This window comes from Adiantum capillus-veneris, chromosome 19, assembly GCF_014529385.1.
Source record: "Adiantum capillus-veneris isolate H3 chromosome 19, ASM1452938v2, whole genome shotgun sequence".
Taxonomy (NCBI): Eukaryota; Viridiplantae; Streptophyta; class Polypodiopsida; order Polypodiales; family Pteridaceae; genus Adiantum; species Adiantum capillus-veneris.
Genome location: NC_140949.1, coordinates 8,691,364 through 8,835,542, shown reverse-complemented (window position 1 = coordinate 8,835,542; position 144,179 = coordinate 8,691,364). Strand labels below are relative to the sequence as shown.

Genomic DNA, 144,179 nt, shown 5'->3' with positions numbered 1-144,179 from the left:
CCCTCTACATTAGAAGCTTGCACTTTGACACCATTGCTTACATCATCAGATGCTCTCCCCCCACTCTATAAAAGAAGCCCAAGCTACACACTTTGTATCCACTCATTACCCATCATTCTAGCCTACTTTGTACCCACCATTTGCATGTAGCTTATCATTATTCTAGTCATGTTTTGCTACTTATATTAGTGGTAATATCTCTCTCTAATCTCTTGTAACTGTCACACTAACACAACCATGAATGGCACACTCTTGTTTCTATCATAATCACAATCCCTTTCCATATGGCACCGAGGAGTGTGATTTGAGCTCAGCTGTTGAGAGTGTGTACCCCCACAGGTACTATTTGCATCGCATGGCTCCATATTGATCATACTCTCATGGGAAAGATATTTATGATATGCTCATACTGGCTAGATTTAGATTTATAATATGCACTATTTTTTACCAAGGAACATTCCGATTGTGAGTTACTACATATAGCTTGTGTGTATGATTATGCATTTTATGCTCAGTTGAGAGTTTTTTTATCATCATCTTGAGTTAATACTCTTTATGCATGTGTTAACACTTGCTACTTGTTTATGCATGGATTTTCCTTGGTTTAGAGAAAATGTTGGACACTACTCTTATGCATCCTGTAATAGAGCTTAGTCAAGCTACAAATTGCATATGCAACCACTTCATTGATGTGGTTTTATGCTTGATTATTTTAGTGGTCAAGTGATCTCCCACTTTGATGCATATGCATGACATATGATTATGTGTGACAAATCAAAATCAACAGTGACTATCCGTGAGAGATGATTGTTTCACTCTTGCTGATACATGCGTTACTGGCATTATGGTCACACAACACACATTAGATGTCGTTGTTTCAGACATATGAGGTAGCAAAAAAGATGTATGCATGATGCAGAGACGATTGAACCCTAGTGTTCCTCTTTCTTTTATGTCTGATAGAGATGAAACTTGATCTTGATGATTGCTAGATGAGTATGCAACGCTCCACATCACATCATGTCATGTGTGGTTTAGCACTTCTACTAGTGGGAGCCTTGGTCGTGTGCATTAAGCTAACACATTGGCATATAGCATAGAGGGTGCACAAGATGTATGCTTATCATTACCCAGCAGTGCATCTTATATTCTACGACATGTGCATTATGTTCACGAGATTACATTGAGCTTGATCTCAGTGAGATGATTGAGAGACAATAGTTGTCTGTTGGTACTGCTTCAAGAGTAGTCTTTCTAGATGTAGTTGGGTCGAGGAGCTAGGTCCTACATTGTCTATCCACTATAGGTTTCTCAAGTGCAAGAAAACACAAACTCAATGATGCAATCTCGATGACGATGCTGATGTGTGAGGAGAAAGAGAAAATATGTGTCTCATTCATAGGTGAGCTCCATTATGCTCAAGAGACAGAGCAGAGGATTGGTATTTTGGGTTTCCTGTTGATGCCCTTGCCTTGCCTATTCATCTTGCTGGTAGATATGATCCATCATATCTATGACGTTGTCATGATCTAAAACTTCTTCCTCTATTATGGTCTCGGTAGGTGGTTGGCGGTCTAAATTCCTTTTTGTTCTTAGCTTTCTTGTGGAGGTATCTTCCTCAGCCTGATCCCTGAGTCTTCATTCTTTTTGGTTCCTCCCCTTCTACTTTGTCTTTTGTTAGTCTTTTCACTCAATGTTTGGATGGTTTTTTATTATTTAATTTTGGCCCTTATCATATAGAATGGGTTTTGAGCCTGCTCTTCCTTTCTGGTTTTTTTCCATATCTCTTCTTCTTTGAGAAGTCTCTCTTTGTTTCTATTTTTTCTCTTCCTTTGCTTTCAACTTCCTTTCCTGCTCATCCCTTGCCTTTTGTTCTCTTTGCTCTACCCTCCTGTTGAATGCCAAAATTGGCTTCCTTTATTGATTAGTGGGATCCAATTTTTGGAGCTCAATCTTCTCTTGGTCTGTCTCTGATCCGATTGACTCAGAGTTGTTGGCCCCTTCATCTCTCACATATTCTGGTTGAGTCATCCTTATAGCTCTATGGGCCGTGAAGATTTGGATGGTGCTGCCACCTTCTCGGTTTTTGGTTGCCATGATCTTGTTTCCATTCATTTGAGTTTGGGGCATCTTCTAGTGAATCTCTTTCTCCCATTAAGCAAGCCACCATTTTGGATAATAATTTGGTTCCCCCGAGGTGTGGGATGCTAGCTAGTTTAGCCCATTGCTTTTTCTCAACTGCTACTATGAGCCGCTCGAAGCCCCATTTGGCTAAATCTACAGGTGCATGCTTGTGTTGTGGAATGTTGAGGCTAAATTTTTTCCAGGCCTCATATATCTAGTTCTCCTATCAAAGTGGAGTGTTGATGTAGAACCCTCATCAAATGTTTTGTCCTTGTTTCCTTGATGCTACTAAATGTTGGTAGCTTCATAGTAGCAAAATCCTTGTCGCATAGCCTTGAGGCTTAATTGGTTCTCACCTTGGAAATTTTGTGATTTTTGCTATGGAATCCGAGGTGATTTCTAGTGTGACCTTTTCTCCATCATCCTTTGTAAGGGTTGTCGTCATCCTATCTTCATCCACCTTTTGTAGAGTGGTGATCAATTCATGAGCTCTTCTATAATCAGCTCATGCAATTGGTTCGGAGAGGAAATCCTCAATTCCTAGCCTTGATATAGCTATGTCATCATTTTGAGGTGTGTATGCAATTCTATTAAAGTCCTTGGGCATCTGTGGTGCCTCCCACCTCTTCCCTTGCTTGTCCTTCAATACGCAATTGAAAAACCTAAGGCCATGCTAAGTTTGAATGGCCTCATCAACATAACAAGCTCTGGACCTAGTGATGTGGTCCATGTCGACTTGATAGCTTTGCTTTTCTTCGAGCTTGTAGATTCTTTGGTTTTGCATTTTCTTGGGAGTATCTAAACCTATGTAAACAAATGACAAAAATCCAATTTTTAGTTGGATACTCATCAAATGTCAATCATTTGTGCAGTTAGTGCTCTGAAAGTTATGTGGTCCATATCTTGAGCTCAGAGTGTCCAATTTTGACATGTGATGCGTCATTGGAATTCCCTTGAGATGTATTTCATCATGGTCAACTCTCACCCCCATAATTTGATAAGTGTCAACAACCGCAATAGGTGTCATCTATGCCAAATCTAACATTTTTTCTCATATTTTGTATGTTCACCTTTCCCTGATCCCATCCATGCTATGCATGATCAATTTAAAAACTTAAAACTTCAAATTAAGCCCAAAAAGTTTATGGACTCCTTCTAGCTTGATCCTTCTGGGGCAAAGTTGGAATTTTTGATTTTTTGAACTGCTTTATGGATTCATTTTTTCATTTTACTCTTCACCTAGGTTCTCTTGACTAGCAACATGCTATAGTTTGTCAACTTGCTTGGCTCAAGTGCAATTTCCTAGTCATCCCCGACAGCAACCATGGTACCTGTCATCTGTGACCAATTTTAGCAATAATGCTACCCTCTAATTCCCCTTGATGTGTGGAGTTTATTACTACCCTACTTGATCAATTTGGATCCTTGGTTTGATCACCACTTATTTTTTCCTCTTGTCGAGAGTCTATTTTGTTAAGCAAGCCCTAATTATGGTTTGGTAATTGGGTTCAATCCTTCACTGTAGCTTCCTTTGGTCATTTATGTGCTTCTCAAGGTTTGGGTTGTAGACTCTGTCCTATGGGCTAGCTACTTCGCTTATTTTCAAGAAAAACGCACTGAAGTTGCATTTTTTGTGATACCTTGAACTTCGGCCAATTTTTTACCCCATTCCCTATGGCAATTTGTTCTTTATGGTTAGGTTGAGCTTATGGTCCAAAACAACTATCTGTACTTGAAGCAAGTGGGATCTATAACAAGGGTTGATTTAAAAGATCACACTTATAGAGATGTCATGAAAATGCCCATACAAGAGTTCGATTCAATCTCTTCGGTTGAAACTAAGCTTGCATCTTGGTTAAACAAAGACACTCCTATTTGGATGTGTGGAGCTTCAAAAAACGGGAGCTTAAAAAGAGAAGAATGTACCTTAGAAAGGGATTGCACATACGAAGCCTATGTACCTGAACCCTTTCTAGAACATTTGTTTGAGCCATTTGAGTGGACTCAAATTTTAGCAACAATAAATGTATGTGTGAATACGTCTATGCCTACTCAATTTTGCAATGAGGATAGCTACAACATAATTCCTATACAAATGATTTCAAACCTCCACATGGAAAATGAAAACAAGGAAGCCAAGGACTTGATGAAAGCTCAACGAGTCTTTTCAGACATCTACTATGATGCAACAGATGAGTTAGAAGAACACTCAGCTACCTCAGAAGATTCGGGGTCAGAAAAAGAACATGTGAGAGCTAAGCTACTCATGAAGGGAGGGAAGGAAAAGTTTTTTGACTTTCCTAACCAGAAATCGAGAAGACAAAAATGGTATAGACGAAAAAGAGACACCAGAAACGTGAAAACTAGACATATGCCATCAGTTTCCAGTAGAACACAGTTCTTGATGAAGATAGATGCACATGATTGTGTCAAGGACAAAATCACTGGCAGATATCCTTCAAAAGAAAATCCAGAAATGTTAAAAACATTGAGAAAAACAAGAAAGGATACTCAAGCAAAGCCAAACAAACAGGACAAGGAGCCAACCATGACACGAGTTTGGCGGAAAAAGAAATATCAAGAGTTGAAAAAAGCTCTAAAGGAGATATATACGACCAAAATGGAAACCACAGAAGAGGATGGTAAAGATGTAATGAGTGTTCCATCCCATTACAAGAAATATACTCTCCAAGATCGGAAAATCATAGTCGAACAACCTGTTAGGGAACTATGAAATCCGGGCGAGTCCTACGAAGGGCCTGAGAACGCAAGAAAGATAGATTTGGATGAACCAGGAGAAGCGACTAGGCCTGCCTACATTGCAAATGACCTAACAGAAAAAGAGCTTTTACTAAGCTTACTAAAAGAAAACCAAGATATTTTTGCTTGGTCTTATAAGGATCTCAAGTGTGTGGATCGAGAAATTTGTCAACATACCATACCCATGAGAGATGATGCAAAACCAAGTAGACAAAGGCCATACATGTATAATGAAACATTTGCCAGGAAGATCAAAGAAGAGATTGAAAAACTAAAGGAAGCCGAATTCATTTATGAAATTGAACACACAAGTTGGGTGTCTCCAATTCTGGTAGTACCCAAGAAGAATGGAAAATTACGAGCGTGTGTCAACCTCAAAAAAGTGAATGCAGCTACCATTAGAGACAACTCTCCTCTTCCAATCACTGAAAATGTTTTGGAATGAGTTGCAGGAAAAGAAGCTTACAGCTTCTTGGATGGCTTTTCGGGATACAATCAACTTTTGGTTGACCCAAAAGATCAGCATAAAACTGCTTTTGCAACAAAATGGGGTATTTTTGCATATCGGGTCATGTTGTTTGGGTTAACTAATGCTCCTTCCACATTCCAAAGATTGATGAGCCATGCTTTTAAAGAATATCTTAGGAAATTCTTGGAAGTTTATATGAATGATCTATGCATACATTCGTCAATCCGGGCTGATCATTTTGAACATGTCAAAAAGGTATTCAAAAAATGTAGACTTTATAGGATTTGCTTAAATCCTGAAAAGTGCACATTCATGGGTAGACAAGGAAAAATTCTTGGACATAGGGTGTATACTAGCTCAACCAAGAGATGGAAAATTTGTTTTTCCTATTTCTTATGCTAGCCGACAATTGAACATGGCAGATAAGAATTGTACCACCACTAAAAGAGAAGGATTAGGAATGACCTATGCCATAAAAAAGTATAGACATTACCTACTAGCCAAAAAATTTGTGTTCTTTGTGGACCACCAAGCCTTATTGTACTTGGTCAACAAGCCATGCAGTGTAGGAAGAATAGTGAGATGGTTCATCATTCTTCTAGAATTTGATTTCACTGTGGTTGTAAAAAAGGGCACTACACATCAAAGAGCAGATCATTTGTCAAGGATTGTTTCAGGAGAATCATCTAAAGGGGTAGATGATTATCTACCAGATGCCTATTTGTTCTCCATGGAAATGATACCTCGATGGTCAAAAAATAAGGTATCGTTGATGACCATAGCTCAAGTGGATTCACAAATACCACTTCCTATTACAATCGGATTAATTGAGCAATCAGCTATGTATCAATTACTAGCTGGTAGGCTATACAAAAGAAATCGAGATAGAATATTGCTCTTATACATTAATCCTGAAGAGAAAAACCAATACCTACGTCAAGCACATATTACCATAGTGGGACTTCACTTTGCGGAAGACCAAACTATGCAAAGGATCTTGAGACTTGGATTATTTTGGACAATTATGAGGAGTGATGTTCGCTCTTTCGTAAAATATTGTCCTCAATGTTAAAAACAAACACCCATACCTCATGTAACATTGTTTCAAATGTCACATGTTCCTAATTGAAGTAAGTATTTAGTCACTTACTTATCGCACCAAACATTTCTTGAGGAGATGAGGATATCGCGTCATGTTCCTCGACTACGGACTATCGGCTAAAGAAACTTAAAAGAATGATGCAAGAACCACTGCCGCATTCTTATATGAGTATGCGTTCACAAGATATGGACTGCCAATAGAAATTGTCAGTGATAGAGGAACTCATTTCCTCAATGAGGTAATACTCGACTTAATGAATTTATGGTCATCCATAACAAGTCAGCTCCCTATCATCCACAAGCAAACGGACAAGTTGAGCATACGAATAAAATTCTTAGCTCGGTATTGACTAAGGTGGTTAGTTTAGGAAGGACACACTGGGAACTGAATCTCCATGCAGCTCTATGGGCTTATCGAGTTTCATTCAAAACAGCTTTAAATGCCACACTCTTTAACCTTGTTTATGGTCTTGATGCCATACTGCCAATAGAATTTGTATTGCCGACACTAAGGGTAGCTAAGGATTTTGAGTGGACTGGACATGAATTTTCAAAAAGACTTGAAGATTTAGAGAAGCTACATGAGCAAAGGCTAACTGTCGTAGCTCACATCTATGCGCAAAAGTGGAAACAAAAACATTTTTTTGATTCCCATCTAATTAAAAAAACCTTCAAAAAAGGGGACTTAGTTTTAGTCTATTCCCTTAAGCAACACATTCCCAAGTTTATGAAAAAGGAAAATGGATCGTTTATCATTGAAGATATATCTCCAAGTGGAGCAGTTAAGCTATCCACCCTAGATAGTGAACCAATGGCTAATTGGATTAGTGGATGTTGTTTAAGGAAGTACAATTTTCCATTAACCAATGAATTCTAGAAAGAATGCATACAGCCAAGCAAAGGAGGATAAAACGACAGCAGGTTATTGATGAAGCCCAAGAGGAAGCTCAACTTTGGGTACTCAAAAGAAAAGCTACTTTCAAGAATCATCAACCTATTCCCATCAACACCCTGGAAATAGATGACCGACAATGGGAATTGCCAAAAGATGCAGTGTCAATAGACGAGGAATGGTTAGATGGAATGGACCTTCGCATCAAAGTACAACTCAACAATCATAGCACAAATGTATTGGTCGACATAGGAGCTCGAATAAATGAAGTCAGTTATTCCACGTACAAGAAAGCAACAAGTCAAGCATTGACAGCAGGAAGAGCGACTATCAAAGGATGCAATAAGAACCCAACACCAACATTGGGAGTAGTCAACTTAAACGTGATAGTACATGGATGTTCATGTCCTCATCAGTTTGTATGCTTACCAGATGAACACATGAATGAGACAATGATTCTAGGAATTCCCTGGATGCGGACATACAAGGCAGTACCAAATTGGGATACGAATCAGCTCAAGCTATCACCTAAAGGAGGACAACTCATTGTTCCAATTGCACCAAGTAATGAGGAATGGAAAGGCAATTATTAGCAAAGAAAACCACGAAGTAATCAATCTTTCCATCCTATCGACAAGAAAATGCTACATGTAGCATGCAAGGAGTCAAGCAAATTTGGGTAGCGAAAGCACAGCTTAAGGACAAGCCGATTCAAATCTGGGTGCCCAAAACATCATCGACAAAACCAAAGATGGTTCCAAAGCTCAAAACACAGAGACGAGCATCTTCAAGCAGGGAACCTAACACAAAATGGATTTGGCAAAAAGAAGACCACTTATCTTCTCCGCAAACGGAAAAACCAATCAAGCAATGGAGAGTTAAGTCTCAGAAGACTCCACCACACATTCTGCACCAAGCAAACCAAGCTACCAATGGCAAGAAAAAGCTCGACAACAACCATTGATGATACCAAAACCTCAGACAATCAACATGCTGAAGCATCTTGATGGCACAATCAAGCAAAGAGCACACAAGCTACAAGAATTTCTCTTTGGAAGATAGCAACAGCAAGCTTCGACATCAGAAACCCTTGAGTTAATCACTCAAGACCCACCTGTTGCACATCATAATGGTTTGATCTGCATTGATCTTCAAAGCATAGTATATCCAACCACGGCTATGCATAGACACGATTGTTCAACCCATGCACACAGTCGTTCCGGAGTACGCCATCTAGGAGGGGTGGAAGAGTACTAAGTAATTAAGGGCAATGTTTGAAGAGGGAGGAAAAAGTTGACGTTAACGTGTGATTTTTTCTAAAATTACCTAATAATGCCCTTATAAATCATCAACAAGGGGAATTTAACTGATGATATCTTCCCGATGAGTGTAAATGATGTATATAATATCCAGAAATCATTAAAAAATAGTCCTTTTTTATTATTTTTCTTGATATTGAGACTTAAAAATGGAGAAATCCAACAAAAAACAATAAAGCTGTGTTTTTCAATGGATTTTCTTAATTATTGGATTTCACTTTGCTTTTTTAGAGCATTTTATTATTTTCTTTGATTTTTTTTAATAAACAGGTCAAAAATTAATAATAAATAGCAAAGGAGCTCAGATGAAAAAACTCAAGACACGATGCTGATTAGAAAGACAAGACGGACAAGCACAAAAAATTTCAATGAAATCGGAACATGGAAGCGAGAAGCCTAAATTAGGCGGCCAGACCTACTTTTGCAGAATTTTTGCAAAATAAGCTACACGAACCTGATTGGGAAAATTTTTGAGTCTAACTTAGATTTCAGGGCCTAGTAGGACTAACAGGGAAATCTGGGAAAAAACGGTTTCAAGAAGTCCGGGTATAGATATCCCAGGTAGGCTAAAACCACCTCATTTCCACTTGTTGGAGAGAGAGCTTTTCGACCTCTTTCGCACGTCTTTTTCGAAGTCTACAGTCATCTGTTTTCAGCGTCGTCTCACACGAGACATGAGGGGTAAGTTCTTTACTCATCAATGATCCATTTTGTACGGCCGGAAGCTAGTCTAAACCCCTAGAAAAAACCGTGGAATCCGAGCAGTGCTTCACGAAGACCTACGACCAAAAATCGACCATAGCGGCCCGTCAGCTCAACCAAATTGGATGAGGTTTGAATTGTAGCATGCTCCAACATATTAGAACACTTCTATATCAACAGTTGACCATTTGGCAAGGGTCGAGGGGGTCCCAAGTAGAAAAGCTAGGTTTTTGGCAGATGCCAAAATTGGGTTCTGACTCCACAGGCAGGTTACCTACGAGGTCTATATACAATATATATGATTGGCTTCGTTCAATCAATAAAGCAAATCCCTCGAAAAGCAGAAAATGGCTCAAAGGCTACAAAGCGTCAAAATTGACATACGAGGTCAAATTGACTCCAAATGGGCCAAAATTGGATGAGTTGCTTTATAACTATGTTGCGGACAAGTCCATAGCCTTAAAAATGACTGACCAACTCAACAGGCAGTGTAGTCACAAAAATCAGAGATTTCAGAGTCGACAAAGCACAAAGTGATGCCAGCAAGACCAAACTTTACCAAATTCAATTTAGGACTTGTTTTAGGTGTATAGAATGTATTTAGGTCAAAAATTTTAAGTTTCGCAAGAAAAATGTGACTGCTGTAAGCAACTGCGATTATTCACTTTTGCACTAATTTGGCTTGAAAGTTGCATCATCACCTCACATATCATTTGTACACACCTAATACATGTCAAAATTCAAGTATGAGCCAAGATTATCACATATAACTTGAAAAACTGCCAAAAAACACAAAGAAGTCTTTGCAAGCCAAATTCTGAGTTATGAGCCACATTTTTTGATCCAAATCACCTCATATCACGTACACAAGGTCTAGACAATGCCTAGAACTAAGTTGTACCAAAAAATGTTTATTCTGGTAGAAAAGTTAATAATCACGGTTACTATCTTTTTGGCCAAAATAGGAGAAAATTGCAATTTTTCCATCATGGGACCAAAGTACATGATGTCCTAAGCCCACTAGCCAAGTTTGAACCAATTCGCAGCTCAAAATCTCAAAATCTCTTTACATCTACTATGTCAAAGACCTAAAGCCTAAATCTGACACCATTTTCATCCTATGCCACCAAATGAGCCCATATTTCACTTAGAGTATCTATTTGGTATATACTTCAAGCCTGTAATGCCAAATTTGCAAAAAGTTGAAAAAATTACTCTGTTGTAAATAATCGTGATTATTTACTTTTGTTGCAATTTTTTTTTTGGACTTTATAATTTTGTTCCTTGCATGTTTCTATGCATCTATGCTTGTTCAAAAATTGATTTAAAGCAAATTGGACCAAAATTGTTAGCATTTCAAACTGAAGGACATTTCAGAGAAAAATCTGTCAAATTTGCTAATTTTGACACATCATACCAACTGGACCTCGATTCAGTCAAAACCGCCAAAGTGACCTATCTTTCAAGAGAACAGCTTGAAGAGCACAACACCACAGTGTTCACCAGCAGATTCAAGAGTGAAGAGGGACATCATGTAGAGTTACAACTTCTGCCAAAAGAAGTGTATGATGTCGTCGCAAAGCTTGAGACCAAAGAAGCCAACAGGAGGCTTGGTCTCATAGAATTTTATGAAAAAGATCCGTGTGGAGTGGACTTCCAAAAAGCTTATGAGCTTTTGTCCACGATCGGAGAAGATGAAACCGCTTAGATCTCTAACCCACAAGGAAATAAAGTTGAAGTGGTAATTACCAAGGAGATAGTGGCAGAGGCACTCAAACTGCCAACAGAGGGAATGACAATGAGGGCAAGAGATAGAAAGACGGCAGGTACTTTCACCAAGGCTGACCTCATTCACAAACAGGTGGAAGAGCCTGCAAGGTTGTACCACCTTCCACTTCCTTGCTAAGAGGCCGCCGAGGTATACGACACCAAATCATGCGGTTGCCACAACCTTTACACAAGTCCTCAAATCAACAACCAGGCAACCAATTGACCATGCACAATATGTTTTGTCCACATTGAAAGAAACAAAGAAGGAAGGAAAAATCAAATATCTGGGTGCACCAGAGGTTTTAACCATGATTGCTTACCATGCCATAGGCATGGCTGACAACTTTCCACCTACCCCAGACCAGAACACTTGGATAGTGTCAGCACAACCTTCTCCTTGAGCTACAAGATCTTCCAAGAGATCTTACAAGTCTGATGAAGAGTCTGCTAACAGCTCACCAAAACGACACATCAGTGAAATCTCGGATAACAAGGAAAGGAGAGCTCGAATTGAAGAAATGAAGAGAAAAGTCGTGGTAGCACACCAGGAGGAACCTGTACAAAAGCAAGCTAGATTTGAAAGAGAAAACCAATCGTACAAACGTAGCCGCCAAGCACAAGGCAAAGACCCAACAAAGTGGGTACCCAATGAGCTTAAAGTCCCAAGAACTAAGCATCATACCAAGAAACAGGCAGAAGATCCCACAGAATTACTAGAGAAGATGTATCAAGGAGCAGAAGCTTTAAAGCTGAAAGAAGCCCAAGATGCAGAACAAAAAGCAAAAGAGGCAGCGATGGAGCAACAAAAGCACGAAAAGAAAAAGAAGCGGCGATGGAGCTTTAAAGCTGAAAGAAGCCCAAGATGCAGAACGAAAAGCAAAAGAGGCATCGATGGAGCAACAAAAGCACACAGAGGAAGCAAAGGAACAAGGAGAATCACAACATGATCAGGGTGATGTGTCTCCCCGCCCTTTGTCACCTGTTTCTGAATAGCATGATCACCCCATGCCAAGCCCACCACCATCACCAGCAGTTAGAACCACAGCAACTGAGCCAACAAAAGAGACAAAGCCTGAACAACAAGAAGCAGTGGAATCTGCACAACAGGCAACTACTACACAAGAGCCACGCAAATAGCAAGAGCAAGAGCAAGAGCCAGAGCAGGTAAGGGCAACAATTCATGCACCATCAGAGGACAACAAGAAGTTTGAGCAGCCAAAAGAGCAGGAGGCCGAGGAACATCAACATAGCAAGAGAAGACCAAGGCATCCATGAAGCCTCAGGATGACAAAGCAAAAGAGGATCAACCTCAGCCACAAGGGCAATAACAACCAACCGCCATGACGTTGCCAAAAGATACACAAGAATCTGCAACAACATTAAGTCAGCTGGCACAAAACGAAGATTGGCAATCAAATGATGAGGTCATCCTGCAAGTTAATGAGTATGCTAAGCAAATGAAGGACATGATTGAACGACTTCGCTCAGCAGCACTTAGTCGTATCACAAGGGCCAAAGAATTAGAGATGGTGATTGACGCACTCCAAGGGGAGTTAGATGATCGACTCAATGTCATCACTGATCTACAAAGGCAAGTGCAAGAGTTGAAAGCGGAAGCTGAAGAACATCAGCTCGCAAGGGATAAGCAATAGAAAGAGATGGAGGAGCTTGGTGAATTGCTTACAAAATTATCAGATGCATGGAAAGCAAAAGATGACCAGTTGAAAGAGGTTACCAATGAACTTCTAGCTACAACTCTGTCAGCTCAAAAGATTCAGGTATAGTTAGATCTAACCAATGCCTCCCTACAGTACTCAGAGCAAAGAATAAATGATCATGTAATTTTCCTATGGCAAATCAGAGAAAATCCCAGAGTGGCTTCGATCAAAGACGAGGTCTACAAGGCATTAGAGAAGAAGAATAAAGACCTCAAGTTGGAGCTGAAGTTGGAGCAGTCTCAGCGCAGAGACTTGGCTTTGATGCGGGTCCAAAGAGAAGACGAGTTGCTAAAATAAATAGCAAAACTTAAAAGAATCAACCAGCTATTGAGAGAGGGACGACAGGAAACACAAGAAGAGACAGGCACTTCACAGCATCCACAAATAGAGATCCCCTCAGTTTCATTCGCTGAGATAGAGACACAGCCAACTGAAGAGCTAAGTGGCGAGGAAGAGTTTTAAGTACACATTACCGAAGCAGACACAGTGCCAATGTTCCAGCTCTCAAAGGCTGAGGAAGATGCACTGAAGGAAAAAACTACACAAGAGGTAGATGAGTAGTGGAAGGCAGCAATGGATTGGGAGCTGAGAGTACTTCACTCCGTCAACGTCACACAACTCACTCCCAATCAAATCAATGCGCAATGGCACCAATAATTCATGCCCTATCCTTTGATTAAAGTGGAGTTTCTACAAGTGAAAGAAAGACTTTACACCGACATGCAAGTCGAGGGCACAGATCAAGACCACCCGAAGTGGAGGCTGAGCTGGTTGAACAAGAATCCAAGGTATTTGATTCTGTTCACAAGAGCACCTGCGACCCTACAAAAGGATCCTACTTTCTGTCATGTACCAAGAGTAAGGGCCTGGATAGCACATGAGACACTAACAAAGAAGCGGCCAACTTGGCTGAATTACCCCAGATTGCCTGCTCAAGAAACGGGAAGAGTACATGGTGAAAACCCCATGTCCTTCTTCAAAAGTCTACCACATTTATCTTGTGCTATGCTATATAAAATTTGTTGAATGTTGCTCACCTGTATCGAAGTATTGCATGAGCCAGAGCAAGCAAGCACCCCATGGATATCATTCCTCGAGGGTAACAAAGGTTTGTGCTTTGATCTCAGTGGCCAACCTTTCGAAGAAGTCCTCTATGGCTTCTACACCATGTGTATGTTTTTACCTTCTCACAATATGGTGGCGTTTGAGGAAGCATTCTACACAGGTTTCTTCACTTGGAGAACGAAAATATTTGGGCCAATGGTCAGCAACCTGACATCACGGTTTGTAGGCTACTCAGCAATGGAGCTGAAAAACAGAGTCACTATGCAGTTCTCGCAAGTGCCAGATAAAGAGAGGAAACTCAAATACCAAAAGGCACTAAATGCACTTAAAGACCACCTTGCCAACAGTCAACCTGAAAACTACTTCAACCCATAAAGTTGTGTCAAGGGACGACACAGGCAAGGAGGGGGGGGATGTTAGCAGCAAGCTAACAAGGATACCACGGATACTATTTTTCGGAGCTCTCATTGTAAAAACACTTATTATTTTTTATAAATCATGAATATTGTAACTCCTATTTTTTGGATAAACCTTGTAATTGATGAGCCGGGGCTGCAAGCTTCCAGATTGTATCAACCTGTCATTAGCTCCCAAATTATTAGTTTTGACCATCAAAAACCTTGGCTAAGATATAAAAGCCAATTTATGTAAGTTATTATTAAGTTTTGGGTAATGAAATACACTGCGTGATCTAACGGTGCTCACTTCTCTCCTTCTCGCGCTTCCTACTCCATCCTCGATTGTCACATTGCAGTCACATTTACTGCATTGCAACCACAGGTAATAGCACTACGCATTGACATAAACATATCACAGTATTTCATAGCTTTTGGCATCGCTGTCCCGTGGCCTAATTTCATCATAAGTAGGAATTTACACTTCAAAATCAAAAACTAAGCATAGGCAAGGTATTGGGGCATCATTGCTAACCATTTAGGTGCATTCTGGGTTGAAAATGATTAGGTCAAAAATCCACTGCTGTTAATAATCACAATTTTGGACACTTGCCCTAAAGTGGGGTTTGAGACCATAAGCATGTATGCTTAGGTCTTATAAACTTGTCCTACAAGTTTCGTTACGTTTGGATGTCATTTGATGATGTAACGGATGTGATTTGTTTGCCAATGAGCGATTGGCTTTTGGTGATTTCAGTCACTTGAGTGTAATTTGAGTTAGATGCGAGTTGTTAGTTGTTTTTCGAGAGATTGACAACCTCTTATAGCCTCTATGCACAAGTCGAGTCAGCTTCATCCCATGGATTGACAATTTAATTGTGGTTCTCGCTAAAACTGCAATAAGATAGGATAGTGAGGTTAGACACACGTCCCACAGTAAGTTTTGATCACTAGATACAAGAGGGCTTCGTGATTTGTGAAGAAGACAAATTTGTTGACCAAAAGATAATGCGGAAATTTCTTTATAGCATGTATCATCCCTAGCCCTTCTCGTTTTGTGGTAGTGTAATTCCTTTCCGCACTATTCAGCTATTAGCTAGCATAACAGACTGGGAAATCCATTGTTCATTCTCCTGGTTGAGCTAAGATACATCCTATAGCAAATGTTGAGGCATCAATGTGTGAACATGGAATATTTTATCCCAATCCGGTGCCTTGAGTACTAGTCACTGATATAAGAGCTTCCTTAAGTTTAGTGAATGACTCCTCGCACTCCTTTGTCTAGTCAAAGACAACTATCAATCTATATAAGGGCTTTGCAACAATCACATACATATATATGAACCGTCAGTAGTATCCATAGTGTCCCATGAAAGATTGTACCTGTTTGGCATTGGTTGGTCTTGGTAGTTCCACAATCACCTTGATCTTATCAAAATCCGTAGAGATATCATTTTTTGAGACAATGTGTCCCAAGATTCTGCCTTGTCTTACCATGAAGAAACTTTTTTTTTTTTGGATTTGGCAGATTCTATAAGTTTTGCATATCTCAAATACTTTTCTAAGATGCCCAATATTTTCATCCCTAAGGAGAGAGTGAACACAAAGGTCGTCCATATATATATCCAAGAATATTTGCAAGTATTCTTTAAAAGTGTGCATCATTAGCCTTTGGAATGTAGCTGGTGCATTGGTCAAACCAAAAGGCATTACCGTATAAGCATAAATTTCCCATTCCATGGCAAATCCATCACTGTCTTGTATTGGTCTCCTACCGCGATATAGCCAATTCGTTGTATCCAGAGAGCCCATCCAAGAAAGAGTAGCCTTGTGTGATTGCCACTAGTTCCAACACATGTTTCGTGATTGCTAAGGGATGATTATCCCTTTTGGTTGCAGCATTCACCTTTTTGAGATACACACATACGCGTAATTTTCCATTTTTCTAGGAGACAACCACAATTGGTGACACCCAATTAGTGTGTTCAATCTCTTACATGAATTCCGCCTCTTTAAACTTAGCGAGTTTCCATTTAATTTGTTTGGCAAATGTGTCATTATAGGTATAGGGACGTTGTCTGTTGGGTTTAGCATCAGGATTTAAGGGAATCATATGTTGATATATCAACTAATCCACCCACTTGAGGTCCTTGTATGACCATGCAAAAACATCTCTATACTCTCTCAGGAGTTGTATGAGTAGCTCCTCTTCTTTTGCACTCAAATTCGTTGTTATGTAGAATGGTCTTGCAGCCTCTTCATGTTTTGCTAGGTTTATTCATTTTGCATTTTCTGGGCCATCATAGGATTCTTTCTTATTTTCTCCCTGATTGGCTTAGTAATCACTATTTTTCTGTTTTGGATGGTGAATTTCCAATAGTGGGAAGGGACATTCATATTTTCCATCTCGGTTCTTTCTCTTTCCTCACTTTCTATTTTTGTTGTCCACACTTCTTTCAGGTTTCTTTTGAGTTCTAGGTTTTTTTTTTTATGCTCGACCTTGGTCCATTTTGGCTCTCCAAACTCATCCATCCCTAGTTATTTTTCTTTTTTCCTTTCTAGTCCTTTAGGCTTGCTTCTTCAAGCTCTTAGCACTTTCTTTTGTTCTTCTGTCGCATGTTTTTGTGAGATGACTTGAGACTTTGTCTTTTACACAATCTTCTGCCTTTATAAGCATTAAAAATTGTGTTTTCCCTCTTACTCTCGGCATAGGATTTCCTCTGGCTATGTTTAAGGCTTGCTTATTTGTGTAGCATTGTTGTCGTCTAGGTTTTTTATTTGTAAAATTGTAAAACCTCACGTCTGTTATGGTTTCTTGGTCGCTTAGGTTGTCTAAGAATTTGTTATCCACATTGTTCTCATACTTGAATTGCTCTGAAGAGTCGTAAAACAATTCTTTCTCTCCGTCCTTGTTCTTTTTTTCTATCTTGGGTTTTTTTGAGGCTTCATTCTCTTCTTCTTTCTCAACTACATTGACCATGTAATATGGGATCACATCATAGCCATCCTTGTCACAAAACTTGATTGTGGGGCCATTAGCGATGCACACATCCAAAGTTGCCAAAAAGTGTTTACATCCAAGAGGTTCTAATTCTTCTTCTGGAAAGGTCTCTAGGATGTAATCTTTGTCTTCTAAAACCCTTTGTAAAATGCACTCCTCTCTCTTTAAACTTCTACATTCTAAAGCTTTGTACATCCATTGTTGTTTGGAATTACCAAGCTGGAAGTTTTGATCCTGCTAATGTAGCTAGGTCAAACTCCTCAATCGGTGTTCTGGTTACATCCTTGTAATTATGGTCCTTTAGGTTAATATTGGTTGTTGTTTCCATATTTCTTAGGTATATATGGTCATATCCCCAATCTTGGACCATTTTTTGTTGTCTCATGAATGGTCTTCCCAATATGATGTCATAGTTGTTCTTCTTGCCAAAACTCCATATACCCATCTGCAAAACTCCATATACCCATCTGCAAGCTGCAGTTTCATGCTCTTAAAGCCAATTTTCCCCATTTTTTCTATGTTTCTTTCGTAGCAATGGCTACCTTAGATCCACTGTCAAGAATTTCCATGGTGGTGACACCTTGAAATTCCACAAGAAGAGTTGTGTTGCCATCTTCTCCTTTGCAATATTCTCCGACTTTGTTCAATAGTACCGGCCTGGTAGTGATGTGCGGATTTTCAAGTTCCTTGATCCCTTCTTGAATTTTTAATGAAGGATCCTTTACATCAAACTTTTCCAGACAACTTCCTACCATCATCCACATGTTTGGTTATATTTGTAGCAGCTTAGCTAGAGTTTTTGTGCATGTCACTGGTGTTGATAATATGTCTATCAGCCCCTTAGAGTCAATGACTTTCTTGGAAGAAAGCCTCTGAGATGGGACTACAACAACATCTAACTTGGTCTCGTGCTCTTCCATATAGGATGGTAGTGTTCTTAGTGAATGGGGTTGGCTGTCCAGAGATTTTAAAGATCCTTGGTCTCCCTAGTATGATTGCATTTCTAGATTCATTTGAGATCCGGCCTCCAATTCCTCTATTGGTGAAAGAAACACTCCTCTTTCGTCATCGGTCTGATTTACACGTTTTCTTAGCTCACTGGCTTCATTGGCCTCTCTGACTTGTTTCCATAGTTGATCAAGAACCTTAAATCACTCGAAAGAGTTATCCGTGGTATTCAATACGATTCTTGGTTTTAGTGCTGGGTCTTTGAGCTCTACTTCATGCTTGTGACTAGGATCTGACTTTATTTGTTCTTGGTATGGTGGGATTATTGGTGTTGGTGGAAAGATGACCACATCCTCACGTTTTCCAATTGGTTGTTCCAACAAAGCTTAGGCTATTTGAATCATTTTTTGACACATTTCAAGCCTTTTCTTTTCAAGTTCCACATAGGGATATGTCATCCACCTTTGCTCTTGGGTTTGATTATTTTTGAGTCGTGCTTTGTAAGCTCTAAGGAGGGCATCTAATGGCTCGTTGACTTTTTCTACTTGTATGGATTCTCCCAAACTAGCACTCTTGGGATTTTAAATTATACCTCGCATTGGTGCTACCTCAGGGGCTCTCTTTTCCTCGTTTGTTTCTCCTTCTAGTTTTCTCAATCTTTCCTTGTTTTGTTTCACCTCGTCTACTAAGGAAGTTTGTTCTTGTTCCTTTTTAGCTTTCGTTCTAGCTTTCCTAACTTTCCATGTATTTTGTTGACTTTTTTGCTCGATGTTAGGTGCATCAGTTTTTTATTCTTCAATGATGGGTTTGTCTACCGCTTTTTGAGCTTGGGCTCTCGTGATCACCTGGATTGGTATCGCTGCTTCGTTTTTTGACCCAATGCTAGATGGAATTGCCTCTAGTATATTCAATGTTACTTTTCTCCTTTGTTCAGGTTCTTAGGGAAATCGGGGTGATTCCACACTCTAGGAAATATGTATTTACCCTAATGGATTCTTCTTGTGGACAGTATCTTATCAAGTTGTCTCCACCACACTTATATCACGTCCCTTGGGTTCTTGAGGTGCTCCTTGAATAACCCTCTATTGATAAGTAGGACTTGATCCCGCTAATCCTCCATTTTCTATGAACAACAATGTGCATTCATCCAGGTTGTATCTATCTTCTCCTCCAACATGTGTAGCAGCTGGTGGTCCAATTGAACCAATCATGCTCCATGGTTCCAGCAATTTTGGTTCTTCAGGTGGATAGTATCCTGATTTTGGCATATATCCACTAGGCTCTTCATAATATGCTTGGATTGCCACTAAGGATTTCTCCTCAGGTTCTTCTACTGTTGGTGCATATCTAACTCCTACCGGTCTTTGTCCCTAAAAATGGGGGTTGTTGTCCCAATTCTTTCAACTCCTACTGGCCCTGGAAGAATCCCTTGTAAGGTCTTTACTTGCCCTAGAAGAGGGTTACCTGTGTAAAATTTTAAGCCTAAACATTGGTTTGGCAAAAGATGCTATTTTTTAGCAGGTTTCAGTGATCAAATATCATTTTTGTATTGTGATCCTTGTAGAACTTTTAATTCTGGTCAAATTCAATTCTTGTGAAAATTTTCCAAAAATAGAAAGTTTTTGACCCTTGAATGGTCTAGGATCGTTCGGCTCGTCAAACAGAGTTCGGATGCCAAAAACTGCTAAATATAAAACCGCTCATCTGACACCTTAGACTGTAGTCCTCAATCTCTTCTTTTAATACCAAGTTTCAGAACCAAATTCTGATAAGCCAAGGTCACTTTAGACAATTAAATCTCATCCTAATGTTAATAAATTAATTCCTAAGTCTAAGGTATGCATGTGCATGGACATGTATGTGCATGTGTATGTATGTCCATGTATGCCCATAAATGACCCATATCCATGGACCCATCTCTTATAGAATAATTGACTATGAGCATGGGGGCACTACATGAGATGTATCACCCAAAAGGGTAAAGAGGGACACCTTGAATGGCTAACTAGGATCTTGTGACACCTCTACTCTTTATTTTAGCAAGAGGGAGCGAGCTAGGGAGGTATGGGGTTGAATTGGGCAACAAGGAACCTCCAAACTCTATATAAAGGGCATTCACACAATTTTAGACACACACACTATCCCAAGATCTCTACAACGAACTGCTGCTGCCGAAGCTAGTCCTTGGAGGAGCGTATCTATGTCACCTAGCACACACGAGGAGGCTTAATCAAAGGGTAATTAATTTCAAGTTATGCTAATCCTATTGCTCCATAGCCTCTTTTCTCTATAGGTCTTATGTCGAGCCTATCCTACTACTACTCTATGCTAGCTGGTTACAGCAATTTATATTCCATAGTGTCTCTCAATGTGTGTGTGAATGTCAATAGCCTCTCATCTATTGATCATACCCTCCCTTGTTGGATTAAGGAGCATTATGAAACCTTAATTTCTCAAAGAGATTCATTTCTCTTGATTTATGCATAATAATGCATAGTAAAGTTTAATCGCTCTCTTGATTGATGCATAGAAATACATCTCGGTGATGAACTATTTCTTTTTCACTCATTCATATTAGTGCATGAGTGATGAAGGAATTGTTCTTTTCTCCTTCATGCACTTAATTATAGCATAATCAAGGTGAAATAACCCCTTGGTTTGCATAGAATTTAGTGCATATCTTTGAGGAATTGATCTACTTTTGTGCATTAATTTGATGCATAATAAGGGCGAAATCGACCTCTTTTGCACTAAAATTGATGCACGATTGTAATCTTTTGTACATAAAAGTGATGCATGATTAGGGTCTCCTATTGCACTTATCAATTTTCAAATAATCTATACATAGTAAAGTTGAATTGGATTCTCTTTTTGCCCTAGTCTATGCATGGTCTTTCTTTGTACATTAAATTGATGCACCTAATTGATGCAAGAATATGACCTCATAATGCATATGGTAGATGCTTTTTATGGTAACCTTATGATGAGTTTACAAGAGGATTATGCATGCTTGGTTATGGTAATCCTATAAAGTATTTACAAGGAGATTATAGTCTTTTCTTTCACTCATAATTAAGTGTCTAGATTAAGAAGAATTAACCTCTTCTTATATCATTAGATACATAAATAGGGAAAGAAATATCCTTCTCTAATTCACTTAAGCCTAATTAGCATGATTATTAAACTTCTCTAACCATAATCCTCTCTTGAAATACTTAGTTATGTGAAGTTATTTTTCCTCTTTTCTATGAAAGTTTTATGCAAGTATGTGTGGTTATCCATAACTCAAGTCAAGTCTCTACTTGAGGGAGGTTATGGCGTGGATCACCAATTTAAGTTCTTGAGAGCTTGCACTTCCCTAGATGTAGAAGTTGTCTCAAATAGCTCATCCTTATGTGTAAGATTAGGTTTACTTCTTCTCATAATACTTGTGAATGTTACTCATTATTGGTGTGGAAAATGGTTCATCACACATAGACTTTCGTTCTTTGGAGTTTTCTAACCCAAGTAGTGAGACATGGCTCCCAAGAGAACTCGCTTTGGTGACGCTAATGACCGTGAGGCGGTTACTAGCAACGTGGCTCCCAATGGCATCCGCGAGGGAGGAGGGTCCGACCATCTCACGAAACAAGGGAGCAAGGATTGATGAGGTGGGCTCAAAGTCATTTTGTTCATTTAATTGAGCAGTGCATTACGTTATCTAGTGAATGATTGAACCTTTCCAAAATGTGTTGGAAAAACCAATCAAAACTACGGCATGAGCATCTTAATTGTCTTGTTGTTGACCTCTGGGTCAACAACACAACATAACTCAAGTTTCGTACCAAAGTCTTATCTTTTGCGAGTTATGAAATGCTGCGGATTATGGCTATAAACGTCATTTGTAATGAGTAGTTATTCTAGTTTCAGAAGCCGGGGTGCAATGGCACTTCTAGATTGTAAATACAAAGCCATTTGACCCTTTCAACCCCATTTTGGTTAAACCTAAGGTAGCCTTAGTATATAAGGTACCTAGGTCATTTTGTAAAAAAGACTTTTTTATCATAATCAAAACTTGAGCGCTGCCGTCTACTGTGTGTGAGAGAGAAAGAGAGTGAGCGTGAGCTTCATCCTCTCGCTACGCCCGGCTCGCTCAACACATTGGAGATCCGACTGCACCATTGATGTAGGCTCGAGGAGAGCTACGCGACAACGCCAAGCATTCCACGCGAAACGAAGCGCACATGCCGATGCATCTACGAGCTATTTGTGGCCGTAAGTGTATCAAACTATGTCTGTTTTTTGCGTGCTAGTAGTCTATAGAATCGTGGAGACATAAGCTACGCATAGGTACTCATAAATTTCAGTTTCGGGCACTTTCAAAATTTGGTTCTGTCATCCTACGCGTTTTCCGCAAATGGGTTTAGAGTGAGGGTTTTGAGTGTAGAAGCTTAGGGACAGGTGTATCCTAGTGAGGGGATGGTGTTCCTTAAGTTTCGTACGAATCTGGCATGATTAGGTGAGTTACCTTCCGTATGTGTGTATGTGGCTAGGTGGTGTAGTTGAGAGCAGTGAGGTTCTTGATTGTAGTTTAGTTGGCCTTCCTGAGTGTTGTATGTGTAGGATGGTCTCAGCCTGACAATCTTAAGAGATTTCCTCCATGTGCCTATCGTGTCATTTGTGTCCTCGATTGACATTATGTTGATCTAGGTAGTGTTTGCATGCACTTCATGGGTGTGTGAGTCGTTCCCGTCCAACATTGGTGCCGTTGTGGAGGACACAAGGACCTAAGTAGGTTTCTTACTAACACTCGTGTGATGGTTGCTTGATTTAGTTTCGGCTAAAGAAAGCGTTTTTCTTAAGTGGATCCGGAAGAGGATATTCTGCGATCAAGTGGATAGCCAGGAAGCGTTTGTCTTGCCGAGGGTCTGCGACTAGATAGGTTTAGTTAGGATCTGTGGATTAGAGTAGTTGTTGGTGGTCGAGTGATTTGTGAGGTGATAAAATCGTTTACTAGTCCGTGTGTGGCAATGAAGCGTTTTTCTACTCATAGATGCAAAACCCCATATGATTTGTAGGAGTGGCTTTAGGTCAGTGATCCGATTCTGATCTAGAGCTATTCAACACTGAATTATTTGCTAAAGTACTTGATTGCATTTGAAATCACGGAAAAGTGTGCTTTTGAGGGTAAAAATGCATTAAACAAGCTTTTGTGGATGTTTTTTTATGACTGACTGATGCTGTGCATATAAAAGAGCATTTGCAAGGGTTCTATGAAGAAAACCTGCAATTCTGTAAACATAGACATCCTACGCGTAGGATGTCTCAAGGGGGTTCTGGAGACCAAATTTGAAAATTTCGACTCCACCATTGCTGTAGGCTCGAGGAGAGCTACGCGATGATGCCAAGCATTCCACGCGAGACGAAGCGCACACGCCGACACATCTACGAGCTATTTGTGGCCGTAAGTGTATCAAACGATGTCTGTTTTCTGCGTGTTAGTAGTCTATAGAATCGTGGCGACATAAGATACGCATAGGTACTCATAAATTTCAGTTTCGGGCACTTTCAAAATTCGGCTCTGTCATCCTATGCGTTTTCCGCAGATGGGTTTAGAGTGAGGGTTTTGAGTGTAGAAGCTTAGGGACAGGTGTATCCTAGTGAGGGGATGGTGTTCCTTAAGTTTCGTATGAATCTGGCATGATTAGGTGAGTGACCTTCCGTATGTGTGTATGTGGCTAGGTGGTGTAGTTGAGGGCAGTGAGGTTCTTGATTGTGGTATAGTTGGCGTTCCAGAGTGATGTATGTGTAGGATGGTCTCAGCGTGACAAGCTAAAGAGATTTCCTCCATGTGCCTATCGTGTCATCTGTGTCCTCGATTGACATTATGTTGATCTGCATAGTGTTTGCATGCACTTCATGGGTGTGTGAGTCGCTCCCGTCCAACATTGGCGCCCAAAGAGGTTTGGAAAAATGGGGAAAACCTGCTTTGATATCCACACGAATGACCCTGCAGCTTGCAGACAGACACAAGGAAAAGCCCCTAGGACTGCTAGAAAAAGTACTTGCTACTTCTTGTGGCATTGAATATGAACACACTTTTGCTGTTGTTGACTTTGGCAAGAAGAACAACTATGACATCATTCTGGGAAGACCATTCATGCGACAATTGAAAATGGTCCAAGATTGGGGTTATGACCATATATACCTGAGACATATGGAAACCATAACAAAGGTAAACTTGAGGGACCATAGCTATAGGGATGTGACGAGAACACCAGTTGAGGAGTTTGATTCCGCCACCGTAGCAGGATCAGAACTTATAGCTTGGTTGGGTAAGCCTAAAGAACTGTGTATGTGTGGAGCTTCACAATGTGGTAGCTTGAAACGTGAGGAATGTATCCTAGAACGGGTTATAGAGGATATGGACTATATCCCAGAACCATTTCCTGAAGAAGAGTTAGAGCCTTTTGGATGGGAACACATCTTGGCTACTCTGGACGTGTGCACCGTGGAAGATGCTCCCACAACAAATTTTTGTGATGAAAATGGCTATGATGTCGTTCCTTATTTTGCAGTGAGTGTAATCCAAGAAAACGAAGAGAACCAGACATCAACAAGCTCTCGGAAGAAGGAGAAAACAAAGAAATGTGGAGAATCAAAAGATGAAGAAGACGACGAGTTCTATGACTCTGTAGAACACTTCGAGCTTCAAGAAGATCAACGACCCGGGAATCAATGTCATCTCTACACGAATAAAGTGCATCAAAAGTGGATTCCAAAGTCCTCGGTGAAGACACAGCCACCACAAGCATCCTCATACATGGTTCCTTATAAGGATGCAAAGACTCAGCAAGGAGGAATACGACCAGAGCAACGAGCTAACAATGCTCTAATCAATGGGCTAGAAAAGTCCTCCAAGAAACTACCACCCACGAGCAAACAGACAGTAACTTTCCACTACCAGCCAAAAAATCAAGGGAAAGTACAAGAAGTCAACCTTGTTGAGGATAGTACTGATAATGATGAATCTTACGACATCCCCTATCATCAACTCAGGCCATCACTATCACGAACCCCTTCAACAAAAACCATGACAGGTCAAAAGAATAGGACAACAAGTCAAAGCCAAAAAGCTCGACAAATCTGGATACCAAAAAGCCAGATCGTCCAAAAACAGATATGGATCAAGAAGACAAAGATCTCTAATGACAAATCACAAGATCCAACACCAAAAGAAAAACAAGGAAAGCGTGCACGAACGGGTAAGAATATCACAAAGTCGCAAGCTTTCACAACTCAGGTTTGGGCTCCAAAGAAGTTGATTCAAGCACAAAAAAGTCAGGAATTCATTTGGATTCCAAAACAACCACAGTATCAACTTTCAAAGCCTGAATCCCGTCACCAACCAAGCGTACAAGGGCCGAAGCAAAGACCACTGTCGACTCACACAACAAAAAGGTGGATCCCAAAGAAGTCTCTTCAAACACAAACGAAGCACGGGCAAGTATGGGTTCCAAAACGAGAGCCAGCAACAAAACAGCCAATAATCGCAAAGAAATGGGTCCCAAAGAAGAACAACAAAACTGCTGTCAGTGCATCGCCGCTTGAATTCTTACAATTCTTCCTACGATTACACTACAGTTAGAAGAGAGCAAGTCGCTTCAATCAAGCAACGATACAGGAGCTTCAAAGACCATTACATTGCTTAGAATAGGAAGCTTCGCCAACAAATGCCAATAAGAAAATTTCTTATACCCACATCTTGCACAACATAAATCTTTTCCATGCATTGACTGTGTATACATAATAGGGCAACATTACAAGGCCTACATAGGCACAACTTTTACTTGCCCAAGCACAACACATACCCTTTGCGATACCCTGTCGTAAAGGATGACTCCAAATAAGAAGGGGGGAGGTATTCTGAATGCGGACCTAACATTATGACTATTAGAGGGCAATGTTTTGTGAGATGCATTGAATTTTTGCGTTTCATTGTGATAATTTTTTGACGAAATTTAGAGTATATGCCCTCATAGTAGTGTTACAGCGGAGTATGGGGACAAAATCCATATATGAGCCCCTAGGGACATGTGTATAGTGTACATAGCATTTAGATTTCTATTTGAATGATTTTTCTTTTGTTGAGTTTTTTTAAGATTTTCTTTGTTTATTATTAAGAAAAAATAAAAAAATCCATAATCTACATGAAGAAAAGACTGACAAGAGGCCTGAGGACTACAAAGAGAAGAAGGTACAGGGAAACGATGAAACTTCACGAAGTATGTCTCAACCGCCGCTACAACAGCCGAAGAACTTGTCACAAAGCAGTGTCAACAGACAACCGACAAGTCATAAAAGTCAGAATCGAGTAGCTAAGCCACAAAATGAGTGAGGTGTTAGTCCCAAAGCTTCAAGTAATATTCTCTGTGGTCTAAGCGTCTTAGCTATTCTAGGTATTGCTCAAGCTGGAAGAGTTGAGCATATTTACTTTGTGTTGCTCATGCTGGTATAGGTGAGCAAAAGAGTCGAAGTCGATGTACTTAAGTCTGGTGAAGTGAAGGAGAAGGTCCAAAAGACACTCACGTACTGAGCACAATGAGATACCAGTGGAGAAACTTCTACATCGAAAACCATTCTTGGAAAGGTGGAAGCTATTCAGACATCAAAAGATGTCACATGTGCTACATTTATTCCTCGAAACACCCATCATCTCCTTCTTTCACATTGCATGCTTTTGTTGACAAATTTCTCATATGCATATAGAGTGTCCCATAATTGGCACTTGCATCAGGCACTCTTTCCGTGTTTCACCCAAGCACTCACCTTTCATGAACATGTACTTCATGTTCAACTGCTCAACTCCAATAAGAGCGTATACCAAAGGCATTTTTTTTCCCACCGGGTTTTTTCCCTTTGGTCATCCAGGTTTTAGACCCTAATCTAAAGACACCTATCACCATCCTCTTGTACATATTCCTTCTACATCAACAATAAGGAAATGCTACTCAAATCAATTGACAAATGAATTGGAGCACCAATTTCATATCATAGCATACTTCTCCTCAATGGCGAGTCAAAGAATGGCCTACAATGACAAAGCTGCAGACAACACTAACAACATGATTGCACAGGAACAAAGAAGTCCCCAATGAAGAAGAGCAGACATAAAAGTAATCAGAGGATCTCAAAAGCTTGTCCTTGATAATGCGCATTGAATGCTCGGCAGGGTTTCGAACCTCAAATTAGAATAATTAAGTCCTGGATTGGGCCTGAGAGACAGACTTTGCACTGGAGTGCAACTTGGCCTAAAGAAGTTAAGGGTTTAGCCATACAATTTCTACAAAATCCTTACAAAGTTGTCATTGGCTCACAAGATCACAAAGCCAATCACTCAATTCTATAGATTGTAGAAGTTGTTTCTGAGAATCACAAATACTCCGAATTGATAGATTTGCAGGAGCAAATGATGGATGGAGCTTTCTCTATCCATGATGATAAGAGTCAAGTTAAACGACATTGGGTTCTTCTTGAATTTAGATCTGGCAGTAGACCTATAATGACAGAAATAGATGTTGCAGCTCGGAGCGTGGATGTGAAAGACATAAAGTTCGTCATCAATTATGATTTTCCTGAATCATGTGAAGACTATGTACATCAGATTGGACGAACAAGACAAGCTACTGCAAAGGCTATAGTCTATACTTTCTTTCCAACAACAAAACGACAGCAAAGACCACATCGCCATCGACAATCAGGTCATGTCGAGGACGACATGAACGCGGAAGGGGGGAATGTTGACCACTGGGTCAACAACACAACATAACTCAAGTTTCGTACCAAAGTCTTATTTTTTGCGAGTTATGAAATGTTGCGGATTATGGCTATAAACGTCATTTGTAATGAGTAGTTATTCTAGTTTCAGAAGCCGGGGTGCAATGGCACTTCCAGATTGTAAATACAAAGCCATTTGACCCTTTCAACCCCATTTTGGTTAAACCTAAGGTAGCCTTAGTATATAAGGTACCTAGGTCATTTTGTAAAAAAGACTTTTTTATCATAATCAAAACTTGAGCGTTGTCGTCTACTGTGTGTGAGAGAGAAAGAGAGTGAGCTTGAGCTTCATCCTCTTGCTACGCCCTACTCGCTCAACACATTGGAGATCTGTCTGCACCATTGATGTAGGCTCGAGGAGAGCTACGCGACAACGCCAAGCATTCCACGCGAGACGAAGCGCACACGCCGACACATCTGCGAGCTATTTGTGGCCGTAAGTGTATCAAACGATGTCTGTTTTCTGCATGCTAGTAGTCTATAGAATCGTGGCGACATAAGCTACGCATAGGTACTCATAAATTTCAGTTTCGGGCACTTTCAAAATTCTGTTCTGTCATCCTATGCAATTTCTGCAGATGGGTTTAGAGTGAGGGTTTTGAGTGTAGAAGCTTAGGGACAGGTGTATCCTAGTGAGGGGATGGTGTTCCTTAAGTTTTGTATGAATCTGGCATGATTAGGTGAGTTACCTTCCGTATGTGTGTATGTGGCTAGGTGGTGTAGTTGAGAGCAGTGAGGTTCTTGATTGTGGTTTAGTTGGCCTTCCTAAGTGTTGTATGTGTAGGATGGTCTCATCCTGACAAGCTTAAGAGATTTCCTCCGTGTGCCTATCATGTCATCTGGGTCCTCGATTGACATTATGTTGATCTAGGTAGTGTTTGCATGCACTTCATGGGTGTGTGAGTCGTTCCCGTCCAACACTTGTTAAATTTGAACCTAAATAAAGTAGGAAAGAAATGTTTGACAGTTAATTGATTGATCTAGAAAGATTGTTTGCCTAGGGAAAATATTATAGCATAACTTCATTCTATTCCAATATTGAAGCTAGCCAAGAACCCCCTCTTGATCATTGGGAGATAGCTCAAGAGGTTATCGCATTAGCTAGCGTATTTTGTTAAGCAAAGCTGACCAATTAGGGCCTCAAATGTCCACGACTTGCGGGTTACGCGGTGGATACATGATTTTACCCGGAGGGTTACTCCAGAATGGGTGGGTCATGGAATGGTTGTATGCACGGCCAGTTGACAACGGATGGAGTGAACATCCGTTGGAGGAAGTTTCTAGGACTCCAGAGTATTGGAATAGTCAATGAATTTTTTTACTAGGAAAAATTTTTCTTAGTGCCGATTTGATAATGGTTGAAGGGTTGTCTTAACGAACTTGTGATGGAAATCATAAAAAGGAACTTTGTGTATGAACAATCATGTGGTAGTAATTAGAAAACAAGAAAAAACAAAGTGTGAGTGTGGGGGTGGAAAGTGGGGACTGCTTGACTGGCTCAAGTTGCCAGTCAAGGATGGGGGTGGTCTCGATTAGTCGAGAAACTCTCCGCTCCCTATTGATAGAAGAAGCAAAACTAGAGACTCATTGTGCCAAGAGTTGAGAAGTCCCAATTATACATGCCTCTAAAAATTATGGGGGAAAAGGCATTTGGGGTTTCTCTTTTTTGGAAGGTGAGAATTAGGAATGTCAAAATATTGTGTTAGTTCATGCTTTCTTTGCAAGACACGGCTAGGACCTCTTTTCAATGGCTAGGACTCAAGTTACTTGGTGACGAGAGTCTGTCCATTAGAAATCTTGTCTATCTAACTATGCTTTCCTCAATCGATTAGGGCCTAGCGACCTGTCAGGTACCCTCCTTTTGCCAAATGGATATGATAACGGGGTGGGGACCTCACATCCCTATTGTATATCGAGGCATTGGTGGAGCTTGTGCTGGTGCTACTTGGGGTTTCAGAGCATATTATGGTTCCTTTACATATCCCTTGTTGTAATAGCACTCTTCTATTGCATGATTTATCCACTTCTGCTCTATCGCACACCACTTTGGTTGTTTATCCTATGCTTTAGCAAACAGATTAATCATCTTGAGCACCTCTCCAATGAGCTTCTCTTGGTTTATTTCTGTATTGAATTGGCAAATTTGGAGCCACTATGCTATGAAGAGGAATCATTGTCTAAAATCTTGTATTGTTCTTCCTTGTAGATAGCATAGTTATCTACCAAGTAGAGAGCCTCTTTCATTAAATCATTCAATGTAGGGCTCTTTTTCATGTGAAGATATTTTTGGAGATTTGTGCTCCTCAATCCTTGGATAAAAATGAGCATTAAACTTGATTGAGTTGGCAATTCTTCTACTAGGCAAAATTTCATGTATCTCTTAAGCCTTAAGGTTGCTTTTTGTACAAACTCTCCTTCATTTTTCTTGAATTTGTGGATTTGAGAGACACTGTTGTGAGCTATCCCTGTTTGAGAGAGATCCTCGATAACTCGTCAAACGCCTCCTCTATCGACTTGAAATCTCTACATTCAACGCAATCAAACCAGGTGGCAGCATCCTCCTCTAGAGTTAGTCCAAATCCTGCAAATTGTGTGGGAAAGTCTAGGTCTTCCTCGACTCTAATGACAAGTACAAATGTTTGCCACATTGTTGCGGGAGCAAATCACAACACCTATAAAGTGCATGCAGCACAACCTAGATCAACATGATGTCAATCGAGGACACAGATGACACGATAGGTGCACGCAGGCAATCTCTTTAGCTTGTCAGGATGAGACCATCCCATGCATACAACACTCTGGAAGGCTAACTAAACCACAATCTGGAATCTCACTACTCTTAACTACACCACCCAACCCACATACACTCAAACGGAAGGAAACTCACCAAACCATGCCAGAATTGTACGAAACTTAAGGAACACCATCCCCTCACTAGTATACACCTGTCCCAAAGCCTCTACACTCAAGACCCTCACTCTAGACCCATCTGTGGAAAATGCATATGAAGACAAAGCCAAATTCTAAAAGTGCCCGAAATTGAAATCTATGAGTACCTATGCATACTTATGTCTCCATGATTCTAATGACTACTTGCACACAAAAAATAGACATCATTTGATATACTTATGGCTGCAACTAGCCAGTAGATTCGTGAGCACGTTTACTCTATTCTATGAGGAATGCTTGACCTTGTCTCTTAGCTCTCAACGAGCCTAGCACAATGGTGTTGTTGGATCTCCAATGTGATGAGCGAGCAAGGAGTTACATCAGGATGAAGCTCTCTCTCTCTCTCTCTCTCTCTCTCTCTCTCTCTCTCTCTCTCTCTCTCTCTCTCACACACACACACACACACACACACACTCTCTCTCTCTCTCTCTCTCTCTCTCACACACACACACACACACACACACACACACACACATAGTTGAGGACAACTTAAAACTTGATTATGATAAAAGTTCCTTTCACAAAATGACCTAGGTACCTTCTATACTAAGGCTACCATAGGTTAAACCTAAAATAGAGTTTCAAGGGTAAAATGGCTTTGTATGTACAATCTGGAAGTGCCATTTCTCACCCCCGTTATTGTGTAAATTAGTATACTACTTCTACTTGATACATGACTTAATTAAAGCTTGACAAACCCCAGTTAATTCCCCAAGTTAGTAACTTGCATCAAAAGGGTTTTATCTGACATCATTAACGATAGATGCCCATCAATGAGCTATCATGGTCCATTTGTCCCCGCAACTCATATACATGATGTACAAGGTATGAAGCTATCATGGCTTCAGATTTGAAAAATTTGTAGCTTTAACTAGGGGTTAGACCTTTTTTTAAATAAATAACCCTTAGCTTGTATTCTCTATTCACAGCCTCCTGACAAAGTTTGGCTTGATTTGGACTTGTATTTGGATTTCCAAGCTTAATTTTTTGAATTTCAATCTCGAGAATGATTGATGGTCATATCTCGCACCTTTTGGTTTCCAAACACATGTAGAACCAATGATGATAACCAAGCTTGATCCCTGGTTGCCCCTGCAGACATCTTCATGATAGATGACTGAATTGTTATGTCTACCCCTTTTGTTCTTGTCAATACTGTTAGTCCCTTTTGTTTGTTAAGTCACATACAAGATAGAAGATTTACAGTATAAAGATCTACTTCCTGTATGCGGCCTTGATCTGAAAAATCATAAAACCGTGTATTAGTTAAAGTTTTGTTCTTGTCACCTAATGGTGTTGTCGGATCTCTATCGACATCTTCTTGAAGCTCCAAGTGTTCTACGGATTCATAGAACTTGTCTTCTTCTTTGTCTTCATTTTCTTGGATCACACTCACTATAAAGTAAGGAACGACATCATAGCCATCTTTATCACAAAACTTCGTTGTTGGACCATCTTAAATAGCACACACGTCTAGAGTAGCCAAGATGTGCTCCCATTCAAGAGGCTCTAATCCTTAGCTTCAATTTCCCTTTCTAGGATGCATTCCTCTTGCTTTAAGATTCCGCATTGCGAAGCTCCACACATCCACAGTTCTTTAGGCTTACCCAACCATACTGGAAGTTCTGATCCTACTAGAGTAGCGGAATCAAACTCTTCTATAGGGGTTCTCATCACATCCTTGTAGCTATAGTCCTTTATATTTATTCTTGTCATGGTTTCCATATGTCTCAAGTAGATATGGTCATAAACTCACTCTTGGACCATTTTCAATTGTCGCATGAATGGTCTTCCTAGAATGATATCATAGTTGTTCTTCTTGCCAAAGTCAACAATAGAAAATGTATGCTCATATTCAATGCCGCAAGAAGTATCAAACTACTTTTGCTAGAAGTCCTATGGGTCTTTCTGTGTGTCTGTCTCTGCAAGTTGTAGTTTCACCATGGTTGGTTTCCCCCATTTTTCCTAGATCTCTTTTGTTGCGATGGAAGCAGCAGCTCCGCTATTAAGGATTGCCATGGTTTTTACACCTTGAAATTCCACAAGAAGAGTGGTGTTCCCATCTTCTCCCTCATAATACTCTTTGACCTTGTTTAATGGCATTGGCCTAGTGTTTAGCTGAGGCATTTCTAGCTCTTTGATCCCTTCCTTGATTTGAGTCATTGGTTTTTTAACACCAAGTTTCTCTAGGAAATTTTCCAAAGTAGCCCACATGTTTGGTCGTATTCTGAGCAACTCATCTAATGTTATCGTATAGGTGACAGGTGTTGACAAAATGTCCATCAACCTTTTTGAATCGATGACCTTGATGGAAGCAGTCTCTGTGATGGGATTGCAACAATCTCTGACTTGGACTTGTACTCTCTCGTATAGGATGGTAGTGTTCTTAGCAAAATTGGATTGACTATCCATAGACTTTACAGATCCTTTGTCTCCCCAATACAATTCCACTTCTAGATTCATTTTAGATCTAGCCTTGAATTCTTCTATTGGTGGAAGAGACATTCCTCTTCCATCTCCAGTCGAGTTTACTCGTCTGCTTAGCTCACTTGCTTCATTGGCCTCTCTGACTTGTTTCCACAATTCGTCAAGACCATCTATTTCTTTGCAACTTGTATAGCTAGGTAAAATCCCTCGAAAGAGTTATCTGTGGTATTCAACACTATCTTAGGTTCTAATGGTGGGTCTTTGAGCTTTGGTCCATGCTTGTGACTAGAATCTAGCTCTTTTTGTTCTTGGTTTGGTGGGATTACTTGTGTAGGTAGGACAACGATCACATTCTCAGGTTTCCCGATTGGTCGTCCTAGTAAATCTTGGACCGTTTGAATCATTTCTTGCACATTTCAAGCTTGTCCTTTTCTAGTTTCACATATGAATATGTCATCCATCTCTATTCTTGGGTTTGGTCTGTTTTTGAGCCATGTTTTATAGGCTTTTAGGAGGACATCTACTATTGGCTCATTAACCTTCTTGACCAATACAAATCCTTTTGAACTAGCACTTCTCGACCAATTTTCATGCAAAAATGTGCTCAGAATCACAAGTTTTTTTTTTCGTTTTTGATACTCCGTCTTTTGCCTTTTGGGTGTCACTAGTGGGTCAAAAGACTAGTCTCAAGGTGTACTTAATGTAAAACCCCCCTTCTAAACACTCTGGAGCAGTCAAATTTTTCAAATTTAGTCTCCAAATGCCCCTTGATGCATCATACACGTATATCCAAGTTTACAGGATTACAATTTTTGTACACATAACTCTTGCACATGCCCTCTTATATGCTCAACATCAATCAGTCATGCAAAAATGTCAACAGAGAGTTTTTTATTGCATTTTTTTCTAAAAATCAGACTTTTCAAAGATTCTACATGCAAACAAGAACTTTGACAAATAAATTAGTAGCTCTAGATCAGAATCAGATCACTTACCTAAAGCTACTCCTACACATCATATGGGATTTTGCATTTATGAGTAGAAAAATACTTCAATGCCACACACGGACTAGCAAATGCTTTTATCATCTCACAAATCACTAGACCACCAACAAGTACTCTGATCTACAACTAGTACTACAAATCCTAACTAAATCTATCTAGTCAACAGACCCTCGGCAAGACACATGCTTCCTAGCTATCCACTTGATCTCGGAATAACCTCTTCTGGATCCACTTAAGAAAAACGCTTTCCTTAGTCAAAACTAAAGCAAGCAACTATCACATGAGTGTTAGTAGGATTACGAGAGAGAATCACAACACCTATAAAGTGCATGCAGCACAACCTAGATCAACATAATGTCAATCAAGGACACAGATGACACGATAGACGCACGTAGGCAATCTCTTTAGCTTGTCAGGCTGAGACCATCCCATGTGTACAACATTCTGGAAGGCTAACTAAACCACAATCTGGAATCTCACTACTCTCGACTACTAACCACCGAACCCACATACACTCAAACAAAAGAAAACTCACCAAACCATGGCAAAATCGTACAAAACTTAAGGAACACCATCCCCTCACTAGGATACACATGTCTCAAAGCCTCTACACTCAAAACCCTCACTCTAAACCCATCTGTGCAAAATGTGTATGAAGACAGAGCCGAATTCTAAAAGTGCCCAAAACTAAAATCTATGTGTAGTAAGCTTATGTCACCACAATTCTAATGACTACTTGCACATAGAAAACAAACATTGTTTGATATACTTATGGAAACAAATAGCTCGTAGATGTGTGAGCTTGTTAACTCCGTTCCACGAGGAATGCTTGACGTTGTCACATAGCTCTCACCAAGCCTAGCACAATGGTGTTGTCGGTTCTCCAATGTGATGAGCGAGCAGGGAGTTGCCTCAGGATGAAGCTCACGCTATCTCTTTCTCTCTCACACACAATCGACGGCGGCAGCTTAAAACTTGATAATGATAAAATTTCCTTTACAAAATGACCTAGGTACCTTATATAGTAAGGCTACCATAGGTTAAACCTAAAATAGAGTTCCACGGGTAAAATAGCTTTGTATCTACAATCTAAAAGTGCCATTGCACTCTTGCTTTTACAACTAGACTAACTACTCATTACAAATGATGTTTTTAACCATAATCTGTAGCATTTCATAACTCTTGGAAAATAAGGCTTTATTGAGTTATGCGTACTATTGACCCACTGGTCAACACATGTGATCCCTCGGATCCCTATTCCCAAAATATTTCTTGTTAACCCATTTTTGGACTTGAGATGGTCTGATCCTACTATGATCCATCAATCTAAGCATAGGATCCCCTATTCCTCCTCTATGAGCTTTTTCTAGTCTAGGATAAGGCTCCTGTTCTTCCCTAGGGGTTCTCCTAATGTATAATTCTTGATTGGTCTGGTAAGTTTTCATTCCTCTGTTCAAACCCTTTCTTCTCATTCTTGTTCTCAATGTGGTGTTTTAGTCCTGGTCGGATTTGACATTCTTGTTCTACTGTCATCTTGGTATTTTCGATGGAGTGGTGGTATTGGTGGTGCTTATAGCACTGACATGGCATGATATCCACCTCCTTTTGTGTAGAATTCTGCTATTTCAAACTACTCAAGCCATGGTTGAAATGATAGTGATGAGGTTTGCGAGTTTTGAGGGTTGGGCAATGGCTATCTATTTGATTGTAATGTGGTGTCCTAATCATTTGAGAAGGGATTTGTAGATCTGCTAGGGGTTTCTATGGGATTTTGCTTCTCTTCAAAATCATATGCCAACAACTTCGGTGTTATCACTCTCTCTACATCTTTTGAGTGAATTGACTCATATTCTCGTCCGTATTTATCAACAAAAATGATATGGGTTCCAATTTCCAAATCATACAAAAACAAGTACAAGAATTTGTCTTTGCTTAATTTTTTCACATGGGTTTCCATGCAATGGTAGTAAGAGATGACTCTCCCATCCTCGTACTTGTAAATCCCAATATTTTCATGAATTGTAGCCACTCTTGCTACTCTCTTGTCATGAATTTAGAAGGCTCCACAAAGATTAAGTTTAAGAGGCAATTCTTGGGTCTCCATAAACCATCTTCTGTTTTCCTACATTATCTCCGTACCGATAGTAATTTTTTAGGTCTTTGACAATGAGGTAGTGGTTTCCATCTTCATCGGGAACCTATCACCATCATTATTTACTAGGATTATTGCTAATCCTCTAGCTATCCGTTCTTCAATACAAATGCATTGACGTCCTCAAACATCTGCATATACTAGGGCTCCATGGGCACCCTTTTGGAAGATTTTCATGTATTTTGGTATGTTTAAGGGTTTTTGGGAGGTGCTACCCCCCATAGTCCCTTGCTCTTGGAAGCCTCCAAGTTGTTGGTTAGTCATGCATTGATATGATTTGTCACAAGAGGTGTCAATATTGTTGCCCTCTTTATGATTGGGGCTAAGGGATCTATCTTGGCTTGGTTTACACTCTCTTTTGTTGACACTAGACTCCCTTGGTCCATCGTTTCTCTACCGTCTCTTAGAAGATACCTTTCCAATCTTAAATACATAAAATAAGATAGATACACTTTCTGCAAAATCTCAACCTCTTACCTGTGAGGTTAGCTAATTCCTTATGTTGCTTTTGCTTTGGATACCCTAGATACCCATATACACAAGATCAAGCACTTTTCCTCTTGGCCTGTTGAGTGATTAGTCAAAATGTCTCTCAGAAATCTCCACTAGAATTCAAAATTTGCTAAAATTTTAAAGCCTAGGTCAAGAGTCTGACAATTCAAAACCTAATCTTTAATGAGATCTTTGAGGGTGATTCTGGAGTTTATTTGCTTCAACCAAGGTATTTCTAGAATCTTGGTAGGATGGCCTACAAGCTGGTGAGGTCAAATTTCCCGACTTGACCATTGTTAACACAGTAACTGTAACTGGTGAGCTTTTTGAATCTAGTCATTTTCTATTGGTTGGACTTTCCTGGTGAGTCTATTGAAACCTTGCTTGAAGTGTTTTGACACTTTCTAATGCATGTTGGGTCAACTATCAAAATTTATTCTTGGACCTTTTGTTTTTAGGTGATTGTTTGGAGGGGCTTTTACTGGTCCAAATGAGTCAAGGAATGTATATTTGGGATCCTTGCACTCCTAAAAATTATATGACACTAAGCTGGTCCATGTCTGGTACATTTTCAAATACCACGGTAGCTGGCTTCTGTGGAATTTTGGACTTATGACACTTCCAATGGTTTCCCTATCACCTATATAGTCTTTCGCACCTACGTGCCACCTGCAATTTTGGGTTTTGTCCTATCAAAAGGCAAGTTAACTCCCCAAGCGTGGTCACATAAGAAAATTTGGATGGTTTTACCCAATTTTTGATCCTCTTTGATTGGTGGAGGGTGGATTTGGCAAGTAGAGAGTCTTAGGATCCCGATGGTATGCTCAAGTTGTCAAAAAGTGATAGGTGACAACAACCATGATAGCTACCACTGGGGTTTGATTTGCACCCGATCACTTTTTGTTAATTCCTTACCTCTTGGGATTCCCAGTGACACCTTGTATGACTCAAATTGATCAATTTTTGGCCTCTTACAAAGTTTCAAGTTTGATTTAGTCAATTACTTTAAAATCTATTTTGTCTCCCAGTTGATGACTCAAACTTTACCCAAAATTTCCAGATATGCTCTACTAGAGTGTATGCAAGTGCACCAGCAAGAATTCCTCAAATCACACACTTGGTTTTCAAGTTATGCATACTTCTTGACTTTTCAGTCACTTTCGCCATCAAAAGTCGCAATATGGCATTCAAAAGAAACTTTGGATCGTTCAAGCAACACTAAAATGTAATGTTAACCTAGCTTCTATTCCTAAATTAACCTAAACAAGAAAACAACAAAATATAAAACAAAACAAAGTAAAAAGAAGTAATAGCGGGGTGGATGATAGCATAATTTTTGAATCTTGCCTCTTCTTACCACAACCATCTACCAAACACAATTTACACAAGGCTCAAAGCGCAGACTCAATGCACAATGCACTAAAACCAACAACTAACGTCAACCTAACCTACAAGGTAACCAAAAGAGAACACGCAACTCTTCAATCTACCTGAGAGATCAGCAAACCTCACTAGCTCTCCTACCTAAAGGTAAATGTAATAAACTATAACGCTTGGGCATTGGGTAAAGAAGAACCTCATCGTGACCTCCTCCGCTAGTGTAAGTCCTACCAGGGGCAACGATGCCAATGTTGGTGGATTGCTGTGATCAAACGATGCAGCCTAGTGAGAACTCAAACAAACATAAATCTGTCAACCCGAGGACGTAGCCAACCCGGCTAGTGCATGGAAATGTTGAATGCAATGCCCAAATGACAAAACATTGAGGAGAGAGGTGTCACTCTCAAGCAAGGAAGAAACTAAGTGGAAAATGCCCAAGACTCCTGTGCGGTCTAACTAACACATAAGTGGTTGTATGGGGTCAAATGAACTCCAAATGACATGAAACTTGAGATTGAGGGTATCTAGACTATAGGCAATAGGTTCCCAACACCAAAACCTACAAAAATCACAATTGGGTAGATGAGCAGCCGCAATTGGTGCCACCTCTCAACTTCACCAAAAATGACAAATGATGGGTTTTTTGGCTCCTCCTAAGGCCTACTTACCTTTGTGCATGCTTGAAATCACTTAAAACACCATCAACAACACAAAAAATCACTTAAACACACTAGGCAACCTAGAGGTAAAACCGCTCATTGTGTCACACACACACACACACACACACACACACACACACACACACACACACACACACTCAAACATAACACATTGAATATGTACATGATGCCAAGAGCATGAGGAAGAAATACATGAAGTTTCATTAGCAATGCTTGCCCATAAAAAGATTAGTGAGCACGCAAGCGTAGGCATACTCTTCACTACGTAAGCTCCAAAGTAAAAATAGCTCTCCTTAATAATTACAAATTTTGGCTTATATACCTAATATGGAAAAAAATGGTTTCTTTTTGTTAGAAAGGGATAAATATCTCCAAAGTGTGAGGGGCTCTGGCATTTAGCCTCTTCATTAAGTACAAAAATGGTTTGAAAATAATCAAACTCTTTTGAGTTCAAGATTGACAATGCCGGCTTAGGTGGAAAATATATGAGTGAGGAAAAAGTGGTTTTAGTGGCCCATCTGGATAGGCGTGATTGGGTTCCTTTGCTTCAACACTTATGCCATGGGATCATAATCGTTATTTGGATTTCACCAAATGACTAGTGCTCACTTTGGTTTTTAATTTTCTCTTAAACTTTGGCAATGCCTATAACTATTGAATTAGTCTCAACAGTTTGTATGCTTCTGATATTTGGATAATCTTTGGGAATTATGCCTTGATAGATTATCCCTAGTTTTTGTTGACCAGGTTAACATTTAAATTTGAGAGGGATATAACTCCTAGTATTGCATCTTATTACTTAAAAGCAATGACCTGAATGTTTTTTATTTTTTTGTCGTGGTGATCTGAGCTTATAAATTGATTATATTTCCTAAATACATTTTTTGAATGGAGAGACGATCTTGAGGTTGTAGATTGTAAATGAAATTTTGAGCTTTCTAACCAGCTAAAGGATGAGAATTGTTGGCTCTACTTGTTGTCGTATGATTATTGTTTTCTTTGAGAAGGAGTTTTCCTACTTGATTTGTCTTACTACAATGATCTATTGGCTCTATTATAGTAGATCCATGGGGCTATGGTTTGAGGGTGATAAACAACAAACACTATAATGGCCTGGGTGGATTTATTCATTTGTTGTTGGTTTGAATTGGATAGTTGATTATCTTACTCCTTTGCTCAAAATGAACTTGATGGTGCTTTTGGTTATGGTCATAAAGCTTTGATTTCTGTAAAATTTGAAGGCTATGGCTTTAACTACCATTTGGCTTCTAATTCCTTACTAGTTGTCGATTTGTTTGATCTTTTTGACTACAATTCTTGATGAAGTGGGAATTATTTACTTAAAGTGTTTTGTCACTTGCTAGGACAATGACCTTTCTATCTCTTTGTCTCACCCTTATCTGTTTTATTGACCATATAAAACGTATGATGCTATGTTGTCTTATGAAATTTCAATGGCATTACCTCTTAGACTTCTAGATTCCGTTGGTTTCTTGCTATGGCTCTAAGATGTATAATATTTACTTTGAAGGCACTGTTGATTTTGTTGATATTCCTCTGAGACTAAGTTTTGATGGCCTATTGAAAAAAGGGAAAAGGGTACTTTGAATGTCTTTGAATTGTGAAAATTATTTAATTTAGAAGCATGGGATGCCACATGATATTATCCTAGAGAATTTTTGTAATACAAAATCATTTAACTCAAGAAATAGTGTTGAAAAAACATTAAAAATCTTTCTTAAAACATGTAAACATTCAAAAGTTTATAAGCAATTGATTGTAAAAAGCTTTCTTAAAACCATTTCCATCAAAAGGGGTAATAAACTTTTGATGACATTATATTTTTATCCAGTAAGAAACACACAATGGAATTAAATTGTTTTTATGTTTTAGGACAATAGCCAACCCCCGGGGGATTCACCATGGAAAACTTACCGCACCATGTAAGTGCAGGGGAGGCGGGTTTTTTTACAAGTTACATAAGCGTATAAATTAGGGGCAGGCCCCCAATAATTTATCTCTCGAGCTTAAAAATAAGGGAGGGGGTATCATACGTAAAAGGGGAGGGGGGGACTGATCCGGGTTGATTACTTATAACGATTGGTCCTGGTGTACACTAGAACCTGGATGAATTATGGGAAAGTTCTTTATCAGGTCACACATTAAATTTTGCATCAAGCCGATCATAGATAAGGGCTCATTTGGAGCAGGTCAAGGGTTGATTTATACTAGCTTTGGATGGGTCAAAATTGGACAAGTAGCTAAAGTGCAGGTTGATCGGGCACATAATTTGAAAGTCAAACTAAGACACATTGAGGTACATATAGTTATCAACAAAAGTGGTTCCTTAGTATGTTGCCAGTCACTATGCTACACACTCTTTTACTAGCTTTACTCAGTTACATCTTGTGAGACCTAGATTTTATATGTAAGATAGGGGTATGATAGTTTTTTTCATTGATTCTTGTATAAGCGTAGAAAGGGGGGTCATATTCCCTAATATGAGTCGTATATAGGGGTTTTATCAAAGTTGTCTGCTCGCAGGTAGCGTCCCATTTTGTATATAGAGTGAATCCCCCAAGAGCCAACCTAATAGATCATAAGCAAGACATGGATTATAATTGATAGGTCCTTTTATATCTATCTGTAAAACATATCCAAGGCTACCAAAATTTGTGTCTTGTTTATATGGTAGTTCAAGTAAAATAGAGCCATGATCACGATACACCCATGGGAATGTATGCGGCTTTAGAACACAATCCAAGGCTACCAAATTTGTGGTTGTTCAAGAAAAAGGGAGCTACCATCATGTCTCAAAGACGATACACCCATGTGGATGCATGTGGCTTTAGAACACAATAGCCTACAAAGGAAAGATTTTTATTTTTTTTTTTAAGATGTGGCCAATGATGCATATATTCCTAAACCATTTCTAGAGCACTTGTTCAAGCCATTCCTATATAAGAGCAAGCACATGTAGAACTAGCAAGAGAACACCTTTCTATAGAAACAACCACACAATGGATCATGGTTGTACTAGGAACTTGGTGAACTACACTAAATTTTTATGCTTGAGTACGTGAAATGTTGTGATTCTTGTTAGCACAAGTACCATAGAGAAGAGATTGCATGCCTCCATGACTAATGATGGGTGCTACAACCTTTGCAAAATGGGGAATTGATTTTGTAGGGCCAATCCACCCCTTGCCTATAAAACCCAATCCCAATACATCATTGTTGCAACATACTATTTGACAAAATGGGCAGAAGCCAAGGCACAAGAAAAAATGATGCATAAACCACAATAAAATTCTTGTATGAGAATGTATTTATGCAATATGGTTTATTGATTGAGAAAGAGTGATAAGGGAACTCATTTCCTAAACGAGGGAATCAAACAATTGTTGAATGAATTTATGGTGGCTCACAAAAAATCAGCTTCCTATCATCCCAAGCTAATGGGCAAGTAGAATATACCAACAAAATTATGAGCTCGATTCTCGCCAAAATTGTTAGCATTTGACAAATTGATTGGGAAACTCTACAGCTAAACTCTACATTTTGGGCATACCATGTAGCTTACAAAATCTCCTTGACCTTAACACCATTTAGTTTAGTCTTTGGATTCAATGCAATAATTTCTATGGAATTTCTTACTCCATCATTAGGGGTAGCTAAACCCCTTGAGAGGGATAGATGAGTGATCATACATGCTAGAAGAGCTGGAAAATATAGATAAGCAAATATCTACAATGAGAAGAGGAAACAAAAATAGTTCTTTGTTTTGAAAATCCCCACAAAGGAGTTCAAAAAAGAAGACCCTATGCTTGTGTACTCATTGAAAACAACATATTCAGAAGTTCAGGAAAGAGAGAAATGGACCACTCATAATTAAATATTTATCTCTTAATGGTGTAGTTAGACTAGCTACATTAGACAAAGATATCATGGCCAATTGGATTAGAGGGGAAAGATTAAAGAAGTTCCCTTTTCCACTTAAAAACGAGATGCTAAGTAGATTGTATGTAGCCAAGGAGTGTAAGCTCAAAAAATAAAAAGTGATCAAACAAGCTTAAGAGGAAGCTTGATTTTGAATTCTAAAGTGCAAACAACCTATACAAACCTACCTCATACCAATTGAAGGCATTGAACTAGTGCCACCAAATGATTCTATACAAGATGGTATTGATGTCATAATTCTCATAGGCTCATCAACAAGCTACCAAAAGAGGTCACTATTGGATACGGGTGCTAGAGCAAATGCTATGAATGATACAACCTATTTTTGAATGGCCACTAAAGCAATGGAATTATATATAATGGTACTTCAAACTAACAATCAATCTCTATTTTACACAATCAAAAAAGTGTACATTGATGTTACTATTCCTATTATCCCAAGTAGACATTTAATTTATATCTTGCTAGATAACCAGTTACTAGCAAAAAAAGGTAATCCTTGGAACACCTTGGATTTGGATTTATAAGGCACTTCTAGACTACGACACCAATTCCTTAACAATAATGACTCTAGAAGGAATTGATTACCCTTATCAAAAACAAGTTTAGGAACCAGCAACGCAACTGCAACAACCCACTAAATCATTCAGAGGGTGCATGCAAGGAGCGAAGCAAGTTTGGGTAACCAAAAATCTTCTTCAAAATAATCCAAAAACCCGGCAAATAGCTACCAATGGAGCAATAAATCCATCACGACAATCAAGACCAAGGGACAAATTGTTATGGTGGATAAAACCAAATCAATCGGTCACTTACCTCCAATAGTAGCTATAGACAATTATTATAACACCACTACAACCACTCCAAATCCAATCAAGCAATCTCAAAAGCAAAGGTGGATACCCAAGTAGATTTCCCAATCAATTCCCATAATCAAGCAAGGGTATTACAATTGCAAAGTCTATTATTTGGTATGTGCTTACTAAAGAACTCACCAGCAGAAACCCCCAAGAACATGGCTCAAGACCCACATATTACACATCATAAATCTTTGACATGCATTGACCTCAATTACATAATAAAATCCCGTCATGGCTATGCATAGACACATTTTTCCCATCCATGGGTCACACAAACCTGATGATAATCTATCATCCAAGAGGACTCCATATATGTGGGTGAGGCATGACATATGCAAACCCAACATAATAATGATATGCTAATTAGTATGGGCATTGTTTTCAAGCTTGTGATTTCCAAAATTTTCTTGTTTGATTGTGAATATATCCAAAACTCCTAAAAATGCCCATACTACGATCAATTAATAAGATAGAGATACGAAATTTTTATAGGAGCCCTTAATCATGTGTAAAGATAATACATGCATGTGAAGTTGGTTTTAGGTAAAAAAGATTATAAAACTTAGAAAAATGAGAAAAATCTTTTTTTTTTCCAAGTGCTATTGAGTAAATTTTCATAAATTTTTGAGTCAAGTTTGTTAATTTTTAGTGTTTTTGGTAATTTTCTTTATTTCTCTTAACATAAGTCCAAAATAAATAAATAAATAAGGAAAAAAGCCGAAATCAAATTTTGACTTCCCACGCTAAATATCCAAACTCAATGAATGGATGAAAAAATGTTGGATTGATTTTGAGGACAACTCTAAAAAACGGCCTAATGGACTCGAGATTCAATTCGGAGCTACAAATAGGAAAAGGGCCTATGGGTGTCGAAGTCCAATCTTTTTTTATCTAGGAGTATATTATGAGTTAATGAGGCTATTGAATAAGTTAGTATTTGAGTGAATACCAAAGTCCAAAGTATGTATAGCCGATAGCATCATTTTCAAAGCTCATTTCCGTAGATTACTTTGTGAGAGGGAGCTTAATAGAATCTTCTTCGTGCTGCCTTCCACAAGCATCTATGCATGACCTACGGCCTCTTTCCCACTCCATGGTAGGTTTTTGATCGTTGGTTTGCATAATGGGATAGTAGAATGGCCATTGGGAACACGAGGCAAAGTGGGGGGTTTTGGGTAGAGAATCATTCATAATGGCTAGACGATCATTACCAAACTTGAACCAGAGCATCCTTATAGAGTATAAAACACGTGCATAGGCCCAAATACCAAATTCAAGCCCATTTTTTGACCTAACATGATTATGTGCACCTTATAGTGGGGGCTCACTTGAAAAACATGGATTGGAAAAGTTGCAAGTCAAAGGCTTCAAGCACCAAACGACCACACCATGCATCATTAGAACAAAGTAGGGATACAAATAAAGTTCAAAAGGCTTTCAAAAACTATGTGTGGAAAGAAGGGGCATTTTCCATATTAGGTGCAGCTAATAACTTATAAGTCAAGTCTAAATCTTGCACATTTTTCACCTCACAGTGCTAGCACATGTTTATCTCACTAAGCTCTACGAGCTCTCCCAAAGATTTTGTCTACCTGCGAAGGCTCGCTAAAGCTTACAGAAATCGAAGAAAGTGAGCAGGCATGTGCTGGAGCTGCTAGCGACTAAGCTCGGGAGGATGCAACCTGCTCTGATACCAATTGTTGGAATTAGGGTTGCAGAGAAACACACACAGCTTGGAGAAGACAAAAGAAGCTTATGGCACACAACTGAGAGTATGTTACTTAGTGTGCAATGGAAAGATAGATAGGGTGTATATACAATGCACAGGGGGGAAAACCTCCTAAAGAGGGAAAACATACCCCGGAATTCCTAGTGTGTTCACACACATCACTACCACATGTATATGGTAACAAAATTTTCCAAATTTGGGTACCTAGCTATTAGAAATGCATGCTATCTGGGTCTACTGATTTTTGGCCTTTTTTATTCCAGCTTCTAGCCATGCTTCCCTAAGAATATTTTATGATGTCTCATGCGATTTCACCTCAATGTGATTAGGTGGAGTCAATGTATGCACATTTCTTACTCTTTGAGATTTTTTTGGCTTGTGCAAATGGATCATGGCTTTTGGATCATGGCTTTTAGTGATGATTTTATGTGCCCATTGTGCATAACATGGCTTTTAGCGATAATTTTATGTCCTCATTCGGGCTCATTTTAACCTCCATTTCCACTACAATCAGGTCTGCACATGCAATTTTTTCATTTTGTGCAAAATTTCTATCAGCGCCAATTACTCTATAACAGGTCCCATACAGTTTGTTGCAGGTTGTGCTATATAGCACGTGCTGGTCTCACTCAGATTCTCCTCATTTTGGGCAGTTTTCACATCAAGTGTAGGCAGTTTCCATGGCTGACAACAACACAGATGTGTTCAAGATGTTTGCTATTGAGGACAGATTGGATGGGGACAATTACCCTATGTGGGCTTACATGATGCAACATGTTCTTGTGTCAAAGGGCGTCTAGAATATTGTGATGGGCATTGATGTACATCTTGGTTCTGAGGATGTAGGCGATGTTGAGGATGTTGCAGGTCTTGCTGCAAGGATTGCTGCTATTAGAGTTGTTTTGCCTACGGCAGAACAAGCTCATTGTTGGGATGTAAAGGATGTGCAGGCTCATGCGTTGATTGTGTTGTTTGTGAAGCGCACCATCACTCCTCACATTCGTTCAGTGAAATCTGCAAAAGAGGCTTGGGATATTCTGGCTGGTCTTTATGCAAGTCTCAATGAGGCTAAAATTGCATTACTGCGTAAAGAGCTGGAATCAAAGATTGTGCATGAGCAAGATGATATGGACACTTTCCTTGTTGGTATCAAGGATATCAATGAGCAACTTATTTCTGTAGGTGAAGTCATTTCAGACAGTTCCCTTGTGCAAACTGTTCTTGATGCCTTACCAGATTCTTACTAGACTTTTGCTAGTACTTGGAGACTTATGACCCAAGGAAATCCTGAAGTTTTCAAGTTTGATGCATTGTGCACATTTCTGTTGCAAGAGTCGCTTTCCAGAAAAAACGAGACTAGGCATCGTGCAGTTGAAAGGCTTGTATTGCTTCTCAAAGAAAGGGTGGTAACAGCAATGCAACCACTTCTTATGGTTCTGCTACGAGTGGAAAAAATTCTGTTCCTAATGCTTCTGCTGGCAACAATTCATCTGGAAATTCTGGTGATAAGGGCAAAAAGAAGATGCATTGCTATTATTGTAAAGCTAATGATCACTTGATCAAGCAGTGTCCTAAGTTGAAGGCCAAAGAGGTTAAGAAGAAAGAGCGTGGTTCAAATACAAATGCTGATTCCACTACAAACTGCTTTTCGAGGGCTTTGCTTGCTTGATTTCAGGAAACCAATCATATACATTGTGTATAGACCTCGTAAATAAGCTGTGTCTGTGGAGTCAGAACCCAATTCTGGCATCTACCAAAAACCTAACTTTTCTATATGGGACCCCCTCGACCCTTATCGAATGGTCAACTATTGATATAGAAGTGTTCTAATATGTTGAGGCATGCTACAGTTCAAATCTCATCCAATTTGGTTGAGCTGACGGGCCGCTATGGTCGATTTTTGGTCGTAGGTCTTCATGCACTACTCGGATTTTAGGGTTTTTTCTAGGGGTTTAGACTAGCTTCCCGCCATACAAAATGGATCATTGATGAGTAAATAACTTACCCTTCATGTCTCTATGAGACGGCACTGAAAACAGGTGACTGTACACTCCAGAAAAGACACACGAAAGAGGTCGAAAAGCTCTCTCTCCAAATGCAACAAGTGGAAATGAGGTGGTTTTAGCCTACCTGGGATATCTATACTTGGACTTCTCGAACCATTTTTCTCTAGATTCCCCCGTTAGTCTTACTAGGTTGTGAATTCTAAGTTAGACTCAAAAATTTCCCCAATCGGATTCCTGTAGCTCATTTTGCAAGAATTCTGCAAAAGTAGGTATGGCCGCCTAATTTAGGTTTCCCTCTTCCATCTTCCGATTTCATTGAAATTTTTTGTGCTTGTCCACCTTGTCTTTTTTATTAGCACCGTGTCTTCAGTTTTTCCATGTGAGCTCCTTTGCTATTTATTATTAATTTTTGACTTGTTTATTGAAAAAATCAAAGAAAATAACAAAATACGCTAAAGAAGAAAAGTGAAAATCCAATAATTAAGAAATCCATTGAAAAACACAGCTTTATTGTTTTTTGTTGGATTTTTCCATTTTTAAGTCTCAATATCGAGAAAAATGATGAAAAATAATTAAAAAGGACTATTTTTTAATGATTTTCTCTGATAGTATATACACCGTGTCTTTTTTATTAGCACCATGTCTTCAGTTTTTCCATCTGAGCTCCTTGGCTATTTATTATTAATTTTTGACTTGTTTATTGAAAAAATCAAAGAAAATAACAAAATACGCTAAAAAAGAAAAGTGAAAATCCAATAATTAAGAAATCCATTGAAAAACACAGCTTTATTGTTTTTTGTTGGATTTTTCCATTTTTAAGTCTCAATATCAAGAAAAATGATGAAAAATAATTAAAAAGGACTATTTTTTTATGATTTTCTCTGATAGTATATACACTATTTACACTCATCGGGAAGATATCATCAGTTGAATTCCCCTTGGTGATGATGTATAAGGGTATTATTAGGTAATTTTGTTAAAAAAATCACACGTTAACATCAAACTTTTTCCTCCCTCTGCAAACATTGCCCTTAATTACTTAGTACTCTTCCACCCAGTACTTCCACCCTTCCTAGATGGCGTACTCCGGGACGACTGTGTGCATGGGTTGAACAATTGTGTCTATGCATAGCCGTGGTTGGCTCTACCATGCTTTGAAGATCAATGCATTTCAAACCATTATGATGTGCAAGAGTTGGGTCTTGAGTGATTAACTCAAGGGTTTCTGATGTCGAGGCTTGTTGTTGTTGTCTTCCAAAGAGCAGTTCTTGTAACATGTGTGCTCTTTGCTTGATTGTGTCCTTGGGATGCTTTAGCACGCTAATTGCATGAGCTGTTGGTATCACATTTGATTGTTTTGCTTTTACTCGACATTGATACCTTGGTTTGTCTTTGTCAGAATGGTGTGGTTGAGGTTTCTGAGACTTAACTCTCCATTGCTTGATTGGTTTTGCAGTTTGTGGAGAAGATAAGTGTTGGGTGATAGGGAGTTGACTTATTATAGATGACCATAAATTCACTAAGCAAATACTCAATTACCTCATTGAGGAAATGAGTTTCCCTATCACTGACAATTTCTATTGGCAGTCCATATCTTGTGAATACATACTCATATAAGAATGCGACAGTGGTTCTGGCATCATTCTTTTGAGTTGCTTTAGCCTCGGCCCACTTGGTCAAATAGTCATTAACTACAATAATATATTGAGCTTGGGTTCTATAAGCAGGTGGTTGTATTGGCCCAACAAAGTCTATACCCCATTTTGCGAAAGCTCTAGCCCCCATCATGGGTATTAAGAAATGCTATCTACTTGTGTTGGCATTTTTACTCATTGACAAGCATCACATCTCCGAACGTATTCTTTGGCATCTGCAAAAAGTTTTGGCCACCATATGCCTGCCATTAAGATTGCTCTTACGGTGGTCTCATTAGAAAAGTGACCTTCAGTTAATTCAGCATGTGCTTGTTCTATAATCTGAATATATTCGTCTTCATTTGCACAAAGATGCAAATGTTGATCCTTACCTCTCCGATACAATTGGTTTCCAATGAGATCATAGTTTCTTGCTTTAGTTTCAATTGCTCTTTGACGGCATTTACTCATATCCTCAGGAAATGTTCGGCTCAATAAGTAAGTGACTAAATAGTTACTCTAGTTAGGAACAGGTAACATTTGAAACAATGTTACATGAGGTATGGGTGTTTGTTTTTGACATTGAAGACAATCCTTTACAAAAGAGAGAACATCACTCCTCATAGATGGCCAAAATACTCCAAGTCTCAAAATTCGTCGCATAGTTTGATCTTCTGCAAAGTGAAGTCCTACTACGGTAACAAGTGCTTGACTTAGGTATTGGTTTTTCTCTTCAGGATTAATACAGAGAGGAATATTCCATCTTGATCTCTTTTGTATATCCTACCAGCGAGTAGTTGATATGTAGTCGATTGCTCAATTAACCCGATTGTAATGAGCTATTGTCATCAATGATACCATGTTTTTTGACCATCGAGGTATCATTTCCACGGAGAACAAATATGCATCTGTAGATCATCGTCTACCCCTTTAGGTGATTCTCCTGAAACAATCCTTGACAAATGATCTGATCTTTGATGTGTAGTGTCCTCTTTTACAACCACAATGAAATCAAATTCTAGAAGAATGATGAACCATCTCACTATTCTTCTTGTGATGCATGGCTTGTTGACCAAGTACAAAAAAGCTTGGTGGTCCACAAAGAACACAAATTTGTTGGCTAATAGGTAATATCTATACTTTTTCATGGCATAGATCATTCCTAACCCTTCCCTTTTTGTGTTGGTATAATTCTTTTCCGACATGTTCAATTGTTGGCTAGAATAAGAAATAGCAAAATCAATTTTCTTGTCTTCTGGTTGAGCTAGTATACAATCTATGGAAAAATTGGAAGCATCTACATGTATGTGGAATATCTTATTCCAATCAGGTGCTTTCAATATTGGAGCTGAAGTGAGAGCTTGCTTAAGCTTCATGAAGGATTCTTCACATGCTTCAATCCACTCAAAGTGTGTAATCAAGCTATACATGGGTTTTGCAATTATAGCGTACATATAAATGAACCGTCTGTAATATCCACAATGTCCCATGAAGGCTTGAACCCCTTTGCCTATTGTTGGTCTATGCAAATCAGCAATGACATGAATTTTATCCATATCAGTAGCTATGCCATTTTTAGACACTATATGTCCAAGAATTTTTCCTTGTCGACCCATGAATGTGTACTTTTCAAGATTTAAGCAAATCCTATAAAGTCTACATTTTTCGAATACCTTTTTGAGGTGTACTAAATGATCAGCCCAAATTGAAGAATGTATGCATAGATCATCCATATAAACTTCCAAGAATTTTCTAAGATATTTTTTAAAATCATGGCTCGTCAATCTTTGAAAGGTGGAAGGAGCATTAGTTAACACAAATGGCATGACCCGATAGGCAAAAATACCCCATTCCGTTGCAAAAGCAGTTTTATGTTGATCCTTTGGGTCAACCAAAAGTTGATTGTATCCTGAAAAGCCATCTAAGAAGTTGTAAGCTTCTTTTTCTGCAACTCGTTCTAAAACATGCTCAGTGATTGGAAGAGGAAAGTTATCTCTAATGGTAGCTGCATTCACTTTTTTGAGGTTGACACACACTCGTAATTTTCCATTCTTCTTGGGTACTACCACAATTGGAGACACCCAATCGGTGTGTTCAATTTCATAAATGAATTTGGCTTCCTTTAGTTTTTCAATCTCTTCTTTGATCTTCTGGCAAATGTTTCATTATATGTGTATGGCCTTTGTCTACTTGGTTTTGCATCATCTCTCATAGGTATGGTATGTTGGCAGATTTCTCGATCAACACCCTTGAGATCCTTGTAAGACCAAGCAAAGATATCTCAGTATTCTTCTAGTAAGCTTAGTAAAAGCTCTTCTTCTTCTTTTGTTAGGTCGTTTGCAATGTAGGCAGGCCTAGGCTCTTCTCCTGGTTCAACCAAATCTATCTTTTTCGCGTTCTTAGGCCCTTCGTAGGACTCGCCCTGATTTTGTAGTTCCCTAACAAGTTATTCGACTATGATTTTTTCATCTTGGAGAATATATTTCTTGTAATGGGATGGAACACTCATTACATCTTTACCATCCTCTTCTGTGGTTTCCATTTTGGTCGTATATTTCTCCTTTAGAGCTTTTTTCAACTCTTCAAATTTTTTTTCCCGCTCAATTCGTGTCAAGGTTGACTCCTTTTCTTGTTTTTTTGGCTTTGTTTGGGTATCCTTCCTTGTTTTTCTCGATGTTTTCGATATTTCTGGGTTTTTGTTTGAAGGATATCTACCAATGATTTTGTCCTTGACAATCATGTGCATTGATCTATATAAGGAACTGTGTTCTACTGGAGACTGGCGACATAGGTCTAGTTTTCACGTTTCTGGTGTCTCTTTTTCATCTATACCATTTTTGTCTTCTCGATTTCTGGTTAGGAAAGTCAAAAAACTTTTCCTCCCCTCCCTTCATGAGTAGCTTAGCTCTCACATGTTCTTTTTCTGACCCCGAATCTTCTGAGCTAGTTGAGTGTTTTTCTAACTCATCGGTTGCATCGTAGTAGAGGTTTGACAATATTTGTTGAGCTTTCATCAAGTCCTTGGGTTCCTCATTTTCATCTTCCATGTGGAGGGTTGAAATCATTTGGATGGGAATTATGTCGTAGCCATCCTCATTGCAAAATTGAGTAGGCATAGACGGGGCATAGATGTATTCACCCATATATCCATTGTCACTAAAATTTGAGTCCACTCAAATGGCTCAAACAAATGTTCTGGAAAGGGTTCAAGTACATAGGCTTCATTTGTGCAATCCCTTTCTAAAATACATTCTTCTCTTTTTAAGCTCCCGTTTTCTGATGCTCCACACATCCAAATAGGAGTGTCTTTGTTTAACCAAGATGGAAGCTTAGTTTCAGCCGAAGAGACTGAATCGAACTCTTGTATGGGCATTTTCATGACATCTCTATACGTGTGATCTTTTAAATTAACCCTTGTTATAGATCCGACTTGCTTCAAGTACAGATATTTGTTTCCCCAATCTTGGATAAATTGTATCTGTCGCATGAAAGGTCTTCCCAATATGATTTCGTAATTGAGTTTCTTCCCAAAGTCTACTATGGCAAAAGTGTGTTGATATTCAATCCCACAGGAATTAACTATCACTTTTTCAAGCAGCCTTAACGGTCTCTAAAAGTGTCCATCAGCCAATTGTAATTTCATTCGAGTTTGTCTAATGGCTGGTTGTCCCTAGGATTCCCATACTGGTTTTGTGGCTATGGCTATGTCCGCCCCACTATCCAATATTGCCATGGTTTCAATGTCATTATATTTCACTAAAAGGGTGGTGTTTCCTTCTTCCCCTTTGTAGTATTCTCTAACTTTGTTCATTGGAACAGATTGAATCTCTATGTTGTCCATTTCGTGTTTTAATTTTTCCAATTTTTTCGAGATGAGCCCAATTATTCCTACCTTCTCTAGGGTTTTCTGTAGATCATTCCATAAATATGGTCTGAGTTTTAACAGTTCTCCCAAAGTAAGAGTGCATTGGATGGGTGTAGACATGATTGAATGAATGTTGTCTACTTCTAGGGTCTGTTCTGCTCTTTTTACTTGAGTGGTTTTACACACTATGGATTCATCTTTGTTATCTCCCAAGTAAGATGGTAATGTTTTCAAGGTCAATGGTTTAAACATTCCTGAAGCTTCAGATTCGCAATCTTCGTTATCTCCCAAGTAAGAGGGTAATGTTTTCAAGGTCAATGGTTTAGACATTCCTGAAGCTTAAGATCCGCAATCTCCATACAAGGATTGTACGTCCACGTCCATATCAGGAGGTAGGTTGTCTAACCAAACTTCCTCTATAGGAGCTGACTTTAGAGTTAGGCTCCCATCATTGATCCCTCTAACTTTTTCTCATAAGTGTCCTGGCCAGTCTTCCTCTACGAATGGAATTTCGTCTAAGGCATCTTCGTTGTCCGACACTATAAGTTTTGGCTCTTTTGGTTCAAAGTGGGGTTCTACCACCACTTCAGATTTCTCTTTATTGTCTCTTACCACAGGCTCCTCAGGTTTTGCCATACTTTCGAGCTTGGGTTTTTATTTTTCCAGCAACTCTTGCGTGATTCATACCAAATTTTGATAAGCTTCAAGCTTAGTTGCTTCCACGTCTTGAGAAGGATAGTTTTTCCATTTGTTTTTCATGTTTTGGTCTGCTTTATGTCCTGCTTGGTAAGCTTCCAAGGCTACATTATCGGTTGTTTCTTTGAATTCACTTCCAATTTCTTTTACCTTTTCTTAGAATACCTTTTTTGCTTTCTCCTTGATTTCAGCTCATTGTTTCTATTTTCTCATCTCATATCTTTTGCTTCTGCTTCTTTTGGTCTTTTGAGAGGCAACTTTTGTATTCTCTGACTCATCAGAGAGGTTATGTTTCTTTTTCTTATCTTGGGCTCTAGTGATTACCTTGATTGGAACAATCGTTTCACTCTCGGATGAGCTATTAGGTAATAGGTATCACTTGGACTACGTTTACTACTATTTTACCCTTGTTTGAAGGATTTTTAGGACAATCTTCTGGGAAGTTTCCTCCCTTTTTGCAACATTGTATGCAATAAGCTTCAACCAGCTTGAGCTTTTTGTCAGGCTTTGGGCATTCATTTTTCCAATGATCATCTGCACCACAATTATGATAGTTTCTCGTTCTTGGCTTAATCATGGGTCTTTCCATAGGAGGTCTAACACCTTGATTAGCTGCATAATACATTGGTGCAAGCTCTGGTAGAGCATAAGTCACAGTTTCCATTTGTGGTGGATGTGAATTATACCAATCTCCTTCTACCGTTACTGTAGATGGACTAGGCTCAGCATAGGGTGTAATAGGCACAAGTGCTTGTTCATTTATGACTCTTTCTGAATGCATGTACTTTACACGCACTACATTATGTCCTGGATACGGAGGTTGTTGACCCAACACGGGTTGAAGAGTTTCACAAAGCGAGCAAGCTTTTCCGAGCAATCTCATTTTTGAGCGAGTCCCACTAGGTATTGCTATCATTCAACATTGAATTTAGTAACTTTTCTTATACAAAGATCACTTAAAAGACCAAGATGAACTATTATCAAATCCATTCAATTAACACCAAAGAGAGGACATTAAACTATGTATACAAAACAAAATGCAAACATAATTATGCCAAATAATAGAGGACCTTATAGCTATGAATAGGAAAAAATTGCAAACACTTAAACATGTCGATAATAGAAGACAATAAAACTATATATAGGTAAACATTTCAATAACACCATACTTTGTTCATGTTTTATGTGATTATAAAACACTATCATGACTAATGCTTGCACCAAGGGTTGTACAAAAGCGAATTCCATACCAAAAGAACCATGAAACTTATGGTGACTCATGTAGGTATCTTATGTATGCTCACTTTTATAAAAAGACACAAATTCTGCAAAGGTCTTAAAATAATTGACATTCGTAAAAGGTGAAGATAGTATGCTGCACAAAATACTCAAAAAATAAACAATTCGATCATCAAGCAAAGAGAGAAATTAGGACTATGTTAATAAAAACAAGCATAGACATCAACATCTCAATATAATACCACATTTTGTCAATGTGCTACATGATGATAAAAATTGTAATTGGTTAATGGCTTAACCTAAAGGTTTTTTTGAAGGAATACTTAAAACAACACAAAACTCGTGAAAACTTTGAAGATGATAAATTTGTGCTAACTATCTCAAATAAATCCATTTTAATCAAGGAAATTTGAGTCATAACTCATGGCCAATAGAAGGACAAGCTAAGAACTTGGAAGAGGACATAATAAAGATATGTAAGCACATGTGCAACACCATGAGCCATCCATGAGGCACCTTTACAAAACACATCGCCACAATATTTAGAACATTGTAAAGATTTGTAACGCATTTAGGAGAAAATGGTACAGAAGTGTGTTGGTGGGGGACATCCAAAAAAGTGAAACATAGAAAAAAAAGGAAATATAGCAGAAATTTTATGATGTTGACCTCATCATTGACCCCATTTATGGTCAAAAAGTCTAAAAACGACTATTCATACATATCATTTTGATATTTAGAGAGGAAAAAAAATTATCCAAAAATTCTCTAAAACTAATCCGTGGCGACATGGATCGATTTAACGGTGTTCAGCATGTGAAGACAGAGAACAAAGCCCAAAAAACTGATCCAAAACCCCTTGAAATCAATCCATGGTGAGACAGGGATTGATTTGGGGGGGGGGGGGGGGGGGGGGGAGGGGGGGCTTTCCACCATCCAAAGAGGGAGAAAAAAAAAAAACAATTTGTGGCAACGTGGATAGCTTTGAGTGGGCTCTAGCACTAGGGGGAAAATATCAAAAATTAGGCCCAAAAATCCCTTAAAATCAACCCGTGGCGACACGGATTGATTTTGGGGTGTTCCAACACCTAGAGAGGGAGAAAAAATGTAAAGCACAAAATTAAACCCAAAATCCCCTAAAATCAATCCGTGGCGCTAGGATTGAGTTTAGGGGGTTCCAACACCTAGAGAGGAACAAAAAAAGCAAAGCACAAAATTAGACCCAAAAATCCTCTAAAATCAATCCCTGGCAACACAGATTGATTTTGGGGTGTTCCAATACCTAGAGAGGGAAAAACATTGTAAAGCACAAAATTAGACCCCCTAAAATCAATCCGTGGCGACACGGATTGATTTTGGGGTGTTCCAATACCTAGAGAGGGAAAAAATTTGTAAAGCACAAAATTAGACCCAAAAATCCCCTAAAATCAATCCGTGGCGACACGGATTGATCACGGATTGATTTTGGGGGGTTCCAACACCTAGAGAGGGACAAAAAAACAAAGCACAAAATTAGACCCAAAAATTTCCTAAAATCAATCCGTGGTGACACGGGGATTGATTTTGTGGAGTTCCAACATAGAGAGGGAGAAAAAAAACAAAGAACAAAAGTAGACCCAAAATCCCCTTAAATCAATCCGTGGTGACACAGATTGATTTTGGGGGGTCTCAACACCTAGAGAGGGAAAAAAAAATGCAAAGCACAAATTTCGACCCAAAATCCCCTTAAATCAATCCGTGGCGACACGAATTGATTTTGGGGGGTTCCAACACCTAGAGAGGGACAAAAAAAGCAAAGCACAAAATTAGACCCAAAAATCTTCTAAAATCAATCTGTGGCGACATGGATTGATTTTGCAAGGTTCCAACATAGAGAGAGAGAGAGAGAGAGAGAGAGAGAGAGAGAGAGAGAGAGAGAGAGAGAGAGAGAGAGAGAGAGAAACAAAGAACAAAAGTAGACCCAAAATCCCCTTAAATCAATTTGTGGCGACACGGATTGATTTTGGGGGGTTTCAACACCTAGAGAGGGAGAAAAAATGCAAAGCACAAAATTAGACCCAAAATCTCCTTAAATCAGTCTGTAGCGACATGGATTGATTTTGGGGGGTTCCAACACCTAGAGAGGGACAAAAAAAGCATAAAGTTAGACTCAAAATCCCCTAAAATCAATCCGTGGCGACAAGGATGTATTTTGGGGGGCTCCAACACCTAGAGAGGGAGAAAAAAAACAAAGCATAAAATTAGACCCAAAATCCCCTAAGATCAATCCGTGGCAACACGGATTGATTTTGGGGGGTTCCAACACCTGGAGAGGGGGAAAAAAAAAACAAAGCATAAAATTAGACCCAAAATTCTCTAAAATCAATCCGTGGCGGCACGGATTGATTTTGGGGGGTTCCAACACCTAGAGAGGGAGAAAAAAAAAACAAAGCACAAAATTAGACCCAAAATCCCCTAAAATCAATCCGTGGCGACATGGATTGATTTTGGGGGGTTCCAACACACCTAGAGAGGGAGAAAAAATACAAAGCACAAAATTAGACCCAAAATCCCCTAAAATCAATCCGTAGCGATACGGATTGATTTTGGGGGGTTCCAACACCTAGAGAGGGACAAAAAAGACAAAGAAAAAAATTACACCCAAAAATCTCCTAAAATCAGTTTGTGACAACACGGATTGATTTTGGGGGGCCCAACACGTAGAGAGGGAGAAAAAATACAAAGCACAAAATTAGACCCAAAAATCTCCTAGAATCAATCCATGGCGACGCGGATTGATTTTGGGGGGCTCCATTACCTAGAGAGGAATAAAATAAGAAAAACACAAAATTAGACCCAAAATTCCCCTGAAATCAATCCGTGGTGACACGGATTGATTTGTGGGGTTCCAACACCTAAAGAGGGAGAAAAAAAATAAAACACAAAATTAGACCCAAAAATCCCATGAAATCAAGATATGGCGACATAGATTGATTTTGGGGGGTTCCAACACCTAGAGAGGGAGAAAAAAAAGTACAGCACAAAATTGACTCAAAAACCCTTAAAATCAATATGTGGTGATACGGGTTGATATGGGGCTTGTCATCATGGATTTTTTTTTGGGTTTTTGGGGTGATGTTTTTGTGCTTTCTACCTCTTCGCGTGTTAGAACCCCCTAAATCAATCCGTGAGGTCAAAATCAATGAAAATTCTTCTATATTTCACAGTTTTCAATGTTTTGATTTTTTTTGGAAAAGTGCATCCACCAATGCACTATAACATTATGTTGGGTTTTCAACCCCATTACTAGTGGGAGCATGTCCTATGGCATATAGATACACTCAATTCTAAGCCACTCCTTTTGTGGAGTTTTGCATGGTGTACAATTAGTTAATTTGTCTATATATGTAAAAGCTTCAAATATAATAAAAGTAGTAGTGTGGTTTTATTTTTGGTGTCAAAGCTCTCTCTCTCTCTCTCTCTCTCTCTCTCTCTCTCTCTCTCTCTCTCTCTCTCGTCTTCTCCATGCTCTGAAAGCTCAAGCTGCCCATGGCACAATTTTCTGCAAACTGCATCTCAAAACGTTGTCAAGCGGTACTCTCTCTGTGTAGAGCATTCTGAAACGTTGTCGAATATAGTGCCCAAGAGCTCAAATCTTTCAACGGTGCAGTGGGAATTCTAAAACACTATCCAAAGCAGTCAATGAGTAGCCTTTTCAGAACGCTGTCAACGGTGGTGATAATAATCTCTTCAAGAGTTCCAAAACAATGTTGGTTGTGGTACTTGGCAATGATGCTAAAATAGCTTGAAGGTAGGGTGCTTCACAAGCTTGTCTAAGCATCTCCAAAGCTATTATAAATCAAGTTAGTTGGCGACAAGCTTGCAAGGCACATCATCTCAAGATGACTATGTGTACCACCTCAATTACCTAACATGACATCTCAAAACTTTGTTATGGCATGGATGCATAGGAGGATTCGTTCCAAATATCCAACAAGACTTCACAGATTGGCAAAAAAACATGTCATATATGCGCTGAAGGTTGTTCCAAAAATTTATTGGTTTACATATGAGTTGTTCTTGAGGCACATGAAGAAGAGGAGATTGTGGAGCCATGTTGTTCTATATGAAGCATAAACTGTCATGCACAAAGACTTGCTTCAAGAATGTGGTATACAACTTCAACAATTTATTTTACCCGTTCAGTGTCATAGATTTATGGTTTTTTTTGTTGTCAACACAATCATATATTTTTTGTCAAACCTTTGATTTAGCCTATCAATTGTTAGTTAATACCATGTCAAAATTGTATGGGTTATAGATATTTCCACAAAACAAAAGTGGTAAAACCTCCCAAATTGTCAATTTCTAGTTCAAGTCCTTGTTGTAAACCACTTTTCATGAGGTTATTAGGTAAACCTAAACCCAAGGTTTGGAAGTAAACCAAAAACTCCATATGATGGTAGCTACTTTTGACCTACATCCTATGTGTTTGAGGGGGTTCATTGTTGTAGCACCAGCTTATGGGTATACCAAAACCCTTGGTTGTGAGAGAACCTAAAACTCACAGTTTATGAGTATACCACAAACTCATGGTTAAGAGTAAACCTAAAATTCTATGTCATGAGAATGGTTAGTTTAGTTTGGGCTTGAGGGGAGTATTGTTGGGTTTTCAAGCCCATTACCCTTGGTAAAATGCCCTATAGCATGCAAGTACACTCAATTGTAATCCACTCCTCGTGTGGAGTTTTTCATGGTGGCTATAGTTAGTTAAATTGTCTATATATGAAAAAACTTCAAATCTAATGCAAGCAATAACGTGGTTTTATTTTTGGTGTCGAAACTCTCCTCTCTCTCTCTCTCTCTCTCTCTCTCTCTCTCTCTCTCTCTCTCTCTCTCAAACTTCAAATCTAATGCCTGTAATAACGTGGTTTTATTTTTGGTGTCGAAACTCTCCTCTCTCTCTCCTCTCTCTCTCTCTCTCCTCTCTCTCTCTCTCTCTCTCTCTCATCTTCTCCCTCCTTTGCATGCTCAAGCTGTCATAGTTTCTCCAAGGCGTCAACATCCATAGCCTTTTCCCCTTCACATTATCTCCTAAATGCCTTAGTGATCTTTAAATTTTAGTGACTACTAGCCCATTACTAGTGTGATTTTTGTCTATGAGTGCTTGTGTCTCAAGATTGTTACAACCTTTGTAACGACAATGCCATGATTTGTAGTGGCTACAAGTGTAATTAGGTTGATCTTGCAATTTTTAAAGTAAATATTTTAAGTAACAGCATTTTGGTCTTTGTGTTAACATTGTCAATATGATTGCAAAAATACCAGTCCTACATTTGAATTCTCATGAGTTTCATAGTCACATTCTTATTCTTGATGCAACAAAAATGTGTTCGAATGGATAGATATAGACATATAGTACACTGGCGTCAAAACACTCTTTCCTTTTATCAACATGTGTACAAGTCAAGTTTTTAATCCCCTTTCCTCGGTTCTTTGTTTGCTCAGAAGAACTCGCTCGGGCCTTGGTAACACTCCACGAGTTGAGGTCTTTCCATACCCATCGGTGGTCTTTGAGCTTGGGCCATGTTAGGTTGATATATGTACATGGGTTGTCCTTATGGCCTCATGGGCACGTACTGAACATTCGGTAGTAGCACTCATTGGTCTCATGGTTGGTCCATTTACCCTCTATTGCACACCATTTTTGTGATCTAGTTGGTTGGCTCTGTTGAGGTATCCCTTGTCTTGGTCCTCTCATAGGTGCTTTTTGCATGTTATTCATCATGTCATTCATTCTTTTGAGCATGTCTTCTATGGCTGACAGTGGTGTTGCAACAGCCGTTGCCACTTGTCCTAGTTTAGTAGATGTTGTTTTCTCACTTTGGTTATCCTTAGGGACATCTTCTTCGTTGAAAATATCACAATTGTCTCCTAAGTCAATAGCATCTAACACACACTCTTCTAGGGTTGTATGCTTCTCGCTATACAGTATAGCCTGAGGTTCTTTGTTAGCATTCCCTCTAGAAACAAGGATACTAGTCATTCTTCTGCAGGTATCTCTAGCCTTGGACATCTGGAAATGTATTGTTTCATTTGAGTTGCACAATCCCTAACAGACTCACCTTGTTTCTGCTTAAAGCTGTAGATTTGAACTACCGTATTGTGTTTGATCCCCGTTTTGAAAAAAGCAGTTAGAAATCCTTGAGCTAATGTGTTTAAGTCCATGATTGACCTTGGTGGAATGTTTTGGAACCATGTCAATGATTTTCCTTCTAATATCATTCCAAACCCCTCGAATTGAGTATGGAAATCGAATATATGTTCTGCTCTTAGCACTGCTTAAAGCTTGTTAAGTGGTCATATGGATTCCTTGATCCATTGTATTTTCTGACCCATTTCTAAAAATCAACTGGTTTGACACGTCTATTTGGTTCAACTCCTAGTCTCCTAGCAGTTGGTCTTGTTTCGAGTCCTTCAAACCAGTCTGTTGGAAATAGTGACACTCATGTAGCCAAGGACTGGCCTTAGTGTCACCCGGTTTTCTTCGTGATGAGGTGGTTTCTGGTTTCTTAACATTACTCTCAGAAGATCTCTCATGGTGTTCATCTTTTGGAATGGTTTCTGGTCCTTGGCCCAATATCCAATCCCTTATGGAATATTCCTGGTATTTGGTTTGTTCTACCTCCTCGGGAATCATCATAACAAATTTATTGTTATAGCAATCCCTAAATAGGTAGGTTGGTAGGTATGCAGAACCCTTATCTTTGATCTTGAAGATATAGATGATCTTCATGGCCGTCAGTTGTCCCAATTTGGCATGCAAAGTCCATAGAAGATCTTTTACATTTCTATCCTCCCAACATTAGACTCTGATCCTAGGATTATCCGTACTGAGCTGTTTCAAAGGCTTCAGTTGTCCCGATTTGGCATCTAAAGTCCATAGAAGATCTTTTACATTTCTATCCTCCCAACATTAGACTCTAATCTACTTGATCGTATCCCTCAAATTCTAAAGTTGGTGGTCCTTCTTTTGCTGACATATATGGGATTATGGTGTTTATTTCTAACCCCCATTTTCTATCACGTCAGGGTTTTTGACTTGCAAATACTGAGTTTCATTTCTGTCCATGTACATTTTTCCTTGTTTGTTTGCTCTGATTTCTTCTTCGAACTCAATACCATGGTCATCAATGCGAATAGCATACTCTTAGTTAGGATCCACGTAAACCTGAGCTCCATGGCGATTAGTCTTATAAAATGAGAGTATATGCTTATAGTGCATTGTCGTTCCGGTCTCTGAGTGAGTAGAGTAAGAAGAAATTTCAGAGGTTGAATCTGAAAAAGTGTCTGAGACTTCTTCAGGGATAGTGTGCAAGGAATTGCCTTGATTCACCCTTTCTTCGCTGGATACTCTACTGGAGGTTTCTCCAAATATGCCTTGATTTCCTAGTACATGACCAGATCTAAGGTTCATAAAGACTTGTGAAGCCCTAGATAGGGTACTTACCTTTGGATTGACTTGTTGTCAATTTCCACTTGACTTTATTGCAATTTTTGTCAAATTGCTAATTCCTCATCTGCAACCTAATTCCTGTATAATTTTGATCAAGTTAGCTATTCTTTCACAATGACAGTATAATTTTTGCTAACTATTGTGATTGGTCTATACGTATCGCTACAAATCGAGCTAATTGAGTTAACAGTTGCAATTTTCAAACTTGACTTTGGCAAAAATCAAAGGATTAATCTGCCACCTGGAAACTGAGTGAACATGTATCAATTTGGATCAAATTGAACCCAAAATTTCCCAGTGGCTTTGTATTATGTTGATCTAACACTGTACAAGCTCAAAAGTCAAAATTGGTGGCTCTGTGTATCAATAGTAAATAATCATGATTATTTACTTTTGTTAGGTTTTTGGACTTTTTGGCTTGGTTTGCCAAGTGTACAACCTGTTCAGGTCCTTGGACAAGTTTCAACAAGTTTGGACAAAATCTATTCAAGTTTATCAATTGTTTTGTGTCCACAGACTCTGATTTCAAGAATCTGGCTTAAGTCTCACTTTTGTGATCCAGATTTCACCAAAATTGATTTGTGTGGTCTACTTGATATGCTTGACCTTGTGGTATACTCAAAAATGCAAAATTGTCAACTTTTGGAGCAGATGTAAATAATCACGATTATTTACTCCATCTATGTTTTTGCAAGTTTTTGTCCCAACCTTGACACAGATATGTTAAGCACTTCAGTTAAGGTCCCTAGTCAAGTTTCATCAAGTTTGGACAATTTTTGATCAAATGGTCATCAGTTTTCTGTCCGCATACTAACTTTGCAATTTTGGTCACAATTTTGAATCCAAAGATCCAAATCTTACCAAATTTGGTTTGTGGGCTTATTACAACATGGTAAAGCTAGTGGTAAGTTGACTTGGTCAAAAAAGTTGAAAAATGAGGCAAATGTAAATAATCACAATTATTTACAACTAACAAATTTTTGCATCTTTGGTCACTGAGCATGTACAAATGTCTATCACATTGATACAAGCCTATGAAACAAATTTCATCAAGTTTTGACTTATTTTTTCGCAATTTACACTCAAGTTCTCGAAAGTCGGTACAAACTTTAATTTTTACCCAGTTTTTTGCCAGTTTGGTGATCCAAATCTTTTGTGTCTTTACAAAAGTTTTTTGTACACGTGCAATGAGTCACTAATATGAACCTTGGTCAAATTTGAGCTGAAAGATAATAATCGCGATTATTTACTTTATGCCCACAATGAACACTTTTTTGTAATTTTTCAATGGACAGTCTTTTCAAGAGCTATTTTAAGCCTAGGAGTCAAGTCAAAACTTACTTTGGCCTAAAATGTCAAGAAAAAAGTAAATAATCTGAGTTTTGGCCAACTCTTGAAATTTTCACCTTAATGTGTTTTGAACTTACCCATTGGTTCATACAACTTTTAAACTCTCCAAGCGGATTGAGTGGTTTGGAGTCTTTTCGTGTTATTTCTAGCCGTAGACCTAAAATTTTGCAACTTCCAATAGAACTCACACTTGATTCATTCAGAGAGAGCAATGTTCTGAAATCCACCTCGGATCCTACTTACCCTACTCCTAGGTTCTCATGCAATGGGGTTGTGGAAAGTGTCCACAAACACTCGTTTTCTTGTTTTTTATGGTTTTCTGAGCTTTTATCTTAAGACTTGTCTTGTCTATCAAACATTCTCAAAATCCTAATCTAGTTCTACAATCCTAAAGGCACTCAGCAAGTACGATTACCTCCAAGCTACCTCTACACAGCAAAAGACGACAATCTTAGGCTATGCGGTTTCGAAAAGAAAGTTTTTAACTCTAGGAGATCCTAAAGGAAGTTAAAGGACAACTTCACAAGACGCTCGTGTTTTTCCCTAGTTTTGGTCTCTTCGATCCTCGATAGCGGCGCCAAATGTGGGACGGGTGTCTAATTTCACTCCTATCTTATTGCAGATTTAGCGAGAACCACGACTAAATTGTCAATCCATGGGATGAATCTGATTGTTCTAGTGTATAGAGGCTACAAGAGGTTGTCAATCTCTTAGAAAACAACTAACAACTCGCATCTAATTCAAACTACACTCAAGTGACTGAAATCATCAAAAGCCAATCGCTCATTGGCAAACAAATCACATCCGTTTTTACAGCATCAAATGACATCCAAACATAATGAAACTTCTAGGACAAGTTTATAAGATCTAAGCACACATGCTTATGGTCTCAAACCCCACTTTAGGTCAAGTGCCAAAATCACGATTATTAACAGCAGTGGATTTTTTACCTAATCGTTTTCGACCCAGAATGCACGTAAATGCTTAGCAATGATGCCCCAATACCCTGCCTATGCTTAATTTTTTTATTTTGAAGTGTAAATTCCTACTTATGATGAAATTAGGCCATGGGTCGACGACGCCAAAAGCTACAAAATATTGTGATGTGTTTATGTCAATGCGTAGAGCTCTTACCTATGGTTGCAATGCAGCAAACACGACTGCAATGTGACAACCAAGGAGGGAGTAGGAAGCGCGAGAAGGAGAGAAGTGAGCGTCGTTAGCTCACGCTGTGTATTTCATTATCCAAAACTTACAAAAGAACTTACAAAAATTGGCTTTTATACCTTAGCCAAGGTTTTTGGTGGTCAAAACTAATAATTTGGGAGCTCTAACTAAAGAAAGGTAATGACAGGTTGATACAATCTGGAAGCTTGCAACCCCGGCTCATCAATCACAAGGTTTATCCGAAAAATAAAAGTAAAAATATTCTCGATTGATCAAAAATAATAAGTGTTTTTACAATAAGAGCTCCGAAAAATGATATCTGTGGTATCCATGGTAGCTTGCTGCTAATATCAAGCGATATAGATATTCCAGAAGTGGAATAACCGTGGCCACAATCCTTGTGAGAAACAATCAGAAACCACAAAGATGGTAGTGCTACTTTACAGTCAGCACATACCACTGAGATCAATATGGATCACGAGTTCTACCAAGGAGACATAAAATCTCTATACGGAGATGCTGGGTCTATAGCATGTGAAGAGAGCAAACCACATTCTCTACATACTCTACCATCTTTCATAGGAGAACATGAAATAAAATTTGCGGTTAGAGTGATACAATCTCAATGGAAAGCCACACCAAAAATGATGAACAGCAAAGCCTCCATGAACTCATGTCTTCTCCTATACAATGCACACTTTATCTCTCAGTGTTGTTGAAAATTAGACCACATCTATGGGAAAAGTGGGAAAAAACTTAGAGAAGAGGGGATTGAAAATTCCACTTCAAGATATTCCCTTAGATGATCAAATGGGTAAAACTCCACCACAGAAACCAAAAGTGAAACCAATACCTATAAACCAAGTGGGAGATTACTATGAAGGAGAAGAAAAGAACACCACCTTACTGCTAGAGCACAAAGGAGTGAAAACAATGCCATACTTGATAGTGGGGTTGGAGTGGTCATTGACACTAAAGAAATTTGAGAAAAATGGGGGAGACCATCTCTCAAAAAAACACGAATGAAATTGCTACTTGCAGATGGATTTGTAGAAAGACCTTTGGGTATACTAGAATATATGATAGTGTCCTCATATGGAATCGAGTACGAGCATACCTTTGCATGAGTGGATTTGGAAAGAGCAACAACTTTAATGTCATTTTGGGTCATCCATTCATGTGTCAACTTAAGATTATGCAAGATTGGGGCTATGAACATATCTACTTGCAGCATAAGGATGTTACGGCGCAAGGATCAACATCAAAGACCATAGCTACAAAGACGTTAGTTGAACTCCTGTCGAGGACTTTGACTTAACAAGGTCAATGAAAAATAAATACTTGCATGGTTGTGCGACAAAGCGCTTATTTGAATGTCTGGAGCATCTGAAAGTGGGAGACTAAAGAAGAGTGCATCCTATAGAGATTAGTAGAGGATAAGGACTACCTTCAAGAACCATTCCTAGAAGATTTTTTTGAACCTTTTGGCTAGGATAAGATACTAGCTACTCTAGATGTGTATGTAAACGAAACAACACCTATGAGGTTTTGTGATGAGGAAGGCTATGACATAGCTCCCTATTATATGATAAATGTGAGTATGAAAGGATAATAGGAAGGATAGACAATTGTAGCATGAATCATGATGCAAAGGCACAAATGAAGGAAGAAAAGCAACCACAAGAATATGCCATTATTGACATACTTGAAGAATCAACAAAATCTATTTCACATAATCCGACTCCAAAAAAAATGCTCAATCAAAAGCAGATGAAGGAGCAAAGTTTCCAAGTTCCACATCAGATGGTCAACAAACTCAAGATTAGGAGAAGAACATGGAGAAGATAGAAGATTGATTGTCTCCTTCAACAATCAAGTTTAGCATATGTGGAGAAACGAGACTCAAAATCACATGTTCAATTGTGATAGATCCTTATGCTTTAAATAATCTAATGTCTTATGGCACTTAGATAATTATGGGAAAGACACCAATCAAAGAGCTAGAGGAAATAGTGTACACAAGCTCTAAAATGCCAATTCTTAGATTTGGAGTGATAGAAGCCGTACGCAGGCTGAGTACTGGGGAGTTCAAGGACGCCTTCTATATAATCAATTCCCATCAATTCAAAGAGATCTTGGTCCTGACAAAAATCTAGATAAACATCTTCTTTCAACAACAAAAAAAACGCTTCAACAACAACAGTAATAGTCCCATAAGCACCTCAAGTCCCTGCAAAAAAGAAGCAATCAACCATTGCAAAAAAAAGGTGAAGATAACGTAAACACCAAAGAAGATCAACCTCACAAGTCAACTTTACCTTCAACGAGTCTCCCACCAAACTTCCAACACAGCCTCTACATCAAAAGCCGCACCATCGACAATGGAATGGAAACTGAAGCAAAGAGTTTATCAGCCAAAGTTTCCATCACAAAAAATCCTCCAAAAGAAGACAAAGAGAATCAACCAAGTGTTCGTATCCAAAGATCACATCAAAGTAAAAGATCCAATTTGGATACACCACTCACAAGCTCAACCTCAACAACCATAGGTGACACAGTGGGTAGCATCAAATGAGTCAATCACTATTCAAATCTACTTTCAAGGGAACAATAATTTGCCAAAAAGCCCAAGGTAATAGCCTAGACCTACTCGCCTCAAGAAAACACCTCTACAAAGAGGAAGCCAAGCTATCAATAGAAGACAAAAAATCTCAATCTAGAGAAAGAAAAGCCACAAAGGGCATCAAAAAATACCTTCAAAGAAGCAAGCAATGCAATAATTATGGGTAGCAAAGTCATACTTTCACCCAACAAAGACAAGTGAAGTAATGGATGATTCCAGTCAAGCTAATCAAAGCGCAAGGATTTTTTGAAGGTAACTGTCAAATATGTTTTCCAAAAGTAGTAGCTCAACTTGGAACAAAGAAGATCAATCATGTAACACAAGGATTAACCTAAAGGCAAGCAATTGCATCAACCAAGAGCCGGCAGAAGCCAAAACACAATCAAGGATGCTACAACCTCTAGATGGATACCCTATCTTCAACTACAAAAGCAAGGCTTTTACAATGTATTCTAGATATTTCTCAAGTTGGATGAGTTGAGAATAATTACATCGTGTCACTCATGATGGTATAGGGGAGCATAAGACTCAAAGTCTCTGTATCTTAAGTCTAGTGAAGTGAAGGAGGAAGTCCAAAGACACTCATGCACTAAGTACAGTGAGGTATCAGTGGAGAAGCTTCTACATCAAAAAACCTTCTTGAAAAAGTAGAAGCTAGTGTGACGTCCTTTGATGTTACATGTGCCACATTTTTTTGTTGAAGCACCCATCAACTCCATCTTTCACAGTGCATGCTTCTTTAAAAATTTTCTTGTATGCATCTAGAGTGTCCCATAATTGGCACTTGCATGAGGCACTCTTCCTTTGTTTCTCCCAAGGACTCACCTCGCATGAACATGTACTTAAAATCCAACTACTCGACTCCAATAAGAGCGTATACCAAAGGCACTTTTTTCTTTCGATCGGTTTTTCCCTTTGGTCATCCAGGTTTTAGACCGTAGTTTAGAAACACTCATCATTATCCTCTTGTATATATTCCTTCTCCAATAGCAATAAGGGTAATGCTACCCACATCAATCATCAAAAAATTGGAGAAATAGCTACATGTCTCAACTATGCTTGTCACGAGAAACTATCATCTTCAAGGAAAACAAAAAAAACTCCATTACACAATGTCAAGTCAAAGAAGGGATACAAAAACAACCGACAAGTAATGACAAATTCAACCAGAGAGCTATCAAAAAAAATCATAAGTAGCTCACATAGTGCTTCAAAATTGCCAAAATATTGCAGACGACTCCCTGTAAGATCCCCAATTTTTGGGTCTCTTTTAAAAATAAGAAAATAGCTTTCAATATCTATTTTGTCAGATTTTAATTTAAGATGCTTGATTGACAATATTGGAAGGTTCTAAAGTGAAAAGCAAGGCCGTTTCCATGTTTCAGCAGATTAGACGGACCTTTGGTGCAATTTTGGAAAAATCCGCTATTTTTAGCTTTTTCATGTTTTTAGGTGCTTTTTTGTAAAAAGCAAAGTCGGATCCTTAATCTACGTGTTCCAAGGAAGCTATGGTTCAATTTTGTAAAAATCTACTTTTTGAGTGCTTTTCACGCTATTTTTAGTTTTTCATGTTTTTAGTGCTTTTTAGCGAAAAGCGAATCCGCTTTCTTATTCTTGTGGATGAGGGGAACCCGTGCGGTACCATAAATATGTTGGGGCAGTACGGGAAATTCATAGTTATGTCGGGACACCACGGTGTGGCATAGTCTAGCTAAGGTTCCATTAGTTGGTCGGATACTATTCAATTGGTCAATTTTACTATAAAAATTGGTTGGTAAGAGGGAAAGTTGATCACCAAAATAAAAGACATATTTTTAGCAAAGTTCCCAAATCTTGTAGCTATTCCTGGCTCAAAAACTAGCGCTAGATTTCTTCTTGGAGGTTACTCCATGCCTATAAATTCACCTGCAAGCCTCAGTTTTCAGTGTCATCTGTTGCGTCTACTACCGCAAGGCTATACGTATCTATTATATGGAGTGGTGCAAGCTCTTCATCACCATCTCCATAATCTCTTCTCTCTCATATATGGGAAGGAGAAGAAGAAGAAGAAGAAGAAGGATATTCTCTCTCTACTTGCTTACTATCTTCTCTCTCATATATGGGAAGGAGAAGAAGAAGAAGAAGAAGGATATTCTCTCTACTTGCTTACTATCTTCTCTCTTGTTTCACGATGTATGCGCTCTCCGGAAGCTCTCGTAGTGAATACCTCTACGTAGCTCTCATCACCACTCTCTTGCATCAAAGAAAGAATCCTTTCAACAATCCCTAATTGATTCTAAAGCACTGTGAGAAGCTCTAAACTCCATAGCCATCATCATCCCTCTCTCTTTGTCGTTTTTCTGAGTAGTCACCCTCTCAGTGATTGTTTTTTCGTATACGAGTGCATGTATGGATTAACCGAGTAGCTGCACCATGATTATTTCATCATGTTTATCACGTTGATTTATGCACATGATGCATTTATGATCACAAGCATACATAAAAAGCGCTTTTCTTTTCACGTCATAGAAGCGTTAGGAACATTGTTTTGGCTATAACTCACAAACCGTTTATGAATCATCCGGAACCCTTCATACCAAAGATAAAACACGTCATTTATAACATTTTCTCTCTTTGGCGTCATGTGAAAATCAGGCATGAGCTAAGAGATATGGTCAAAAAACAGCTTATTGCCCATTGCATAGTCAAATTTTTTGAACCCAGGCTCCTTGGAGAACCACACTATATAGATTCACCGGATGGGAAAACCCACTTAACCAATTGAATAGCTTGATGAAACTTGATGATAATTGTATTTAGGTCTCCGTTATCATCTCGGGAATGCGAGTTATTCATCGTTCAATAACTGGTTTTACCTACACATGTAGGGGTACTACCAAGGGGGAGTGCCATATGATGTTGTGAGTTAACCAAGATATTTATGTATGATTTATGGTTTGTTTTGGTGAGTTGATCTCAGTTTTACATGCCCATAAACTTATGTGAGGGTATATGGTTAGACAACCCGAACCGCATAGGCAGATATGATTAAAGTGGCTTTCTTTTTGGGTTTCCGTTTGTTGTGTATGGGTAAAGTGATGTGATAGAGTGCTATTCTATATTGTGTATCTGAGCTTGATGCATTGGTTTGAAGTCAAATACTTTCATTTTCATGTTATGCATGCTCTCAAAAATGTCAAAAGGTTGTTTTTTCCATATGTGTGAAGTTTGGTTTATGGTTGACCTAAAGGTCTGAGTTGTTTTGCATCATGTTTATGGTGATGGAATGTTATTATATGATGTATGGAAACTTATGGATTGATGTGGATGACTCATATGCATGGTTATGATTGCTTTCCACCTTTCTAGGTCAAAACTAGCTCTATGTGTTAGGTAGGTGAAGTGCAGATGTGATGCATCAACTTTGCATGGTTAGATGTTGTCAAAATTGAGTTTTTACATCATGATTAGTTGCTGGTCGGACTCTTTTTATGCATGAAAGAGTCATGTCTTGAGAGTCATACGTGTATAGACTCTGATTGACTGTAGGGGATATATCAAACTTCAAGTGTGGGAGTTGGTTCAGTGTGATTATGATTTGTGGTTAAGGGCTGAGATTCCCTCATGGATTATGGTTGTGATTTTATGGTGGAAGCCGGTGTGGCTTATGGTTTTTTTTTTAAATGTAGGTTTTCATTTAATGATGGGGCATTTAAAAAGATTCTACGGCTAAGCAATGTAGGTGATCTAGTCTTGTATGCATTTAAAGATTAGATCTTGCTTGTTTCATTTAGATGGGGCATTTAAAGATTCTCTATTGTCATTCACGTCTTTGTGCACTCTATTTCACCCTCCACTATATTCTCTCTCTCTCTCTCTCTCTCTCTCTCTCTCTCTCTCTCTCTCTCTCTCTCTCTCTCTCTCTCTCTCCACAATGCGGTGTACACATATATTCACCCTCCACAATGTTATATTTTTCTTGAGTACGCTTTCATTCATAACACCCATTAAGAGGTCGCACTAGCCGCTAGGGGCCTCTGGATGCAGTCCGGATCATGGCCTAAACTCCATGCTTGGTTGGGTACTAAGAGCTCCTCTCCTATGCAAATGCTTTCGCAACTCTGATGTATATTGAAAATTGTATGAATGTGTAAATTGTATATTTTGTGCATAGACCCCAGGGAGGGGTATCTCTCATCTAGTATCAAAGCCTATGCTTAAGGTTATGGGAATAGACTAAAGCCTAATACTAGTCGGGATACTTACGCATTGTGCACGCATTCATGCATGCTGTTTGAGAAAGGATATTGTATTTATGATGCATCTATAAGTGACATTGGTTGGTGGTACTTGTTTGACTTGCCTTCTCGAGTGAAAGTGTTTGGTTTGGTTTATGGTAAAGTGGTTGAAGTGCTAAGCAACGGCGTTGTAATTTCTTTGGATGTTTTTTTTGTAGTAACAAATGGCTCCCAGAGTGACGTCTGCATGCTTTAGCCAAGGAAATGAGGTTTTTGCCATAGTTTTCAACAATATGGCAACATGGATATCGAGAGACACAAGGAAAGCCTTTTACCTAGAAATCAAAACCAAAGTCTTTGGCATGCCAAGAAGCACAACTTTTTGGAAGAGTGTTGACCGTAGTTACCTTACCTATCACCAAGAACCCTTCCATCAATTCTTTATCTACATTGACGACAGTCCAAGAGATTGGTTTGCCAACAACATGCTACTTCAACTCAGAATATGGTTAGGCCTAGAAGACATGTTCTACTACTTGGAACTGTGCTTCTAAATGCTAAGGATTGTTGAAGTTGCTAAGAAGTTTGAAGCTCTTGCAGCTGTCATAGGGAAAGAAAAACTGGAAGATAACTACAAAGCACATTGTTGCATGGGAGGTCTAAGAGAATACCCTCTCATGAGAGTCAAAAGAATATTTTGAGAGTTAGCCCCAAGACACCCGTAAGGTAACATTTAATGCACTAGTAGCTTGTGTGTAGCGGAAAATGATAACATAGTGAGCATTTCATTAAGAACAAGTTCCTAATGAGCATAGAGAGAGTACTTAGTTGGAGAAAGAACATGGCAATTACACCTAGCTAGTTTGCATAGACAATACTTGAAAAGAGAGAGAAATAGAACAATTGACAACATTTGAGGACCGGATTGACATGGAGCCGGCCCCCCCTCCAAAAAGGCTTTGTATTGTAGCTTCTCCCATCAAGGGAAACTTTTGTACAATATAATCTTTATGTTCCTTGTCAAAACTTGTTGGTGCAATGAAGATGGAAGCTTCAAGCACCAAATTATGCTTGGAAAACACACCTAATGGGCCTAGCCTCAGTCCCAAGACCTCACCTACCTTCAAAGATGGTGAGAGCTAGCAGGGAATGAGGAAAGATGAAGAGGAACGAGATGTGTCTTACGAGAAAGAAGTATTCTCCTCACATAATCACTCTTGTAGCGCATAGCTTAGCTTAGTACTTAGCATGGTAAAGGAGATGATCATGCCATTGAAGCTTGGCTCTTGGTTGGATTTTCATTCCATAGCCAAGAGTTGTTGGTGTAGGCCTCTACTTCTCAATGCTTGGAGAAGAAGATGGAGTTCTTGCTCTACACATGATTTGTGTGTGTGTGTGTGTAGCCCATGAGTTAGACTAGAAAATGCCAACTCTCTCTCTCTTCTTGGTCGACCCCTCTTCCCTTTTGCCCTTGTTGGCTTCCCATTGGCTCCTGCAGGGCTTAGCCAATAGCATTTAATAATGAAGCATAGCTGATAGTCTTGTGACAAGTGTCCCCCTTTCCCCTTTTGTGAGAGCTTTAGATAATTGAATGATTTATTAAAACTCTCGTTGGACCTTTTTATCTCGTGGCCAATAGGAATCAAGCAAGCCATTGGGCTGCTTGATGTTCATTAGACCCCTTGGTAGACAATCCAATAGTCTTCTAGAGAGCTTAATTTCTATTGGTTATTTTATCAAGCATTTTTAAATTGATTAGACTAATTTTACTCTAGCCTAATTCTCATTGGTCCACCTCTATGGCCATCCAATAGGATTTGAGGGGAGATTGAGGGCAACTGGCCTAGGAGCCTGCCATGTATCTATTCTTCCCTTTGTATAAAGGGAGAGCTTGGGAGAGAGAGAGAGAGAGAGAGAGAGAGAGAGAGAGAGAGAGAGAGAGTGTGTGTGTGTGTGTGTGTGTGTGTGTGTGTGTGTGTGTGTGTTTCTCTCTATTCCCCTACCATTAGGGTTCTCCCCCTCCTTCCTAGGGATGTGGGAAGACTTTTTAGTTTTCCCATAACCATCCAATTTTCCTCACTTTTGGCCATTGGACTTTTTAATTAATTTTTGGAACTTTAGCCTATGGAAGTCTTAATGGAGCTAAACCTCAGGTCTTTTAAGCTCCATTAATGCACATTGCTCTTTTGCAGATTGTCTCCCTTTGGATCCCTATTCTTCCTCCTTTGGATCCCTGCTGAGACCGTTCTGGCAGCCATACCGATATTCTGGCTTTTACTCCCCTGGTACCTCCCCATATTAAATGATCAACTTAACATGAGAAAATCATTTGGGAGAATTAGATGTTAGTTTTTATGACATTACCTCTCTCTTGAAATCATAGTCGTCCTCGACTATGAGAGAGAAGATAAAGCCTAGTCATTAGTTAATTTGCTAACGGGTAGAGGATCCCTATTTTACCCTACGACACCGTTCTAGAATGGATGACTAGTCCATTTGGTGAGTGAGAGCCTTAGCTGCCGCAAGCATGTCTGCACATTAGTCCGTATCAATCTTCCATAGTAGAGTGACAAGCGCTACTTGGTGTTCACGAGACGTCGTGTCCACAAACATGATCCTAAGCATGCATACTTATTATCACTTGTGCACAATAAAGAGAAAGAGAGTCTTATAAGACCAAAAAAAATCATTTATACATATTTACATTTGCTTACTCTAGGGAATCATTGTAAGCATTGACAAGGTTTAGATTATCCTTTAATTATATGCCTTGCATCCATCTAGCATCTTCAAAAGGATAATTTTTAAACTTGATAAGATATCGTCGGATAGTCTTACCGCCTCTCAATATCTTGTCTTCATGTCGGAGAATGGACTCAGGCTGCAGCACCTCTTCTTGGTCCTTGATCTCTGGTGGGTCGCTTCTTGAGGTGGCTCTCCTTTGTAAGGCTTTAGTAGAATCATGTGTAAAGCATTGTGTATGAGCCAATGGTTGGGCAACTCGAGCTAATAGGCCATCTCATTGATCAGCCTGAGAATTTGAAAGGGACCATAGTACCTTTTTGCTAACTTAGCATAGTAATTTTTGTGTCCCGTAGGATTCTTGCCCATCGTGTGCCTTAATCGAGCCTTGGGAAACTTAAGCAAGACCCAATCATTTTTTTTAAAGGCTAGATCTCTTCTGTGCTTATCACCAACAGCCTTTTAGTCTAAATGCATACCCAGGTTTCAGACTTTCTGAAGGTACTTGAATGTGCAATATAACCTCGGCTCATCTTTCCATGAAAGTACTATGCTGACATACTCATCATCAGCAACCAAGTCCTTGACTTGCTATGGTTTCTTGCCAATAGCCAACCGCATCAAAACTGATGATTAAGGTTGATAACTTGAGAATAACAGGCAGAGACTAAAACTAGCTGTAACATGCCTTTCATCATATGAAGCAAACTCCAAACTAGAAAGGTAACCGATCCAGTTGTTTCACTTCTTGCTAATGTATGCACTTAGCATATCCTTTATCGTGATTTAACGTATGCACTTTGCATATCCTTTAGTACTAAATAGAATGCTTGTAAACTGTCCATCCTACGCGGGATGAATAGCAGCAGTAAGAGTGAGGTGCTTTCCCCCAACCACTTACAGAAAGTCGCCCACGACAAACTATGACTCAATCATTGAGTATCCAGCCATATACTCGATACGGAATGGAGACAACCAACTAGGTTGAAAGCAGATTGGAGTTTGAAGTAGCCAATCACAAACACTCATACTCAGCCATCACCTTGTATGGCAGGGTGTAAACTTATACGAAATCTGCAAAAGAGATTGCACTGGCAGTGAAAAAGGGTGCAGAAAGAATAAAGTCCATGAATTTGCATGCCGCTCCGAATAAATGTGTGTTAAACACTAGGGCCCATAACACCTCGTGTGCATGCATTTAACACGAACATATCCAAACCGCAATTCCATGACGAGACTTTGGACCATAATAGAATGTGACAACGTGGTCACACCTAGGTACCAACCATGAGACATTCTCATGAACATAGCATACTTTGCAACAAAAGTTGGACCATAACAGAATGTGACAACCCAGTCACACCTAGGTACCAACCATGAGACATTCTCATGAACATAGCATACTTAGCTATATGTAGAAACAACCCTCCGTTAAGGTGGTTTCACAGCACTTGTAATCGTAACAAGTTTGTACTTAGTACCCGACAATTTCTCGCCACTGAAATTGCTCCTGATAATGTGTGCTCAAAATGGTCGAACCAATGGACACGACCAGTACCTAGGGACTTCGTCGCGACACATTGGTAGAAATTTGGCGCCAGTGTCAGTTTCAGAGACTCATATTCTCCACATGTAGAATATGTCTCAAACAAGGATATCAAGAAAAGTTACATCCATCAAGTACGAGATGTACTTGTGTGTGGAGGTAACTGCAAACACTCTGCGACAAGAGTGAGAGAGACCCTCATTATTTTGCTCCACACTGGCTAAACCGAACTCCTTGAGTCCCTAGACCATGTTGTATCCCATGTGACAACATGTGCCCAATCGAATCTTACAAGTGGATTCATAACAGCGTAATGTACTTTGGAACACTGCGGCCCAAAAGACTTGTTTTGACCTACCCTTGGCATGGCCCTGAAATTTTCAAGCGTATTTAAACGATTGGAAAAAACCAAGCAATGCATACTAAAAACTGGATTTGAACACCAAATCAATAGATGCGTAGCTGGAGGTTGAACTGAATGTTCACTTATCCATATTCAAATATAGAGGAACACGTCGTCCACGTGTGAAAAAACAAGCAACATTGCACTAGAAACCCTGGGTGTTGCCTTCGCAATCCAAGCTTGTTGGGTAGAAGCTACGTAGTCAAACGCCTTGGTAAGACCCTTTGTAGAACTGCGCAACTAGCAGGTAACGGTAACCAACCTAGTTAACCGTGTAGAATGATGAGAATCAACTTAAGAAGTTGAATTTTTTTGCTACCGCGTGGTAGATGGCAGAATTCTTTCCTTGAAAGGCTAACTGGGAGAGATCAAACTGTGATCCTCACTGCCTATGGGGTGATGTAGCAGTCACCCGCCGGGTCATACCCAAAAACAATATGTCCGTAGACACTCCGTAGTGCTATAGAGAGAGTAGGACATCCACACCAGTGAACTGCCTAGCTCTTGTGGACAGCCATGCTGTCTCAACTGATTACTACATCTCTACTTCCTTGTAGAGATCAGCTACTATGAGTTGAAGATTTATCAAAAACTCAACTTGAGTGTCGCACTGAAAACATGTAGTGTAAAAATGACACTTTAAACATCCGTAATGACAAGACTCTTGCTTGTCCATTAACGTCGATGTATACTTCCTTGGATAGATCTGCTCAATCTTGAAAACAATCACCCAAAGAATGCCAATAGTTGGGTCTTACCCTTAGCCTGACAATGGCTCTTAGCCTGTGTGGCTCATAGCCCTTATGCAAGGTAGTGTTCAAAAGACGAACCAATGAAGACTAAGTGGAGTAGCATCGTAGCCACGTTTTAGCTGAGAGTTAGAGCACCTTGGCTTAGGCTGACTCACGAGCAAAACATGTATCAAAAGCTGCTTAGAAGATTTTCATTTTTCCCTTAAAGAGAGAGAGAGAGAGAGAGAGAGAGAGAAGAAGAGCATGTTGGGCTGAGGAACTTTCCTTAAGTTTTAGAGTGTGCACCCAAGCTGTGGGCTCTTACGCATCTTATGCCTGACTTGCAGCTTATCGTATAAGCATTCCACAATAGTCTGGTATGACTCGCTCATGGAGAGAGGTATCACATCTGGACCTACCTTCCTTGTAGGGGTCGTGATTGTATGAAAATGACTTAGCAGTGGCACGTTGCCTGTGAAATAAGTGTTGTTGTATGTTGACAGCAACCCAAACTGGTAGGGATTGTGTGAGCGAATAGTCCCTAATTTGCTAGTTTCCCAAACTTGTGTGCCAATGCCCTTGACTCCAAGTCAAGGGAGAAGCCTTGTTTCATGTAAAATTGCCAAAGCACTTTGCTTTTCACAATGACAGTCATTGCCAAGCAAAGTGTAAACATAGAAAAAATAAGAAAAACTTAAACTTGGCTAACCTGGTAGTTGTTGCTGCAACCAGTTGTCATGAGATTCCAAAGGGAAAGCTCGCGTAAAGATGGCTCATAGCCAAATCTACCGTGCGAGAGAAACTTGTCGCATATGGATATACGTCCTCTTGTATCATATACATCCGTCGTATATGAAATGAAATAATCTGTAAACAGTTTGCTAAATCCTTCCCAAGTTTGTATGCTCATAGCATATGCCAAACGTGATGAGTCACTATGCAAGATGCATAAATAGAAGCCTTGCTTCATCTAAATCGGGTAGTGCTAATAGCCAACTGATGTGGCTGCCAATAGCATGACAAAAATAATCGACCTTGTCAAGCAATTTCAAGTGAAATTAACCAGTATTGTGTGGCAAGCATCCTATGTCAGTTGGTAGAAATAGTGACAAGGAGTCGGCCATGCCGAGCAACTTGCTGCCCTCAACAAATCCAGTAATAGGCCATGCGGGTCACCTTGAGATATTGAAAAACCGGCCCTTGATCCTGCCTTTGAAGCAAAAAGTAACTTGTGACGAGCATGCTCCATTAAGGTACTCAGGAGAAGCCATGCTTCATATAAGTATGTCTGGCCTCATTGCCAATAAATACTATTAGCAATCGATGACATAGCAAAAAGAGTCGACCTTGTCGAGCATGCATAAAAAAATTGACCGTATCGAATTATAAATGTAATGGAAAAGCCGTAAAACCCGTGTAGGTGATGCATCTCGTACCTGCTTGGCATTATGAATGATAGCCGTGATCATTCATTCCATTGCATACGAGAGTTACGAAGCACGTGCGCAATAAGTACTCCTCTTCATGCTATCAAGGGCCTTGCCCATTTCACAACCAATATGGTATCATGTGAGAACCATAATGCTCTTACCTGCCAGGTGTGATTGCCATTGTTCATGACAATCACCACCCCTAGCCTTAGTGTCTGCATCACCACATAGTGTGGTTAAATGTTGTATAGGTAGAGAATCCTTGCTTCTCTGCAAGCCCAAACTCAGGGCGCTTGCCAGTCGCCTTGAAATCGGCCATGCCGAGCAGCGATCCAACCATGCAAAACAACTTTGCACGCATGAGCCGAATTAGCCACCGGCTTTGCCGTTGCATCAAAGATGAAGCTTAGAAATTCGATATGTATAAGTCTACAAAATAAACTCAAAATCAAGTTAGCGTTAAATAAAACTGTGTACCCAGGACCTTGTTGATCAACTAAGGTTGTCCTTTTGTCCTTTGGTAGTCAATGCTTCATTTTTATCGCAATCATGGCATCTTTGCTTTGGCTTTCAGCACCTTGTCGATCCTTATGATTGTCTGTCCACACCATGCTTTGCATGCATTACTTGTTGCGGTGCTCCGTTGTAATTCTTAGTTTTCAAGCCGTGCCGGGTCGAATTTGAAGCCATGCGGCACTGCGTTGCAATGAAATCATACCGGCTCGCGGAGCCTTGTGACTTTATGGTTCGGAAGCAGGCGGCCTTGCCGCTTGCGGCTTGCGAAGCTGTGCTCCCAAAGCCCTTGGAGCTCGACTGTGGGCACGGCCTCTTAGGGCTAATTGGTTTGTGAAGCCCTAAGGCTTCACCATGTGAAACCAAGCCATGGCGGACTGCATGTGCGAAGAAAGAGGAGCCAAATCTGCCGCGTGAAGAAAGGGGAGCCATGGCGCGCAGTAAGGCTGTCACCACGAGGCGTCCCCATAACGAACTCTCAAACACCTTCTCCAGCGCCTCCAACAAGCCCCACAGCGCTCGTTTTCCTGTAGGTCGACGAGCAGCTCCTCCCGCTTAGCAAGGGATTCGGCCCACGCCACGGCCCCGACCGCCTGCTTAGCCTCCTTGCCCACCGTGGTTGCATATTCATGCGAGACATGCACGTCTTGTTCCTGAAGAAGTTGGAAAGAGAGCCTCATGCGAGACATGCACGTCTTGTTCCTGAAGAAGTTGGAAAGAGAGCCGGAGAGGTAGAGGCCATGCCCCATGCTGAGAGAGAGAGAGAGAGAGAGAGAGACTTGGATCTTCCATAGCTCTGATACCAGTGTAAGAACCCCAGGAGCTAGAGACCTGGATCCTCCACCCAACCGCCCGTATTTATAGGCTTTTAGCCCTAAGATCCCCTTTCCACATTGCTAGCTGGCCCGTGGCCGGAACCCCCCTTACGGTAGGGCCTTGCGCGTAGGACCCGTGTCCTGATAGGCAAGGTCCTCCTCTTAGCTTTTCTTGCAAATTTGAAAAATTAGCTTGTTGGCTAGCCACAACTCAATCTAGTCCTAGTAGTTAGCAATTGCCCAAAAAAAAATTCAAGGAGTAAGCAAATCATTATTTTCTAGTTGTGCTTGGACAAATTTTCACCACTTTGGATTATTTTGTACTCGTTTTAAATAGTGTGAAATTACCCAATAACATGCATTCTTGTGTAGATGCATCACAACTTTAAGAATCTAAAAAAATACCTTTTGGGTACCCATGCCCACAATTTACATTCTATTAATTAAGCAAAGAGAAGGAGCTTAACATTGTCCACTCTAGATCAGCAAATCCTTTCAGAGTTATTAATAGCTCCGTAGTAATGAAGCCGTTGTTGATACTTGAGGAAAGAGCCCCAAGGAATGTCTAGTAGATAGGCACAACATAGGTGTTTTGAGCATTGTCTCAATGTATGCTTATGAGGGTTATACATGCTCTATGTGAGCGGTGTGACACATCACATTATAAATGCAGGTGCTACTGGTCTACTATAGGTAGTTGGATACAAGTACAGGTTCTCAAGAGCATTTTCCTTGAGATATATCTGTGATATGCCATATGTGTTTGGCGTTTATGTGTGACATTGTGGTGAGCTCTATCAATTAGTGTGGGTAGCAGGTGTTGATCAACTTTTGATCTACTCTCGGATTGCATTTCCTGTGGAAGTTACAATTATTGTTCCCACTCTGATTGGCGCTTATTTGAGCATATACCATGCTAATTGTAGAGATTATCATATGTAATTTTGTGCAGATACTATCTTTGTACGCATTTGTAGAGCCATCTTGGCTAGTACGACGGTCTCGACCATTTGTGGGACTTGGGTCAGAAGATAGTCATTTCTGAGACTTGACTATAGTCATGTCATTCCTTAACCTTTTGTGACGATCGTGTGTGAGGATATTTGAAGACAAACACTTACGAAGCCGTTTACCCGATGCAAGATAGATTAGGTTGCTAGAGGTCCCCACTATTTTATCCTCGTCATATGCTATGTATAGAGAGGACTAGGTGCTTTGACACCGTGTTTGCAGTCATTTGTCAGTTTGATAGTGTGCACAGACAGTTTGCTACTCTCCAGTTTATGCCTAGTATTTAGAAAGCATTTCTATATGTTTTTGGTATGTGTGTATTGTTCGGGTAAAGCCCCATGTGTTCAGTTAGGTTAAGAGCCTACCCATTTTACTTTTACTTATTCTTTCATATACATAATAGAACAAGGGACTCACACATACTTGGTGAGTTTTTGCCCTTGCAAAACATAGGTCTCCTCTTTTCTCTCTTCTCCATTGATGCACACACACGCACGCGCGCTCTCACTTTCACAAATCAACTAATATCAAAGCCGAATTGAAGGCCTTGGCAACGTCACGACGGAGAATGCGATGAAGCTGTGAAATTTCAGCTCTGTCTTGTAGGAGAAATTTGATTGAGCAAAAAATCAATTTTCAACTTGGTTACCAATAATCTTACCAAAAACGTTGTGGTGTACAACTTTTCCAATTGAAAGTTTTGTCAAATTTCACACTGATTTGTTGTACGTTTGGCATACTGCCTACAGGTCGAGGGTACACAACCACCACTGCTTTTTACAGATCTCTTTTGACCTATAAATATAGCTCGTTTCATGCCCATTTTAGTCATTCTTGATCTTTTTTCTGCAATCTACAACTTTGCAAAAGGAAGGTTTTGCAAATTCTTGATGGTTTGAGAGATATCAGTTGATCGGATACAAGGTGTTCTAGGAGTTGGAGATTGAAATGCAGACCATGTATGCGTATTGTGGTGATTTAGAGTGCTTTTGGAGCTGATTTCTTACATCTAAAGAGCTTGGATTGAGCTTAGTTGTTCTCTAGTTTTGTGCATTTCTAATTTGCTTTCAATGAAGAGAGTGTTAGCTGAAAATTTCAACAAATTTATGTGTATAAGCTAAAAACATTTGGTGGATGTAAGCACTCTTATAGAATCGTAGGATTTTAAAGCGAATTTCATCACATGTTACATGCATTGACTTGTGCAATTGAGCCGATTTCGGAGTGTGGTGCACAGATTTACATAGAGTTTTGTAAGGATTGTGGCATGATTGTGAGATAATTTTTAAGCTAATTGGAATGCTCATTTGATGCAGGTTCGGTGCATGCTTTGATGCTCGTTTGTATTGCCATGTGGATGTACATGACTTGTTTTGCAATGGCATATCATATATGAGCCGATTTTTAGTATTTTTTAGCATCAATATGTGCCATATTTTGGATGGTTTGCATCCAAGTTCTTGCTAGTAATTGCCTCGCTTGCACAGTGCGATTCATGCACTTTCTGTTTCCAATTGTTTTCCAAGTTCAAAGAGTTGAGCCTTCGAGACAACTCATATATCTTTTAGTTTGATAGTGTTGAAACTCTGTCGGATTTTTTCACAATTTTGTGTATTCATGCGCATAGTTTACATTCGCCCTTGATTGCATCATTAGTTGCTTTGCCATAGTGTCTTGGCATAGCATTGTGAAAGTGTTTGCTCTTGTAGGCTTGAGCATATGCTCGCTCTATTATGTCATTTGTCATGTATATGGTACGCTCTTAAGGGGGGAAATTGTTGATGATAAATTCATCGATTACGACATAGTACTCTTGGTTAAATAGGCTCTTGGATTAGAGCAAATTTTGTATTGTTTGGGCGGCTTTGCTTACTTGTCTAGGTACATTGATCGCCATGTTTGCTGATATATCTCTTGGACAACTTATGCCAAAATATGTTGTATATTGACAATGCTTGGTGTACAAACTAACAAGGCTTTGGCTATTGTCAGGAGATCGATTTGTGCTTGATCTTGTTCACATGTTATCACCATGGATTTGGCAAGTACATCATTGTAAGAGTTTACATTTTGCATACGAGCTTTGATGGCTCAAACTTCGAGCATTGGATAGCAAGTATGCATGATACATTGACTCAGTTGAGGTGTTGCCACTGCAAGGCATGAATGTTAGACCAAACTCCATGACTGACAAAGAATGGGAGGACTTGGACGAGCTTGCATGTTCGACGATCATGTTGCACCTTGATGAGTCTATCTATCAAATCGGTTTGGATGCATGTAGATTTATGACAGATTAAGCAATGCTCTTGGCACAAATGACTCTAGAGAGATGCAAACAATTAAAGGACAATCTGGTAGAGATAGAGACATTGTATGTCAACATTGTGGTTAGACAAGGCATGTGCACAAGCGTTGTTTTCAACGGATGAGACAACGAAGGAGACATTGTATGTTGGCATTGTGTTCATACAAGGTATGTATGCAGGCGTTGTTTTTGGTAGATGAGACAACGTAGAAGACATCAAAGGACATATGCTATCACTTTGATTAATGTGGGAACAAAGGTAACGTATAAGGCTACACATGGTAGAGATGTCAAGTTTGCGTAACCTTGACAACTTGACAACACATAACCTTTGCTAATGAATTGGCTTGGAAGTATGCGTCTTGTTGATGGTTCAACATGTAACATAATTAGGCAAGAGATCTCAGACTATCATTGCCAAGTGGTGCATCATGTGTGCTAAAAGATGTACGCTATGTGTCAAGTTTGACACAAAGCTTGGACTCTGAGTCATTTACGAGACAACGAATGCTAGGTAGTACTGAACGAGCTCTATTTGAACTTTCGTTACGGACAAGCAATAATAGCGAGAGGTGCTAGCAATGTCATGATATATACACTAGCTTCAATTGGTGAGCATGTTGAGCCAATTCTGTAGCAAGGCTTGTCATTTGTAGATGGCTTAAGCAATGAGGATTTAGTCGTGATTCTAACACTAATCCACCTTTGATCGCAGAAATTTTGCTAAGAAGTCGAAGCTACATGTCAATATATCACTGAAAGACAGCTAAGCAATGTCTGGCTAGTCTCATAACTTGAGTAGAAGTGCTCTCATGAAGTGGTTACTCTCGCTGACTAGTTCCTCATTGAAGACAATGCCCACACAAAAGGACAAAAGCATAGAAAATAAACATGCTACAAAATTAGATCGATAGGCTTTTTTTTTTGGCGGGGGAGGGGGGGGGGGTTTAGTATGTATGAGCTCTAACTCTAATGAATGTGTTAGATGCACAAGGGAGAACAAACAGTTTTGCCCACTTCCCATACGGGCCTCTGAGGAAGGGCTGTCCGTACGAGGACGACAGACGAGGATGAAGAGGTACATAATAAGGTTTTAAGAATTTGCGCAATGCTCTCCGTGAACATCAGACCGTCAAAACACCATGAAGATTAAATGGGTCACTAGTAAGTACCGGAGAACCGAACCGCGACTTACTCAGTCATAAGCACACAGCTCTCAAGCGAATAGAAAACACAAAATGAACTGTTACAATGCTAGCGATTCCTATTTTCCGCCCGCCCATCATTATCACCCAAAGTACAGGATCTACAGTCTCTAAAATGCTTATCCATATGAAATGGTGAACACCATGCCGCCAAAAAGCCCCATGCAGCGTCTGTTACTCCTCTGCTTCATCTATCTCTTCGTCCTCTGGGACACCCCGCAAATATAGGACATTATTGCATCTGTTCAACATTCAAATTGCATACCACCCATGGTTATTTAACTCGGATTAAGATCATCTTGTTTGTAATGAACAAAAATACAAAAACAGATAATAGTACCTGATTAAAATTTCACCTAAGTTGCCTGTGTGCTGACCATCAATATACTCTTCCGTGCTTGCCAACTGCAGCGCACAATAAAGATAGCACTTCTCAAAATCAAAAGCTATGAGAAAAACTTTTTGAAAGAAGGTTGCAAGTAAACTACCTGTAAGTTCATATATGAGTCAACCGATACAAGGTATCCTGTCACATGGAATAAAAGGTGAGCTAGATTAATCAAAAAGTAGCTCTCTCTCTCTCTCTCTCTCTCTCTCTCTCTCTCTCTCTCTCTCTTCTCACAGAAAGAGGCTGATTTCTATTATATACCCAGATGAATCCAGGATAAGCCCAGATTCACCCTTAAAGGAAAGTGCAAGGTATAGACCCATGGTAGTCACCCACAAGACAATATAACCATCAGCTCCATCATGGATAGTATTGACTAAATACCACGAAATCCCCACTAATGTCGTCAGTGCCCAATAGTGGGTGTAGAACCAGGTACTAACATATGCTGATTTCTATTACTTAAACAATCCCTCAGAACTGAGGGCAAGTACATCACTGATTACATAGCAGGCCCAAAGGCGACAATCCGAAAACTGTTAAAACTGTAAACCAAGGTAAAAAATGTCTCCTAAAGAGAGTAAAAACATTTGTCTAAATTGAGTAGCCGGGGCTCCAATGGTGATTCCTTACTTTGATTCCTAAAAAAGAATACACTGTGTGTGTGTCCACACTCGGCAACAAGCCACTTGGCCTTAAACCCCAATAGACATACTCACAATTAGTAGTTGGTCTCTCCTGCAATTTCCTCACTGATAGGTATGTGTGTATCCACACTCGCCAACAAGCCACTTGGCCTTTAACCCCAACAGACATACTGCATCAATTGGTAGTTGGTCTCTCGTGCGATTTCCTCAAAGTAGAGAGAGAGAGAGAGAGAGAGAGAGAGAGAGAGAGAGAGAGCAGCGAAGCTGAAACCCCTCGCTGAATCTGTGGCGGCAACTCTACTCCCTTCTCGCGCGGGCGCATGCCTGCGGGTTTGCACGCGCTTCTCCGACCGACAGCCGGCTTTGTGCGCCGATCTGCTTCCCATGCCTCAACCCACATGCGGACGCAGCCTGCTGCCTGGTTCCTTCTCATCTTCCTTCACCCACACCCTTGCATCTTCCTCTGTTGATCTCTGGCCTATGGCGGTTTCTTTGACTTCCCTTTTCATTTGACATAGGCTTTTCTTGTGATTGTTTTCTTGTCTGCATGTTGTCTGTTGCAGCTGCTTGTGACTTCTTTTGTTTGTGTGTGATGCATCTTTTGTCTGCTTTCTTTGCATGTGTTTGCATGTCTGCTTGTTGGAGGTGTGCGTGTGTGGATGATTGCATTTTGTTTATTTCTGCATGTTTTCTTCTTTAATTCCCCTGTTTTTTATCAACAGGCTCGGGTATTTAGGGATTGTGGTGAAGTTGGGTGGTTGAGCCTTTAGCCTCTTCTTCAGCTTGTTCCATACCATGTTTTACTTATGCAGGTTGCAGAGAGTCATAGTTCTGTTGATTCTTGCCAGAGATGGTTGTGCGGCTATCTCTCTCCCAGAGTTTTGATGCAAAGTCTTTGGTGGTGGTGGTGGTGCTTATTCTGCTTGGATGCATCGTTGCAAACGGCCTTGGAGACCAAGAGTTGGCTATTGGAGATTCTTGGTGAAGTTTCGGCCGCCTTGTCGCAGTCTCGGTGGCTAGCTTCTGCTTCAGCTCGGTGGCTTGCTTCTGCATCAGCTCTGTGCTTCCTTCTTCCTTAACTCCCCTACTCCTAGCTTTTGTTGTATCACCCATATTTTGTAACTTTGTATCACTCGTAGTTTTTCCCCTACGGTTTGCGGATGTTGAACATGTCACAAACTGGTGGTGCTCGCTCTCAGACTCTGTGTCCATATGCTCTGAGCAGTGAGCCCCTAAGGCTACTTATAAACATTACAAAGAGTTGCTGAAAGCAAAGCCCCAAAAGCATCTTAAAATCAAAAGCAATAATCTCCAAAAGCAACTGGTCAAAAGCTGTCAGTGTAATTTGCGGGAAATCCGTACACTATCAGCGCAAAAAGCGGGAAGTCCGTATGTTGTTGCCACGTCAGCACTAAAATCGTGTATTCCAGAGATCCGTACAGCCACATCAGCCTGCCGACGCATTTTTCCGGGCGTTCGTACTGGGTGCCACGTCACGATGCATGTGTGTCCGGGTGGCTCTGCCACGTCCGCGGCCTCAGTTGTACTTTTCTCAAAGATTAATATAAAAATAAATACCGAAAGGGGCGACGGTCTTTGGGGCCAATATCTCTTGGCACTGAACTACACCGGGCCGTGTCGACTTTCTTGTGATCTGTAAATGAGTTTGACGTGAATCTCTGTTGTGTCTTGGTAGAATCTTGACTTGGGGTGTCCAAGTTTGTTACAGTGGTATCACAGCACGGACGATTTCTCTTCTACTGGTAAATCCAATCCCTTATCTCGCGACACTTATGAATTCCGAAAAGAATCAATCGACTTCTTCTGCATCCGCTGAGGCGGGAGGAGACCACGCAAAAGATTTAAATGAATTAACAGAGGAAGAGTACGGGCCACCTCGGCCTACTCAGTATGAACCTCAAGAGATGCAACGCAGCGTCAACAGCAGGTTGACGAGTGCACAAAGCAGATAATTAAATTTGCGAAAGACCCTGAATTTGCAAAATTTTTGTCTCAGCAATCCATCGCTAAAGTGCATTGTAACAAGACAGGCACCACATGCCAATAGAAAAGAACAGACTGAACAAACTTTTAGCACTTCAATAACAACTGAACTGAGAGAGAGAGAGAGAGAGAGAGAGACGACACGCGACACGGAGTGGCGGAATTCCACCCCGGAGAGTATTGGCCCCAAACCTTGGCGCCCCGTTTGGTATTTCTTTATATTGCATCAACTCAGTATAAGCCGGTACTCCAAACTCTGCACCTTCTCCAGGAAGCATGCCAAAGAATGAGCCCTTAACACATATTTAAAGGCCCTTGGCCTATGAAAAGCAGTTTACATGAAAAGCCTTCAAACTCAAAAGCTTATGGTCCAAAAGCAATGCCAAAGAGCTGCCAGCGTAAATCACAGAATTCTGTACAATTGCCAACGCAAAACGTGAAAATCCGTACGACCTGCCACATCACCACTATCCGCGTAATTTCCGAAAACTGCCACATCATGAGCTGCGGATCTTGCTTTATTTTAATTCTTTATGTCACTTGGGGCCCCATCCCACGGGGTCCCATAAGTAGGTAGGACTTCTTCTTCTATTGCTTGTTCTTCTTAGAGTTTAGGCCCCTCTGCCCGCATCTGCAAGTTGGCTCCATTCTTCAGGGCTTGACACGTCAGCAATTTGTGACATTCCCCCTTCTTGAAAGCAAGTAATAGTCCGCGATTACAACATACTTGCAAAACAACTCAAGTTAGCTCAAAAAATTTCAGAGGGACATTCCGAGGGACAATCAATTTGCTATTTTTTTTGTTAAGGAGTTGGCTTCTCCTTTTGGCTCTTTTGATCAAGGAGTTGGCTTCTCCTTTGGGCTCTTTTGATCAAGGAGATGGCTTCTCCTTTCGTCCAATTCAGAACTCTTGATATGCTGGCGTAGTAAAATTAGCCATCACACCCAGACCGCACTGATCTTCCACAGGTGTCTTGATGCACTAAAATTACATACCCAGGCAATCTCATCCAATTAGGAATATTCAGTGGTTGGCACATCACAATGCAACACAAATGCTTACATATGCATGTTACAAGACACAATAAACAGCGCCGTTGAGCACTCCCTCAAGACAAACGATCTACGGTATGAAGCTACTCAACGACTACCTCGTCACTCCCCCCGCAAATAACCCTTGGAGCATGCGGTTGTGTCACAATTGAACTCCACCATTGCATAGTATTATCTTTAAGAAATCCTGCTGCACGAGAAATCTTGGATTCTTCTGTATAATTATCCAAAGCATAGATGTTGTCGAATTGTTGTAGGAACTACAATGCTTTCTTCCAATCTTTCACCCCGGGAAAAGTGAAAATTTTGATTGTCGTGCCGCAATCCTTGAAATCTGTGGGTTGGTTAGGCGCATATCCCAAGTATGGATAATAAGGGTATCCATATAGGCTCCAACCGTTGTAGACTGGTGGCGGTGGTGGTGGTGAAGGTGGGGGCAATGGCGGTGGCAAAGGTGGTGGCATCGGATCGGGGTCAGCTAGTTGCACCATATTCCTAAAGACTCCCCCGATCGGAACAGACGGCTACGAAGGTTTCCAGTTGGAAGCTCTGGTACTTTCTGGTGCCGGAGGAGGAGGTACCACTTGTGGCATCACAAGGGACAACATGTAGTTCAAAAATTGTTGAAAACTTTGCAGCATCGAAAGATTCTGTTGAGGATGCCGCGAAAGAATATCGTGAAGCTCGTTAAGAAAGTGCAAATATTCTGTTGAATCCATGAACGCTATGTCTTGGGTTCTTTACGGCTTATGCCCTGTAAGACATGAGCGGTGAAGACGGGAGCGCGCCCGATGCATGACCGATGCGCGATGAAGTCAGGGTGGGAGTGGCTAATAAGTCTAGGAACGAAGCACGAAGCTTCTTCGAATAAAATTCCAGTAGTCTCTGGTTTGCTCTGTCTGCTCTTTTGTAGGACCGGTATGCTTTCACAAAAGCACACGCCTGATGCTCTGATACCACTGTAACAAGACGGGTACCACGTGCCAATAGAAAAGAACATACTGAACAGACTTTCAGTGCTTCAATAACAACTAAATTGAGAGAGAGAGAGAGAGAGAGAGAGAGAGAGAGAGAGAGAGACGATACGCGACACGGAGTGGCGGAATTCCACCCCAGAGAGTATTGGCCCCAAACCTTGGCGCCCCTTTTGGTATTTCTTTATATTGCATCAACTCAGTACAAGCCGGTACTCCAAACTCTGCACCTTCTCCATGAAGCATGTCAAAGAATGAGTCCTTAACACATATTTAATGGCCCTTGGCCTATGAAAAGCAGTTTACATGAAAAACCTTCAAACTCAAAAGCTTCTAGTCCAAAAGCAATGCCAAAAAGCTGCCAGCGTAAATCGCGGAATTTCGTACAACTGCCAGCGCAAAACACAGAAATCCGTACGACCTGCCACGTCAGCACTGTTCGCGTGATTTTCGAAAACTACCACGTCATCAATTGTGGGTCCTCCTTTATTCTAATTCTTTATGTCACTTGGAGCGCCATCGGACGGGGTCCCATAAGTTGGTAGGACTTCTTCTTCTGTTGCTTTTTCTTCTTAGGGTTTAGGCCCCTCGGTCGGCATCTGCAAGTTGGCTCCATTCTTTAAGGCTTGACACGCAGCAATTTGTGACATGCACACTAAGTGGAAGATAGCCACCGAACCACCAATCAAAGCGGCAATCAAGAAACCTCCTCTCCGAGGATGTTTAAACTTTACAGAACAAGAACTTCAAGAGGTGGTTCAAACTCAGATCAGACAGCTTTTGGACACGAGGAATCAATCCAAAAAGTGATTGAAAAAGCACAAGAAGAGGACTGACTACCCTGGTTATTTGGGCCGTCAATCTTCTTTTGCATCTGCAAGAAAGCAGAAGAAGTGTGTACGCTTTGAAGGACTACCCAGTTCTTCTTCTTCCTCTTCTTCTCACAGTTCTCTGACTCAAGCAAGGAAGACAAAAAGGGCAAAAAGCAAAGCTTCGGAAAGGGCAAGAAAAAGACAAAGAAACTCAGATTCCACCCAATTTCTGATAGCTCTACGAAGGAGTCATCCTCTGACAGTTTGGACTCGGATGACCATATGTTTTATGCAAAGCAGAAGCACTTCTATAGAGCCAACCAATACGACTTCCTCAACACAAGAGCAAGAAAACAAAAGAATTTAAACAAGGTGGACGGACAGTCGATAAAATTTGAATCCTTTTTTGGATTCCGAGATGCTCCGAGGGCTTTAGCCTTCATTCAACAGTTTGACATAGCCTTCTCTAGAGGGAATTACTCAAAGCACTCCAAGATTAGGAGCGCTGCATCTTTTCTCAAAGGAAATGCTCAAACATGGTGGTCCACTCTTCTTCTGAGGAAAGAAGCTCGAGTCAAGTGGTTGAAATTAAAAAGGCTCTTTATTTCTTCTTGGGCTGACCCGGGAGTACGAACGGGATGTAAGAACCACTTGGAACCATCTTCGAATGTCCAAGAGAGATTCTTTGGACTCTTTTTGCGAGAGGTATTGGGACTCTTTTCTACCAACCTCTTCATTTAAGGTCACCTTTAAGGAACACATTGAGCGGTTTTGTTGCACGCTCCCTACAAAGATCCGAGACTACTGCCTTGAGCAAAAGTCGAATTCTATCCAAGAATTAATGGGTAAAGCGAAACAGGGTTTCTCGATACATTCGAGAAATTTGACTTACCCCACTGATGAGATCTTGACCCAGATTATGAGATCTTGACCCAAAGAACTAGACAGACCTCTAACAATGAAAGTAGAAAGAAAAAGAGTGCCCAAGAAAAGAAGGATACACAACCCCGACTGACTCTTCGAGAAAGGGCTAACTATCTCAAAGAGGGGAAGTGCTTTGGTTGCGGGGAACAAGGGCACATCTCCGCAAGGTGCCCCAAAAAAGCACAACAAGGACTGATTGAAGACAGGCCAAAGAGTTCTAGAAAAGCAAAGGAATGTGGCAGAAAAGGCAAGATGAAAGCAGGACTGCTACCAAATTGCATGGATACTGACCCAAGCCTGATAGATGAAAGTAAAGAACTTTGCCGAGCATGGGGCAAAGTCAAAGATCAAGAAGCGCTTATTTTCTTCGATGAGGAGCCAAGATTTCACCTGAATTCGGCTCGAGATTACACCCGACAAGATGGGACCACCAACACTTCTAGCGGTGCCCGAGCGGGACATAGCCATTACGACTGTCATTGGCAAACTTTGATTGCATTGTCAGGGGTATTTAGGGTACGAGGACTTTTACATCATGCCTTTGGAAGGGTGTGACATCCTCCTAGAAGTCCTTTGGTACCATAAGTGTTGGAATTAGGGTTGCAGAGAACACACACAGCTTGGAGAAGACGAAGGAAGCTCAAGGCACACAATAGAGAGTGTGTTAGTGTGCGATGGAAAGATAGATAGCCCTAGAATGATGGGTGTACATACAATGCACGGGGGAAAAACCTCCTAAAGAGGGAAAAAATGCCCCGACGGTCCTAGTGTGTTCACACACATCACTACCACATGTATATGGTAACAAATCCCCCCTGGAGTGATGCGGTGAACGAGAGCTGGCACATGAGTAAAGGGAAGTGCCATGCCTAAGGACATGATCAATCCACAAAGGGGAGTAAGCCCAAAGCTTTGCGGAAAGCTTCAAGCTTCTCACGAGACAATGCCTTTGTGAAAAGATCTGCAAGGTTGTCCTGTGTTGGCACATAATCCAAGCTGATCTCTCCTGCTGAGAGCCTCTCCCTGACATAGTGGTAATACACCTCAATGTGCTTTGTGCGAGCATGAAAAACTCGGTTCCTCGCAATTGCCAATTCGCTCTGACTGTCAGTGTAGATAGTGTTGGCAGTGTCCTGTCCAACACCCAAATCAGCCATAAGGAGTCTGAGCCATACACACTCAACCGTAGCTATGAAGACTGCCTTGTACTCAGCCTCACAACTCGAAGTGGCCACAGTAGGCTACTTCTTGCTCAACCATGATATACATGAACTGCCAAGCATGAAATAAAAACCACTTGTGGAAACTCGCGTGTCAAAACAACCAACCCAATCTGAGTCCGAAAAAGCATGTAAGTCTAGCGGCAATGATCCCCCCTTGGGATAAAACAAGCCAAGATGTAAAGTGCCACTAAGGTAGCGAAAAATCCTCTTGACAGCCTGCCAATGCTTAGACCCTAGGCTATGCATAAATCTGTTGACCTGTGAGACTGCAAATTGAATATCTGGCCTCGTGTTGCATACATAAATGAGGCAGCCAACAACAGTTTGGTAAAGAGTGACATCAACACGATCGCCAGCATCATGTAGACTCAACTTCAAACCTGTTTCCATGGGAGTGGCAATAGGTTTGCAATCCTCAAGTCCAAACTTACATAGCAAGGTCTCTATGTAACTTTTCTGACACAAGGAAATACCACCATCACATTGCTTAAACTGTATACCCAAGTAATGATGCAACAACCCCAAATCTTTCATCTTGAAAGTAGCATTCAAATCAGCCTTAATTCAGCAATATGTCTCTCATTTGGTCCAGTGATCAGCAAATCATCAACATAAAGAACCACAATGAGAAGTACATCACCCTCACGCTTTACATTCAATGTGCTTTCTGTTGGACTGTTACGAAAGCCTCGTTTAACCAAATGAGTGTCAGCTTTCTCATACCAAGCACGAGGAGATTGCTTCAACCCATACAAAGCCTTCTTACATTTGCACACTTTGTCCTCTTGTCCTTTTATGACAAAACCGCAAGGCTGCGTTACATAAACTTCCTCAAATATGTCACCATTCAAGAAAGCAGTAACAATGTCTGATTGATGTACATCCCAACCAAAATGAGTTGCCAATGCACATAGAAAACGCACAGTAGTCATACGACAAGTGGGAGCAAAAGTTCTTCATAATCAATGCCTTTTTGCTGTGCATAATCCTTTGCAACAAGTCGAGCCTTATGGCGATCGATCTCACCATCCGACTTGCGTGCCAACTTGTAAACCTGATTGCATGGCAGCCATCCAATTTTCTGAATTCTGTGCTTCATCAAAAGACAGAGGCTCCTCAACATCATGTAAGCTAGACACAGCCAAAGCATAACAATCTGATGCATAAGATGCATGGCGAGAGCCTAAACGAGTACGACTAGACAAAGGTGCATCCAATTTACTATCACACAAAGTGTATACCAGCCATTTTGGCATATCTCTAGCCTGCTCATTTTCAGCCCTTTCCTCATCAAGTACATCATGTACATCTGCATCAATAATAGGCTGATCTGTAACATTTTCAGAAACCCCCATAGACTGTACATTTGCCTCATTGGAACTTACATTCTTATTTCCACCACTGAAAAGAGGCAACAAAGTGTCATAAATGTCCTGTGAGCTTACATTACTGTCTCTAGTACATGGCAGCAAGGGCTGAACAGAATCTTCCACAAACACTACATCCCGTGAAACCAGAATACGTTTTGTTTGCGGATGATACAACCTATAACCTTTGCTTTCAGCACTATAACTAACAAAAATACATTTGACAGCCTTATCATCCAATTTTCTGCGCTGCACTTGTGGCACCAAAGCATATGCCAAACAACCAAAAACACGCATGTGCTCAATAGAAGGCTTTCTATCATGCCATGCTTCATATGGAGTAATAGACTGCAAAGCTTTCGTAGGACACCTGTTAAGTACATAAGTGGCACACATGATGGCCTCAAGCCAAAAAGAATACGGCAAAGCTTGACTTTCGACCATACATCGTGCCATTTCCGTAAGTGACCTGTTTTTCCTCTCAGCAACACCATTTTGTTGAGGTGTACAAGGCACTGTACATTGGTGTTTTATCCCACGACTAGCCAGAAATGCATTAAATTCATGAGACATATACTCCCCCCCTCGATCCGAACAGAGGATACCCATAGTACATTTCGAGACATTTTCAGCCATAGCCAGAAATTGTTTGAAGCACATAAAAACTTCGGACTTTGCTTTAAGCGGAAATACCCATGCACGCCTGGAGTAATCATCAATGAAAGTCACGAAGTACAGGTAATTGCCCAAGGACGGAGTTTGCATGGGCCCACAAACATCACAATGCACAAGCTGCAACCTGCATGTGACCCTAACTGAACCATTCTTTGGAAACTTAGAACGCTGCATTTTACCCAAAATACAGCCTTCATAAACATGTTTGGACATGTGCTTCAAGAGGCGGCAAAGAAGCAACCATATTAGATTTCTGCAAACGCAGCAAACTGGCAAAATTCAGATGCCCAAAACGTGCATGGTAAAATTTTGCATCTGAAATAGCCCTTCAATCTGCAACTGCATTTGCAAAATTTTGTCCACACTTGTCATACAAAGTGAGCTTATACAACCCACGGCACAAAAGGCCAGATGCAACAATTTCATCACCAAAACTGAGATCATGAATTGTACATCTGTCATCCACAAATTTGACTACAAGTCCACGTCTAGCAAGTGCGGATACAGACAAGAGATTCTTCTTGATCCCAGGTACATAAAGTGCATCAACAAGTGTGAAAGAACTGCCATTAGCAGCAGTAAGCACAATCTTTCCAACTCCCTGAACTGGATAAGAGGCATTGTTGGCACAAGTGACCGAATTCCCATGAGGGACAGACTCGAGAGAGGTAAACAATTCACAATGTGAGGTAATGTGCTTTGTAGCACCACTGTCGAAATACCACACATGTGAATCTGCAGCAACTGACAAGCATGCATCATGAACAGCAGGATTGTAAGTGCACTCTGCGCTAAAAGCCCATTCTGAATCAACATCAGCATTACAGTCTCCTTTCACAGAGGACTCAACAATGGCTGCATTTGTAGTGGAACCAGCATTTGCAGTGGAACCACCCTCTTTCTTCTTAGCCTCTTTGGCCTTCAACTTAGGACATGACTTGATCAAGTGATCATTAGCTTTACAATAATGGCAACGCATCTTCTTTCTGTCCTTATCACCAGAATTTCCAGACGAATTGCTGCCAGCAGAAGCATTGGGAACATAATTTTTGCCACTCGCAATAGAACCATAAGAAGTGGCTGCATTACTGTTACCACCCTTTCTTTGAGAAGCAATAAAAGCATGTTCAACTGCACGCTGCCTAGTCTTGTTTTTCTAGAAAGTGACTCTTGCAACAGCAATGTGCATAATGCATCAAACTTGACAACTTCAGGATTTCCTTGGGTCATCAGTTTCCAAGTACTAGCAAAAGTCTGGTAGGAATCTAGTAAGGCATCAAGAATAGTCTGCACAAGGGAACTGTCTGAAATGACTTCACCTGCAGAAATAAGTTGCTCATTGATATCCTTGACACTAGCAAGGAAAGTGTCCGTATCATCTTCCTCATGCATAATCTTCGACTCTAGCTCTTTACGCAGCAAAGCAATTTTAGCCTCATTACGGCTTCCATAAAGACCTGCTAGAATATCCCAAGCCTGTTTTGCAAATTTTGCTAAACTGATGTGAGGAACAATGGTGCGCTTCAAAGACAACGCAATCAATGCATGAGTCTGCGCATCCTAAACATCCCAACGAGCTTGTTCTACCGTAGGCAAAACAACTCTAACAGCAACAATCCTTGCAGCAAGACCTGCAACATCCTCAACATCGCCTACATCCTCAGAACCAGGACGTACATCAAAGCCCTGCACAATGTTCCAGACGCCCTTTGACACAAGAACATGTTGCATCATATAAGCCCACAAAGGGTAGTTGTCCCCATCCAACCTATCCTCAGCATCAAACATCTTGAACACATCTGTGTTGTTGTTGTCAGCCATGGTAAATGCTGCACCTGATGTGAAAACTGCCTGAAAATAGGAGAAACGGAGTGGGAACAACACGTGCTATATAGCACAAACCGTAGAAGACTATAAGGCACCTGTTATGCAGTAAACGGCACTGACAGAAATTCTGCACAAAATGACGAAATGGCCTGTGCAGTACTGCCTGTAGTGGAAACAGAGGCCGAAATGAGCCCAAATCTGAGCAGACCAAGCTCTTCGAGCTCTCCCGAAATATTTGTCGACCTGCGAACGCTCGCCAAAGCTCACTGAAATCGGAGAAAGTCAGCACGCGTGTACTGGAGCAGCTGGCAACTAAGCCCGAGAGGACGCAACCTGCTCTGATACCAATTGTTGGAATTAGGGTTGCAAAGAAACACACACAGCTTGGAGAAGAAGAAGGAAGCTCAAGGCACACAATAGAGAGTGTGTTACTTAGTGTGCGATGGAAAGATAGATAGCCCTAGAGTGATGGGCGTATATACAATGCACGGGGAAAAAACCTCCTAAAGAGGGAAAAAATGCCCCGGCGGTCCTAGTATGTTCACACACATCACTACCACATATATATGGTAACAATAAGAACAAGGTTGTGGTCGACTATCGAGCAAAGAAAGCAACCTTGACGAATGAAAAGGACCAAAAAATTCTACTAGACGTAAAACTGAAGGGCGAGTCCGTCCCTATTGTATCGGCTTCGGCCATTTCCAAATTAATGAAATCCAGTCTCTTTGTTTACTCTAGCTATTTGAAAGAGTTGAATGATGAACACAGAACGAACAAGTCTGACCTTGACAAAGAACGCCAAGATTTTCTCTACACACATGCTGATTGTTTCTCTGAGGGCCTGCCAGGCGAGTTACCACCTATTGATCTAATTCCTGGAAGCACACCACCGAACTAGCCACCCTACCATGTTAGCCTAGCCCAAAATGAAGAGATCATGAACCAAGTGAAAGACCTTCTTGAAAAGGGTCTTATCCAGCCGAGTACTTCACCCTACTGCTCTCCAATGTTGTAGGTTTTAAAGGAAGACGGATCTTGGAGAATGTGCATTGATTACAGAGCTCTTAATAAAATCACTATCAAAAACAGATTTCCGATTCCAAGGATCAATGATATTCTTGATCGACTTCAGGGATCCTCTTGTTTCAGCAGGATTGATTTGAAAAGCGGATATCATCATATCATAATCGCTCCGGGAGATGTCTACAAGACGGTCTTTCGGACAAGTTTCGGTTTGTATGAATATTTGGTGATGCCATTTGGCCTTACCAATGCTCCAGCGACTTTCAACCGAATGACGGATAGGATTTCCCGAGAGTATCGATCTTTTGTCGGCACTTTCTTTGATGACATTCTCCAAGGATGAAGCAGAACATAGATACTATCTGCTACAGGTCTTTCAAGCATTGCGGGATCACAAATTAGTAGTCCATGCCAACAAAAGTTAATTTTTCTTGCCAGAGATACACTTTTTGGGACACATCGCCTCAACGGCAGGAGTACACATGGACCCCGCCAAGATTGACGCTATACGTGACTGGCATGATTTGAAGAATGTTCATGAAGTTCGAAGCTTCATGGGCTTGTGTTCTTACTACCGGTGGTTCATTCGAAAGCTTGCAAAGGTAGCTTCTCCTTTGCACATATTGACTAAGAAAGGAGTCCCTTTCTCGTGGGGACCGACAGAGATACTTAAAGAAAAACTGACTACCCGACGAGTGTTGACTTTGCCGGACTTGCAAAAGTCATTTGAAGTATATTGTGATGCTTGTGGTCGTAGTCTGGGAGCCGTCTTAATGCAAGAAGGCCATGTGATTGCCTATGAAAGCCAAATTGTTTTCAAGGCCAGAATTGACAACACAGATTTATGAGAAAGAGTTTTTGGCAATGATCCATGCTCTAGCTCAATGGCAACATTACCTACTCGGAGCTGATTTCACGGTCTTTATTGATCATCAGAGTTTACGCTACTTCTTGTCAAGAAGCAGCTTTCGGAAAATCAGATACGATGGACAAACATCTTGGCACAGTTTCACTTCTAGATTGTCCATGTTCAGGGACAGAAAAACTTGGTGGCAGATGCATTGTCTCGGAAGCCCCAAGTCTTGGCTATTTCCGCAATTCATCATAGAAGCTTCGAGGACATGGTTGATCAATACGCCACAGATCCGGATTTCTCCGATGTATTCACTCGAATACAGAATATAGAGGCAATAGCAGAATATTCCATACGGGATGGCTACTTGATGAAGAAAACGATGCTGTGCGTCACACAGCCGTGAGGGAAAAGGGTTTTGACTGAGTGCCATTGTCCACCTTTTACGGGTCACCACAGCATCGACACCACCTTGAAAGGTGTGGAGCGTTACTTCTTTTGGCCAAGACTCAAGAAAGATGTGGACGACTTTGTTCGCGGTTGTTTAGTATGCCAGAAGGTCAAGTCTGACAAGCATAAGGCACACAGATTACTACAGCATTTACCCATTCCCACCACCCCTGGGAAAGTATTGCAATGGACTTCATCTTTGATCTCCCGAAGATACAGAGTGGGTATGATGGCATTTGGACTGTCATCAACAGATTTAGCAAGCAAGCTCACTTCATTCCAGTGAAGAAAACAGTTAAGCCAGATCATTTAGCGAGACTGTTCATTGCACAAATTTTTCGACTACATGGCATGCCTGAGACAATAGTCTTCAAAAGAGATCCCCGATTCACGAGTTTGTTTGCTGAGAACATTGGCACACGGTTGCAACTCTCGTCATCATTCTACCCGCAGACAGATGGGCAATCTGAGATTGCAAATTCAATTGTTCAGGATTTATTGAAGTCTTACATCTCTGATCAAAAGACTCAATGAAAAAAAAAATTTACCCTTGGTGGAATTTGCCTATAATAACACGATCCACTCTTCAACGGGGAAGGCACCATTTGAGATCATTGAAGGTGCTCCGAAGGTTCCATCCTTAGCACTAAAGATAAGATTTTTGAAGCCGACCAGTACACAAGGGACTTGGACACGGCTTTTGCCAAGGTCCGCGCGGCCTTAGCAAAATCTCAAGAACGACATAAGAAGGCAGCAGATAGACATCGACGAGATTCGAAATTAAAGGAAGACGATTGGGTGCTCTTACGTTTTGAGAAGGCACGCCTAAAAAAACAAAAAGGAAAGGAGCAGGCTTTTTCCAAAGCTCAGCATGAGATATTATGGCCCTTTCCAGGTAAAAGAAAATATAAATGATGTCTCCTTTAGACTCGAGCTACTCGATACTTGGAAGATTCACAATGCATTCCATGTGAGTCTATTGAAGCCTTTTAAAGGCAATGTGTCCGTTGATGGGGAGCCTGATGAGCAACCCGAAGTGGAGAAAAGCGAGGAGATACTCTTTCAAGAACAAATTTTGGCACACAAGGACAGAAAGATAAAAGGTAAAGTGATTAGGCCGTTCTTGGTTAAATTCAAGAACTATCCTCCATTGGATGCGAAGTGGATGGAGGAGGAGGACCTAGCAAATACTCCTTAGATTTTGGAACTTTACCTTGAAGCATTCGGTTTAGCATAGTCTACTCTGATAGAACCCCGAATTCAGAGAGGGTGAATCTAGTGCAGTGGGTTTGCACAAGAGGGGTGTTACTCCGCTCTTTTGTCAACAGATCACCCCGATTTTTGAATAAGGTCACTGATGTCCCCTTTGGGTTTCAAGGATACTAATGGGCTGAGTATTTTGTTGTATGAAAATGAATATGATTGATTTGTACTCTCTCATTTAACTGTTTGAGTGCAGGAACTATGACTACACCATTTCGGTCTCATAAATCTATATAGACATGATTACAATAAGAATTAGTTAATCGGGCATCAATGAGGTCAGAAATGGATCTAGATGCGATTACTAAATATGTTGACGATGGTCATGGTTTGAGATTAGGAATGAATTTTTCTGTGATTTGTCAAGTGATGTCCTTTGATGTCCTGTGATGTAACTTCCATTTTGCACAAGTGCTAGATGTGTCGTGTCTAGTGCGTCGGTACAAACAGTAAGTGTCTACTAAGACGGTTTATGGCCTCTGTCTGTTTTGCGAGCGTAATCGAGGACGATTACAATTCTTTCAAGAGGGGCGTGTGTCACAAACTAGTGACGTGGCAGAGTCACCCGGACACACGCATGGTGATGTGGCACCCAGTACGGATGCCCGTAAAATGCGTCGACAGGTTTACGTGGCAGTACGGAATTCTGCGTATGGCGTTGACGTGGCTGTACGGATCTCCGCGATACGCGCTGACTATGCTAACGTAGCAACAGCGTACGAACTTCCCGCTTTTTGCGCTGACAATGTGTCGATTTTCCGCAAATTACGTTGATAGCTTTTGACCAGTTGCTTTTGGAGATTATTGCTTTTGATTTTAAGATGCTTTTGGGGCTCTGCTTTCAGTAACCCTTTGTAATGTTTATAAGTGGCCTTAGGGGCTCACTTCTCAGAGCATCTGGACGCAGAGTCTGAGAGCATGCGCCCGCGGCCTCAGTTGTACTTTGCTCAAAGATTAATATAAAAATAAATACCGAAAGGGGCGCCAGTCTTTGGGGCCAATATCTCACGGAACTATGTCGGGCCGTGTCGACTTTGTTGTGATCTGTGAATAAGTTTGAAGTGAATCTCTGCTATGTCGCGGTAGAATCTAACATTACAAGGGATTTTCACTATCAGATCCGTACTATTTTGTGTGCCTTCGGGCTAATGTAATGCCTTCGGGCCTGTAACTATGATTATGCAATCCAAAAGGGTCTCAAGTCCCACTTCTTTTGCACACGCGCACACACACGCACACACACAAACAGACTGTTTCCTTTTTGAAAGCTCCCTCCAATCCGCAGCTCATCGGCAAGTTGGCCACCCATCACACATCATGTAGATTGCATGGACGAACACTTTTCGCACGTGTCCGGTCAATCATTTTCTGAGCCTCACTGTGTCACGATTGTGACTATGTTGCAGTATTACATCTCTTCCTAGTTGCAGATACGCGAAGTGCCATGCCAAGCAAAACCCCTACGCTTGGATGGTCACGACCCTTCGCCCAAGAGACGTGCCTCTTCGCCAAAAGCCACACTCCTTCGACGACAGTACCTAGAATCCTTACAGTGGTATCAGAGCAAATTTTTTTCCCAAGACCCGAAGGTTGTTAGCCTCTCACCCTCGCCGCTACACTCTATGTCACAAAACAGGAGCGTACACGAGCACTTAGAAATCTGAAAAATAAAATAGTTTGCAAATGTGAGAGAAGGGAGAAGATCGACACAGTATTAGGGACCAGAAGATGGGCTGGTTCCCCCCCCCGTCAAGAGTATTCTTTATTCAGGGAGAGTCGTATACAAGCACAAGAACCCGAGGAAACCCCTCCGTTTTGTAATCTTAGACCCGAAGGTCGTTCTTTCCCGTAAAGGACTTAGGCACGAGGCCTTACTTTCCCGTAAGGGACTTAGGCGCGAAGCGGTACTTCCCGTGAGGGACTCCCCGTAAAAAGAGAGATTCCTGCAAAAAACAACCACACAAAGCAACAACTCGCAATGCGTATCGACAAATTATACCTGTCGCTCCTCGCTCGGTCAAACGACCTCCGTACTCCGTCGTCACACGAACCCTCGCAGATTCCCGTCGCCACACTTTGCTCCAAAACCTTAGCGCTAGCACTTCCTGCTACTCCTTGCGATCTCCCCATAAGCTGAACGCTACCTGCCTCTTTATAGGCCTTGGCACCCGGCGAGAATAGGGACCAAAAGCAAAAGCTCTGGCGCTTCTAGAGAGAGGAGAGAGAGAGAGAGAGAGAGAGAGAGAGAGAGATCGCTGTTTTCAGCCCATCCGTACAGCTCTCTTGCGTAGGCTTTTTTTTTACGCAAGGGATTTGGGGCCTGCTTTATTTTATTAATAAAAGGGACCGGTCACTTAAAAGTGGCCGGCCACTTTTAAAATAAAGTGTGAACCTGTTCAAACTTTTAAAAACCACTCAGTGAGTTACAAACTACTGCTACGCGAACACATTCCAGGCGTCCCCGAGTGCAGAACACGGCACAGATGCAATGCAGACATAGATTCCTCGCGGAAAAGCATCTGCCCTCCCGCGAATGTTCCTGCTTTTCGTAAAAAGCTTCTTTGAACCCATCTTTATTCTTGTGCTTGCGTTCTTACGTGTATTTTCTTACTCAGTTCAGATTTCCTCCTCAGCCTACGGAATGCCCCCTTTCTGATGCACCCGTCACCCATCATGTGACGCATCAGGGGCACTCGTAACCCGGCCCTTTCCATTGAACTTACGGAAACTCCTTCGCGATGTTTTCCGTCACCCATCAAATGACACATCAGAGTTGTCCGTTCTTGATGGCATTTCCTGTAGCTACAATCTTTTAACAGTTCTTAGTGTATACAATAAAATCTCCTAGAAAAAGAAATTAATCATTAAAAATAAGAAAATAGTCCAATTAGCAACATCCCTCTGGCTTCTAAACAGTTGACCTGAACTGTAGTGCTTGGACATATACCTCCAGTATCTCGGGATAAGCTGCTAATTCCTCCTGCGTCATCCACTGAGCATCTAGATTCGAATAGTTCTTAAACTTAACCAAATACTTCCGTGTTATTTTTCTAGACTTGAGGGGCCGCTCTTGATGACTTACTATCTGCTCCGGTTGGAGTATTTCTTCTGTTTCCTCAACATCATGAGGTTCCTCAGCACTAGGCTGACTCGGAGGCGGTCCCACATACGGCCGGAGTAAACTGACATGGAAAGCATTATGGATCCTCCAATTAGGCGGTAGCTCTAATCGGAATGTGACATCATTCACTTGCTTAGTGATCTTAAACGGCCCATAATAACGGATAGAAAGTTTTACCACCTTCCCCTTATGAGACGCTTGTTTCTTAAGTCTTGCCTTCTCAAACTTGAGTAAGACTAACCGTCCGACTGTTAAGTCTAGATTCCTTCTATGCTTGTCTGCAGCTTTCTTATACTTTTCCTGAGAGCGTAGAATAGCTCTCCTAACTTGCCCGTAGGCTGTGTCCAAATCCCGAATAAATTCATCTGCTGCAAAGATCTTATCCTTAGTTAAAAGGATCGGTGGAAGAAAAGGCTTACCATAGAGAATTTCAAAAGGTGCTTTCCCTGTCGATGAGTGTATGGTATTGTTATACGCATACTCGACAAGGGGCAAATATTTCTCCCAGTCAGATTGCCGGTCTGACACATAAGCTTTTAACATATCCAATACTATGGAATTGCCTATCTCACTTTGCCCGTCCGTTTGAGGATGGTAGGCAGATGAAAAATTCAACTTCGTACCAAGATTATTCATCAAGGCACGCCAAAAATTTCCTGTCATGCGAGGATCTCGATCACTCACAATAGACTTAGGCATTCCATGATGCTTAAAGATCTGTGCCAAAAAGACCCTAGCCATATGATCTACTTTGATTGTTTTCTTGACTGGTATAAAGTGTGCTTGCTTGCTAAACTTGTCCACAATGGTCCAGATCCTGTCATTTCCAGTCTGAGTTCTAGGGAGGTCCATGATGAAGTCCATGGCAATACTTTCCCAAGGTTCATTAGGCACAGGCAATGGTTGTAGCAACCCAGGCGTCTTATGCCGATCATACTTCACTTTTTGGCAAACCAAGCATTCCCTGACATACTTATCAATGTCTGCTTTAAGGCTAGGCCAAAAGAAATATCTTTCCATTGCTAAGGTCGTAGGGAGAATACCCCGATGACCCGCGTAAGGCGAAGCGTGTGCTTCATCCATGATCTTCTTTCTTAATGGTTATGCCACACATATGGCCTGATGGTGGTAGAGATAACCGTCCCGAATGGAATAGGGAAACTCATTCTCTCCATGATGTAGCTTTCTCCAAACGGTGGAAAAGACTGGATCATTCGGATACAAATCCGGTAGTGCTTCTAATTCTTGGTGATACACCGAAGTGATAGCGTTCACCCTTGGCCGCCTAGACAATGCGTCCGCGACCACCTTCTTACTCCCAGCCGTGTGAAATCTGGAAGTGAAACATAGACAAAAAGTTTGCCCATCTCATCTGCTTCTCAGATAGTTTCCTTTGCGTAAGAAAATACCGCAAACTCTGGTGATCGGTCTTGATCACAAAATCCGCTCCTAGAAGATAGTGCTTCCAGTTGGATAAGGCGTGAATCACAGCCGTAAGTTCCTTTTCGTAGATTGATGCATGCAACTCTGCATCCTTAAGCCGTCTGCTTTCGTAGGCCACTGCATGGCCTTCTTGGTTTAACACTGCTCCGATGCAATCACCTGAAGCATCGCAGTGAACCTCAAATGGTTTCCTTAAGTCAAGTACTATCAAAATAGGTCCATGGCTTAGCAAGTACTTCAGCCGATCAAAAGCTCCTTGTTGGCTCGATCCCCATCTGAAAGGAATCTTCTTCTTTGTCAAATCATGAAGTGGTCCTGCTACATGGGCAAATCCTCGGACAAACCTTCGATAATACGAACATAATCCCAGGAAGCTACGTACATCATGTACCATAGTGGGAATAGGCCAATCTTCTACCACTCGGATCTTGGCAAGATCCATACTCACTTGATTGTGAGAGACTATATGGCCGAGATAGTGTATCTCTGAGAGAAAGAACTCGCTCTTCTTTGCATTCGCATGCAACTCATGCTTTCGCAATTCTTGAAACACTAGGTTCAACTGCTTCCGATGTTCCTCTTCTAACTTAGAGAAGATGAGTATGTCGTCAAAGAATACTCCCGTAAAAGCTCGATACGGGCTGAAAATGCGGTCCATCATGCGATTGAACGTCGCAGGAGCATTGGTCAAGCCGAAAGGCATTACCAAAAATTCATATAGTCCAAAGGTTGTGCGGAAAGTGTCACAAACGGGGGCGCATAACAATATAAAATACATTCGGATAAATAGGATTTATCACTCATTACTGAAGCCAGAGGATATAGAGAGAAATAAATAGAGAGAGAGATAGAGAGTGAGAAGATCGACACAGTACTGGGGACCAGAAGATGGGCTGGTCCCCCCCGTTATAGTATCTTTATTACTAAGGAGAAGTCTATACAAGCACTTGAACCGAACGTATTACCACGTTCGTTCTAGAATAAGACTTGATGGTTCCCGGAAGCCTCAGCTTCCGATTCCTAGGGCAAAACCCTATTCCAAGAAACTTCCGTTCCTTATTCCAATTCCTCGAGAATCAAGGTTCTCGCCTCTGGATCTCACCTTCCAGACTCAGGGCATGGCATCCCTGCAACTCTTTTCCAACTCTCTTTCCAGAGTCCTCTTCCCGCAGAACAACTCTGCTTTCCCGGACACGAAGTCCTTACTTGGGAATCCCAACTTCCGGATCACAACTTGAGAGACTACCTCTCTCTAATCCGTGGATCTACTTCCCAAACTCGGGTACGAAACCCTTGGGCTGATCTGGCTCTAGTTTCTCAGAGCGATTTTCTCCTGCACAGGCTCATGCCTTCCTTTGCTCCTACTCCCTCACGAAGAGGAAGTACACCTGCAATCAAATACTCAAAGATCAGAACATGAAAATCGTTACCTTCAAAGTCTCGACGCTCGAAGCACAACTTGATTCTCGAAAAGCAATTCCTCGGAAGAGATCTCTCCATAGAAAATCCTCTCTTCCAATCCTACACACAAAAGAGGTGTGTTCTCGGGTTCCTTCTCATAAATCAGCCCCGTCTACGACGTTTATGGGCTGAAAACAGAGAAAAACAGCAACTTGTCGGGATGGAAACACGCTTCGTAGACACTTCTTCGCGAGGGAACTCGCGCACTTGGTCTTGGCGACATCTGGTACACTTGGGGCAGCCATGGGCATCACCGGCAACCTCTTCTTTACGGCTAAAATCTGCAGTAGCATCTCCTCCTTGCAAAGATTGGTCCTCCCCTCTGAGTGAGGGCATGTGATGCTTTTATAGCTCCTAGCCACGGGCACGAATAGCTGCTCGCGTAGAGATCGCGGCCGGGGGTTTTTTTTTTTCTGTTCTGCCAGAAAAAGAGAGAGAGAAAACGCTGGCTGATCTGTTGCCTTATTTATCAGATGGCTGCCCACTTATTAAGTGGGCGGCCAGCGTATTTTAAAAGTAGTCTGAACCTGCCCAAAAACTCAATAAAACCTTATAAGTTAAAAATAATGCTTTCACAACACTTCCCAGGCGTCCCTGGATGCAATCACATGCACAGTTGCAATGCAGACATAGACTTCCTCGCGGGAAAGCATCTGCTTTCCCGAAAAGCAATCCCGCTTTCTCAGAAAGCATCTGTTTTTCCTCAAAGTTTCCTTTGAACCCATCTTCATTCAAGTGCTTGCTTTTCCTTGTGCACAATTCTAACACAGTTCGGAATTTCCTCCCGACTATGGATATTCCCTTTCCGATGCACCCGTCACCCACCTTGTGACGCATGAGGAATACCCATCACCTGGTCCTTTCCTACCGAACTTACGGTACAATCTCCTTCACGATGCTCTGTCACCCATCCTATGACGCATCAGAGATGTCCGTTCCCGGATGGTCGGATACTTCTTTCCGATGCTCCCTGTCACCCATCCGACGTAACGCATCAGAAGTACCCATTCCTGGTGGCCTTACAGATATTCCCGTTCTCAGTGTTCCCGTCATTACTTTAAATGACGCACTAGGAATACTCTGTACTCGGATGTCTCCAGTGAGAAAAACCCTCTCACTTAAAATTCCAATAATTCATTTAGAATTATTTTTTCCTTGGTGTTCCAAGCGAGAAAACCCTCTCACTTATAAATCCAATAATTCATTTAGAATTATTTTTCTGTAAGATAAAGCCAATTTAGCAACAGAAAGCAGTCTTATGGACATCCTCAGGGGCGATCCGTATCTGATGATACCCACTCTTTAAGTCTATGCGAGGGATCGGAAAGTGATTCTTGACCGTGATCTTGTTTAAAGACCTATAGTCTATGCACATTCGAAACGTGCCATCTTTCTTCTGCACTAGTAGAACTGGAGAGCAGTAGGGTGAAGCACTTAGCCATACTAACCCTTTCTCTAGAAGCTCGTTGACTTGCTTCAAAATTTCCTCTTGCTGAGTAAGACTCACCCGATAAGGGGGTTGATTGGGAGGCGAGCTACCCGGTATGAGATCTATGCGGTGATCTTCCGAGCGTAACGGAGGTAGTTCATCAGGGAGTGTTTCCGTGAAACAATCTTTGTACTTTTCAATAAATTGAAAACGCTTAATTTCCAGACTAGAGAGCGAATCCCCACTAGTCTTATCCTTCTCACGTGCAAAAATCAAGTAAGCAGAAACACACTTCTTCATTTCTTTCTTAATGGAGATATGACTTACAATTGGGAACTGCCAATCTCCTACATCAGCATGAATCTTTATTTTCTTACTCCCATGATCAAAGGTGAGGGTCTTTTCCATATAATCGGGGACAGGTGTCATGTGGAAATGCCATGGCATACCCAAGATGATATCACATCCCTCGATGGGTTCCATGAAAAATGATTCGCGGTCCTTGTACTCGCCAGTCCGAAGATTGAGCTATCCTTGCACGGGAGTTGCACTGATTGTCAACCCCTTGAATGCCGATCCGGATGTAACCGGTGTGCCAAGCTTAGCCGGTGTGAGGCACAAACATTCCACAGTATCCAGGGAGATGAAGTTATCCGTGGATCCTGGATCATAAAGAATCAATACTCGCTGGTTGTTCAAAGACCCCCAGCCCTTCAAAAGCTGACGCTTCCCTTTCTCCATTTCTGTGTTTCCTTGAACATCTGGAATTGAGTTCGAGCTTGGTGGAGCAGGTTCTTGCCGTTGCTGCTTTAGCGGGCAATCCGGTTTCATATGTCCTTTCTCGCCACAAAAGAAGCATCTTCCTTCCTCTCTGAAAGTTTGAAGTTGCATAGGAGAGAGATACTTAGTTCGCTTGCCATTGCTCTCTGGCTTCTTAGAATGATCATAGTCCCTAAATGGAGGACGTTTCCTTCCCTGGCCCCCTTGGTCATCGTAGACCCCTCTTTGTCTCGCACGGTAAGTGCTATGCTCCATTTTTCTGGGCGTCCCAATTGAGTGCAAATCCTCAGCAATGATTGCTGACTCCATCATCCTCTGAAAAGTGTCATGCGGATACACCTTCATACTCTTTCGAAGCTGCGGTTGGAGACCCGCTTCGAACTTTCGTTTCTTTCCTCGTCGGCAATCTTCATGAAGGGAGTGACCTTCAGAAGAACCGACCAATATTTGTCCACATAGGTCGTTACTCTCTCATGTTCCTTCTGGGCGAGCCAGTCCCATTCCTTCCGTATGTCCTGCTCGAAGTCAGGCGGCAGAAACTGTTCATAAAATTCAGATTTGAATCTCTCCCAAGTTCTGGCCTGAGAACCTTCCAGAATCTTGGCTAACCACCAATTACTTGCCGTTTCCTTGAGGTGCATCCCCACATGGCGCAATTTGGATCTTTTTGGGAAGTGCCCATTGGTAAAGGCGACTTCAAATTGTATGATGAAGGACAGTGCTTTGGAGATATCTCTCCGTCCGTTGTAGGTTTCGAACTTGATGTCCTTGTCGCCCGATTTGAAGACTCTCATGCGATGATGAGACTTGCGACCATGCTTCTTGAATCGAGGCTTATCTTTAGGTTGATGTAGGGTAGTAGTAGTAGCGGCTTCCTTCTTCTGGCGAGAAGATTGAGAAGTAGAAGTATAATCAAGAGAGTAAGATGGAGATGAGATAGAGATGTCCTTGCTCTCGTCTAGCAAAGAGAGCGCTTTTTCCTGGCCTTTCCTTAGAGTAGGCCGTTCATTCCGATCCGAAGATCCTTTGTGCACATCGACACGTTCTTCTTCTCTTTCCTCTTGTGGTCTCACGCTAACAGTGTGGTCTGGAGGCCCGGCGGCATCGGTTCCATTCGTTCTCTTCATTCCGCCCAAGAGCTTTTGGACATCCGGCAATAGTAAGACTTGTTGCAAATCCGCAAGCTGAGCTCGCACTTGTTGAAGCTCCTCTTCAACGCTTCTCCCTTGGCTCGACATGGTTCTTCCCGTACTTCCCGGAATCGTCCTTCTTTGCAAAGAAAGAGAGGAGTCCGAGCTCTGATACCACTGTCACAAAACGGGAGCATACACGAGCACTTAGAAATCTGAAAAATAAAATACTTTGCAAATGTGAGAGAAGGGAGAAGATCGACACAATATTGGGGACCAGAAGATGGGCTGGTCCCCCCCAATCAAGAGTATTCTTTATTCAGGGAGAGTTGTATACAAGCACAAGAACCCGAGGAAACCCCTCCGTTTTGTAATCTTAGACCCGAAGGTCGTTCTTTCCCGTAAAGGACTTAGGCACGAGGCCGTACTTTCCCGTAAGGGACTTAGGCGCGAAGCCGTACTTCCCGTGAGGGACTCCCCGTAAAAAGAGAGATTCCTGCAAAAAACAACCACACAAAGTCACAACTCGCAATGCATATCGACAAATTATACCTGTCGCTCCTCGCTCGGTCAAACGACCTCCGTACTCCGTCATCACACGAACCCTCGCAGATTCTCGTCGCCACACTTTGCTCCAAAACCTCAGCGCTGGCACTTCTTGCTACTCCTTGCGATCTCCCCATAAGCTGAACGCTACCTGCCTCTTTATAGGCCTTGGCACCTGGCGAGAATAGGGACCAAAAGCAAAAGCTATGGCGCTTCTAGAGAGAGGAGAGAGAGAGATCGCTGTTTTCATTTTATTAATAAAAGGGACCGGTCACTTAAAAGTGGCCGGCCACTTTTAAAATAAAGTGTGAACCTGTTCAAACTTTTAAAAACCACTCAGTGAGTTACAAACTAATGCTACGCGAACACATTCCAGGCGTCGCCGGGTGCAGAACACGGCACAGATGCAATGCAGGCATAGATTCCTCGCAGGAAAGCATCTGCCCTCCCGCGAATGTTCCTGCTTTTCGTAAAAAGCTTCTTTGAACCCATCTTTATTCTTGTGCTTGCGTTCTTACCCGTATTTTCTTACTCAGTTCAGATTTCCTCCTCAGCCTACGGAATGCCCCCTTTCTGATGCACCCGTCACCCATCATGTGACGCATCAGGGGCACTCGTAACCCGGCCCTTTCCATTGAACTTACGGAAACTCCCTCGCGATGTTTTCCGTCACCCATCAAATGACACATCAGAGTTGTCCGTTCTTGATGGCATTTCTTGTAGCTACAATCTTTTAACAGTTCTTAGTGTACACAATAAAATATCCTAGAAAAAGAAATTAATCATTAAAAATAAGAAAATAGTCCAATTAGCAACACTCTACCCCCCCTTTTCCCGGAGTTGCATGGAAGCAGAAGAAAGGTGGTACACATGTGCATACGAGCATGAGGTAACTTAAACTTGTTCTGTTCCAATTCTATACATAATGGACAGCAGTACAAATGTGTGTGTGCAGGCGTACCAGTGATAATGACCCTTAATGAGGATGTTGGAGCGGAAGTTCCCCTTCAGTTTGAAGAGTTCGCACCCCTTCCCAAGGATCGCACCCCTTCATGCGAACGGTTCTCAAATCAGCCCAGCAACACCCCTTCAACTTGGCCGTACCCCTTGGCGCCAAGAGACTCGCAGATGGGCTGAATTTCTGCAAATGTTGGCTGCAATTCTGAAACGCTGGCTGAATTCTGCTACGCAAGGCTGGAAATCTAAAGCGCTGGCAGATTTGCACCTTTTCGCTGGCAGCCCTTCGTAAAAGCCTACGCTGGCAGCTCTTCGTAAAAAAAACTCTACGCAAGACATTTCAGCAGCGTATGGTTTTTTTGTTTTTTAACCCACTTATAAGCCAGGGCACCTTATTTTATTAAACTCAATAAGGGTACCCAACCTTGGCCAGCCAACTCACTTTATTACACAAGACAATTTGAAAGCACCCTTTGCCTAATACCAGCCAACGATATAATCACAAACATGCAGCGCAGAATAACTTTCTACGCCTCTCTCTCCCAGGCAGCCAACGCTGGCAAATCAGGCCCCTTGCACATCGTTTCCCACACCGTGTGCCCGCATTCGCTATGGCCAATGAACATCAGTGGACAGCTTTCCCGTACATCTCATACATAGACGAGATTACCGTGGACATTGTCACAGGAAATCCTCTTCTGCCTCTGCCGGCTCCCATTGCCCGAACCGGTTCCAATTTCCGTTCTTGTTCCCGAGCCTCAGCCTGCGCGGGAACCTGCTCCAAAACCAGTTACTACTCTCGAAGTGTCAATTCGTGAACTTTCTATAAGCAATCAGCATGACTGGATCACACGATGGCGACGACAATTATATACCCGAGGACCCTATAGCAGTTCTCAAAGAGCAAATGGTAGCAATTTCATCAATCCTCACATTGATTCACACTCGCTTGGATCAGATGCAAATACAAACCTCTTCTCGGAGTCACCCAATAGCTTCTCGGACAATACATGCATCTTCTTCGGACGCTTCAGTGGTAGACCAAGAAGAACCACTCAAACAAAAACCTTCGAAAGTAAAATGTCTTTCAGTTGGATCGACTTCCAAGACAAGCTCAAGCCTCGTTTTATGCCACTGCAGTACCTTGATCAGTTGAAAGAAGATTGGTGAGGCCTTAAGCAGAATGGAACTCTCGTCATGTCGATTACTAACCATATTTTGCAGATAGGTGTTCAATTGCGTAAGTCGGATGAGGATCGCAAGGAGGCTTTCCTCTTTGGTTTGGATGAGTACATCAAATACGATGTGCAAGTCATCGACCCAAAGGACTACAATGACGATGTCAAAATCACTCTCGTGCAGGAAATGAAGCACAGCAAAGGTAAGCCGAAGGAGAACAAGTTAAGTACCCCTCATATGTTTCACAAGTTGATGATGTGGCATGACCACCCACATGTCGGATGATGACGTAGCAGAGACGGTACGGACTAGTGACCTTGCAGTCCCTATGGACATCCCCATAACGCGCTGACTGTACGGAATCTCGCTTTTTGCGTTTGACTACTGACGTGGCAGAACTGTACAAAATTCCGCAAGTTGCATTAACTGCTTTTTGCTTGCAGATTTTTGACCAAGTGATTTTGGGGTTACTGCTTTTGAATTTACCTACTTTTGGGGCTCTGCTTTTGGCATCCCTTGTAAGTTTATAAGGAGCCCAAGGGCCTCACTTCTCAGAGCATCTAGATGCAGAGTCTGAGAGTGGAGGTCACCTACAGGAGTTGTACTTTGCTCAAAGATTAACACAAAAAGAAATACCGAAAGGGGCGCCAGTCTTAGGGGCCAATCCCTCTTGGCACGGAACTACACTGGGTCGTATCGACTCGTTAATTGTGAAGTGTTTTAAGTGAATCTCTTTTGTGTCGCGACAAAACCTAGACTTGGGATGCCCGAGTTTGTTACATCATAACAAACATAATGATCAGAGTAATGGTAAGAACAACAGTAATTCTTCCTCTTCTCAATTTTCCACTATACCTAGAGCACAGCACTCTTCACCTAACAGTGATAATAAAGAAAGGGCTAAAACTCAAAAAATCCCTAAGTTAACACCTGATGAAAAATCTGCTAAAGAAACAGTAGGAGGATGGTGTAACTAAGTCAGACTTTGTAAATAATTAATTTATTTACGAGAAAAGAATTATCTAATTAGTTGTGTGCACACCAGAATAGACCTAGCAGTTCTAAGGCCTCAAGTGAGCCTAAATGCGGGCCACAACACCTCAGAGGGACCTTAGCAGAAATTACCCTTAAGCCCTAGTGATTGGGAAATCGGGTCTTCAGAAAGGGGTAAGCAGTAGCCTCAGATTTTAGGCTCATGAAAAATACGCGCGTCAGTACAAGCACATGAATGAGATGGGGTCCTTAGAACAGTGACCATAAGGCTAATAAAGCTAATAAAGCCTTAGGGTAAGTTTCGTTAAATTAAATTTAACGGTCCGTGCGCGAGCAGGCGGCCGGACAAGTGTGAACAGGGAAAGGCGGTGCAGTGCAAGTGCGGCTTTGCGCCGACAGACCTTTGGTGTTCTCATAAAAGAATCATTGGTAGCAGTTGTTAGTTAGTTGCACTTTTTTTTTAATTAATGAGCTAGAAGTTTTTAAAGTCAAAAGTTGAATGGTTTTTAAGTTTTTAAAGTAAGTGTGCCAAGGACACACTTACCAATGCAAACTAACTCTCTCTCACTCACTCTCACCCTCTCTCTCTTCCTAGCGCCCCCTCTCCTGATGGCTATTTAGGAGCCCCCCCTCCCCCATTTTCAAGGCTGGCAGTGCACCTACCCCCCCTAATGTGAGCGTGCTCTACGCGGTGGAGCCCTCCATTGAAGCTTGAGAGCAGCCCCTTGCGACATATGTGGTAGCCTTGTGCTCCCATTGTCAAGAACAAGGGATCTCACAGTCATAGACACCTTCTGGTGAAGTTTCATCACGAGAAGCTGCCGTAGACGCTCTCTTAGCAAAGTGCGGCTGCTGTAATTCTCTGTTTTCAGCCCCTAATCACCTTGATTAGGGCTGTTTTCAGCAGATCAGCCATAGAAATTCTCTTCTCTCTCCTTATCCTAAGTCTACATCAAGTTTGGCGCGATTCCATCGCGAAGAAGACCTCTGTTTCGGCGTAGGGGTGTGCACAGGTAAGAATTTCAGGCACTCTTGAAAAAGGGAAGGAGAAAATGTTGATGGGATCGAGAGAAATCCCGCAGAACCCAAAGGCGCCACAACCAAGAAAAGATCCTTTGATTGGAACTTCCCGCATGCACGAGAGGAAGAAGAAACCTCCAGAACGTCATGTGCGGTTTAATCCAAAAGTTCAAGAGCAGGATCCCCCTGATTCCCCTCAGTTCTCTTTCATGAAGGATCTAGAAGACACAGTTTCTCCGGAAGACATGTTTCTCGACGATCCGTCGCAGCAAGAGGTACATTCAAGGGAAAGGACTCCTGTCCCCAAGGAGTCTAAGCATAGAAAGAAGGAGCACCATAAGAAGAAGCACCACAGGCAGAAAACATTCAAGTCGGGAGATAGAGATGTGAAATTCAACACCTACAATGGACGGCGTGATAATGACAAAGCTTTGGCTTTCATCCGCCAATTTGAAGTTGCATTTGCTGAAGGGAATTTTAAAGAAAGATCCAAGCTTCGCCATGTTAGTTTGTACCTGAAAGGCACCGCCAGCAATTGGTGGTTAACCCTTATCTTGGAAGATCGCAAACCCCAAGATTGGACCGCTTTCAAGAAGGAGTTCTACGCACAGTTCCTTCCTCCAGACTATGAGGAAGAGGTAAAGAAAGAATGGGATCGACTTTCTCAGTCAGAGAACGAAACTGTTCCACGCTATGTGGATAGGTTTTGGGACGTTCTCTTGAAAGTCACTCCATTCAAGAAGATTGACGATTCGGAGAAGATGCGCAAGTTTGAAGCAGGTTTGCATGAAGCCTTGCAAAAGGCTATGAAGCTTTACCCTCGAGGTAACTTGCAGATACTTATGGAATCAGCCCGCATAGTTGATGGAATACATGACAAGGGTACTCCCAGGAAGATGGAGCAAAGCACTTACCATGTTAAGCAAAAGGCTCTCCATGAGCAGCCTACCTCTTCTACTTCTTCTCAAAAGAAGAAAAGAACCGCCTCCGAAGCAGAAGCAAAGCCAAATCAGCCCAAGAAAGGGAGATATCTCTCTCCTGCTGAGTTGCGAACATACATTAGTGAAGGAAGATGCTTCAAGTGCGGACAAGTTGGTCATATGAAGGGTGACTGTCCTACCAAACCTCCACAACCACCCTCTTCCAATGCAGTCCCAGATGTACAGGGAAATACAACCAAGGATGGAAAAGAAAGAGCTCTTCTCAAAGCATGGGGTAGTATCAACAACCAACGGGCTCTTATTTTGTTTGACCCTGGTAGTACATACAACTTCATCTCTACCAAGCTAGCTGACGACCTGAACTTGCAGCCCAATCGTTTTGGAGTCTCTATTCAAGGGCAATCTGCTTTCAAAGGGCAGAACTCAAACTCTACTCCAATCATAGGGAAGTTGAATCTAAAGGTCGACGACTACAAGGATCAAGAGTCTTCCTTACTAGCTTCACTTGAAGGATGCGATGTTATCTTGGGAATGCCTTGGCACTACAAGATGCATCCCATTCCTGACTATGTTCAGAAAACCTTATCTTTTGCTCATAAAGGAAAGGAATATCTTGTACTTGCAGATGCAGGTGATTGGCGTATTCCTATCGCCAATCACATTGCCATCAAGAAAGAAATGAAAAAGTGTGTTTCAGCGTACTTGATTTTTGCAAGAGAGAGAGATGTGTCTGTTTCACAACTTTCTTCCTCTTTAGAGCAAAAAAGACTTAAGTTCATAGAAAGATATAAAGATTGTTTTGCAGATGAACTTCCAAATGAACTTCCACCTTCGCGACCTGAGGATCATACAATTGATTTGATCCCAGGAAGTTCTCCTCCAAATCAGCCCCCTTATCGAGTTAGTCTAATGCAGCAAGAGGAAATTCTCAAGCAGGTTAACGAACTTTTGGAGAAGGGCTTAATAAGGCCTAGTACTTCTCCATATTGTTCACCGGTCTTTGCTAGTACAGAAAAAGGATGGCACATTCCGCATGTGCATAGACTATAGATCTCTAAACAAGATCACAATCAAGAATCGATTTCCAATCCCTCGGATTGACGACATTCTTGATAAGTTACAAGGAACCAGTGTCTTTAGTCGTATAGACTTGAAGAGCGGTTATCACCAAATCCCCATAGCTCCTCAGGATGTGCATAAGACTTCATTTAGAACAACCTTCGGGTTGTATGAATTTCTAGTGATGCCTTTTGGGCTCACTAATGCACCAGCTACATTCAACAGAATGATGGATAGAATCTTCCACTCATACAGAAGCTTTACAGGCGTTTTCTTTGATGACATCTTAATCTTCTCAGAGACGGAAGACGAACACTATAAGCATCTCGCCTTAGTGTTTGAAGAATTACGCAAACACAAATTATTTGTGAATGCTAAGAAGAGTGAGTTCTTTCTAAAAGAAATCCACTATTTGGGCCATATAGTATCTCACAACCAGGTGAGAATGGACCCTGATAAGATTCAAGCAGTTGTAGAATGGCCTACGCCAACTACAGTACATGATGTACGAAGTTTCCTTGGCCTCTGTTCTTATTATCGGCGTTTTATTCGAGCTTTTGCCGCGATAGCAGGTCCCCTCCATGAACTGACAAAGAAGCTGATTCCATTCCATTGGGTGTCACAAAGTGATGACGTGGCGGACAGCAGAAACCCTAATTTCTGCCAGAAACCCTAAAATTCCTGCAAACCCTAAAAACTGCCAGAAACCCTAATTCGCAGCAAACCCTAATTTCTGGAAACCCTAACTGCTGGCTGAAACCCTAATTTCTGGCGCCAGTGCCACGTGGCAGGGTTGTACGGATTTTCCGGAAATTGCGCCGCAATTTGCGCTTGCAGCTTTTGGGCGTTGCTTTTTGCATGAAAGAGAGAGAACTTGCTTTTTTTTTAAATTAAAAAAAAAAGAGACTCTCTCTAAGAGAGAGAACTGATGCTTTTGATTTTGAAAGCTTTTGGGGCTCTGCTTTTGGGCATCCCTTGTAACCTTTAAATTAGTGGTGAGGGCCTCACTTCTTAGAGCATCTCGACGCAGAGTCTGAGAGTGAAACCCTAACCGCTCTCTTGTACTTTGATGATTGATTAATACAAAAAGAAATACCGAAAGGGGCGCCAGTCTTTGGGGCCAATATCTCTAGGCACGGAACTCCGCCGGGCCAGTGCAAATCTATTGTGATCTGTGAATTGTTTTGAAGTGGTTATTTGGTGCTGTCGCGGTTGATTCTTGACTTGGAGTGTCCAAGTTTGTTACAGTGGTATCAGAGCACAGCTGATTTCTCTACTACGGGAAATCTGATCCCCGAAATTTTTTTCCGCGGCACCTATGGCTTCAGGCAATGATCAGTCGACTCCCTCTGCATCTGGAGATGCGGGCTGGGATCACAACGAAGATTCAGACAGAGAATATGGCCCGCCTCGGCCTACTCAGGCGGAGCAAAGAGAGATGGAGCGTCGTCAATTGATTGGCGATGCAACTAAGATGATGCTCAATTTTGCCAAGGACCCGAAGATGGCAAAATATATGAACCAGACCTCTTTGGAAGAGGTACAGATGGAGTGGCAGAGAACCACAACACCACTCCCGAAACCCGCTCTCAAGAAACCTTCTGCCTCCTAGAAATATACGGAGAAGGAACTGGAGAACGTGGTTGATGCACGGATTGCTCAGCTTTTCGACGTGCAAAAGAAAGGCAAAAAGCACGGCAAAAAGCAGAACAAAGGTACTAACTTCCCGGGATATTTGGGTCGTCAGTCGACATTCGACAAAGCAAAGAAACTGAAGAAGCGCGTCAAGTTTGAAGGCCTACCCAGTTCTTCTTCTTCTTCTGACAGTTCTTCTAGCTCCTCGGATTCGAGCGAAGAAGACAGAAAAAGCAAAAAGCGAAGCAAGAAACAACGCTTCGGAAAGGGCAAGAAAAAGGCAAGGAAATCTAGGTCTCGCCCAGTGAGTGACACTTCTACAGAGGACTCGTCTACGGACAGTTCAAACTCTGACAACGGAAACTTTTATGCAAACAAGAGGAATTTTTACAAAGCCAACCAGTATGACTTTCTCGAAGATAAAAGCAAGAAAGTCCGAGAGTTTAAGGAAGGTGGCCAAGCACTTAAGTTTGATACTTTTTCGGGATACTCCGATGCTTCAAAGGCTGTCTTTTATACAGCAGTTTGACATCGCTTTCGCGGGAGGACGCTATTCAGAGCACTCCAAGATTCAGAGAGCTGCCTCTTACTTTAAGAGGAATGCTCGTACTTGGTGGTCCACGCTTCTTTTAAACAAGACTGCGCCAGTTAAATGGCTGAAATTTAAGAAGCTTTTTATTTCTTCTTGGTTGACGCAAGAATATGAACGAGATGTACGAGCTGCTTGGAACCATCTTCGGATGACCAAGAAAGATACAATCAATGCTTATTGTGAAAGATTCTGGAACTCTTTTCTACCCGCCTCTTCATTCAAGAAGATCTCGTTCAAAGAACAGATTGAGCGGTTTACCTTGGGTCTACCTACAGAAATCCGAAATCACTGCTTGGAACAGAAGTCAGCTTCTATTCAGGAGTTGATGAGTCATGCGAAGCGGGGCTTTGCCATTCACTCTGGCAGTTTGACCTACCCCACAGATAAGGCCATGACACAACGAGCCGAACAGACTTCTGGGAATGAAAGTAGAAAGAAAAAGAGCAAGCAAGAGAAAAAGGATGCACAACCCAAGCTTACTCCTGAGGAGAGAGCTCGCTTCATCAGAGAGGGGAAGTGCTTTGGATGCGGGGAACATGGACATATCTCCGCGAAGTGCCCTAATAAAGGCACAAAAAGAACAGAATGATAAAGACGACGACAAGCCTAAGAGTTTGAGAGCAGCTGAGGAATGTGGCAAAAAACGCAGATAGAAAAGTAGAACTGGTACCACATGGCGTGGGACTTGCACTGAATCAAATGAATGAAAGTACAAACTTTGCCGCTTTTTTTTGGGGCAAAGTGAAGGATCAGGAAGCTCTTTTGAAGGAGCCAAGGCCAACTTCTTTTCACTTGGAATTGGCGGCTCGATTTGGAACTACGCCCGACAGACTGACGCCACAGGCGGAGGTAGTTCGACTGGCACCCGGATGGGATGTTGCCATTACACCGAGCATTGGCAAACTTCGTTTGCAATGACAACAGTGTTCAGGGCACGCGAGTGACGTTCTACTCGGGATCCCTTGGTACCACAAGAACTACGCCGTGGTTGACTACCGGGCCGAGAAAGCGACTTTGATAAATGAAGGGCTTAGAGATTGTACTTGATGAACTTCAGTTTTCTTACTCATTCTTTTGGGAGAACTGAACAATGGATAAAGGTTGAATATGTTTTGACCTGCAGAAAAGAACGCCAAGATTTTTTTCTCCACGCTCATGCCGATTGCTTTTGAGAGGGCCTGAAGATCATACCATTGATCTGATATCTGGAAGCACGCCACCGAATCGGCTACCTTATCGTGTGAGCCGAGTACAGAATGAAAAGATTATGAACTCAGTGAAAGACCTCTTGGAAAAGGGTCTTGTCCAGCCTAGTACTTCACCATATTGCTCTCCAGTGTTGTTGGTTTTGAAGAAAGACGGATCTTGGAGAATGTGCATCGATTATAGCACTCTCAACGAAATCACCATCAAGGACAGATTTCCGATTCCTAGGATCGATGATATACTCGACAAGTTACAGGGATCCTCGTGCTTTAGCAGGATTGACTTGAAGAGTGGATATCATCAGATCAGGATAGCGCCAGGAGATGTCTACAAGACAGCTTTTAGGACGACTTTTGGGTTATTTGAGTTTCTGGTGATGCCTTTTGGCTTAACCAATGCTCCTGCGACATTTAACCGAATGATAGACAGGATTTTTTTTTCGAGAGTACAGGTTATTTGTTGGCACTTTCTTTGACGACATCATTGTTTTCTCCAAGAATGAGGCAGAACACAGAGATCATCTGCTTCAAGTCTTTCAGGCATTACGAGATCACACATTAGTGATTAATGCTAAGAAAAGTGAATTTTTCCTACCAGAGATACACTTTTTGGGACACATTGTGTCAGCAGCACAGCAGGAGTGCAAATGGACCCGGCCAAGATAGAGACTATCCGTGATTGGCCCGATTTGAGGAATGTCCATGAAGTTAGAAGCTTCTTGGGACTGTGTTCGTACTACAGGCGGTTCATACGAAAGTTTGCAGAGGTTGCTTCCCCTTTGCATACCTTGACACAGAAAGGAGTACCTTTTTCGTGGGGACCCACAGAGGTGACTGCTTTTCGGACATTGAAAGAGAAATTCACTACAGGACCAGATTTGACTTTGCCGGACTTGCAGAAGTCATTTGAAGTATTTTGTGATGCTTGTGGTCGTAGTCTGGGTGCAGTCTTGATGCAAGAAGGCCATGTCATAGCTTACGAGAGCCATTTGTTCTCTAGGCCGGAGATGACAGCACAGATCTATGAGAAAGAGCTTTTGGCGGTTATCCATGCTCTTACTCAGTGGCGGCATTACCTACTTGGAGCGGATTTTACTGTCTTTACAGACCATCAGAGTTTGCGCTACTTCTTGTCACAGAAGCAGCTTTCGGAAAAACACATGCGGTGGGCGAACATCTTGTCACAGTTCAACTTCCAGATTGTCCATGTGCAGGGACAGAAGAATGTGGTGGCAAATGCTTTGTCTCGAAAACGGTTGGTTCTGGCTATTTCCGCGATACATCATAGGAGCTTCGAGGATATGGTCGATCAGTGTGCCACAGATACAGATTTTGCAGATATTTTCACACGGATACGGGATGGGGAGACAGTAGCTGGACTTCGGGAAGGCTACTTGATGAAAAAGACTATGTTGTGCGTTACACAGCCGTTGAGGGAAAAGGTTATGACTGAATGCCATTGTCCACCTTTTACGGGTCACCGCGGCATTGCTACCACCATGAAAGGGGTAGAGAGATATTTCTTTTGGCCGAGACTCAAGAAAGATGTGGAAGAGTTTGTGCGCAGTTGCTTGGTATGCCAGAAGGTCGTCAAGTTTAACAGGCATAAAGCACAAGGATTGTTACAGCCTTTACCCATACCCACCCGCCCCTGGGAAAATATTGAAATGGATTTCATTTTTTTTTATCTCCCAAGAATACAGAATGATCACGATGATTTTCCGATTACATGGCACGCCTGAGACGATTGTCTCCGACAGAGACCCCAGATTTATGAGTTTGTTTTGGAAGGCAATTTGGGAGAACATTGGCACGCGGTTGCAGTTCTCGTCATCGTTCCACTTGCAGACTGACGAGCAATCTGAGATTGCCAATTCAGTGATTTTAGATTTATTGAAGTCTTGTATCTCGCATTAGAAGACTCAATGGGAAAAGAACTTACCTTTGGTGGAATTTGCCTACAATAACACGATACACTCGTCGACGGGGAAGGCGCCATTTGAGATTGTTGAAGGTGCTGCAAAGGTTCCACCCTTCTTGAGCACGAAAGATAAGATCTTTGGAGCGGATGAATATACGCGAGATCTGGATACAGCTTTTGCCAAGGTTCGCGAGACTTTGCAAAAGTCTCAAGAACGACAGAAAAAGGCAACGGATCGCCATCGTCGCGACATGAAATTGAAGGAGGATGATTGGGTGCACTTACGTTTTGAGAAGGCACGCCTACGAAAGAACAAGGGAAAGGAGAGGCTTTTTCCAAAGCTTAGTATGCGATACTACGGCCCTTTCCAGATTACTGAAAAGATAAATGAAGTCTCCTTCCGACTGAAACTGCCAGATACTTGGAGGATTCACAATGCATTTCATGAGAATCTCTTGAAACCTTTTAAAGGTGATGTGCCTGATGATGGGGAGCCTGATGAGCAACCCGAAGTGGAAGAAAACGAGGAGATCCTTGTTCCTGAACAGATTTTGGCACATAAGGATACGAAGAATAAGGGTAAAGTCCGAAGGCGGTTCTTGGTTAAGTTCAAGAATTATCCTGCACTTGATGCGAAGTGGATGGAGGAGGAGGAGGACCTAGCAGATACTCCTCAGATTGTGAAACTTTACCTCGATGCTTTTGGTTTAGCATAGTCTACTCCAAATGAAACCCATAATTCAGCTTGGCCGAAGATCTGGTGCAGTGGGATGCACAAGAGGGGAGTTACTCCACTCCTTTGTCAACAGATGCCTCGATTTTGATACTAAAGTCACCTTTAGGGATACTGAGAGCTGACAGTATTCTGCTGGATGACTTTATGAAATGGAATTCCTGATAATGATATTGATTTGTTCTTGACTTCTTGTGAGTGCAGGAACTGATAGCCGAAATGACTGCAGCATTTTGGTCTGATTGATCTCGAATAGACATGGTTGCAATAGGGGTTAGTCAATCGGACATCGATGAGGTCCCGATTGGACCTAGATGTGATTGCTAGCTACATTGCCGATAAATCATGGTCTAAGATCCGACTGAATGTTGAATGTCATGTGATGTCCTGTGATGTCTAGTGATATCCTGTGATGTCTAGTGATGTCCTGTGATGTCTAGTGATGTGACTGTCGATTTTGTACATGTGCTAGATGTGTGTTCCTAGTACGTAGGTACTAACAGTCAGAGTCTGCTAAGACGGTTTATGGCTTTTGTCGGTTTTGCAGGCGTAATCGCGGTCGATTACAATGTTTTCAAGAGGGGGGTATGACACAAAGTGATGACGTGGCGGACAACAGAAACCCTAATTTCTGCCAAAAACCCTAAAATTGCTGCAAACCCTAAAAACTGCCAGAAACCCTAATTCACAGCAAACCCTAATTTCTGGAAACCCTAACTGCTGGCTGAAACCCTAATTTCTGGCGCCAGTGCCACGTGGCAGGGTTGTACGGATTTTCCGGAAATTGCGCCGCAATTTGCGCTGGCAGCTTTTGGGCGTTGCTTTTTGCATGAAAGAGAGAGAACTTGCTTTTTTTTTTAATTAAAAAAAAAAGAGACTCTCTCTAAGAGAGAGAGCTGATGCTTTTGATTTTGAAAGCTTTTGGGGCTCTGCTTTTGGGCATCCCTTGTAACCTTTAAATTAGTGGTGAGGGCCTCACTTCTCAGAGCATCTCGACGCAGAGTCTGAGAGTGAAACCCTAACCGCTCTCTTGTACTTTGATGATTGATTAATACAAAAAGAAATACCGAAAGGGGCGCCAGTCTTTGGGGCCAATATCTCTAGGCACGAAACTCCGCCGGGCCAGTGCAAATCTATTGTGATCTGTGAATTGTTTTGAAGTGGTTATTTGGTGTTGTCGCGGTTGATTCTTGACTTGGAGTGTCCAAGTTTGTTACATTGGGGGTCTGGACAAAAACAAGCTTTCGAAAAGCTTAAGTATCTACTCAGTCACGGACCTGTTCTCACCGTCCCTGATCTTCGCAAACCTTTCGAGGTATACTGCGATGCATCTAGAGATTGTGTAGGAGCAGTTTTGAACCAAGAGGGTCACGCGATAGCCTATGAAAGTCGGCGCCTTAAAGATGCAGAGTAGCATGCCTCCATATACGAAAAAGAGCTAATGGCAGTAATTCATGCTCTTTCCATTTGGAAACACTATCTATTAGGAGCTGATTTTATTATCAAGACAGATCATCAAAGTCTTCGCTACTTTCTCACACAGAGAAAGTTATCAGAAAAGCAGATGAGATGGGCCAACTTCCTTTCAATGTTTCATTTTCAGATTTTACACACTTCTGGAACAAAGAATGTAGTTGCAGATGCTCTCTCCAGGCGTCCAAAGATCAATGCACTAACAACAATTTATCATGAGGAACTAGAATCTCTCAGCGAGATGTATCCTCAAGATCCAGACTTCGCCACAATTTGGGCAGATCTTCAAGCTGGTCACTCAAAGCCACCTTATTCTATCAGGGATAATACACTCTATCGTCAACAAGCAATATGCATAGCTCAGCCCTTACGACAAAAGGTGATGGATGAAGCACATAATTCTCCTTATGCCAGGCATCGGGGAATTGCTTCCACCACTAGTGCCCTCGAAAGGTATTTATTTTGGCCAACACTTCGTGCGGACATTGAAAAATATGTATGTGAGTGTTTAGTCTGCCAAAAGGTAAAATATGACAAACATAAAGTTTATGGCAAGCTTCAGCCGCTCCCTGTGCCTAACACGCCATGGGAAAGTATTGCCATGGATTTTATTACGGATCTTCCTCGATCCAAGAATGGAAATGATGCAATCTGGACTATAGTAGACAGATTCAGTAAGCAAGCCCATTTTCTTCCAGTAAAGAAGACGATCAAAGCTGATCACATGGCTAGAATATTTCTAGCTCAGATTTTTAAACACCATGGATTGCCAAGGACTATTGTCAGCGATAGAGATCCCCGCATGACTAGTCTATTTTGGCAGGCATTGTTTGAAAACTTGGGAACTAAGCTTGATTTTTCATCAGCTTATCACCCTCAAACAGATGGTCAAAGCGAAATTGCTAATGCCACTGTTTTAGATCTCCTCAAGTGCTATGTTTCGGAACGACAATCCGAATGGGAACAGTACTTACCAATAGTTGAGTTTGCGTATAATAATACCATACATTCCTCAACTGGTAAAGCCCCCTTCGAAATTATTTACGGGAAGCCACTCTTACTTCCTATTATGGTGACCAAAGAAAACATCTTCGCCGCAGATGAATTTGTGTGCAATATTGATATTGCCCATCAACAAGTAAAGCAAGCGATTCTTCGTACTCAAGAGCAACAGAAGAGAAAAGCAGACAAGCACAGAAGGAATCTCAATCTTGAAAAAGGACAATATGTCCTGCTTCGGTTTGAGAAAGCTAGATTGAAAAAGCGGGTCGGCAAAGGGAAAGTTGTCAAACTTTCCCATAGATTCTACGGCCCTTTCAAAATTACAGATAAAGTCAATGATGTGACTTTCAGATTGGATTTACCTTATAATTGGCGAATCCATAATGCTTTTCATGTCAGTCTCCTCCGACCCTATGTTGGACCTCCTCCAGTGGCGCCCGTACAAGAAGATCCTCCAGAAGTCGAAGAGACTGAGGAAATCCTTCAACCTGAACAGATAATACACCACTCGGAGAGACAACTCAAGTCGGGGAGTCTACATCGAAAGATTTAGTCAAGTTCAAGAATTACACTCCTTTAGATGCAAAGTGGATGACTGAGTCCGATCTCAAGGACTACCCTGACATCTTGCACAGTTATGTTGACGCTCTACAGTTGAGGTCAACTGTTTAGAACCAAGAGGGATGTAACTAAGTCAGACTTTGTAAATAATTAATTTATTTACGAGAAAAGAATTATCTAATTAGTTGTGTGCACACCAGAATAGACCTAGCAGTTCTAAGGCCTCAAGTGAGCCTAAATGCGGGCCACAACACCTCAGAGGGACCTTAGCAGAAATTACCCTTAAGCCCTAGTGATTGGGAAATCGGGTCTTCGGAAAGGGGTAAGCAGTAGCCTCAGATTTTAGGCTCAGGAAAAATACGCGCGTCAGTACAAGCACATGAATGAGATAGGGTCCTTAGAACAGTGACCCTAAGGCTAATAAAGCTAATAAAGCCTTAGGGTAAGTTTCGTTAAATTAAATTTAACGGTCTGTGCCCGGGCAGGCGACCGGACAAGTGTGAACAGGTAAAGGCGGTGCAGTGCAAGTGCGGCATTGCGCCGGCAGACCTTTGGTGTTCTCATAAAAGAATCATTGGTAGCAGTTGTTAGTTAGTTGCACATTTTTTTTTAATTAATGAGCTAGAAGTTTTTAAAGTCAAAAGTTGAATGGTTTTTAAGTTTTTAAAGTAAGTGTGCCAAGTGGCACACTTACCAATGCAAACTAACTCTCTCTCACTCTCACTCTCACCCTCTCTCTCTTCCTAGCGCCCCCTCTCCCTGATGGCTATTTAGGAGCCCCCCCTCCCCCATTTTCAAGGCTGGCAGTGCACCTACCCCCCCTAATGTGAGCGTGCTCTACGCGGTGGAGCCCTCCATTGAAGCTTGAGAGCAGCCCCTTGCGACATATGTGGTAGCCTTGTGCTCCCATTGTCAAGAACAAGGGATCTCACAGTCATAGACACCTTCTGGTGAAGTTTCATCGCGAGAAGCTGCCGTAGACGCTCTCTTAGCAGAGTGCGGCTGCTGTAATTCTCTGTTTTCAGCCCCTAATCACCTCGATTAGGGCTGTTTTCAACAGATCAACCATAGAAATTCTCTTCTCTCTCCTTATCCTAAGTCTACATCAAGTTTGGCGCGATTCCATCGCGAAGAAGACCTCTGTTTCGGCGTAGGGGTGTGCACAGGTAAGAATTTCAGGTTATGTGCAGAAAATTACAACAAGCATGTGCGTGTGCATTTTGCTTGTTTCTCTTTTGTGCTCGATGCATGAATGAATGAGCATGAAGGCAACACATAACGGAAGATGGACTCTCCTCTGTAAGAGCTTCCGATGAGCTGTTTTGGAAGATACTCTCTTTTCGAGAGCTTCCAACCAGTCTCGCAGAAGAGGGGAAGACTCTCTTTTCGAGAGCTTCCAACCAGTCTCGCAGAAGAGGGGAAATCCCCTAAGCAGAAAGAAAGTGGAAACACTTTCTCAGTCAGTAGTCAGAACAGAACAGAAGAAAGAATAGAGGACGGGCGTATGCCCCGTTCCTGTGCTTGTAAAGATTCTCCCTTAGTAATAAAGATATTCTCTTTATGGGGGGGGACCAGCCCATCTTCTGGTCCCCAATGGAGTGTCAAGTTTTCTCTCTCCCTCTAATTCTCTTGAGTATTTGAAGTGCAATTAAACGTCAGTTTACGCTTCCGTATTTTTGTGACAAATGGTTAAGTCTTGGCGAACAAACCGTTTATGGAAAAAAAGGAAGATGTTTTCAGTGTCACACTAAAGGTCACATGAAAAGAGATTGTCCTAAAAAAGCACCCAAAGAGCCCACAAAAGAACCCACACAACCCACATCTTCTATTAGTGTCATACATGAGAAAAGTAATGTGCCCCAAGTTTCTAATGATCATCTAGATGAGTCTCTCATGAATTGTTATGGTCATGTGAATGGTCAACGTATTGTGATCTTGTTTGATTCTGGCAGTATGCATGATGTGATTAGTGATTTTCTTGTGAAGAGCACATGGTTAGAAGCTATTCCTGTGGATCCCATTCTGGTCTCTTGATTTGCTCCTCGCATGCACTCCTAACACACACATAAATATCATAATGTCACAGTCTCAGTTCAAAACATAGGGTTTTGTCTTAAGTTTGTCGTCTCTTCTCTGTCAAGATGTGATATGATTTTTGGTATAACGTGGTTTAAAAGTTTTGATCCCAAAGTTAGTTGGAAAGAAAACACTCTCACCCTCTCGCGCTCAAGGTGCCTCTCCCGAGGTTATTCGCTGTGAGAAGAATATTTCGTCTTTGTCAATAATCTCTCACTCTCATGTTTTTAAAGAGAATAAAGCACGCAGTCCCATAGCCTCTCTCAGTACCAATCCCACAATCCAAAAAAGAATCAGTCATTGCATGATAAGGAACCTCTCTCTATCATTCATTCTTTAAACCCTGAGAAGCATTTTCTGCATGATAGAGATTTAATTGTTAGTAAGAATCATCAAGCGTTCAAGTGGCTCCAGTCTGTACCGAGTACACCTTGGAGTGACCATCAAGCTCAATAGTTCCAGTCTTGTGAGCAATTTGGTGGTTTGATTGATTATGTTCCTAGTAAAGCTAACCCAATTGCAGACACGATCAGTCACGAAGAACAGATCTTGGCTCTCGAGTCAAGGTCCACAATACCCATCAGGAAGTATCTTTTGTTCGTATGAATAATCAATATGCATTTTTTGAGTGACTCATTCGTAACGGTCTCTTGTCTTTTTGTCATCGTCTGTGTGTTACTTTTCATAGAAAATCCATATTGCACAATGTACATTATTCACTCACGGATGAGCACAGAAGCATGAAGCGCACTCTAAAAAAGATAGAAAGTTTGTGTTCAAGGAATGCACAATGGTTCATCATTGTAGGTCATGTCAATACACTTGGCACTCTCGTTCCTTGGCCAGACACAATCACTGCAAAAGCACTAGCACGATTGTCCATCAAGCATTGCTATTCCCTTTATGGTTTGTCGAAGTCGATAGTTTTAGGTAGAAAGGTCAAGTTTAGATCACATTTCTGGCATATATTTGTTGAAAGGTTTGCACTTTGTCCCATTTTTCATCTGCATTCCACCCACAGTCACTTAGGAAGCATAGTCCTTTTCTAGTCACCAGAAAAGTAAAAGATGTGTCTATGAAATTGTGGTTAAAGTTGTTTCAAGGGGATCCTTCAAAAAAGATTCTTGAAGAAGATGAACCCGAGATCTAGAACGAAGTTAAAGACATGGAGCCAAGGCAGATTATCCTCCATCGCTTTCGGCGCGGCTTTGAGAAGCAAGCATTGCAGTCCTTTTTGATGTTCAAGTATCGCGGCGCACACGCAGCACTGTGGACCGACGAAGATTTCTGCACAGATTAACCTAAGTTGTTGGCACACTACACGGAAGCCATGCAGCTCGCTACCAGTACCTCACCTTGAAAAGGGGAGATGTCAAGTGCACATCTAACCTTATGTGCATGTGGACAAGCCGACTCCCATTTCTAGGGTCTAGAACAACCTAAGAAGTGTTCTGGCACCCTTGTGAGCCTCTACATAGGACGTACATGTCCAGCATGTGAATCACCTCTTATTAATAGTTCATCAACATATTAATAGTTCATCACCTTATTAATAAGTGACATTTTTGCACCATTTTAGAAATCGTGGGTAATTAAGTTGGATTGCCCGACCCAGCTTTTACAACATATATAAGTGACCCTAGGATAGGAGTCACTTCTCAAGCATAAGTCAGTACCCACAATACAAGTACCAAGTGCCCGCAGTACCTCAACCTCTCTGGCGTTTTTTCACCAGATCGGCCCATCACCATCAGCGTTTATAGTTTTCAGCCATAGCCTTGCCGCTCCGTCACAGATCCACCCATCAGCATCAGCGTTTTCAAAATTCAGCCCATCGTAGCACATCAGCCAGCGTTTTTCAGTTTTCAACCCATGTCGACATCGTTGATAACAGATCATGCCATAGCCTCGTCGCCATTGCAGGTCCTAGCCGACATCCCTAGCGGTTTTACATTCCAACCCTTAGCCTCGTAGATCCAAGCATCTACTGTAAGACCCATCAACATCTAGTACCATTGCATCGTTTGTGCAATCTAAAGCAAATACCTCTCTAGCGATGGAGAGAGGGGCCCTTGGAGTGGGTTTCGGACCCCAGGTGGTGTTATTCTCTCTCTCTCTCTCTCTCTCTCTCTCTCTCTCTCTCTCTCTCTCTCTCTCTCTCTCTCTCTGAACCTTCACTCACGGGATCATTCTCTCTTTTCTCTCTAGTCTTTGTACATATCTCATGAAGTAAAAGGAACTCTCCTTTCAAACAAGGAACCTTGAGTATGCATTGGGCACTCATCCTGAGCATTCACCATCAATCACTTCCGATGCACATTACATTAGCGCGGTCTGGGTGTGATTGCTAAAGGAACCTTGAGTATGCATTGAGCACTCATCCTGAGCATTCACCATCAATCACTTCCGTTGCACATTACATCAGCGCGGTCTAGGTGTGATTGCTAAACAAGCTACAATGATCATGATTCTCATCTAAGATCTCGACGGGATAGTGATGTGAATGTGATGTGAATGTTCAATGACTGTCGTCTTCGTGCAAGTGTAGGATAAATGTGTCTAGTGCGTCAGTAGTCAATGTCTATTGAACTAGTTTTTGTCCTATGTCTGTTTTTGATCGAGGGCAATCATAATTCTTTCTCGAGGGAGGTATGTGACAAAGGATGATGTGGCATGACCTAAAAGACAGACTCCGGACAAAGAGGGGTCCAAACCCTAGTGAAAGAGACAGATGAAGTTTTACCAAACTTAAAAGGCTTGTCGAGAGGTCTATTCTTAAAGTCACGACTCAATTTCCACCGACTTATGGGGACTCTGTCCGACAAGGTCTAGGGACACTAGACATTAAAATGAAACAGGACCACCTAAGTCCCACACACAAAATCAAGCCTTGCATAAAAACATGCTGGCGTGGCAACTGTACGGATGCACGCAGATTGCATTAATGACGTGGCAAGCTATACGGATGCCTGCAGATTGCGCTAATGACATGATAGGTCTAGGACATACATGTACGGCTAGTGTGCCTCCGGATTGGCCACCCTTTGCATATGCATTTAGAATGCATTGTCCCGCCGTCCACCTTGCTCACGCACCCTCATATTTCATTTATTCCTTGTGGAGTCGTGGGGGCTTTTTTTCTGGCATTGCCCTACCTCCCCTTGGGCACCTATATATGGGGCCAAGGGGGGTACCCACAGTCACTCTGACACATTGTACATTGCATGTTTGTGGTTGATGGTAGTCATGGGGGGCTGATCACCCCCTCCTCTCACACCTTGCATTTGTGTCTCTCCTCTCTCACGCTTCCGCACGCGCACACTCTCACATCTAGTAGTGTGTCTCCCGAGCTGCATGGCATTTAGGCTTCCGGCCGACCACTCTTGGGCCAGCTGTCTGCCATCTAATATCCGATTGCTCAGTCTGGCCCGTATTTTTAAGGGGCCCCATTTATTGTTTATAAGTGTTGTGTTGTTTTGCCCTACTTTCACCTCTGACCCCTATATATGTAGGACACAGGGAGGCTAGAGAAAACCATTGTACACCCTCATACACACACGCCAAACACACCCATGTCCACCTCACACACACACACACACACACAACATGGCCCGTATTTTAAAGGGGCCCCATTTATTGTTTATGGGTGTTGTGTTGTTTTGCCCTACTTTCACCTCTGACGCCTATATATGTAGGACACGGGGAGGCTAGAGAAAACCACTGTACACCTTCATACACACACGCCAAACACACCCATGGCCACCTCACAATGGATGTTTTTTGCTGTAATTTGTGATATCTACATAATACAGACACATATACACGGTTTTCTCTACAAGATAATATCATATCTTTCTTTCTTTGTATCATATCATATTTGTACCTCACACACGCCATACACACCCATGGCCACCTCATGATGGATGTTTTTTGCTATATCCTGTGACATCTAGATAATACACACACATATTTACAGATTTCTCTACAAGATAATATTGCCACATGTGCTCTCTTCATTGTGGCAACCACATCTCCACATGGGCTACTGTGACTTTGCCACATGGAGGTAGAGAGAAACAAAGAAAAAAAGATATGCTGGTTGTAGCAAGCAAACGATCATTGTTGGCATATGATCCTTGTAGGAGAGAAACCACGCATGAGTCATCGAAGTTCTGCCTACCATAATGGCAGCAATTTAGGAGTAGCATAAGCTGGGAATCTCTCTCTCTCTCTCTCTCTCTCTCTCTCTCACCTTTGTACTCCATGCCCCACTTCAGCTTAACAATGACAGGCTTGCCGGTAAGGTTGTTGAGAAAAGGTTTCGGATTTACCGGAATGGCCTGCTCACGTACAAAACAAGCTGAAATCAGCGACATAAGATCAAAAGACTTGCAAGGCATGGGATTAACAGGTGGTACTCACAGCCATAACGATGCCGTGCACAGAAATTTGCTACCGCGACAGAGAGAGAGAGAGAGAGAGAGCTGCCCGCAGCGTCGGTGTGATGGGTCACCGCGCACTGTAGGGCTTCAACATTAAGGACACCTATATTTAAGAGGGGGAGGCAATGGGATAAAAAGCGAAGAAGTCCACGCATCCCAGCCGTAAATATCAAATCAAAAACGGGAAAATTACTCTCTAATTTGTGAAAATTTTTAAAATATCTCTCAAATTTCAAAAATTATCAAAATACCCTTCATCTATTTTGGTTGGACTATTCAAAAAAATTTAATCTTTATTTTTTTCTGACAATTAAGATCCGTTTTTGAGTGAATCTATTATCCAAGAATTATACACATTGTTTAATGAGAGAATTAGAGCATTTTGCTCTACTTTATCTGTCACATTAGCTTCCGATGTTGGCTTGTTGTTTTGAAAGTCCAACTCTTTTTTTTTTTTGGACCATCAATCCTCTTTAATGTGACCTTTCTTGCTGTAGTTATAACATTTGAGAACTAACTTTTTGTGTAACTTGCTCCGCTTTGAATGATCACGACCCTTTTGATTTTTGCACCTCTCTTTCGATCTTCCCCTCGTTTTCGCTAACAATGCAGCACTTGATGATTCACATATGCTTCTCTTTCGCATTTCCTTGTTTAAGAGAACACCCACAACATCATCAAACTTAAGAGTCTTTGTGTAAGAGATAGAGTTACTTAGCCATCACAATGTTGTCCCAACTATCCAGTAGAGACGATAGTATAAGGAGGGCTTGCACTTTGTCATCGAAATTGACCTTCACTGATCGAAGTTGACTTATGTTGGTGTAAAGTCATTTAGGTGTTCTGCAGTTGAACCACTCTCTGCCATTTTTAGATTGAACAAACGTTTCAAGAGAAATACTTTACTAGATGGCAATGGTTTCTCGTAGAGGCCGTTCAGTGACTTCATCAAGTCCTCCGTAGTCTTCATTATAAGAGCAGGGGAAACTAGGGTTCTGGAGTCCGCCACCCAATCACCCATATATAGGCAAGCCCTTGGCCCTTTGCCCTAGTTGGACTCCCCGTTCCACACCGCCTAGCCCGACCCTGCCCTTGTCTAGTCCGGCCTTGCCGGTGTCCTGACATTACTCCCCCCTTAAGAAGAGTTTTCGTTCTCGTAAACAAAAGTGAGAGACTTCTTCTTAAGAACACTAATGTTTTCGCAAGTGGCATCCTTCATGGATCTAGGTGTTTGGTTGATAGGAACACGGTTCAGCAGGAGGTTCAATGAAACCAAGAGTAACAGCTTGGTTTACGACATTGTTGTCCATTAGTAACCAGCTTGTGTTACCGATTCCTATCCCATCATTGTGTGTAGACTCTATTTAGAACACACATGAGTATTCAAAATGAGTTATCACACAAAGATGTACCCTAATGAGTACCTCTTTTCACTTTCCATGAAAGTAACTTCCGAACATACTCATCAGTCAAGTTTAATTCCTTGACTTGGTCCCAATTTTCATCATTAGTAAACAACCCCACCCTAACGAGTGTTCAAGGTTGAAAACCTGAGTTATACATGAAGAGACTACCTAGTTGCAACATGCGTTAACTGATAGTCAATAAACTCCAAAAAGAGCAATAAATGCTTATGAATTTGATTTCTTGGTGCTAATGTATGCACCTTGCATATCCTTTAGCCCAAGATTACATTTTGTAATCCGTCAATCCCCTTGGATACTGACAGTACTGTTGTAATCTATCAATCCCCTTGGATACTGACAGTACTGAGGTGTGTTTCCCTCATGGTTTACAGATAGTCTTCCCAGACGACTGGTAAACGGGAAATCACAATAGCGTATAACATTGTCGAGGAATCAACAATGTGCGAAATAACCATCGTGGTTAACTTTTTTTTTTTTAAATCCACAAACACTCAAACTGAGCCATGACCTTTGTTGGTGATTAGTAGACTCAAAAGTAATCTCATAGAGATAGTGCACATGGAGTGCAAAATGCTTCATAAGCAACAACCTAAGGAATATACATGCCGTTCCAAATCAGCCTTTGCTAAACACTAGGGCCCATAACACTTAGTGTGCATGCATTTAGCAAAAACTAACCCGAACCTGTATATCCATAATGATCATTGCCAATACTTATGGCAAATGTGATGCGCCTAGCACACATTAGAGAAGAATGTAAATAGTTCGGAAAGAAACTAAATACTTTTAGTTGCAATCTTTTTGCAAGCCTTGCGGAAACGTCTGAACCATAATAGAAGGTGAAACAATGATCACTTCTAGGTACAAACAATGAAAATTTTTCATTAACAATTTAGAGCCTTGCTATATGTATGAACAACCATCTGTCATGTTATTTAGCAGTACTTGTACCGTAACAAGTCATTCTAAGTATCCGAAAAAATTTTGCCACGAAATTGCTCATGATACGTCGTGCTGAAAATGGTCTAGAAAACAGATGTGACCAGCACCTAAGGACTTTGTCGTGACACAGAATTGAAATAATGGCGCCAGTGTCAGTCCAGAGACTCATATTCTCCACATGTGGAATATGTCTCATGTAAGGCAGTGTAAAAAAGAACATCCTTAAAGTTCAAGATGTATTTGTGTGTGGAGATAACTTTGAACACTCTATGACAAGAGTGAGAGGGACCCTCATTCGTCGCTCCACACTGGCTAAACCGAACTCCTTGAGTTCCTAGACCATGTTGTATCCGATGTGACAACATGTGCCAATTCGAATCCTACAAGTGGATTCATAACAGCGTAATGTACTTTGGACACTATAGCCTAAAATACTTGTTTCGACATGCCCTTGGCATGGCCCTGTAACATTCAAGCGTACTTATACGTCTTGAAAAACCAGGCAAAGCATACTAAAAATGGAATAACACCAAATCAATAAATGCGTACCTGGAGATTTGAACGTAAGGTTCACTTACCCATATTCAAATGGAGAGGAGCACGTCCCCTACCAGAAGAAACAAGCAGCCTTGCACTGGGAACCCTAGGTGTTGCCTTTGCAATTCAAACCCTTGGATTAGAATCTACGTAGTCAAACCCCTTGGTCAGACTCTTTGTAGAAACTGCTTAATTAGCAGATAACGATAACCAACCGCGTACAGAATGATGAGAATCAACTTAAAAGGTTGAATTTGTCCGCTACCCCATGGTAGATTACTGGCTTCTTTCCTTGAAAGTAGAACTGGGATATATCAAACTATGATCCTTAATGCCTATGGGGTGATGTAGCAATCACCCGCTGGGTCTTACCTCAAAATAGTATGTCCATAGACACTCCGTAGTGCTATAGAGAGCAGGAGACCGACACAAATAAACTGCGGAGCTCTTATGGTCAGCCATGTTGTCGCAACTGATTGCTGCATCTATACTGTCTTGTAGAGATCATCTGCTGTGAGTTGAAGATTAGTAAAAACTCAACTTGAGTGTCACACTGAAAACATGTAGTGCAAAAATGACACCCTAAACATCCGTAATGACAAGACTTGTCCTTGTCAGTTAACGTCAATGTGTACTCCACTGGGTAGAGCTGTTCGATCTTGAGAACAATCATCCAAGGAATACCAATAGGTGGGTCTTACCCTTGGCTTGACAACGGCTCTTAGCTTGTTTGGCTCGTAGTCCTTATGCAAAATAGTGTTCAATCAATGAACCGATGAAGATTAATTTGAGTAGCATCTTAGCCACGTGCTAGCTGTGAGTTAGAGCACCTTGGCTCATGTTGACTCACGAGCAAAACATGTATCAAAAGCTTGTTAGAAAATTTTCATTATTCCCTTAAAAGAGAGAGAGAGAGAGAGAGAGAGAGAGAGAGAGAGAGAGAGAGAAGAAGAAGAAGAGCATGATGGGCTGAGGAACTTTCCTCAAGATTGTAGAGTGTGTACCCAAGCTGTATGCCCTGACACATCTTATGCCTGACTTGCAACTTATCGTACAAGCAGTCCACAATTTTCTAGTATGACTCTCTCATCGAGAGAGGGAAGAGAAAAACATAAAACTCATTCCGACCGACCTACCTTGTAGAGGTCGTGATTGTATGAGGATGACTTGTCATTGGCACTGTGCCTGGGAATCAAGTCCAAATTTTGGTTCTTTTTAGTGTTGTTGTGTTGACAGCAACCAAAAAACACATTAAACAATCCATCACTTAGTCTGTCCTTGACAAAGTTGCGAGTGTGATAGCGGAAGCGTAATCCATGAATCGGTGGAATTCATGCCACCCGGTTAGCATGCCGTGCATGCAAAATTGTAAGCCCTTCAGTTTCCCAAACTGGCGTGCCAATGCCCTTGATGCCAAGTCAATGGGCAGTATCGTGGCACGCGTGAGAAGCCTTGCTTCATGTGAATTTGTCAAAGCACTTTGCTTTACATAACAGACAACGTGTTCCAATGAAAACATGAAAAACAAACAAATTGAAAATTAGGCTTACCTAGTTATCTTGTTGAAACCAGTCAACCTGAAATTTTGATGGAGAAGAACTTGTTCCATAACAGCTCATAGCCTAGTCTGCTACTTGTATCATATACATCCATCTGGCATGTAATGAAAGAACCTGCAAGCAGATTACCAAATTCCTCCCAAGTTTGTATGCTCATAGCATATGCCAAACGTGGGGAGTCTCAATGCAAGATGCCTAACTTGAAGCCTTGCTTCACAGAAATTGAAGCCTTGCTGATAGCCAACTGAGGCGGTTGTTGACATGCAGAGAGCATGACAAAAAGAATCGACCTTGTCGAGGAATTTCAACTGAAATGAGCTAAGACTGTGTGACAAGCATCCTTTGGCAACGGCTAGAAATAGTGACAAGGAGTCGGCCATGCCGAACAACATGCCTCCTGCATCAAGGCAAGCAGTAGGATGTGCTAATCTCCTTGAGATTACAAAACATGGCAAATTGGCAAAAACGAATTGACCTTGTCGAACACTTTTAGTTAAATGACCATGTCGAATATCTCAGCATCTCGAGAATTATAAAAAAGTATGCATAATTGATGTATTCTCTGTCAATTTCTAGAAAAGGTGACAGTATGCTGTCATACCGAGCAACTGAGCACTGTACATCAGGTTGATTAGCAAGCCAGGTGAATCTCCTTGAGATTCCAGAACAATGACAACTTGCTATGCTTTTGCATCAAATTGACCCAGCTGCTGTGCTCAAAGCCATATAAGTTATCACACATATTCGATGTATGATACACTTTCTAGTCTTGCCGGCCATGTTTGTTCGTGTACATGGTTGACCTTGGCAAGCGATATATGAGTACGAATAGATCGATTCTTATAGCCCGCTTCGAGCCGCCGAAGTTTTGCATGATGCATGAGCATGCATGCTAAACGTTTCATGTCCATGCAGATATTCCCTGCGGCCGAGTCTCAAGCGGTGCTCACGATTGTCGAAGCTCGAATCGTTGCCAGAGTTTCATTGTCTTTAATAGGGCGGTAAAGACCTATACAATTTCACAGTAGACCGGCGATGAAGACAATGGTCATGGCGGCCCCTGACCCCTGATATGTTCGAAGACCACCTTGGTATGCTTGAAGACCACCTTGGATGCCTTGCAGAAACCGTGCATGGTCGGTGGATGATCTCGAAGTGCGATCCGGGGGGGGGGGGGGGGGGGGGGAACCGTGGGTACCTTCCCTTGGAACTTAAAGGCCAAACCTTAATTCCGGCTGGCCACCATGAGAACAGACCTTCAAAAAAGCCAACCATGGCGTCGACCTGACTGCGCCGCAGGCAAGGGCAAAGGAAGAGGGCGCTACAGAGCCTGGCTTTCTTACCTGCAGAAGCGGGATTTTATCCCCTCCCCCTCGCGATCCTGTCGAGCTCTTCTGTAGCTCGTTTCATGCTATTCGAGGCCGCCTCCTTTCCCGCTCTAAGCGACACTGCACATGGTCGTCCTCGACCCCGATTACTCCCTCCTCCAAGGGACTGCTCCCGCGGCTTGCATCCGTGGAACTCCGAGAGAGAGAGAGAGAGAGAGAGAGAGAGAGAGAGAGAGAGAGAGAGAGAGAGAGAGAGAGAGAGAGAGAGAGAGAGAGAGAGAAAAGAGAAGAGAGAAAGACATGCTCTGCCCAACGCCCTCCTCCTTGGCGAGAGCTATGCTTCGCCATGCCAAGGTCCACAAACGAGAGAGGGAGAGCAGATCCGAGAGAGAGGGAAAGAGAGAAGAAAACCATGCTTTCTCCCCGCCATGGCTTCATCCTCCTTCTTCCTCTCCACCTCGCTCTGATACCAATATAAGAGCAGGGGAAACTAGGGTTCTAGAGTCCACCACCCATATATAGGCAAGCCCCTGGCCCTTTGCCCTAGTTGGACTCCCCGTTCCACACCGCCTAGCCCGACCTTGCCCTTGTCTAGTCCGTGCCGGTGTCCTGACATTTATCTCCAAAATTTTGATGTCCACCGTTGACAAAGAGCTTAACCGGATTGTTCCCAATGCCTTTCATTCAAGGACAATTCATGATTCATATGCCATCATTGCGGACTTCTTTGCAAGACCGCCCAGTGGCAGATAAAGGTCCTTCTGGTAGACATAGTCTTCAATCTACATCTTCCAATGTTGATAGTTTTTGCCATTGAAATTATTGATCTTGAACTTATCTTCCTCCATCATTACTCCCACTCAATTCAAGGAATTCTTTCCTTGAGATACTTTAGGTAGGAGAAAACCTTGCTTTGATACCAGTTGTTAGAAAATACAACATAGCTAAGTAGATATTAGAGTAATTTACTTAATGGACATATATAATTTTCACACACGAGAGATTAAAGAGTAGAGTAGAGAGAGAGAGAGAGAGAGAGAGAGAGAGAGAGAGAGAGAGCACGATATATGTGGTTCACGCAATGTGCACTATATCCACGAGAAAGCATCCACTCAATGGCTTTAGTACTTTAAACTAAAAGTAGGTTACAAAGGGATCGTACCCTTTATGAAGCTCCCGCCTTGCTCCACTTTCACCACCTCACATACACCTTGTTTCATCAACTTCATAATGCATTTTGTGTGTAGAAATGGCCTCTTTTTATAGGCCAAAAGGTTTGTCCTCTCTCATGAGAGGCAACCATGTGTAGCGCCCCTTGTGTAGATAAGTTCGAGTTGAATTCTCCCATGCGCCCATGTGTGGCCGTCCTTGAGAAAAAAAGTTCGCCTAGAAATCAGCCATCGACCATTGAATCTGGCCACCGGCCAAAGCCTTACGGCCACCAACCATTGGCTACCAGCCAACTAAACGGCCATTTTTTGACCATTTTGGCAAAAAGGGAATATTCTAATTGGGCATAAATTTTTTGTTTTCCAGCGAGTGATTTTTTTTACACACAATGGCTTCTCCTCATAATGGGGGCCTTACAAATGTGCATTTTTTAGACTAAAATCTACAAGGGGTAAATCAAGCTCCGTACTTAACAAGATTTAGTACATACAGATGTATGAGGTCTGATTGCATCTATGGGTGGATGCAGGTACTATGTAAGCATTGGATTAGTACATACATATGTAATGCATTTCGCTATGAGTGAAATGCATTGGATTTTGTACATATAGATGTATGGGGTCTAACAAAGATTGCATCTATGGGTGGATGCACTACTATGTAAACTTCATTGATGACCTTACAAGGAATTTATGGGTCTATTTAATTAATAAAAAAAAGTGAGGTATTTATGTACTTTCATAATTTCAAGGCTTTGGTTGAAAAATAGATCGTGGGAAGCATGTAAGTGCCCAAGGTCAGATGGGGGAAGACAATACTTCTCCAAATAGTTCTAAAGTGTTGCATATTACCATGACCTCTTGGACTCCTCCTACCACAAAAATTTCCTCAACCACCTGTGTTCTTTGGACATTGTTCTACTATTGTGCTTGGTGGTTGCCTCTTCCTCAACCACCTTCATGACCTGAAGCGTGTCCTCTTCCTCTTCCGTTGTTGTTAAAGAGGACCTGTTCATAATTATTTCTTCCCGTAGAGGAGTCTTCCTCAAGTTACTTTTCTTCCACAATTAGGAAGGTCACCAAATTTGTAAACGTGGGAACATTTTTTTAAAGATGGATACCAACCTTAAACTATTTGTTTTTTGGACCACCCAATTCTCTCATAAACATGCGTCCACCTTATCATCATGATCAATTGTAACACCAATTGATGCACTTGGTTAATTTCTTCTTGAACCTACCACCTTTGTTCTTCTTGTTCTCTTTTAAACTTGGTAGCTAAACCCACAAAGTCTCGATCCTCTTCTTCTTTAGTTTACTTTTCCTTGGACTTCTTCTAGGTGGCACCTACTTTTCTCTTTTTGGCTTGCACTTGGTTAATTTCTTCTTGAACATGCCATCTTTGTTCTTCTTGTTCTCTTTTAAAGTTGGTAGCTAAACCCACGAAGTCTTGCTCCTCTTCTTCTTTAGTTTACTTTTCCTTGGAATTCTTCTAGGTGATGCCTACTTTTCTCTTTTTGGCTCTCTTCTGTTTGTTGCCTACCTCGGTCTTGGTACTTACTATTCTTTAAAAAACTCTTCTTTTCCCATTGATGTTTTCCTTTAGTTTTGGTCTCTAGTGATTCTGATGGAATATCATCATGAGGACCTTTGTTGGATTCTTCATCAGATGATGACTCCCTATTGTCTTCAATAGGAGCTTGGGAACTTGATCCAATCTCTAGTTGCTTGCCTCATGTGCCTTCTTCAAGTCATGTTTCAACTTCTCTATTTCCTTCAAATAAGTTTCCTCTTTCTCATGAAGCTCATGGAAAGCTCTCTCCTCTACATATTTTCTAGCTTCAACTCTATCTCTAGATCCTTGTTCTTCTTTTCTAGAGCTTGATAGGCCTTGCTTGTACCTTGTAATGTAAAATATGATAAGTTCATATAGATTTGATGGGCTTGATCTCGGTTCCTCAACTCTGCTTGTGTCAACTATGTGTGTTGGTCACATCAAGCTGTACCTAAAGAATTTGAGCATGTGCACTTGTATTGTGTACGTCTATGGTCACTTCCTTTGGCCTTTGCTCTTGTTTCTCACTGATTGTAGAAACTTGATCAAAGATTGATGCTCTATAATTTCCTAGAGTTGGCCCTAATTCACTTCTTTCAATGTCTCGTTCTCTTTTTGTGCCTTCTCATTAACTTCACTAAAATATTCATTGAAGGCTTTTGCTACCTTGAGTTCGTGGTAGTCATCTCGAGGGTGTGCTGAAGATTATGGATCCAACCTTGTCTACAGTAATCCTCTTCATCTTTTCCACAACCTTAGGTGGACATATTTTGCATATTCTTCAATGTCTTTAAGAGGAGCTATCTATGAAGTGCAAGCTTCATCTTGCCTAGCTGTATCATCTTCCTACTAGTCATGTCCTTCTTCTTGGTGGTATTCTTGATCTTGAATTGCTTCATGATGTTGTGGATTTAATAAATCATTTTATCGATCTTCTACCTTAGGCTCAACATCTTTTGGGTCTGCTTCACCTATGGGGGATAGTACTACATGTTGTGTAGCAAACTCTAGTGGTACTCGGCGCTCCTCTACCACTTTTGGTAGTTGTGCTACACACTTTCTCTTCTTCTTCATAAACCAACTCTAAGCCTATCTATGGATCATCTTGTTGTCTTTTTTGGTGTGTAGCATTTTGGGGCTTGGTTGCCAAAATTCCTCAAAGTCACCCTCAACCCTTTGTCAAGATCAAAAGCCTATGTTTCTTGTTCCAATCAGGCTACTCTTTGTGATGGCTCTTTGACTCTAGCTAGTGGTAGAACTCTAGCTCTTTTGATACCCTTTTAGACACTTTTTCCTTGCCTTTTTTGCCGCTATCCTCTCTTCCTCTTTTTTGGCTAGTCTTTGGGCCATGTAAGTAGCGTCTTCTTACTGAGCAACAATAGTTTCCTCTTCTTATTCTTCTTCTAATTGACTCAATCGTACCATCTCTACTTTTCCTCCATCATAACCCTTGAAAACTCCATGGTAGATTACCACTTGTTGGGCTTCCAACTTCTCTTTACTTAGGCAAGTGGCATTGGATTCCCTTAAGGATTGCTCCTTGGTGGTATCTCTGCTAGCTTCTCTTTTAGAGACTTCTTCTTTGGAGTGGTATGAGTGAATGACATAGCTCCTACAAAACTTGCAATGAGCTAAAATAAAGGAAACATAGAGAAATGAGGCCAAAAAATCAAAATCTTGTCATTTGGCTATTCGCATACCTAATAGTGGAGGTTGTTCATATGGACTCAATTTTGTGCAGGTATTCAATGATGGTTATTTAGTTGCTTTAGATGATATGTGTGAAGCTTGGTTGGGTTTGGAGCATAAATGTGGGTGATAGGCTCATAAAAAGATCTTCTTTTTTTGCTATCTAGCTAATTTAATGATAAATAAAGGTGTGCATGGCCATTTAAGGTGGAACTTGGCATGGGTCTATGAAGTAATGTGTACAAACTTGTCATGAGGAGACTTGATGCAAAATTTGTTGGAATTAGGGTTGCAGAGAAACACACACAGCTTGGAGAAGACAAAGGAAGCTCAAGGCACCCAACTGAGAGTATGTTACTTAGTGTGCAATGGAAAGATAGATAGCCCTAGAGTGATGGGCGCACATACAATGCACGGGAGAAAAAACCTCCCAAAGGGGAAAAAATGCCCCGACGGTCCTAGTGTGTTCACACACATCACTACCACATGTATATGGTAACAAATCCCCCCTGGAGTGATGCGGTGAACGAGAGCTGGCACATGAGTAAAGGGAAGTGCCATGCCTAAGGACATGATCAGTCCACAGAGGGGAGTAAGCCCAAAGCTTTGCGGAAAGCTTTGAGCTTCTCACGAGACAATGCCTTTGTGAAAAGATCTGCAAGGTTGTCCTGTGTTGGCACATAATCCAAGCTGATCTCTCCTGCTGAGAGCCTCTCCCTGACATAGTGGTAATACACCTCAATGTGCTTTGTGCGAGCATGAAAAACTGGGTTCCTCGCAATTGCCAATGCGCTCTGACTGTCAGTGTAGATAGTGTTGGCAATGTCCTGTCCAACACCCAAATCAGCCATAAGGAGTCTGAGCCATACACACTCAACCGTAGCTGTGAAGACTGCCTTGTACTCAGCCTCACAACTCGAAGTGGCCACAGTAGGTTGCTTCTTGCTCAACCATGATATACATGAACTGCCAAGCATGAAATAAAAACCACTTGTGGAAACTCGCGTGTCAAAACAACCAACCCAATCTGAGTCCGAAAAAGCATGTAAGTCTAGCGGCAATGATCCCCCCTTGGGATAAAACAAGCCAAGATGTAAAGTGCCACAAAGGTAGTGAAAAATTCTCTTGGCATCCTGCCAATGCTTAGACCTTGGGCTATGCATAAATCTGCTGACCTGTGAGACTGCAAACTGAATATCCGGCCTCGTGTTGCATACATAAATGAGGCAGCCAACATCAGTTTGGTAAAGAGTGACATCAGCACGATCGCCAGCATCATGTAGACTCAACTTCAAACCTGTTTCCATGGGAGTAGCAATAGGTTTGCAATCCTCAAGTCCAAACTTACATAGCAAGGTCTCTATGTAACTTTTCTGACACAAGGCAATACCACCATCACACTGCTTAAACTGTATACCCAAGTAATGATGCAACGGCCCCAAATCTTTCATCTTGAAAGTAGCATTCAAATCATCCTTAAATTCAACAATATGTGTCTCATTTGGTCTAGTGATTAGCAAATCATCAACATAAAGAACCACAATGAGAAGTACATCACCCTCACGCTTTACATACAATGTGCTTTCTGTTGGACTGTTACGAAAGCCTCGTTTAACCAAATGAGTGTCAGCTTTCTCATACCAAGCACGAGGAGATTGCTTCAACCCATACAAAGCCTTCTTACATTTGCACACTTTGTCCTCTTGTCTTTTTATGACAAAACCGCGAGTCTGCATTACATAAACTTCCTCAAATATGTCACCATTCAAGAAAGCAGTAACAATGTCTGATTGATGTACATCCCAACCAAAATGAGCTGCCAATGCACATAGAAAACACATAGTAGTCATACGACAAGTGGGAGCAAAATTCTCTTTATAATCTATGCCTTTTTGTTGTGCATAACCCTTTGCAACAAGTTGAGCCTTATGGCAATCGATCTCACCATCCGGCTTGCGTTTCAACTTGTAAACCCACTTTGTACCAATGGCCTTTTTGCCAGGAGGCAAATCACATGAAGTCCATGTGTCATTTTCTATAAGTGCATCATATTCTGATTGCATGGCAGCCATCCAATAT

The 144,179-nt window shown here is 41.3% G+C and overlaps 1 protein-coding gene across 1 annotated transcript; it reads right to left on the bottom strand.

Moving 5' to 3' along the window:
• Positions 1 to 84,630: 84,630 nt before the first annotated feature.
• RUXF (small nuclear ribonucleoprotein F) lies at positions 84,631 to 132,032 on the bottom strand. The gene is made up of 5 exons (XM_086490206.1): positions 131,875 to 132,032; positions 131,705 to 131,792; positions 85,198 to 85,235; positions 85,050 to 85,114; positions 84,631 to 84,950 (listed from the first exon to the last, which is right to left on the bottom strand). Exons 1-5 carry the CDS (start codon positions 131,878 to 131,880, stop codon positions 84,884 to 84,886), a joined length of 264 nt encoding a protein of 87 aa, XP_086346332.1. The 5' UTR covers positions 131,881 to 132,032; the 3' UTR covers positions 84,631 to 84,883.
• Positions 132,033 to 144,179: the final 12,147 nt, after the last annotated feature.

Bases quoted from the DNA above. Each gene is read 5' to 3' on its own strand.
- RUXF (XM_086490206.1), bottom strand. The intron at 85,115-85,197 runs GTAGTTTACTTG...TGTGCGCTGCAG, and splicing joins ACTCATATATGAACTTACAG to TTGGCAAGCACGGAAGAGTA. The intron at 84,951-85,049 runs GTACTATTATCT...AATGTTGAACAG, and splicing joins TTAGGTGAAATTTTAATCAG to ATGCAATAATGTCCTATATT.